Source organism: Sciurus carolinensis, chromosome 18 (assembly GCF_902686445.1).
Source record: "Sciurus carolinensis chromosome 18, mSciCar1.2, whole genome shotgun sequence".
Lineage (NCBI taxonomy): Eukaryota > Metazoa > Chordata > Mammalia > Rodentia > Sciuridae > Sciurus > Sciurus carolinensis.
The window spans coordinates 26,847,386-26,971,842 of NC_062230.1; the positions used below are offsets into that span (position 1 = coordinate 26,847,386).

Genomic DNA, 124,457 nt, shown 5'->3' on the forward strand with positions numbered 1-124,457 from the left:
TTTATAGAACCCAATATGGTACAGAACCCAAAAGAATGAGAAACCTCATTTTGATTTATTTGGAGTTTCTAATATGTTGCTTGTGCAAAAGCAGTGAGATTATGTAATGCAAATGACAGCTAATATCACTTTACACCTTGTGGGCACTGCAGAAGGTCATTTTGTAGTCCCCAAACATTTACTTATTCTAGTTAAATTTTCTAAATTTTAATTACATACATTCTTCCAAATTTAGACTCAACATGAGCTGATAACCTCACCTGCTCATCACATATACCTCCAGCAAAATCTGTTAAAACAGAAAATTACTCTGGGTTCTCTCCAGTGATGCAGGTTTGAAATCATTCTATGGAAGTTCACTGAAATCAGATTTATTAAAATACTCAAAATTCCCTGAAACAGCATGAAAATAGAAACTAACCACACACATTGGGGCATGCATAACTCATACTGCTGTGATTAAAAAATAAAAAGGCACAATAGCAGGTGAAAGAGAAAACACTAGCTTCCCATTTGCTTTTTGTTTGTTTTTTGGCTCTCCTCTTATATTTTATTTCACTAAATTTATAAATTGTTCAAAGCATCCCTATACTTTTTGTGACAATAAGAGAATATTTTGGCACATCTACATTGTGATACAATGTATGGTATGTTTAAAAATTAATTTAAAAATTCCATCTATGAATCAACATATTTTAAAATGTAATACACATACATCTTACAGTTATTTAAGTCAAATACATAAAGGTTTGCAACTGATTTACAGATGAAGCAATCACAGATTGCAGCAATAACGCATGTGTGGATTATCTATACACACTGATCAAGGAAAAAATTGCATCCTGGCAATTTTATAGTCCTTAGTTTGTTGATATATCTATCATTTACATGCCCTCTTCTTGTTTTTCTGTACAAAAAGATATATTTTTGCCATCTTCATTCTTGATGAGATTTTTCTGCAATAACTTTACATTCATACATTGCAAGTTGTCGACCAATATTTCCCATTGTTATGCCTCCAGCAAAAAAAAAAATACATGATAACCAAGAACAAACATACAGAAAATCTGGAGATATATATTGATAAACACCATTATAGACTAGCAGTTGAGTGACCACAGTTGCCAAGAAAGCAATTCCTACTCCAAGGCCAAAACCACTTCTAGATCTATCAAAAGTCCACCACAGTCCAATGGATAGTGCAGCCAGTGTGAGAGACAACTGTATGTTGTTATCAAAATCCACTTTAGCGCTGGCATGATTTATACCAACAAAGACAGCTACACACTGCATTACACTGGACCACTCTCTTTTAAATTTATGTGGTTCTCCTAGATGCCTGTCAATGCAGGGGTATAATAACCCAATCACAGCTAAAGCTGTGCCACAGCAAGGTGGTACCCACCATGCAGAAGAAAAGATGCTTGCAATCACATCGGGTGGAAAGAGCGTCACATTTCTCTGAATCTGAAGCAAATTTAACACTAATGCAAGAAATACTCCAATAAAAAAATAGGACTACTCCTCGAATCATCAAGTTCACACTCTGGCTAGTGACAGATGAAATATATGGGCCACAATTTTTGGATGCAGGTAACTCCGTCTCTCCTTCCGCCATGGTTTCATAAGTTCAGTAAGCTGTGAGGGTGGAGGGGGTGTCCCAGTTGAAAAGCTCAACTGTTTGTGAATCAAAGCAGATAATGCTTCAACAGTACATCTTGTTCTAAAGCACGACCTACCAGAAATCCCCCTCCTCTGCCATCTTCTGGGACCTGCCCCCGTCCCCCCTTAAAACTCTTTTTTAAAAAAATTTATTTATTTTTATTTTTACACACTGCATTTTAATTCCTTGTACACAAATGGGGTACAACTTTTCGTTTCTCTGGTTGTACGCAACGTAGATTCACACCACTTGTGTAATTATGCCTGTACATAGGGTAATGATGTCTGTCTCAGTCCACCATCTCTCCTACCCCTGCCCCCTTCCCTACCTCATTTCTCTTTACACCATCCAAAACTACTCTTTTCTTCTCTTATTCTCCTGCCTTAACCCATTATGTATCATCATTTGCTTATCTGAGAAAACATTCAGCCTTTAAGCAATGTATTTTAACAATAAAGAAATCACGAGAAACCCTAAAAAACCCAGGAAAACAAAATCAGAGTAATGATACAAAGAGATAAATTTTTCTTAGATGTTACTATCTGCATGAAAAGTCCTAGGACTGGCTTAAAAGTAGAGCATCAGCACAGGAAGTTTGAAGTCAACTGCACAACCCTGAGGTGGGGAGACACCCCAGCCTCTGTGGGGGCAGGGGACATCCACAGTGGGGTGCCAGGGTCATCCAAATTGTAACTTAATCTGGACAAAGGAAAGGAAGGGAAACTGAGTGGAGTCCAGGGCCCTGAAAGGGAAGGCCATTCCTACAGCCCAGGAAGCTGCCCAAAGCCAGTGTCAACTTGCCATGTACTCTTTGTCCCCTGGAGACCCAGCCAGGAGACCTTGGTCAGGTGCCTTGGCCGGAGACTAGCTGTGCTGCTGATCAGCTGTGGGACCCGGGCAGATTTCCTTCTGCACATCAGAGTGATGGTGATTGGGTGCAAAGGCTCTCACAAGGACCAAGGGAAGTGACATATTGGGCATGTGCACAGGGAGCATTGTTAGGGGCCTCTTTCCTGCCAGAACTGGCACCTTGGAAGGCCCACAGTCATTAAAGACAGTCACGATTGCAAGGATGGTTCTCCTTACTGCTCATGCCAAGCACTTCACTTTACAGTCATTGTCTCCCGGGACCCTGAGGTGCCATCTCCAGTTCCCTTGCACAGGTGGGGACGTGGGTCCAGAATGGTCAGGCAGAGCAGAGTATCAGAGGGACCTGGGTTTGGAAGGGGGCATGAGGAGTTGGCGAGACCCCAGCTGGGGAGGCGCCAGAGAGACAAGGGGTCCGGTGCCCAGCTCTGCGTGGGTAAGCCCTGCTCAGAGCAGAGGTGGACTAGGGGCCATGCCCGCAGTCCAGCTCCTCCACCTGCCACCCAAGTCGTTGGTCACTGTGAGGCTGACATCATCTCATATTCCCCATGGCATCCTGATGTGGAGCAGAGGATGTCAGCCCACTGTGGTGCTGGGCAGGGTCCTGGGGGCACTTCTTTCTTCCTCTCCTGATCGCTAGCCCTGCTAAGCCCCAGGGAACACCTCCCGCTCCAATCACACCCTGATTCTGGCTTTGTCCTCATCCCCAGGGTCACCCAAGCCTGGCAATTCTCAGGGCCTGGGCATGGCCCCCTGGCAATGCTCTGCACGTGACAGCTGCCCAGCACTCAGTTTGGAACCAAGGAAACACCACATTCTGTGGGTGATCAGGGGGCAGATGATGAACTGCCAGGCCTCTCTGGTTGCCCTGTGCATGGGGGTGTGGCAGTGTGTGTGTCTGGTCACGCAGATCTGCCTGTGGACACTGGTGGTCTGGACTTCAGTGTCTGTGAGTTTAGAGTTGGTAGTGTGGGTTTTTGTGGTGTGGCTGGTCCTGTGAGCGTGTCTCTGCTGGAGGTGTCTGTATGTTCCCCTGAGAGTAGGTATCACTGTGGACTTCACATCAAAGCAGATGTGGGTGGGATCCTTCCAGTGGTGACTAACTGGGGTGACTGAGAGCGGAACAGCAATTCTTCACCACCTGTTCTCTTCTGTCCCTGTTCCTGTCTGCCTCTGGTCTCCCCCTGGTGGTTGTACATCAGACCCCAAGTACCATGACCCTAAAGACCGGTGAGGGGCGATGGGGGATTAAGAAAGACACACAAACATTTACAAAGAGAAAGCTGGGACCAGGTGGGAGACGGACCTCTGACGGAGGAACAGTGACCCAGAGCTGGCACAGCGCCTTTATTGTGTAAGTTTTATCATCAAAAGGTTACTTGTGGGAAAGCTCCTGGGCTTGAAGCTTGCAGTGCTTGCAAGATGTTGTGGTTATCTTGTTATGCTCAGAATTCTCTATCCCTGGCAGCTGGTGTCTGAGCTCAAGGTCAAGATGCTATTGTTCTGTCCCTTTGCACAAAACTCCTCCAGGCAGGGCATTACCATATCTCCTGGGCAATCTCCTCCTGCACCTTTGCACAGAAAGTTCCCAGGGCAAAGCTCAGCCACAGCTCTGGGGCAGTCAAAGACCATGGTCCAAGACACCGCTCTCCATACCCAAGGACACGGCCCATGCACAGGAGTCCAGACCAGGGGGTGGAGAGGGATCTGGGACCCTGGAGGGAATTATAGTGAGAAGGAGAAGAGGTGTTGTCTGGAGAGGACTCTTGGATGAGGAAGGGAGTCCTGATCCCTGGCAGAGGAGTGGCAGTCCCTATCATGATCTGGAAGTCAGACCTCCTGAATCCCTGGGAAGGAAGGGCTTTGTTGGGTGTCTATGGAGGAAAGTCTGGGTTGTGGGTCGTAGGTCTCTGGCAGCTCTAGAGAAGCCCTGTAGGAATCCTGGGTCCTCAGAGACTGGGTCCCTCACTCAGCAACCTTGGGTTTATGCTGGGACACAGAAGCAACCTCAGCACTTACGGGGACTAAAAGGCAGAGGACCCACTGAAGGGTGGTGGTAGGGGATGGAGTGGCAGGTGGGGGTGGGCGCCAAGTCAGAGCTGACCTCCCTGGACACTCCCTGTGGGCTCCCCGTTTGGCAGGGTCTGGGCAGAGTCTCCTTCCTGGCTCTGTGTCCTGCTATGGAATGGAGCTGGGAGCCTTCCAAGATGCTGGTGCCAAGAGGGAGCACCTGGCCATGGGACGTGCCAGACTAGGGATGAGGCTGATGGTGGAGGGAAGGCATTAGCACAGGCTCATTCACTCAACAAACGGACAACACCAAGGTGCTGTTGCTACTGATGTTGGTGTTTTATTACCTGTAACCCCAATCCTCGAGCTCGCCTTGGCCCCCCAGAAGAACAGAGGACTTCCAAGAAGGGTAGCAACCAAACTCAGAGGAACAGAAATACTGGAGCCTCAGACCTCCTGATACCCCTCCAAAGCAACCCTCTCTACACTCCTCCAAACCCCACCACATTGAGGAAACTGAGCTATCTCAGGATTTGCCTAAGGTCACAGGGCAGGTTCTGGGTTTTCCCCTGATTACGTCCCACCAAACTCCTTTTTCCGAAGATCATTCCGTTTAATCTTGCCAGTGATGGTTTTGGGCAGCTCTGGGACAAACTCCACCTGGTTGAGAAGAAGGCAAATCCATCCTGAGTCTGCTGCAGCATCTCGCCAATTCCCCATGGCCCTCCTTTCACCTCCACGGTCCCCGTACAGGAGGAAACCACATGGTGACCTCAGTGGGGTCCCCGAGCATGGCAGATTCCTTCCCCTAACTCCCTGAAGCTGGATGTAGCCTTGTGACTATTTGCTTATGAACTGTGGGTGGAAGCGAAGTGGGTCTCATCTGGGCAGAGAGTCTGGAACCAATGGCTCCCTATCGTCCATCTCTTACAGCACCTGGCAGGTATCCAGGTGGCGGCTGCTCCTTTAACTCAGCCCCAGGGTGAGTGGATGTGGGGCAGAGGTCCCAGGAGATCTACGGGGGACATACAGCATGAGCAAGAAAGAAACCTTCACTGGTACAGCACTTCATGGTCTGGGGCACTTACGTCCTGCAGGGACATCTCACCTCATCCTACCAGGGGAGAGCGTCTATTCTGCTGTCAGTCACACTCATGATAGAAACACGAGACTGGCTGTCAGACACACGGGTGTTTGACTTCTAGCTCTGCCTCTTCGTGACCCCAGAGTGACCCCAGGTAATGTCCTTTGTAGAGGGAAATCTGTTGGTTACCTAAGCTCCCCACTCCAGGGCCACCCTGGAGATGTGGTGCAGCAGAACCCTGGGGACGTGGGGGGACCAGGTCCATCCCTCCACCCTGGCTCACCTTCCTCGGGTACTTGTACGGAGCTGTCACCGACTTCACATGCTGCTGCAGCTCCTTGGTGAGCTGGTCCTTGTCGTGGGACAGGAACTCCTGGGTCAGGACAATAAACGCCTTCACCACCTGCAGAATGGGACAAGGGGTTTCAGATGAGGGTCACCTATTACGTAGAGAGGTTTAAAAGTAAGTGTTCATTGAATGAATGGAAAGGTGAGTTGATGGCTGAGCCCATTGAGGTTAAGAGCACAGGAAAAGGAGGGACCCGGGTTCAACTCCCCGTCCTTCCTATTTCTATTTCATCCCTTGTGAAACCCCAGCCTCTCTTAAACTCATTTTCCTTCTCTGGGAAATGGGGACAATAAAGCTTCATTCCTCATAGGATTTCTGTAAAGACCCATGAGGTCACACATAGAAATGGTCTATTTATATTTGTTATCACTCCCTTTATAATCTTCATCATGGAGTTCTGTGCTGGAACTCCGTGGGATTTAATAGTTGCTAATGATTTACTTTTACCTTAGTAATTTTGTCCCAGTTCATCACACAAGATTTTGTGTAAGGAAGATGTTCAAGAGATACTTGCTGAACCAATCATTGCATGCTTTGGAGGCAGGTTGCTTGGAGTCTTCTTCTGGATCTCCCTTCTCCCTTCTTTCTCCCTCCTCCCTCCTCCTTCCTCCTCCTCCTGCTCCTCCTTCCCTCTCTCTCTGTCGTTTTAGGTACTGGGGATTAAACCAAGGTGCCCTCTACTACCAAGCTACATCCCCAGCCCAGGCCTTTTTAGTTTTGTATTTTGTGCACCGTGTCCATAATTCGCCCAGGTTGGCCTTGAGCTTGTCATCCTTCTCCCTCAGCCTTCTCAGTAGCTGGGATGACCAGCATGGACCACCACTGCCTGGCTGGCTCCACCTCATATTAGCTGTTTGATTGACAGGCAAGTTGCTTAACCTCTTCTCTTCCCTTATCCACATAGAGAATACAGTAAGAGTCCTTAGATGTTGGCTTTGCGAGAGTGCAGTGATTCGGCACATAGTAAACGTTCATTAAACATTAGCCTTCTTGGTCAACTTGAAGCAGCTGTTTCAGAACCACAGCTGAAGCCACAGTGCCACCTGGTGACCCCATATGCCTTCTCTCTATCCTAGGTTTCCCGGAACTGCCATGCCAGGGCCGCACAGATGCGCGATTCAGGGCCCTCCTCACCTCCCCGCGCTTGGGGTCCGGGCTGCCCACCACCGCGGACTCCGCCACCGCCGGATGCTGGGTCAAGGCGTTCTCCACTTCTGACGGCCCGATGCGGTACCTGCGGGACCAATTGTTGGGGGCAGATGCCAGGGCAGGGGCAAACCAAATCTTCACTCTGATACTTTGGAGGGTCGCATCTCCCCCTGGACCCCGAGTGTAGCGGTCCTGGGGAGTCCAAGATTTGTGAACTGCCTGTATGTGGGGCCCTAAATGGGAAGGCTTGGGCATTCTGTGCTGGAGGTATGGAGCCCAGCTGTGCCCTGGGACTTGGTGCCCCACTGCCTCTGATGGGCGGGAGGGAGAAACTTTCTCCTCCAGAGCCTGGATGCTTGGGGCAGGTCGTTTGGGAGCCTCGAACTCTTGTCTGCAATTTGCAAGCAAATTCCACATCCTATTCCTGCCTCTATAGACATGCTTTATTTTAGTGACCTTATATGTATGTATATATATATATATACACACATATATATATATATACACACACATATATATATAAATAAATATATATATAAATATATATATATTTAAAGTGTTTATAAGCATGTTTTATAAAATACTTTACATATACATAGTGAAATTACTACAGTCAAACAAATGAACACGTCTGTCACCTTACGTGGCACTCAGTGGTGGGTTTATACAGTACTTGTGTATGGGGAGGAACTCAGAATGCACTCTTAGCAAATCTCAGCGCACACACATATCAACATGTTTTAGAAACTTATAAGAAGAAGGTTATATTTCTATTTCACAGCAGGGTGACGATTGTTAACAATAATGCACATCTCAAAATAGAAGGGACGTCTGAATGCGCTCAGCACAAAGAAATGGTGAACGCAGGAGGTGATGTGCGTGCTAATGATCCGATTGCATTATTCTTATGGCATCTGTGTATCAAATCATCACCTTGTATCCAATAAATACGTACAATTATTAGGTGTCCACTAAAAAAAAAAATCTCAGTTTCTCTGAAATATTCAAGGAAAGTTGTGTAATATGTTTTGTTCTCGAAATCAGGTAGGAGTTAAGGTTCAGCCTCAGGCTGCCTCGGTTTGCATCTGGATCCTACCATTTATGACATTTGAGACTGGAGGCCAATTTCTTCACTGTTCAGTGACCAATTTTCCCCATCAGGGGCACAGGGATGGTAACCCCATCTCCCACTCGCCCTGAGATGGGTTCCATAAAGTGGTGGGGAGACATGGTAAGTGCTTCCCAAGGGTTAGTTCTTCTTCTTATCATTACCACATTTCTCTCTGATAAGCTGTACCCCGTGAGTGGAACACAGACATAAAAGAAGCTCCCCTAGGCCAGGGGGACCCAAATAGTCTTCCTTCCCAATCCCACCACCCCCTGTAAATTCTGTGATGTCTTAATCCCTTCCAGAACTTCTTGAACTTTGTTTTGATTGACTTTTCTGGACACAGGGGGAAGTGCACAGGTACCAGGGATCAGGGCAGGCTGGACATGGCTCTGCCAGATTAGACCCTGAGTCCCATCATCAAGGCATGGAGGAAGGGTCAGACAGGCGGTAGATCCCAGGAGACGAGCGAGGGTGACAGGAGCCAGCACAGGGTGAGCCACACCTACCCAGAGGCATTGATGACGTCATCGTCCCTGCCCAGGAACCAGAGGTAGCCCTCGGCATCCATGATTGCTCTGTCCCTGGTGTTGTAAAAGTCCCCACACTCCACCTCCGCCGTCTTCTCTGGTTTGTTCTGCAGAGAGAACAGATCCCATCTGTGAGGTCCATGAGGTGAGAGATGATCAGCTGGAGCCTCCGGTTCAGATCTGGGTTTGATTTCTGGTTCTCCCTGGTACCTGGGCAAATTCTGTAAAGCCTTTGAGTCTGTTTTCACCATATGCAAGAATTCAGCGCTGTCGCTACTCCATGAGTGGACATGATTAGGCAGATTTTAAAGACGTGTGTAGAAACAATAGCTCACTTTTCTGTGGCACTCTGTTGGAATAAAATTTCCCTTACTGTGGGGATGCTGTCTATTTTATTTCCTGCTTGATAGCATCCACACAGTGCCAGGACAGATGAGAGGGGCCAATAAACATTCACTGCATGAATTTTCTTCCCCAATACTTTTCCATGTGATCCTCACAGACACCCTAGAAGGGTAATATTTTTAAGTCAACTTTTCCTTGGCAGATAATTGTAGATCTGCATACAGTTTCAAGAAACATGACAAGGAGATCCTGTGTACCCCTTATCTAGTCCCCCCATGGTAACACCTTGCAAAACTATTTTTCATACCTACAGCTATGTACCCACATGTGATTATACATGAACCACCAAAAAGTCAAATATCATTATTTATTACAATTGCAGTTGCAAATAAAATTGATTAAAATTTCAGTATTATGTTCAAAATTAAAAAGAAAACAAATATTTTTCAGTGTTCCATTAAGGATACCGACATTGATAGAATCCACAGATCTCATTCTGATTTCTTCTAGTTCTTCTAGTCCTTGGTGTGTGTGGTCTGTGAGTATATTTAGTCATGTAATTTGGCTACATGCATGGGTCTGTGTACCCACCATCCCTTCACCAGCAGAACAACTCAGGTGGCTTTCTACTGCCACATTCACCTCCTTGCCAGTCCCTCTCCCTCCTCTCTCCCCATCTCTACCCCCTTGGCAACACTACCCTGTTCCTTGTTGTTTTAAATTGACATAGGATAATTGTACATGTTATTGGGAAGAGTCAGTGCGTGAACACAATAAGTAATGATGATCAAATCAGGATAATTAGCATTCCTAACTCCTTAAACATTTTCATTTTTTGTGTGTGTTGAGGAATTTTGAACTCCTCTCTTTTTGTTCTTTAAAAAATACATACTAGATTGTTGTAGCTATAGTCACCCTAGTGTGCTGTAGGACCCTAGACTCATTCCTCCTCACTGTTTTTGTACCTTTTATCCAAACTCCCTCTCTTCTCCATCCCTTCTCCCCTTTCTATCCTCCAGTGACATTATTCTACTCTCTACTTCTAGAAGATCAAGGTTTTAAGCTTCCGCATGTGAGAGAGAACACGTGGTATTTATCTTTCTGTCCTTGGGTTAATTCACTTGACAGACTGTCCCCCAGTTCCATCAGTGTTGTTTCTAGAATATTCTATTAGTGGTCTCACAGTATGTAACAATTTGGGATTGCCTTTTCCCCTCAGTATAATTCTCTGAAAATTCATCCACATTGCTGTGTTCATTGATAGTTTGATTTTTTAAAATTGCTGAATAGTATTCCACACTACAAATGTACCTCAATGTTTGTTTAGCTATTCACCCACTGAGGGTATCTACGTTGTTTTAGTTGGGGACTATTATGAATAAACCTGCTACAAACATTTGTATATGTGATTTTGTGTGAGGTCAGAATTTTTTTTGAAGCTTATTTTATAGAAAAAGAAACTGATACTCAGAATGGCACAGTAACTTGCTCAAAATCAACCAACACATGAAGGAAAGGGATGATATTTGAATTTAGTTCTTGCTTCATAGCTTAGTCACTTGATCCATGAGCAATCCCTCTTGTGGGACACCAGATGATTTTAAGAGATACTTGAGAAAACATTGCAAAACCAGGAGAGCTTGTCCTTTTTGAATTCACTTCCAACTGTTGTGATTTTATCAAGGAGATTCTTGGTTTGCAGTTGACATGTTTTTAGAAGTTCTGAAAACACCAAGAGCAAGGTAAGCTTTGGGATCAGAGTTTTAACCAGAAAACAGGATTCATCTAAAATTTAAGATAATTTCTTTAAAAATATTTAATTATAGTTATAATGGCCTTCTGATTTTCAAGCTATACTGTTTTCCACTTACAATACTAGACCAATTGTTTAAAAAATTTTTAAAGTGAAATAATGCATTTGAGGACATGGAAAGTAGATAAAAACATAGTTAACAAAAAAATAGTGAATGTGGACAAAAATGAATGAAACTTGGGAAACACTGCATTGAGGGTAATATTCACTCCCGTTCACAGACCCCTGGAGTGAACAGAGGTCCAGAGCAGTGAACTCTATTTTGATACTCTGGTCAATGCACTCTGAAGGACAGGTCCTTCCTGAAGGGAATGAGCTTTTCTGGTGTCCTTCTTCTCAGGTAGTGCTTGAGCCTAACACCTAGAAGATGACCTTACACATCCATGGAAGGAATTCTTCCCTCCCTTTGGACCTGGGTTTCTTGGAGGTGAACTCTAGCTAATCCTTCCTTGGAGAAAAGAAAGGCTTCTGAGTGCCCGGAGAAAATAGTTCACCTGCCACATAAAGATGGGTAGAGTCCACATTTACCTCCTGCAGGTTGACAGGGTCCTTGAAGACCCTCAAGGGGGTTGTTAACCCTGGCTACTTTTTCAACAAGGTAGAGGGGAAAATGGCAGAGGAGAAGATGCAAGTTCTCGTTCTTCCACAGAAGCATCAAATAGCAAACCAACCACCCAAAAGAAACCCAGAAACTGTCTGAACTGACTTCGTAGTTGCTCTAGAAGATAGTCAAAGATATACAACAACTGAGCAGTTTCTGGTCAAGGAAAAACCATCTTCAAAATGGTAGAAAAGCTGGAGGCATTTTTACTACAATGGCCCCTCCCCTGCTCAAGCACGGAAGTCATAGTCTTGCCACGCCTGTTCCCAGTTTCCTCCTCTCTCTCCCCCTACAACTGCAACGGGCAGAACAGATCTTATTTGGGAACTTTTATGTCCTAATTTGTCTGGTTGATACCTGGAGGGCTGATGCAAGGGGATGGCTTAGTTTAACCAGAATCCAGCAAAAAGCAGTAGGGAAGAAAGAGAATATGATTTTCAGAGTTATTTAGAATTAACACACTAAAACAAGGACAGGTCCAATTTTGAACACCACCATCAGCAAGAACAAAGTCGCAGGCATACAAAGAAGCAGGAAAACATGGCTCACCCGGAAGAATAAAGTTAATGGACAGAAACTGTCTCTGACACCCACGCCATTGTCTTTACTAGGTAGATAACTTAAATATTTTAAATATGCTTAAAGAACAAAGGGGGTAAAACAGGCAGGAATCAAAGGAAGTCAGCAAAATGATATATGCATGAAAATATCAAAAGAGAGAGAAATGATAAGATTTTGCTTTCCAAAAGAGAAATTCAGGAGCTCAAAAGTATAATAACTGAAGTAAAGAATCCACTAGAAGATGTCATAGCATCATAGAGAAGGCACAAGAAAAAATCAGGGAACTGGGAATAGAGTAACTGGAAACAAATCAAGTCTGAGAAGCAAAAAGGATGGGAAAAAAATGAACAGGGCTAAAGGGACTTGTGGGGCGTCACATGACTGGTGGTTCTGAACCAAGTCTTCCTTCGCCCCAGCCATTACCCCTTGAGCCTCAGATGGGTTAGGGCCAGGAGATGTGGCAATGCACTGGGTGCCTTGGTGGTCATTTAAAGGGACTTCATCAAGAGGGAGCAAACAGAGGATGATCTGAAGAAGCTCAGGAGGCAGAGTTCCGGCAGGGTACCCGACGTCCCATTACCTCGTAGCAGATGAAGAGGCCTGTGGGTCGGGTGGGCTTCATCCTGATGCCGATGTTTCCTTCCGTGTTGGGGGGCAGGGTGTTGCCCTTGTCGTCGATGATCTGGAGCAAGAAGCCTGTGAATCCCACCAAGCGGGACTCGCCCAGCCCGTGTGCCCTACCTGAGTATTGCCTGGCTCGTCTATGGGACACCAAGAAAAAAGTGGGGATAGTGATGGAGGAACCGTGTCAGAACATAGAATACGACTTTCAGAGTCTTTGAAATGAGCAACTGTGGAGTCCGAGTGCAGGGTACTATGTATTCCACACCAGCCATGTGTCTTTGGCACCACTTGGTGGGAAAAGCCTCCACAATCCCCGGAGGGCTAAGTGAGGCCTCCGGCTGCCAGTCGGGACTGCGTTAGTGCAGCTCTCAACTGAAGCCTCCATGGGAAATGGAACGGAAACAGAGATGGGGAGGGGACACCGGGCAGGGAAGCAGGGTTGGTTCTGCCACCTGCTGTCACACAAGGGTCCAACGCCAGCTGGGACCTCACTGTGCCCTGCCAGAGACCTGAGGACCAGACCTGGATGTCGAAGGGCGAGATGGCCTTCCCCATGGAGCCCAGCTTGATGCTCATTCCCCGGGAGACTCCGCAAGTCAATCCCTGTTCACAAGAGAGAGGACTGAGGACAGCTGAAGAGGCCAGGCCAGTCACAAAGCAGCAGAATTCACACAACACGGCCCAGGCCCCCGCCCGCCTGCACAGATGCCAATCAATGCTGCACAAGGAGCCCTTGTCGGGAAGTCAGGAGTCCAGACTCCGTGCTCAGGGCTCTGACCAGACTCTGCTCAGCGACCCCGGCATGGACTGGCTCTGTCCTAGGTGTGAGGTTGACAGTGGCCAGTGAGGGGTCAAGAGAGAAGCAAAGGGGTGAGCCTGTGCTGGGGCTGGGAACTGTGACCAGCGCTGGGCACACTCCCTTCACCCAATTGCAGTCTGGCAAGCCGGCCATTACGATGGCCATTCCTGAGGGGGGAGACAGACTCAGATGGTGGAAGGCCAGGGGCATGGTCCTGAAGCCTGTCCTGGGCAGGGCTGGGACCCGCGCCTGGGGCTGAGCTCCTGGCAGAGGAGGGAAGCTCTTTCTCCACAGCCTGGCACTGCCCGCACTGCAGCTGTGTGGACCCGCTGTGTGGGTGGGGGCAGTGCTGGGAGGAAGAGCCACCAGCTATTGTGGCCAACGCTGGATGCAAAGGGACTGAGGTCGTGGACGAAGCCTGTCGTCCTCTCTCACCCTCCCCATGTCCAGGCAGAAGCTGTGAGCTACTCTTCAGGCCCAGAGTCTTAGTATTTCCTTTTTAGGTTTGGGAAACAACCGATCAAGTAATTTTTTCCTTCCAAGAGGAAAGAAAAAAGAGTCAGACAGATACGTTGAATTGGTAGGAAGGAACCTGGTTTTCCAGTTTGTCACAGGGCCTGAGATGGAGTCATCTCTCCGTTAGCTGGAGGGATAACGGGTTCATGCAGCATCAGGATTGGATCAGGAATGTGACAGAAGAGGGGCAGCCACCCCCACTGTCACTGATGAAGCCTTGGAGGGCCAAGGTTGCACAAAACCACAAATGATCCCACCCACTGGTGGGTGCCCAGTGACACACGAGGCTCACACCCAGTGTGTTTGTGCTTAGTCTACACAGAGTCTCCAGTCCCTCATCCACACATGTAGCTTTCCACAAAGCTGTGTCACCCTAACCACGCAAAGAGGACCTGGAGTCGGCTCCCCCTGCCTCTGCATGTGGCCACCTGGGAAGGGACAGATGGTGGAGTTGGCAGGACCTCCTGGCGGTGGTCTCCATGTTGGTGGAGAGGCCCTCCTAACCCACCGCCCTCCTGGGTTCCTGAGCTGATCAACACAGGCACAGGGACAAATGTCCTTAGATCCCTTTCTAAGGCTTGGCCCATCAGTTTGCAGCATGGTGGTCCCTCGATGTGTTTTCAGCTGTGAACGATCCTCTGTCAATTGACTCGAGGCAAAGTAGCTTTGAACCCTGGAGCCTCCTGTTGGCTCTGAGCAACGCTGGGCACTCAGCGGGGCCTGAGCCTGACACTCCGTAGCACCGGCAGCCTCCAAAGCTCAGTGGCCAAGCACACCCAAATGGCCCTGGGGCCCTGCCCGCCTACCGTTTCTGACTGTCCGTAGAGCTCATGGAGCAACAGGCCCGTCCGCTGCCTCCACTGCTCATGCTCCTCGGGCAGCAGGGCCTCCCCGCCAGTACTGCAGTGCTCCAGGGTGGGGAACCTGAGGCTAGCGGAAGGCAGCAGAGTCAGCTTGAACACGCTGCCCCAGGCCCAGGGCCCTAGGAGGTGACAGCTGTGTCACCTGGGTCATCCCTCCTCCTACTTCCTGACTTTCCTGTTCAGCCTCTGGTCCTTGTAGTGAGGTCAAGGCCAAGTGGAGGTCTCTCCCTTCCTGTCAGCCCCTGAGAACTCTCCTGACATGAGATGGGTGGCTGGTCCTGAGCTCCTGCTTAATCAGGGAAATTCAGATTCAGTTTGCACTTGGGGAGGAGGAAGCTGCGTTCACTGGAATTCACTTTAGGGAAGCATTCCATGCAGCTGCGGGTGTGGACATGACCCGAGGGACGCGCTAGGGGGAGAGGACACCTTGCTGTCTTCAGCGAGGGCTGGGTTTCCTGACTGAAGGGTTTTTTATTTCTAGGTGGGAAATGGAAGTCCGGGTTGGACATGATTTGCTTAGGGCCTTGGGTAAGATTGGGCTGAGTGTAGAAGAGACAGAAGGATCACAGGAAACAGAAGGAAAAGCAGAAGCTCAGAGACAGGGACTTTGAGAGGGAACAGAAACGTCTGATGTGAAGGCTCATCGTGAGATGTGACCTCTCCTTCCCCATGAAGTTCTCCAAAGCATACAAGGACAATCGCCCAATAAGGACTGGATTCCCCAAAGAAAAAGGGGGAAGTGATTGAGGCTGCCCCACCTGGCGTGGGTGGTGCCCGGCCAGCTCCTGGGGGTGAAGGTGGAGCATCTGCACCACTCTCCACTCTCATTCCCTCCCCTGACACCACGGGCAGAGAGGAACCGGGCCTCTCCACTGAGAGTCTTCCTCCTCTGGGGCTTTGCCCAAGGGACAGAAGTGAGCAGAGTTTTAGGTGGAGTGGTTCATTTTGCACTGATGAAATGGTATTGACTTTGAACAAAGGCCCGGGCCTGAGGAATGTTGCAAAAATTAACTGATATGCATGAGCTTTGAAATTCAGTGAAACAATTCAGGTGGACCAAGGCTTGATGAATAAAGTCAAGTGTAATTCAGCTAGCTTTAGAAGGGTCGTCAGTAAGCTCCTTGACAATTTAACTCTCATGTCCAGAATATGTTAACTATCATTTTTGAAATATCCATTTCAATTTCAGAGTCTAAAAGATAGACAAATGCCCCTCGGGTTCACACTGCAGATTTCCAGTTAGCTAAAAATTAACCATCAAATACAGGGATATGCAAAAATAAAATTGCATAGAAGAGTGCTTTGCATTCCTTCATAGAAGAGTTACTTTGCATATTGGCTAAAGTAACTTTGATAATAACTAGTGTTGGCGAGGATGTAGAACAATGGAAACTCTCCTAGATTTCTTGGGAGTATAGGTTGGTTTAATATTTTGTTAAATAGTATGGTAATGTGTATCGTCAGTGTGACCTGCTAATTCTCCAAGAAAAACTCTTCAGAATTGCATGGTTCTATGTACCAGGGTGCATGTGCCAGAGTTCATTGAGCACTGATTTTCAAGAACCCCTATGTGAAAACTACCCACATCTCCACTAATGGTAGGACTGATATAAAAAAAAATTGTGGTATTTTCATAAAATGGGATATTACACAGCAATGAAAATTAACTACAACCACATGACCACACAGACACCTCTTAGAAACAATCCTGAAGTAAGAAGCAAGGTATCAGAGAATAATGTAAAATTATAGACATGAAGTTCAAAAGCATGGAAAATGGAATATTGCCTTAGCATTTAAACTGTAAAGGAAAGGAAGGGAAGGCCATGCAGATTTAGACAGTGGTTTTCTTTAGGGGAGAGGAGGAGGCAGATGGATGCCTCTGGGTTGCTGGCAATGTTCTATTTTTGTGATTTAGGTGAGTACTCCTCTGCATTTTCCTTTCAGCAGTTGATTCATCTGCAGATTTTCCATCTTGTGCAAGCTTTCTGAATGTTTGTCATTTCATACAAAATACATTTGAGTAAACCCACACAGGTGCAAAGCTACTGAGCACTTTTCTTGAGTCTTTGGGTCATGCTTTAATTTAAGTAAGGCTGATTGATTATTCTCACTGCCAACATCGCAACACACACGCGCGCACACACACACACGCACACCCACACCCACCCACCCACCCACACACACACACACACACACACACACACATATACACAGTCTTCCCAGAATCAAAGGAAAATCTTCCATGACATGACACATCAGATTTCTTAAAAAAATCCTACTCAAAGATCATTGTCACCAACTACTTCTACATACTTGGCAAATTTCTCCTGTAGAATCATTCGATAAATGCCTGGTGCAGCCAGGAATTGGGTGATGGGGTATTTGAACAACATCTGGAAAACGAGAAGGAAGGAAATTTATTTTTACAGTTAAAGTATCACCCAGTATGATCACTTCAGTTCTGATCTCCCCTCTAGAGAGCCCACTTATTCAGTAATTCTTTCAATATGTGTGCATTGGGCATGAATTTCATAAAGGGCACCTGTCAGGTGCTGTCAGAGGGGTACAGAATGAGTGAGGTAACATCCCAGCTATTACAGAGCAGATACTAACAGAGAAAAGAAAGCAGGAACTGAATGGTAAGGCAGAAGTTGGCAGATGTCATAACAGACTTGGAGGAGTCCTATAAGAACAGAGTGAGGAAAATAGTCCTTGTGGTTGGGTGGCCAGACCTTGATGGAGGAGGTGGCACTCAGGAGGGACAGTAGCAAGTGGGCAGGTGTCTGCAGGCAGAGAAGTGGGAAAGCTCATGGAGATGGGAGGACTACCAGGAATCAGTCTCAGGAGCCCAAGAAATGCTTCCGCCAAGTCGAGTGACGTCACTTCCTTAGACCAGAGGAGAGGAGTCAGAGGTCAGTTTTGGAAGACTGAGATTGGTTGGAACAGAATTATGTGGGCTCTAAAGGACCCGATATTCGCCATGATTCATTAGGGAGGGGGATTGTGAGAGCTTCGGATCAGAGTGGAGATGGGCTCAGAGAGTGAGCCACAGCCAAGAAAAGAGGATGCGGGTTTCAGATGCTGCCTGCTCTGAATTTAAATCCTGTTCCATGAATCAAACTTCCACTGGCAGAAGAGAACTCAGGCCTGGTGGTCAGGGTGGCTTGTGCAGCTCTAAGTTGTGGGTGCAAACAGCAGCAGACAGTGATGGCAGGCAGAGGCAGATGTCTTGTGGGGATGGTGTGAGGCTCGAGAAGTGCAGGCAGAGGTGCTGGAAGGGCCATCAGCTGAACTTGATGGACCAGCGGGGACGAGTGGAGAACGAGCCTGGAGAGAAGACTAGACCCCCAGGTGCAGTTTGCAGAACCAGGGGCACAGCCGTGCTCGCTGAAGAAAGGGAGGCGAAGGAGACTGCTCAGAAGGAGGCGGGGGCGGGACTTGGAGGACGCAGGTCAGGAGTGAGCCTGGCGAGCAGAGGCGGCTGCAGTAAGCAGAGGACATTCTATGTTGAAGCTGGTGTCCGGCGAGGACGAGGGGACTGATCCAAGGTGTAGCACCATCAAGTCAAGGGAAGGTGTCCTAGGAGGGGGCTGCTGACCGTGTGCATGGACTGAGGGAGGGGGCTCAGGAAAGTGAGAGGATAAACCTCAGGGGGAAAGGCTTTCTGGTGAAGAAGGAGTAGACAGAGGCCCCTCAGAGGGCAATAGGGGATGGAGCAGAATCTGCAGCCCTGTGTGGAGGGGAGGATCATGGAAGGCAGAGGGACAGGCCTGGCCCTGGATGGAGGGACCGGTGTGCAGGCATATGCAAAGAGCACTTTTTGATGAAGGGCCACACATGGAGGGAGCTCAGGCAGGTGGCTTCAAATGTCATCACTGAAGGCTTTCACTTAGATTTTTTTCTATGTGCCAACCTCAGGGTTAAACCCAGGACACACTGCCAGTATCATCTCACTAATATCCCTGATGATTTTATGAAGTGATATCCATAAAACCCCAACTTACAGATAATGCACTGGGGCCTGGATGATGATTAACTTGCCCATTAATTCATAGTTGGGATAAGAAATTAGATCTGCCAATTACAAGCACTTCTTTTCAGACATTTTATTATGACGAGTAGCAACACACACACACACACACACTCACACACTCACACCAGCTACCTGGTCCCGGCAAAGCCAGGATCCAGGATCAGGAGACGTGGGCTGATAGTGGTTGCTTTAATTTCTCAAAAAGTATATTCTGGGGTCTTATATTCATAACATCTCATCCACAGGTCTGGGAAATGGCCCAGATAAGGGTTATCGTCCAGTCTACATTTTTTTGGTGCCAAGGGAGTCCCAGGGTTTGAACTCAGTGGCACTCACCCACTGAGCCACATCCTCAACCATTTTTTGTATTTTATTTAGAGACAGGGTCTCACCGATTTGCTTGGTGCCTCACTGTTTCTGAGGCTGGTTGGAACTCATGATCCTCCTGCCTCAGCCTCCCGAGCCACTGGGATTCCCACAGCACCCAGCCCCAGGTTACATTTTGATGTCAATCTGACCTAGTGACTCTGGTTCAGTGCTCCACCCTGTGAGGATCCCAGAACCAGGGTTCTCTTATGACCATGAACTTTGCTTAGTATTTCTGAGCAGAGTCCAGATTTTGACCTGGAAACATGGGTTTCTTCTGGAGTTTGATACCGGAAGGTTGGTCTTCTTACCTGTACAATGACCTTGGGGTCGATCTGGGGCAGGTGGTGGATGAAAAGCGTAGACCCTGCTGCCCACGGTTCAAACAGGCACCCCACGACAGCCAGGATCCAGCCTGGGTCTGACATGCACCACATGACATCAGAGGTCTTCAGCTGCAACACTTTCCTGCTAACTCCAAAATGCAGGGGCTCAGCTGTGCCAGCAGCACGGGGTGTGATCAAGGGCTGGGGTGTCTGCTTTTCAGCTGGGGAATCTCCCTCTCACTGAGTGCGTGAGATGGGGCTCCAGGCACCCCACCACGGTCCCCAACGTGGACCACCCAGTCACACGCTACCCAAACTAGTGCAGTGCTAATGATCCTTAAGGCCCTTGCTAGGAGAGCCAGGAGGAAGTCTGTGGCTCTTTCCCTGGATCTGAATCGGTTGCCACCAGCCGATGGTGGAAGGCAGTTTTCAGCAATAAGACCTGAGCCTTTCTGAGGACAGCATCAGCAAAGCAGAAACAGTCGAGGGACGGAGGGAACCCCAATCCGGAGTCTATCCAGCTATGTGTGGGGCCCATAAATCCTCTTCTTCACTCTTTGGTTAAAAGGGAATGGGTTGGGCTTTCTGTCATTTGCAAAGGGGCATAGAATGGGAGAGGGAGAAGAGACCCAAAGAGCACATCCCCTTGGCAAGGGACAGGAAGCAATTAGCCAAATGGCAGTAACTGCAGTGGGAAGGGTTGTCACCTCTCTGCCCTCCTGCACCTGCCAGACTCTGTGTGCACAGGTCCTGGAGAAAGCTCAACACTCCCCTGAGCAGGCTGTGGCTTTAGGAGCTTTTCTGTTACCAGGGAGGGGCTTTGATGACCACCCACAGGTCCTCCTCCTGCCCCTCTCAGGAGTGTGCTGCCCCCAGGGAAATCCAGAGCGAGGGGGCCTCTCTTCTCAGCTTCAGCTCAGCTTCCCATTGAGCACCTCTTCTGGGGTGTGTCTCAGGCTCCCCAAGTCCAGAGACCCTGATCTCTCGGGCCTCTTCTGAACTCATTCTCCTCCAGTGACCTCTACTTCAGTGAACAGCATCAGAGTCCAAGCCCAAATCAGGAGGCCGACCTTGACCCCACCCTTCTTTCGCACAGTAGCCAGCAGGGCCTGCCCACTCTGTCTCCTGAAATTGCCAGGGTATTAACCTCGTGGCAACCATGGCCCCTGGTCCAGGCCACTCTCCTCTCTGGCCTATTCTAAGAGGTGGTACCTGGTCCTCCCCACCTCCCTTCCACCCCCTCCTCTGTCCTGCAGCAACAGAGGCTTCTTCAAAATACAAATCCCATCACATCTCTCCCTCCCTAAAGTCCGGTCAGCACCTGCCTATTGTCTGCCTCCTCCTGAGGCCCAGACTCTACCTGAGGCCCCAAGGCCTGCCCAACCTGGGCCTTGCTGGGTTCCCAGCTCTTCCCATCGGTCCTTGTCCTGCAGCCCAGCGCTACTCTCAGGTCTCTGCCACTCATGAATGTGCTTTCTATAGATTTCATCATGTAATCCTGAGAACGCTTTTCCTCTCTCTGTGGTTGCACGTATTAGTCCAAATGCACCGACAGCCTTCCCTTCTGTCCCCTCCTGGGGTCTTGGTGCTCAGTTGCTACCATTAGCACTAACGCCCCCTGCCCACAAGAAGCCATCGCTGCCTCTTGTCCTGGTGGATGAGTCAGAAAACAGGTCGAGTGTGTTCTGATCCGAGCGCTACTAACTGCAGAGGAGGAGAGGTGGGCGGGACAGGCTCAGCTTAAAACTGGACTGAATGATTAACCCCAGGCTAGAGCTTCAGTTCTGTGCATTCCTGGTTCAAGGTCAGGGGCAGTGACTTGGTGAGGCTCAGTTCAGGTATTTTCTTCCCAAGTCTTTCATGATTGGGAAACCCCAAGTTCAAGTTACCCCAAAGAGAGAAGAGGAGGGGCCCTCTGGCCTCAAGTAACCCTGCCAGAACCTTCTCTTTTCCCCACCAAACTGTGGAGCTGTTTTCAGGGACAAGATGGCCTGTCATTTCTGTGGCCTGCAGAATGCCTGCTGCCTCCACCACATCTCCTCCACAGCTCCTGTGAAGGAGCTCAGGTAGGACCCCAAAGGGTCTCCTTCATTATTCTGAGTCTCCGTCAACATTCGGGATTCCAGGACTCCACCTCTGGGACCCTCAGAGGTCTGAAGCGGAGGGCAGATGGGGACACAGGATGGAGGGGCAGATAGAGAGCCCAAGGCTCACCCTGCACATGGCACACAGCTGGCACAGACCTGGGACCCAGCCTCTGAGCTGTGCCCTCTTCCTACCTGGAGGAGAGGCAGGACCGTAGGGCTAGTCCATGGTTGTGCTTCGCCATCTTGGGGAGCCCCGTGGTCCCACTGGTGAAGAAGATGACCATTGGATCCGAAGTCTTTGACTTGACACAGGTGTGGTTCGGGGATGCCGACCTGCAAAGAGATTCAGGATGAGAGGAGAGAAGGCAAGCTTGCCTTTCCCATCTTCTGGGGAAAAAAAGACGCAGCATGAAGCATGGACTCAGGAAACTGGGATGTGCAACCCTGGGGAGAAACGGACCCGCCAGTGTCAGTCATTAAGTGACTGTATGGGTGACAGGGACAGGGAAACTCGGAATTTGGGGTGGATGGAGAAAATATAGGGGATTTAAGAAAATTAGTGAACACTTCAGTAGTATTCGCTCTGTTCCAGGAAATGCTCTGAGCGATTGGCAGACAGGCGCCCTCTCAGTCCCCAGGAGACCCCTGGGGGAGCCCTGCCCTCAGGATGCCCACTCTGCAGATAAGGAACTTGCCGGAAGACAGAGCCAGCAAGTGGCAGAGCCGAGGTTCCAACCCAGACAGTCTGAGCTGTAGTCTGCCTCTTAGCCGCACTGCTCAGCTTGTGGTCACACAGACTAGCTTGGTGGGAATGGAACCCCACGACCCTGGTGTTGAGGAGTAGGGAGAGAGAGCGGGGAGCGGAGAGTGGAAGGCCCTGTGCCGTCCCTGGCTGGATGGGCAGGAGCTGGCAGGTGGAATCCGCGGCTCCTCAGTCTGCCGTGACTCCCAGGCCCTCCTGGCTGAGAGGCTCCTGGCAACCAGGACTGTAGATGGCAGCTTCCTGCAGAGCTCACGGAAAACTGCTAATGATCTCAACCCTGGAGGAGACCCTGGCTCTGCTGGTCTTACCGAGAAATGACACCTTCCTGCCTCTGGCCAATTGGAGTGATTTTCCAAGCGTTTTCTTAATTTTCATTAATTCTCTGACTTCAGCATAACCTGTTACACTGCTGAAATGTTTGCCTTTTGTGGTTGAAATAAAAAGTCTTAGAAACCAAGGTGTTTCTCCAAGAACACAAACCCAGCATGAATAGCCTTAGTGCTTGCAGAATCAGAGTTGGAGGGAAAGAAAGGAGTCTTTCCTATTCCCACCTCTTCCCTTCGTCTCCTGGAAGGTGTCCCTATAGGCCCCCAGTCCCTGGCAGATTCAGGGTTTGCTCTTGAAGCCTCAGGCCTAACAGAAAAAGCATTTTGATTTGTTTTAAAGTTTTAAGTTTCACCTTACAAAAATCCACTTTAATCTTTCATTAAACTTCTTCACATATGCATTTTTATTTAAAAGTAAGATTTTTCTATCCCCTATCTGCAAGGAATATGTAACACAATAGTCCTCTTTCTTTATAGCTCTCCTTTATATATATCCAGGCTGAGCGTATTTTAATGAGAGGAATGTGGAATTTAATTTACTTATTTTACACATAAAGTAACCAAGACCCAGAGAGGGGAAGCACTAACCCAGGATCACATAGCAAATAACTAAGTTAGCCGCAAGAGAAAGTTTCTGGCATCTAACCTTGTGAGCTTCCGACCTCTGGCTGCTTGTCTGCCAGCTCTTGGGAGTGGATGGACTTCCCCCACCGTGCCACGTTCAGAACCCGTATTTATCAGACCAGAAACTCACCTGATCAGTGATCGAAAGTCCAACCAACCTTCACAGCTGTGATCAGATACCAGGAGCTTGGTTTTCAGAGCGGGGCACTCAGAAGCCACAGAGTCCACCTTGGGAGCAAGGGTATCTGTTGTCACAATGGCCTTGGCTTTAGATTCTTGTAGTCGGTACATGATGTCCTTGTCTGTCAACTGGGTGGTCCCGGGCATGAAGACGATGCCTGGGGTAAGAAGGAGCTGCTTGTTTCAGGTTCTTTTATGACCATTTGCTTCAGGCCTGGCTCATCTGCAGAGAAATTCCCTGAGCTCGTGCTGGGCACAGTATTGTCCACAGGTCCTTTGCCAAATCTACTGAATCAAAATCTTCATTGTAACAAAATCTCTGAGGGATTATTTGCATGTTAAAATTGTCAGTCCTGCCCTAAACTTTCTGCCCTCTATGGATCCATCCAGAGGACAGACGGAGCCCACTTTACACAAATTGATACCAGATTTGGGGATACAGTTGTGAATAGGATCGTCGTGTCCCTAACATCAGGATCAGCTGCGTGCCGGGCCCTATCTTCATCCTCTCACTCCTTTCTCTATCAGTTCATGGATATCATCTCAAATTTCCTCTCTTTCTCTCATTCCAAGTTTAGCCACATTGTCTCTTGAACTTCTCTGCCTTCTCTTCTATTTCTGTACCAATAGTGAGTTGAAGCCTGTGACTACCGCTGCAGAATTCCCTTCCCTCCACTGGATGTCCTGTGAGAAACCTCTCTGCCACCCAAGTTCCATAAAGCTCTGACTTTCCCCCCACATTTCTCTGCACCAACACCTGTGCCTTCTGTCCATTGAAGGGTCTGCCCACCCTCTCTCTTTCTGTCTCAGCTCTTCTTTATTTCAAAATGGCCATCCTTCATATAGGGGTGCTCCTGACTCTAAGCCTTTGCATACGCTGTGCTCATGCTTGGAATGCCGTTCCTTCCCTTTAATCCTCTGCAATTCTGCTTATCCCAGAGGGCTTAGTTGAAGTCTTGGATTTCCCAAGGACCATTTCTTGGCTTTATACTTCCTCTGCCCTCACTGTTAATTAAAAAAAAATTTTTTTTTTCAGTTGTAGATGGAAACAATACTTTTATTTTATTTATTTATTTTTATGTGGTGCTGAGGTTGGAATCCAATGCCGCACACGTGTTAGGCAAGCGTTCTACCACTGAGCTACAGCCCCAGCCCACTGTTAATTCTTAATTTTCGATGTTGAGAGAGAGAGAGAGAGAGAGAGAGGGAGAGAGAGAGAGAGAGAGAAGGGTGCTCAAATATGGAAAAATGTTAACAATCAATCAATCTTTTTTTTTTTTTTTTTTTTGTGTGTGTGGTGCTGGGGATTGAACCCAGGGCCTTGTGCATGCAAGGTAAGCACTCTACCAACTGAGCCATCTCCCCAGCCCACAACAATTGATCAATCTTTAAACAAATAAAACTGAGAGTGTGCAAGAGAAAGTGTGTGTCTGAATGTGAGAATGTGAGAGAGAATTATGGTATTAATGACACTGTGCTTGAGGATGTGTGAATGTGGGAGAGTGAGGAAGCAAGTAAGAACGAGTAGGAGTACTTGTGAGGGAGAGTGAGAAAGAGACAGATGTGAAGAAAGAATGTGGGAAGAGAAGGCGTTTTGTCTCAAATTGAACCATGAACTGCCCGAGGCCAGGAGCCTGGTCTGTGGTTCCAGCAAGAGGACAGAGGCTAAAGCCTCAGAGCTGCATCTGTGCCAGGCTGGGTATGCAGCACCTAATATCCCAGGACCGACTGGCTCTAGGGTGTCCTGAGGACCACTCAGGTCCCCAGAGTCACTGACCTGTCCGGATGCAGCCCACGGTCACCAGCCACCACTCAGGCACTCGAGGCAGAATCAAGGCCAGATAATCCCCCTGCTGCAGGCCACAGGCCTGCGTGAAGACGTTGGCTGTGCGGCGGGTTAACTCTGTCAACTCTCTGAAGCTCCACTTCACTTCCTCTCCTTGGCTGTTCATCCACCACAGGGCGACTTCGGAACCTCTCTTGCCCTCCTAGTCAAGATGGTACACCATGCGTTACTTCCTGCTTTAAAGGAAACAGTCATTTCTTTGGACAATCCACTGTCACGGTCACATTGCAGTGCGAGCATAGCTCAAGGACTGAGATCTCATTTTCGACATTTATGGAATCAAGAGAAGTTGGGAGGTGAGGTGAAACCCAACCAACTTCTGCCCTTCTGTAACCACCTCCCCCTCAGATCACTTAAGGCCATGAATAGCCTTCATGTCGCCTATTGAAGATTTAAGACTCCATTTCTTCATGTTTCTCTATTAGTCCCATTTGGATAGTGAATTTCTCTCCAAGCCTCATTGTCACATCTATGGAATGGGAATAATAATATTTCCTAGAAGGTAGTTGAGTTTAAATGAGATATTTAATGAGTAAAATACACATAAGAGTGTCTGGCACAAAATAGGTGCTCAATAAATATTATTATCAGAACAAACTAAAACAAAAGAGGTAAACTTAATTGCTAAATATTTGGGGATTTTTAAAAAATTAAGCTACTTCTAGCAGTTAGGACAGCAAGTTAGAAAACTAAGAGGCTCCAGGGTCTTATTTCCTCAGAAACTTCAAGTAAATAATGACAGATTTACTAAAATAGCTTCTGGGAGCTCTAGAAATTAGTCAAGAATCTTTAGCAATCAAGCAGATGCCCACAGCAAGGAAAAGAAACATAGTTAAAATGTAGAAACGTTTCTGCTGTTTTTGTTTATCTTTGCCCCCTCCCCATACTTGGTGTGGTGCACCGCAGTTAAGGGTAAACCCCCCAATTCCTGACTCCTCTCTCAGGACAGAAGGACTGTAACTTGTTTGCAATATTTTGCTTTGGCCTGGGGAACTGATCTGTCCTACCTGATTTAAAGGAACAGCAGAGTTTGAGGATCAGATTGCAGATCTCTGAAAGTAGTAGCAAGTACCATGGTGTGTGAAAATGGAGGACAAGAGATAATGGACAGAAATACACAACTGGACATCAAAGATCCTGAGAAGAATTGAGGATAGGGTGTTTAGGGCCATTAGGACATTTAAAAACTGGCAGGTAAATGGGAAAATTGGGGGGAGGAGGAACACATAAACAGGCCCTGGGAAGGAAACTTTCTTAAAAGGCCTGAGATGACCTTAATCCATCATGCTGGTAGATTGGTGAAGGTTTTCCTCTGTATAAGACTGAGACAAGTGTCTTCCTCCACACCAAATGCTCACAGAGTGTACAGAGGAGCAGAGAAGCATGGACTATTCCAGGGAACAAAGTAAATCTCCAAAAACTTACCTTTCAGAAATACAGGCTTCAGTTCCTAGACAAAGATTTTAAAACAACTGCCTGAAATATACACAAAGAGCAAAAGGAAAACGCAGACAAATTCCTAAGGAAAATCAGGAAAACTGTATAGGAACAAATGATAACATCAACAAAGGGGAGTAAGTTATTTTTTAAAAAAAGAACTAAATGAAATTCAGGAGCCCAAATTACAGTAACTGATTTTAAAATTCACTAGAAGTGTTCACCAGAAGACGCCAACAAATAGAAGAAAGCACAGTAAAGTTGAAGACAGATCATTTGATATTATTGAATTTGAGGAGCAAAAAGAAAAGAGAACAACAACAAATGAACAGAGTTTAAGGAACTTATGGAACACAACCAAGTAGAATGATGTACACATTTGGGGAGTCCCAGAAGGAGAACACACAGAGGAAGGTACATTGAGCTTATTTGGAGAAGTAAGGCCCAAACTTCCCAAATTTGAGGAAAGACCTAGACATGCAAATACGAGGCTCAACATCTCTAAGTAGGATAAGCCCAAAGAGAATCATAATTAGACACATTATAATTAAAACAAGAAAGCCAAAGACAAATAGATAATCTTGAAAGCAGTTAAAGGAAAGCAATTCACTATGATTCATTGTGTACAAGAGATCCTCAAGAAAAATTTCAGTGAATTTCTCAGCAGAAAACTTGCATGCCAGAAGGTAGTGCTTAAAAAAAATCCTTGTCAACCAAGAATTCTATACCCAGCAAAGCTGTTCTTCAAAACTAAGGGAGAAATTAGTATATTCTCAAATAAACAAAAGTCGACGGAATTTATTACCACTAGAGTTGCCCTATAAGATCCTAAATAATGGATCAAACAGACAATCTCACTTTTCCTTCACATTTCATTAATTATTTTCTTGATGCCTTTTAAGGAAAATGTGAAATATGAAAACATGAAAACTTTTTTATAAAGATAGTTAATGTTCAAATATAATAATCAGCATTATTATAATTTTGGCTTGTAACTTTATACTACTTGAAATATAAGGCATAAAATATTCTAAATTTGTGCTAATGGGTACATACTATATAAGGTTGTCATTTGTGACAACATAAAGTGAGTGGGGAAAAAACTGTAAAGGAGGAGAATTTTTGTATGTGATTGAAATTCAGTTATTTTTAAATAGATTGTTAGAAGCACAGGATATTCTGTGTAATCCTCATGGTAGCCACAAAGAAAATATCTATAGTTTATAGATATTAAAAAGGAAATGAAAAAGAAATAAAAATGTGTCACAATCAAAGATCAACTAAATAAGGAGGCAGTAAGAGAGGAAACGAGGACCAAAAAGCTCAGAGACATGAAGAAAGCAATTAACGAAAATGTTTCCAGTTATTAGAATTGTTCTTGGTAGATTTTAGGTGTCCATCAAATCCTAGATGAATGAATGAATAAAGTTAATAAGAAACAGAATGAATAAATGTTGACATGAATAGAATCTCTCATGAATAAATTTGGATGCTGCTCCAGAAACGAATTGAAATTGAGCATATTATCCTAGGATATTATAATAATATAGGATTTAAATTTCCAAGAACAACCATGGGTTACAAATTGGTGGACTCAGTGAGTAACTTTAACTCATAGACAATGTTGTCCAGCTTACAAGCTACTTTTTGCTGTTTGTTTTATAAGAGATTCTTGGCCAAGACTAAAAAAATCAGAAGATTTCACCTAAAAAGGTTGGATTTCTACCTTACATTTTATAATTCAAATGTGTTGAAAAAAATGAGTCAAAATAAATACTTCACTCTAATGGTTTGGCAGTGTCGTTGTTGAAGTCATGGATCAGTTTCTGTGTGATGCTTGTTAGTTTGTAAGGAGAGGTTCAGGAAGCCAGTGAGGACCCTATGGATGGTCTTTCCAGGAGTAGCAGTAAGGCATGTGCCAAAATTAATTCATTCTATAAGTGCAGTGAGCAGCCAGTATGTTAGGGACCATACAAGTCTCTAGAGAGAGTTACTGAATGAGTCTAAGTTACTGATCACGATCAAGGCAACTGATAAAACAGAAAAATCTCAGAAATATTTTGAGAATGAATACCAGTGGGATGCTGGGAGTGAGACAGATTCGGAGGTATGAAGAAATTGGCAATGATTGATAATGATGTTATGAAGCCCAACAAAGATGCCATTCTCCGGGGAATATTTACTTGGTTGTTAAATCCACAGGTTGGTGCGTGAACTTATTAACCAGAACTTTATGGAGCTATCCAGGGAAAAGGTGATTCCGTTGCTTTTCCCTTTCCAGTCCATTTCATGTTCAAAAGTTCTTAACCAGAGTTCTGGTTTAGGCAATGTGGAAAGTCAATTTATGCTCTGAAGGTGGAGGTGTTTAACCTCATCAGATTTTGAGACTTACTTAAATAATGGATTATGGAAGCAGTCAGCCTGAAACCAAATTCTGCTCCTACACCAGCAGGTTATTGAAGTCCTGGGAGCCTCAGTTTCCTCATGTGAAAGATGAGGACAATAACTGCCCATAAAATGATTGATGTGAGGGCTGGGGAGATAGCTCAGCTGGTAGAGTGCTTGCCTCGCAAGCACAAGGCCCTGAGTTCAATCCCCAGTACTGCAAAAAAAAAAAAAAAAAAAAAAAAAAAAAAAATTGACATGAAATGTAAAAAGTGCTCTCTGTAATGGAAAGGTTTTATTTTGGGGAGTGGTTTGTGTTATCCTTGAAAGAAACGAAGACAGTAAATATCATGTCCCTGAAATGCCTCTTTCTACTTCTGAGAACTTAGCCAAGCCAAGGGAACAAAGAGAGTAAGCGTAGATTGGAATGTCCAGGTAAGTATTATCATGAGGGACACTGATTCTCTCTCTCATGCACTGGAATCTAGAGCAAATTTGGGTCATCTGTAGAAACTGCATTCTTACACAGACGTCAGGACAAACTATTCCTTGGAATTAAACTAATGATATCACTGTGTATGTAGCCTAACCTGTAAAATCCCTCTCCCTGTAGCAACTGGTATGAAACAGAACCGTGGAGAGGATTAGTGCTCATCCAGTCAGACAACACTGTACAAAGCCCTAGGAGGGATGGGGGTGTGACTTATCTAGCCCATCACTTTGGGACCGTCCCTGAAAGCAGTTTTTAATTAACCTTATATCTCATATACCATCTCTAGGTTTCTTCTTTGGTCTTTCAGCAACCCATCCCTTTTCCCTAGCACAACTAGGGAAATGGATATACAGGGTTATCACGAAAATTTAGAGAAAGGAAGAAGAGGGTGGAGAGAAAGTCATTTCAGAGGGTGTATTAACCTTGAATAACAATGTACGAATGCATGTTTATGGGGATCATTAAACTTTTATCACCTCCAACTCCATCCATCTCAGGTGAATTCTCTCTTCGTACAAAGATGAGTTCTGGGTGAATTTTCACATCTCGACTGAGACAGTAGCTGGACACACCACCCATTTTCTACTCTAATGTCTAGTGGCATAAATACTTTTCTCTGGATCTGTGTCTTGGGAAAAGACAAACCATGTGCTAGAGGATTTCTGCAGACAGGAATATTCTGGAGGCCACAGGGACTAGTTTCTCTGGACACACCCTAAGGCCACACTTGAGTAAATTGTTCAAACAAAGGATTCTGGTTAGAATTGCCACCCTTATAGGAAGATGAATAACGTGACTTAGGTCAAAGTGTCAGATGTCAGGTACACATCAGGTGGGCTATCCCATTCCTAAAATCAAGCCCAGGTGTGATAAAATTAGACTGCTGTCCCATTAGTTGAACTAGAGAGCTCAGGTTTGTGATTAGTACTTTGCCCTTGGTCCCAGTTTTGGAACACTGTGTAACAGATACTTTTACCTATTCTTTAACTAAATTTAACAGTGAGTCTATCCTTGTTTCACAGATGAAACCACTGAAGCTCAGAGAAGTGAGGAGATAGCCAGGCTGGGAATTGAACCCTGAAGTGTAAGCTACACTGCTACACTGATACATTGAGGAAGGAGTTGTCCTTGATTCTGTGCCTCTTAGTCTAATAAAAACAAGATTAGACCATTGAAGTCACCCCTCTCTCCACCCCCATCATGATGCCCTCTTACCTTCTCCATTTGAGCCCAGTAGTCCAGCACGTAGCTCGCGAAGTTAAACTCCTCAGGCATATCATGATCATTCCACTTTGGGGCTCTAACTCCTGATGAAGATTGGCAGCACAGTTTCCGAGGGGCAGGGTGGAAACTGTGGAAGGATTTGTGGACGCCCCAGAGGCCCCGAAGTCTCATCATCCACTGCATAGTGGAGTGGTCCTCAGGAACCGGACACAGAATTCACAAGTCACCTCCTGCGTTGGGAAGAGATACCTTACGGAGTGGTCATGCAGCAGGAAACTTTTCTGCAAAAAGGATGCATGTTTCTCAGTTCATTGCTAGAGTTAAAGCTTTGCTTCAGCTCACCAGAGTCTGGAAGGTCCAGCTTATTGGTTTAGGTGGGGATTTATCTTCCCAGTTGAGGAGCCATGAGGCACAAAGTGCTGCACTGTTGGTGCACATTCATGGCAGCCTTCTCCATGGATTTAAGTCAAGGAAGGCAACCACGTGGCCAGCCATTCTCTCTGTGGTAGAAACTGGTCATTTTGGAAGTTGGATATTCCAGGTTATCTTTATTTCAGAGACCAGTCTTCCCACCATGTTTAGTTGGGGGTTCCCATAGAAACTGCCATGTCTTCCCATTTCCTGATTAACGGGTTAGGGTTAGGGTTAACCAGTCATTCCTAATGATTTTATTATCCCAATCTGGGTCGATCAGAATCCCTCTCCAAGTCTCCAAGTGTGTGTGTGTGTGTATGTGTGTGTGTGTGTCTGTGTCTGTGTATGTATTTGGTCTCAAAGAGTAGACATGGCTGACTCTCACTAGGGGAAGCCCCAAAATGCATATTTGGGCAACTGTGGCTATGATTCCTGTCATGTGGACAGAGGGAAGCTTATGTTTAGAGAGATGGACATGAGGGTAGCAAGAATTCTGGAAGCATTCAAATCTCTGCTGTCTATTGCTCCTGAGAGGCCCCTCAGCCTCTGCTCCTCTTGTGTATTCTGTGAGCCAAGAATTTCCCCTTTGTCTGAGGCTGGCTTTCTGCCATTTGGAACCATATGGATTCTGACACACCATCCTCAGGGAAGGAGTTGCTAGTATCATAGCCCCTTCTCTACTGGACTGGGATTTGCACACAAGATCTGCCCTAGGATGATCTCCTGGGCAGCCATTCCCCACCCATCAGAGTTAACACATGCAAGGAAACCTGTTTGCCCTTTTGGAGCCTGAAAATACGTTTCCCACCTGGAGTAGAACTCTCCTTTATTCAGGTTCTCCTTGAATTTTGAATTTAAAAAAATTGGCCTAAGTTAGAATCTACCTTTCCATGAACATGTTTTTATTGTTATTCTATGCCGTTAGAAAATCCTTTATTTCAGAGACTTTGTGTTTGGAAGTACACTTTAGATTTTAAAGACTGGTTGAGATGGACTAACTGATGATGATAACTAGATTGTTGACTTAAAGACTCCAGTGGTCTTTAATTTTATTGTAGGTGTGAGTATATTGAAGGGTATAGACCCTAGGCACAGGGTCTTTATAGAATAGACCCTTCTGAGTTGTTTTTCAAATCTTTATTCTAAATCAACAAATAATAATTTTGCATATTTATGGGTTACAGTGCAACATCTTGATCTATCCATGAAAATGTTGACTGAACAAACGTTTGCCTCTTTCCTTATTGGTAAAACTGGAATGGAAACAGTCATTTCCCAAGGTCTTATTTATGTTTATTAGGATTAGATGAGATAATGCATGAAAAACACATAACACAGTGCTAAGCAAAACTGTTAATGGCTGTGTAAGGCCCCAATGAGTTAACTTAAAAAGTTGCCAGAGCTGCTGATGCTAAAAAGGAGTTAAAAATGAAAAGCTACAGATGAGCTGAAGTCAGCCTAGCTAGATAACAGATGACCTTGGCAGCTAATTGAGGCTGTTGTTAGGGGTAACGGGGGATCCTCCCGACTGCAGTCAAGCTGACCTCCTAGAGACCAGTGGTTACTATGATGACTAAAACTTGGCAGCCAGAACGTATCCTGATATGCAAACAAGGACATAAACCCTCCAATTGTAAAAGATAAACTGAGTCCCTTTGTCTGAAGTGTATAAAAGAGCTTGTAAATTTGTGCTCGGGGTACTCGGCATTGACTGCTAAGCTGGTCTGTCAAGTGCCCGAGCAGCTGCTTGAATAAACTGGCTTGGCCTCCCTCGTGGTCTCTTTGGTGGTGGTTCGAGGCTTGGACACAACACCTACCCAGAGGTCTGGGCACAACATTTGGGGGCTCGTCCGGGATGGCCTCCTGGTTGACCCCAAGGAGACTCCTGGGACCCCAACCATGAAGCCTGAACACTGATCAGTAAGTTGGAAGGATCCTGACTTTGTGTGACCGGTCAACTTGTAGGAGGGCCTGATTTGTGTGCCTATGTGATCTGGGTGGACCCACTGAAGGATCATAGGCTGGGGAGGCGAGAGAGATGTCTCTGCCCCCATTAGGCCGCGCTAAGCGGCATCTGGGACGCTTGGAGCATCATTTGGTCGCCCGAATTTGGTTGTGTGAGTGTGAGTCTGAATGTCTGCACAATGGTTAATATGTGGATTGTGAAAGTCTTAGTCTGTCTGTTGGTATTGTGTTCACTGTAGGTCTGTGTGGTGTGTACCATGAGCGTCCTCGTGTGGAACGTTTTATTGTCTCTCTGTTGTACTGTTTTGTGTGTGAATTATTCTTCTCCATTTACTTTTTTGAGCATGCTTTGAGCTTAACCATGGGTCACTATGATGATTTTAAGAGTCCTTCTCACCATCTGGGTGTAGAAGCGAGAAAAACTAAGTTGGTTACCTGCTGCCAGAGTGAATGGCCAGCCTTTGGCCTGGGCTGACCAGTGGAAGGAACCTTCAATCTTAAAATAATTAAGCAGGTAAAGGACCAAGTTTTTAAGCAGCTGGGAAGCCACCCTTATCAGGTGCTTTATATTTAACTTGGAAGGATCTGGCGGTCAGACCACCCTCTTGGCTAAGATCTTGGTTTTTTTTTTTACAAAAAGATAAGTAAATTACAGTTAATATGTATGGGATTACTCAAATGTGTCTGTGAGAGACATCTGATTAATGTGCAAAGTTAAAATCCTAATTATTAAATAACATTGAGTACTCTTAACTCCTTATATTCCATGGAGTAACATACTTAAACATTATTGGTGTTTTCATAGGTTGGTAAATATAAAAAGAGTCTAGAATTGCCTTGTGTCATTACTAAAAACAAGGTTACTTAAGAGTTATGACCTAACAGGTAAAACCCCAACCCGGAGGGTGAGCCTTCCATCTACTCCCTTACCACTTCCTCCTCCTACCCCTCTGGTTCTGCAAAGCTCCGAGGAGCTCTTAGATTTGGATTTAGAGTTACCACCTCCCCTCTCACTGTGTTTCAATTAGAGTACTATAAATAACAAAGTATTTTATCTTATTAAAATTGAGTAATTTATCTAAATTCAGAAATTTCATAAGAGTTGTTTCAGAATGTGAACCAAAAGGGGTCAACAGATAGGAAAGAAAAAAATAAAAAGTTCTGGGTATGGAAATATATTTAGTAGAAGGAAAAAGGAAATATTTCTGGGTAAGAAAGTGCTTATGTGATGAAATATATGAGGGTCAAAGTAAGAGCTAAGAAAGTCTGTGTAAGTAACAAGTTTGTATGTAACTAAGTTAGTTACAAGTATGTGAGACAATCAGTTAAAGTTGTTTAAGGTTTTTTCCTAAAGTCAAATACTGATGTATTGATATAAACCAAAGTTTAATCTATATGTTAAGATGACAAGGATTTCTTAGAAACACTAATTTAGTCTTTTATTTTTTTTTTGCAGTGCTGGGGATTGAACCCAGGGCCTTATGCGGAAGCACTCTACCAACTGAGCTATCTCCCCAGCCCACTAATTTACTCTTAACATTATGTCTGTTAAGTTTCATTCTTTAGGACAATTAGTCTTGAAAATTGAGGCTTATACAATTATGGTTAAACAACTGTTAAAGTATTGTACTATGTTACAGGGTCTGAATTTTTCTTTCAAAACTAAATTTGGTTAATATAAAGGTATCAAGGTAATTGTGGAATGGTCACTCTGTATATTAAATGTGTTCATATTTTCCAGGTATACAAGTATTTAAAACAGGAAATTTATCAAACTGCTATTCGCCAAAGTAAACTTGTCTGTAATGGTAATTTTAAACTTATAAAGAGATTAAAATTATTTTAATTGGGGATTTATTTCTATTGTTTAATGTTCTGTTTTAGAACCTGTTATCAATAGGGTATATGTAAAATTGGTTACTTTTTACACTGAGATAAAAATTTAAATGTAAATGTATTTCTAAACATTAGTGAGAGCCTGATTTGTTTACATGTTCATATTGTAAAACATGAAAGCATTTTGCCACACAAAAGAAAAGTTAAAAACTCTCTTTCTTTGATTCCTGTTTTAGATATAATGTTAAATTGTGTTAACTAATGTTCATATAGACTCAGGAATCAATATATGTAAACTTCTTAAAATGACATTTAAGAAAGAGTGTAATGTGCAGTAGCAAAAATGGGACAACAGTGACTGAGATTGGGGTCTCTGACCTCATGACTGACATGTCTGGTACCTGGGAGTGTTCCTGTGCAGGAGCACAAGATGCCTAACTGCTGTGGCAGTACCCTCCCTGGGGAGGCTCTGTACAGGAGTCCTATCAGCTCTAACATTGATCTCAGGCACACAGCTCTTGGACAGGAAGGAATTCTTTTGCTAGATAACCAGTGTTTCATCAGCTCCCTTCTCTGGTTCCTGCTCACCTTACAGTAACTTTGGACAGTGGACTTCCTTGATTGTTACGGCACCTGCAATTCCCCCAGTGCTTGACAAGGATTCTGCTGAGTAATAAAGATGTTTGCAAAGTCTCATCTCCTTGGGAATTTGGTTGCAGGCTTTCCTTCCTTGCTTGCTTAATATGTGTAGGTTTACTATTAAGAGTTTATGTGTTTTCCCTGAATATAGGGGTCTTAACAGAACCACGGTTAGAACATAAAAGCCAGACTTCTAATGGAACACTGATTTCAGATTTAGTCATTTGCTATGAAATTCTGAGTAACCAAGATTGCTATAAGAAAATACAAAAACAGATTCTAGCTGCCGATCCCCTGTTGACTACTCTCAGATGACCTGAAACACGTAGGAAAATAATTCCAACCCCATCAGGAAGGATTAACAGGAACAGAAGAAATAAAGGGTTCCTCGATGTTAAGTTCACAGAGTATAAGATGATATCATATATTTGTTAGCTTAAAATGTCTAGCATTTATTAACTACGGCAGTAGTCACACGACTGATGTTTAGTCAACTCTACTGAGCTTGCTTTAAACTTTATGATTAGTTAAATATTATTATGTCTTATTGTTAGTTATAGGTTATCACAAGTAAACAATTATTAGAATAATTAGAATACTTCATTGTCTAGTCTAGTAATGATCATACAAAATATTTTTGTTTTTCTCCTTGTGACTTTTTCCTGTTCTGAAAAAAACATGTGTAACTGCCTACCTTTTAATGTATAAAAAGCTGGCTGGGAAAAATAAAATTTAGAACTTAGCATCCATTCCTTGAGTTTGTGTTGCTTTGTTCTCCACCTCGCCGACGCCTACTCCATCACCTGAGACCACTACGACCCCTGCTAGGGCTGGACCCTGGCACTTGAGAGCTACACAGAGCTCCTAACATTGTACTTTGCAGCTGTGAATAAAGTTACATAGATGTCCTAGTCTCTCTAACTTTCCTGAAAACAAAGAATAATGCTTACATAGTATTTAACCTAATAATAAGACATGTATAAAGATTGCTGACATAACTCTTTAGATCTGCATTTCCATCAGAGAACAGAGCTTCATCTGATCTCAGCTTAATCTTCAAAATCTGTTTACAAACCTTTATTTTCTAATACTCCTTTGCCCCTCACTGAACTTGAAAATTTGGTCATGCTGGTCATGGCAAAAGAGGCCAAAATTAGCTTCAGGATTAGAACATTTTACTTAAGATTTGTAAAGAGCCCCGCCTTACCTGAGATAAGGCTCTGCCTCCCACCTTATGGCATGTTAGAGTGGCTCCAAAATGAGCCAGACTTCAGCTTATTTAAAGTTATAGTCAAAAGATTGGTTCTTGTTGTAAAATTACTGTGATCTCAAACAGGGGTATAATGTAGAACTCAGCCAAAATTCAAGATAGCTATTATACAAGCTAAATATGTTTTTACTCTTGCTAATTTCATTTTGTAAAACTGTTGCCTGTTAATGTTTTGCAGAGGTAGCTGCTTCCAGAACATACAACCTAGGTAACTTGTGATAATAAACCATCACCTACAAAACACATAGTATGTGGTGGTACTTAAATAAAAGGGTAAATAACTGTAAAGTCATAAACATTGAAGTTAAAGCCCAGTACTTTTACTTTATGACTGTGAGACTGGCTTGCTGGATGGTTAAGATCAAACTTAGAGATTGAGATTAAATTCAGAGGCCAAAAAAAGCTAATATTTGGGTCTTGCCCTCATTCAGCCTGAATCCAGGGAACAAGAGAACTTCTCTAAGGAGTTTTGCAACTCTGGGTCACACAATCTCCCCATCAGGGAGATTGATGAGACCACTGGAGGATAAAAAGCCACTCAGTGCACCTGCTGCAGCAGAGGGTCATGGAAAAAGGGAGTCATCCCTGATGCTTCCAAGGGAAGCCACCTCATCAAGGAGAACCTGCCTAATGAATGGCACTAATGGAGCTAAGAAACTGCTCTTGAGTTCTCTATGAGTGACCCCTGTGGGAACTCAGCTGACTCTTAACAGACAAGAACAGGTCAATTTGACCAGCTTGATCTTAAACACCTAGCAAAACAGTTAAGACCAAAATATTGTCATTTTTAGACATTTAAAAAATAATAGTTAAATGTAACTTAAGGTATACACTTGTGTTAGCCCCCTAGAATAAGTAAAGATTGGTAGCTACAAAAGAGAGATTCTTAGGCAAATGTGCCTGATAACTATCAAGAGAAACTGCCAGAGTCAGGAATTTTTAGTCAGTTTAAGGCCTACAGACCTTCCTAAGTTACACAGGTAGGCTTAGTCTATGTTTGCTAGTATGATTATCTAGTTCTAAGTAACAGAAATATAAAGATCTCTACTAAACACAGGTTATAACAATAAAAGAATATTTTATAAAAATCAGATGACATTAAGTAACTTGGCTATATTTTCTGGGGACATCAATGACATTAATGGTTAAATGTTGTGTTTACATTCCTGATAACTTGGACAATGTTAAAGTTCCCAAATACAGGCCTTATCCTCGCAAACCTTTGTTGGGCCTTGTTATGGGAAAAATTTCTCAGTTCTTCCACCTCCTGGTGAGGAATTATTGACTTCTGTCATCTTCATGATATTCATCGACATGTTCCAGATTCTGCAACATTTATTTTGTATTAATCTCATTTCAGTACTCATGTCTTTTAGTTCTTCTCTCACAGAAGCACCCACCCCCAGATGCCTTTACAACCTGCTCTTTCCCAGCCAAACTTCTACCTTGAAACCCTCGATTGACCTGATTTTTAAGAGGGAACTCCAAACTTCTTGCCCCACGCCGCCCCCTCCCAGCTTGAAGAAGCCAGAGCGGTCATCGCCCCCTGTCCTTACAGCAGTAAGGAGTTCCTAAAGCAAAAGGGGGACAAACAGTTAGTGTGAAAATAGGGGATCAGTCAAATTGAGGAAATGGAGGCCATGAAGCCATCTGCCTCTGGAAGTTGGAGACCTTGCTGGCCCCCACAAGACAAGGGGGGAAAGAACTGGAGAACAAAAGAGACCTTAACCTATAAAAGATGTAGGGTGTGCTCACTTCTTGGGACTTTAGAACATCAGCCATGGCCTGCCATCTTGACCATGGACTAGTCCTGCAGTTCCCCAGGGGGACACCTACTGTGTCTCCTAGGCACTTCCTCTGGTCTCCATTCTCTCCTTGAAAGAGACTTCAGCTTCCCTCCTGGAAGAAGTCTGTATTATCACCTTTAAATGAAACCTGCTTAATATGTTATATTATATGTTACCAGCTGCCCCAGCCCCAACTCCCCCTTTTCTCTCTACTCCTTTGCCCCCGGAGATAATCTCTACTAGTACATTAGCTTCTACCAATACCCTTCCTATTATTTATAATCCCACTGCAAACACAGAAGGTCTAAACTTACTTTCCCTTCAACAGGGAAGATTATGTGTAACACTTAATGAACAATGCTGTTTTTATGTAATCATTCTGGTGTATTAAAGACAAAATAAGTGCTGTTCAGCTAATGGTCCTCCGGGCCCAGTATTCTGTTATCCCTGATGTTCCCGGTGGTCCATAGTCCTTAGGTATTCTAATGATTGCTTATTTGCTTCTGTATACTCGCTTTCGCTGATAGGGGTAAAGATTTACCCCTACGCACAAGACAAGGGGGGAATGTAAGGCCCCAATGAGTTAACTTAAAAAGTCACCAGAGCTGCTGATGCTAAAAAAGGGGTTAAAAATGAAAAGCTACAGATGAGCTGAAGTCAGCCTAGCTAGATAACAGGATGACCTTGGCAGCTAATTGAGGCTGTTAGGGGTAACGGGGGATCCTCCTAACTGCAGTTAAGCTGACCTCCTAGAGACCAGTGGTTACTATGATGACTAAAGCTCGGCAACCGAAAGGTATCCTGATATGCAAACAAGGACATAAACCTTCCAATTGTAAAAGAGAAACTGGGTCCCTTTGTCTGAAGTGTATAAAAGAACTTGTAAATTTGTGCTCGGGGTACTCAGCATTGATTGCTAAGCTGGTCTGTGTCGAGTGCCCAAGCAGCTGCTTGAATAAACTGGCTCTTTCTGTAGTTGCATATGGCTTGGTCTCCCTTGTGGTCTCTTTGGTGGTGGTTTGGGACTTGGGCACAGCACCTACCCAGAGGTCCGGGCATAACAGCTGCTGGATTAATTTGGGATTCTAAGAGAAGCAATTTAGTGCACTACAAAATGCAAGGGTCTTTGGAATTCCCAAAGAGCTGAAATCCAGGCTCAGTCACTTACAAGAGAGCTGTTGGGAAAGTCATTTAGCTCTCTCTCTCTCTCTCTCTCTTTATTCTAGGGATTGAACCCAGGGGTGCTTAACACACTGAGCCACATCCCCAGCCCTGTTTTATATTTTATTTTGAGACAGAGTCTCACTAAGTTGCTTAGGGCCTCCCAAAGATGCTGAGGCTGTCTTTGGACTTGCAATCCTCCTGCCTCAGCCTCCCAAGTTGCTGGGATTACAGGTGTGTGCCACCGTGCCCAGCTCCATTTCTCTCTTCAAAGCCTGGTTTTCTCATCTATAAGATGAAGGAAGGAGAAGTTGTTAATGTTTGTTCCGTGGGACTGTTGAAGAAACTTTGTGATATAAAGTCTATAAAGCACCTGGATTGGGCATTAGACACAGGTTTGAGATGGATGTTGCACTGGTCACTCGGGGTTGTCATGGGTACTGGTCTATACTACTAGTTTGCTAATGGAGCCATTTTGAGGGGGCAGTTGTTAGAGAATAGGAGACCTCCAGGATTCTGACCCAGCTTTCCCAGCACCCTTGCCCTTCCAACCTTCCCTGAATCTGGAGGAACAACACTTCTGCTCAAAGTCACCGCTAAAGATGACTGCATACAGGGTTAAGGGTCAAGTCTAGTTTCTTACATGGGGGAAAGGGCAGGCTATTCATTAAACACCCAATGTATCAAAGTACAGAAATCCTGTTATTGAAGCTGAAGTCTCTTTCAAGGAGAGAATGGAGACCAGAGGAAGTGCCTAGGAGACACAGTAGGTGTCCCCTGGGGAACTGCAGGACTAGTCCATGGTCAAGATGGCAGGCCATGGGGTCAGGCAGCCTGACACTGGGTCTAGCTTTTACCAGTTCCCAGCTCTGTGACGTGGAGTGGGTTTCTTATCCCTCTTTGCCTCAGTTTTCTCATCTCTGACAATGGGGGACTGTGGAGAGAGAACTCTCTGAAGATTCCTCACATGTTCCTCTTTGATTTGCAGCCTCTCCTCTAGTTAACCCAAGGCCACTGAACTCTGGGCAATGAACTCCAGGTGGAAGTGACAGAGACACTTCCGGTCTGGGGCATATGAGAAGCTGTTAATGTCATGAGTGGAGATGGGATAGCATCAAACAGCAGAGACTCCCTCTATCAACTTCTCTAGATGACTCTGTGTCCTTGACTCTCCGGTCAACCTGGGCCCTTGATACCTGCTGGCCTCCTTAGTCTCATAACCAACTGCTGGTTCATTCATTCATCCAATAGTTACTTAAGGAGCATCTTGCAGGTGTGGCTACCATGTGAACATGTCAGACAGGGTCACCCCGTCAAGGACTTTACATTTCCATGATGTAAAGACCAAAGACAACAAGCGAAATGTCAATTAATTAAGAGGATTTCAAATGGTGATGTAAGACAAAAAGAAAATGAACATGGCAAGATGATGGTGTTACTAGGGGTGACATTTTGAGATCAGAAGAGGGAAAGGAACCAGCTTTGGGAAAGGACTCGCAGGCAGAAGACACATACGAAGGTTGGTGGCTGATGGCTTCAAGGACCAGATAGGAGGCTGGTATGGCAGGTTGCTGAGTGAGACCTTGTGATGGAGAATGGGGTCGAGACACGAGCAGCAGACATAATATGAAGAACTTTTAAGATCATAATAATATGATCAAATTCATCCTAAGGGCAATGGGAAGTCTTCAGAAGATTTCAAGGGGAAAGAGACATGATCCAATTAATAAGCAATTTTATTGATTACTTAATTTTAAAATAAAAGTGGAGAGAAAAACATTCAGAAAAGAAATGGTTAGATTTTCAATTTATAAAGCCTACCATGCAGTTCTCTGGAAAAGAGATTTTTTTTGGGGGGGGGTCAAGAATGGGTGAGGGGATCCCAACTGGGAGGCTGCTGCTACAGTCTAAGCGAGTAAGATGGCGGCTCAGACAAGAGCTGTGGCACTGGAGACGGAGAGGGTGTGTGTTTTTGAGTTACCATTAGGAGGACTTGCTGCTGGTTTTGATAGGGAATTAAAGATGAGAAGAAAAAAGGAGGAATCTCAGGCTTTGGGCTTGTCATGATTCCTATCTGAAGACATGGATGCTGAAGAGATTCTGTAACATATCCAGAGTCACAGAGGCTCTATGAGGCAGGGATAAGACTTGAACCCTGGTTTTATTTAAGCTGGTTTTTACCTGTTCAAGTTTCCTAATGCTATTCTGCCTCTGTCCTGCCTGAGGCACTTTTTCATTTCTGATCCACCAACAAATAGACATGGGTTGGTAAACTGAAGTCTTTCACTTGCTGGGGAACTGGGAGATAATTTCATTGTCTTTCCATTACCTGGTCAACTTTATCAGTCAACTCCAAGGTAAAAAAATAATAATAATAATTTGCCTCTGGAATGAAGAACATTACAAAAATCTCAGTATGGTTTCATCTCTCTTTGACCACGCCATAAGAATACATCAATGACTTCCCTATTCATCTCAGACTCAATATTGAATGGGGTTTATATCCTGGGGGGACTAGTTGAAATAATGTCGGGAAGACATTTGCCAATACTTAGCACATGGCAAGGGCTTTTCAAATGGCAGAGGCAGATAGATAGAGCTGGAAGTCTCTAGCAATGCTCTGCCTCTATTTCTTCGCATGAAAATAACGGCACCTGCTTCATGTGATTATTGTGAAAACGAGAGGAGATAATATATGTACAATGTCAACTGCTTAGAGCTGGCAACCAGTAAGAGGAGTATTCTTGTGATCTTATTAGGAGTGGGTGGAGTGAGAGAAAAGAAGTGATTTTTTTTTTTGAGCTTTTAACTTTCTTTTTGTAGAAAAAGTGGCAAAATGCTTTCATGTTTTACAATGTCACCTCTAAGCTGATCAGATTCTCCTTATTACCTTCCAAAAATACATTTTAAATTCTTATTCCAGAGTGAAAAGTAACACAGAATTGTACTTATAGCTTATAGACAACAGGTTACTTTATCCAGCCATAAAACATCAAGTGACATGAATAAATACCAACCCAAATTGTTATTTCTATACAAATCCAAGACTATTGCTACAGATAATTTTAGTTTAGAGAACACCAACTTGGTAAAGTGCTCTCCCTGAAGCTTTACATTTAACTAAGTTTAACTTTTATGGTACAATCTAGAACCCAGAGTGTCCGGTAACAATTATCACAGGTCTGTGTGGGTTTATAGTACTAGCAAATATCACAGGGAGCCTTAAATCTCTTACACATTTAGGAAACAGTGTTAATGATCAGAAATGGACTTAGTCAAAACAAACAGATATAAGGCAGGTGTTCAAATGATAGTGTGGCCCTTTTATGTTAGATACCATGTATAAGAGAGCACTTATTGGTTATCTTGCTGATAAACTTACATAAACTTTTGCTTTATAAACTTTTACATAACACTTAGACAAGGCTAGAAAGAGTTCTCAGATGTATACATATTCCCAGTCACATATTTAGGGTTTCAACTATATTATTATAATCTAAAATAAGGTGTTTATTTAATCAGTTACAAAGTAATCATTTGAAATACTTTAAAATAGGTACAAACCCTAATTCCTTCAAGACTTGGTTTACCTAAGTAATAAAACCTAACAGAAGGCTGGAGTTGTGGCTCAGTGGTAGAGCACTTGCCTAGCATGCATGAGGCACTGGGTCCGATCCTTAGCACCACGTACAAATAAATAAATAATTAAAATAAAGGTATTGCATCCGTCCACAACTAAAAAAAAAAAAAAATCAAAAAAACCCTAAGAGATACAAGAAAATTATCTTGATAGATAAGATAGACATTTCAGGCTTTGCTTCATATCAGTACATTAAAGTTCAAACAACTTTGTGCTAATTATATCCAATTTAATCAAAACCACAAACTTTTTGAGATTTACCTTCCACAAACCTTCTGTGACTTACTTAGACATTCACAACTTTACATCCATAGTTGTGTCCTCTTTCATCTTGGACTGTAGCTCAAGAATATTACTTTACCAGACCAAAATACTTTCTCATCCAGAAACATTTCTTTTACCTTCTAATTTTCTGTACTAAAATATACTTCCATACCTACAACTTTTTTTCCATCTTCTCTAGTTTTGAACCCTTTCTTAAACTCATATTCTGAAACAATCCTTATGAATGTTATCTAAATGTGCATTTAATTTATACAACACATTTCAACCCAGGAGAGAGTGGGACAATCTGGCATATACAAACACTGTGCCTTAATCTTTTTCCTCCCAGATTGCAGCAAGGGGTTGGAGCACAGCATATTTGTCTGTCTTATCATCATCAAAATGCCATCAACTCTGAGTGAGTTCCCCACTGTCAATCACCCAGAGACTCCTCTTGGGCCTCTTTCTTCTACTAGGCACATTGCTGTGCAATGGAGGAGGCCCTTTCCAGCCTTTCTTTAGGCTTCCTTGAGATCCCTTTGCAGAGGCTGCCTACAAAACACAGATTGGCCTTAGTTTCTGTCTTTTTCTTTTCTGGGTGCAGGTTTTTATTCTGCCAGCCACTCCGGGCATTGAGTTGGATGGAATACTGTTATAGTAAGAATTGATTTTTCCCTAGTGATGAATATTCCCTGACTAAATGGGGTGTCCTGTCAGATCTTAAAGGAGAGACTATTCCTGTCCCCAGATCATAACCTGACAGTGCTGGAACCTACTGTCTCATCCTTGGTGTCCAGTAGCCTCCACCCACCGGGGGGCAAAAGGGGCTGGAAGGCAGGGCCAAGGTCAGGGTCTCTTTGGCCACTTTTCCACAGCTCAGGTAGCTTCCCCTCCCCCCAGTTTAGACAACAGGTTACTTTATCCAGCCATAAAACATCAAGTGACATGAATAAATACCAACCCAAATTGTTATTTCTATACAAATCCAAGACTATTGCTACAGATAATTTTAGTTTAGAGAACACCAACTTGGTAAAGTGCTCTCCCTGAAGCTTTACATTTAACTAAGTTTAACTTTTATGGTACAATCTGTGGGTATCCTTGGCCCACAGTGATCTGCAGCTGCTTGGGTCCAGGTTCAGAAATAGTACTGGGAGTGACGGCACTGGGTTTAAAGTACTTAAATCTTTTTAACCCTTTCTTCTGGTGTCCTGCTATCCTTGCAACCAGAGGCAGTACCTTTTGGCACCTTCAACTTAGTTCCTGACAGTTCAGACCTCTTATCGTGCAACTGCATCAATGCCTGTACATACTGAATCTCTTTCATATACTTTACCCATGACAGACCAACTTCAACTTCAAGATTGTATAATAATCCAGAAAAACCATTCAAAGGCCAGATTGTGTTACTGTAAACCTTCTTTCTCTGAGACAGGCTTATACCTATAGGTGGCCCATTCAGTCAACATCTCTCTGCTCTTGAGACTCCTGTAAAATCAACACAGCATGGAGCAGGACAAGAGCGGATCATCGAAACCAGGGCTGACAGATGGGAACCTTTAAAACAGACCTGAATGTACAAATTTCTTCACTTACTTTACCTTTGAGAGACCAACTTTCACTGCATGATTATATAATAATACAGAAAGCTATTCTAAAGTTGGATTGTTACAGTAAAACATTATCTTAGACAAGCTTATACCTATAGGGCCTTTCTTCCACTCACTTTACCTCTGACAGACAAACTCCCATTGCAGGACTGTTCAAAAAAGAAAGAGATAGACAACTAGAGAGGAGCCCCAAGACCATGGCTGACAGACAGAAACCTTTAAATTCACCAACCAAGATCTTTCCCAAGAGACTAACTGTAGAATCAGTGCATTACTGGTCGTCTCTTCAAAGGAGCAGTAATAGATACAAAAAAAACAAAAAACAGATAACCAGAGGGAATTCCCAAGCCCGAGGCCAACACACAAATGAGAACCTAGAACAGACCAGAAGGGAATAAATATCCTAAAGTCCTGCTTGACCATGACTCCTACACCAGAGGCATCACAGATGTCCCCACGAAGAGGGACCAGATGTTCCCATGAAGAGGAACCAGATATGTGGAATCAAGGGTCTCGGTGTGCACACCGGGGGACTTGCCAGATGGCCTAGGAGACTTTGAATGGTTTTTCTGGATTATTATACAATCTTGAAATTGAACTTTACTGAGTTCAGTTTCTTTTTTCTCAAAGGGGACCTGATGGAGCAACCTATACCATCCAGGAAGCCGAGGTGGGAGTTCCCTGAAGCAAAAGGAGCTTCAGTAACTGCTGGGATGGTCCCTGGGTCCCTCCCTTTACTCACAGGAATAGATCCTCCATTCCACCTGAGGCAAACTCACCCATCTATCTCTCCTGCAGTTGGCTCTCAACAAGTTCACCAGCCACCTTGCATCCTCAGCATGGAAGTGGGGTTCCTTAGAGAGCCAGAAAGCTGGAGTGGGGATTGGTGCTCTGTCTGAGGTGTGTGTGGAAAGTGCTCTGTTGGCTCTCTTTTCACGTATTATTGATTGTTTCCAGGTAATCAACAAATACATGAAAAAGTGCTCATCACCCCTAGTAATTAGAGAAATGCAAATTAAAACCACCCTAAGATTTCATCTAACTTCTATTAGAGTGGCTATTATCAGGAACACAAGCAATAATAAGTGTTGGTGTGGATGTGGGGAAAAAGGTACACTCATACATTGCTGGTGGAGTTGCAAATTGGTGCAACCACTCTGGAAAGCAGTATGGAGATGCCTCAGAAAACTTGGAATGGACCCACTATTTGACCCAGCTATCCCACTCCTTGGTTTATACCCAAAGAACTTAAAATCAGCATACTACAGTGACGCAGTCACATCAATGTTCATAGCAGCTCAATTCACAATAGCTAGATGGTGGAACCAACAGAGATGCCCTTCAATTGATGAATGAATAAAGAAACTGTGGTATATATACACCAGGGAATATTACTCAGCCATAAATAACAATAAAATTATGGCTTTTGCTGGTAAATGGATGAAGTTGGAAAATATCATGCTAAGTGAAATAGGCCAAATCCAAAAAACCAAAGGCTGAATGTTTTCTCTGATAAGTGGATGAGAAGATATAACGAGGGAGGAGGTGGTTGGGGGGAGAAGAATGAAGGAACATTGGATGGTGTAGAGGAAAACGAGGTGGGAGGGGTGGGGGATGGAAAGAGAGTAGAATGAAACAGGCAGTATTACCTTATGTACATGAATGATTACATGAATGGTGTGAATCTATATTGTGCACAACCATAGAAATGAAAAGTTGTACCCCATTTGTTTATAATGAATCAAAATGCAGTCCATAAAAACAAAAAAAATTAATTAAAGAAAAAAAAGAAAGCTGGAGTGGGGGCTGCTCTTGGGTGCCACCTGGGATGCAAAATTGGTCCTTGTCCCCAATGCCAATCCAATAACAAGGACATAGTTTTGGAAAAAAGGAAAAATCAGGTTTTATCGCTTTGTTAGCAAGGAGAAACACAGCTGACTCTTGTCCCAAAGGTTCTGATTCTCAATTATTTCTCAAGTTCCTCTTGCCTGAAGAAATTCATAAACATAACCTCATTCAAACATATATTAAAGCTTCAAGATAGGTGTTTTCTTTTCATTATGAAGATGAAGAAATGGAGACTCAAAGTTTCCATGACTAAATAATATGGACTCAAACATATTGACTGTTTATTGTGTGCAGTGTATTAAGTAATATAGTGTAAAAACTTACGTGGAAGGTACTGCTAGTACCACTATTTTTATTAACAAAGATTTTAACACTCATGAATTTAAGCTCTTGTCCAACCTCAGGCAGCCAGGAAAAGCCTAGATCTACCTGTCTTGAGACTCATCACTTAGCGTCGTCAATTATTAGCACAAGTTCACCCTAGGAATAACTTTCAACTAAAACACACAGTTCTTTGCAAATCAGACTTTATCTTCATTTCTAAAGTTCATATGTTCAGCAAGTGAAAATATCCAGAGGCAGAACAAAACTTGGCTTGAAGCTTGTGTACTGATTCAAATCCAATTTTTTTTTTTTTTTTTTTTTTTTTTTTGTATATCATCCTGGGAACCTCTCAGGTGTCTTATGAAACAGCAGTTTTTGAGTCAGTTTTTTTTTAACTGAATTAAAATTTATACACTCACAGTGAATGTCAGTGAGTAGCACAGATTAGTTAATTCACAACTAGCACTACGACTGCAGATCTTTCACTTCAAGTAATGGAGGAGAATCTTCTATAGGATTCACCTCTGACTGATGCCATCTATCAAGTGTGGACAAAATATTTAAAAAGTTACATCATAATGTTCTGGAGAGCAACCAGAACAGGCAGGAACTGTTGGTAATCTACTCTTGGAAGATTGGATCAGTTTCCCATTTTTATGAGGAAAATCCAAGGAGAGTTGGAAAAGAGAAATCCCAAATTCTGTGAATAAATTTTGCCCAAATTACTCGCTGATTGTGGATATACACAGAATCCATGCAGCTTTGGACTCAAAGAGTTGAATAGAGTTTTTAGTTGCTAGATATTATAGGAGGTAAATAGTTTGGGATCTGAGTGTGGCCAAGTTAACTGCCTGCTAAAAAGGAGAGACAGAAAAAGAAAGAAAGAAAGAAAAAAAGAAAGAAAGAAAATAAGATTTCAGAAAAATAAAATGACATCCAGAAAGTTTACAACATACTAAAATTCAAAATTTCTTCAGCTGAGGCTGTAGCTCAATGGTAGAATACTTGCCTAGCATATGTGATACCCAGGGTTCCATCCCCAGCACCATAAAAAAAAGGAGGAAAAATTATTATGGACATAAAAACAGAAAAACATTCTCAAGAGAAATAGGACATCAATGGAGAAAACTAATGGCTCAGAGGTTGGAATTAGTAGGTAAGGACTTTAATATCTGTGCTATAGCTAAAATGATTATGCTTGGGACTAAAGTAAACAGTATTCAAAATGAACAAATAATTTTTAACCAAGAAGTACAATTTTAAATTGGGAATAATCTGCTGAAAAAAAAGTTCATTGCCTGAAGTTAAAAATTAACCAAATAGATTTTCTAGCAGACTGAAGGTGATCAAAGAAAGTCAGTGAACTTGATATTAGATCAAAAGAAATTATCACCTTGAAGAACAAAAGGAAGAATATTGAAAAAAAAGAAAGAGTGGATTCTCAGTGAACTGTGAAATAACATGGGTAATTGCAAAAGAGACAAAAAAATATTTTAAAAATTAATGACCCAAAGTTTTTCAGATTCTGGTGAAAGAGACAAAAAAAATATTTTAATAATTAATTACCAGAAGTTTTCCAGATTCTGGTGAAAAGTATAAATTGATAGCTCCAAGAATGTCAGAGAATCCAAAACAGGAGAAAGGAAAAAGAGAGTGATACCTAGGCATATCATAATAAGATTTCTTTAAATCAAAAATGAAGAGAAAATTGTGAAAGCTGACAGAGGAAAATGACATGTTACACATGGGAACAAAGTTTCAGATCACCACTGACTTCTCATCAGAAGCAAAGGAAGCTGGGGAGTAATCTCACCAAAATGGTGAATTTGGTAGTTCCTGGCTTAGGCTCTTCCCCCTTCAGTAACAATAATTTCTCAACTATCTAGAGATAAAAATACCTTTGTGGAAGCTTTGGGATTTAGGCAAGAGTGAGTGAACCCCAAAGGGGCCCAGAACTAGAAGTGGTATTTAGAGAAGATAAACCCAAACCAAGGCAGACTCATTGGCTATGATCCTGGCTGCACACCTGGGAATGGTCCTGTGCTTTTGCTGACTTGGTTGAAGTCCCACTTGACTTTTTTTCTGCAAGCGAAACCATCTGCCCGGGAGACTGGCAAGAGGCACACATCAGTAGTGCATCAGAAGACAGGCCTATCCAAATTGATCTCAATTCTGGACCCTGAAATGACCCTCTAACTCAGTTTCTGACCATCTCAGCTTCAGTGTGAGATGATTCATCGTTCACACAGACCCAGAGTGATGTGATGCCTGTATGAACCTCTAGGGCAAGCTTGCCAATCTCAGTACCACAGGAGATCCTGAATAGGTCCTAAATCTTGTCTCCAGCCCCTCTCCAGTCCCCAAACAATCCTGTCTGCATAAGAAACTGCTGGGAGACTTGCCTGTCTATGCCTCTGGGTCACATTTATCAATCTTTGTTGTGCAGCAGAGTCTAAAACGGCGCTCAACCTCAACCTCAAAGCTATGGTCTGAAAGTCATTCTTTTTCAGTCAGGAACAAGCTGAGAGACTTACCCATCTGAGTCCTTGGGGCAGACTTGACAACCGTGGTCCTGCAGCAGATCCTGAAACAGCCCCGTATCTCAGCTCCACTTTCTCTCAGTTGCAGATCCCAATCTGCAGCCTTCCTGGCCAGTGGCCTATTAAAAGACACGCCCACCTGTGGTACCATGGACCTGCCTAAAGACTTTGGACTCTGTAGTAGACCCTGAAGCCATGTTGCAACTTGGTTCCAGTCTCTATCAATCTCAGATTGAATCAGTACTGCCTGCCCAAGGACTGACTCAGATCCATCTAGGCAGATGGTTTTGCTTGCAGAAATCCAGGACCTAGATGAAGTCACACTCGTCCACAGGCCAGGCAACAGGATATGAATGCTGAAATTGACCCTTGATTCAGCACCAGCTCATTGACCTACATCCTTGAGAGAGTTGAATCCACTTAGGGACCAGACAGGATCAATCCCTAATTCACCAACTGTGGACCCCACTGTGGGAAGGGCAAAAACTATGTTATATGGCTCCAAAAGCACTTGACTATTACCTCAGAGGCCATCTCCTCACCCCCAGGTATGTAACAGAAAACCTTAAGCAGCTCAAACCAGTTTGTAAGGATTGGAAGAACTATTTGTTCCTTTTTATGCAGACACTAACGTAAGGCTACATGACTAACAAAGAATCAGGTAAACAGGACACCACCAAAGAAAAATGATAAAGCTCCACCAACTCACCACCAAGAATTAAATATATATTAATTACCTGAGAGAGAATTCAAAATAATCATCTTAAAGAAGCTCAATGAGATGCAGAAAAATACAACTAAATGAAATGAAGAAAATAATGCATTAAAACTTTTCCTCTAAGATTAGGAATAGACAAGGATGCCCACTCTCATCACTTCTATTTCACATAGTATTTTAAGTTCTAGCCAAAGCAATTAGATAAGAGAGGGGGAAAAAAGGCATTCAAGTCAGAAATGAGGACCTAAAATTAGCTCTGTTTACAGATGACATGTCTCATATATAGAAAACCCTAATGATACCACCAAAAAATAAATAAATAAATAAATGTTAGAGCTAATTGATAAACTCAGTAAAGTTGCAGAATACAAAACCAACCTACAAAAATCAGTAGCATTTTATACACTAACAACAAACTACCTAAAAAAGAAACCAAGAAAACAAACCCATTTCACCATAATTAAAAAATAAATAAAATATTTAGAAATTAATTTAACCAGACAGGAAAAAGACTTGTACACCATGAAGTATAGAACATGGATGAATACAATTGAGGAAGGCACAAATAAATGGAAAGATATCCCATGTTCATGGATTGGAAGAATTAATATTTAAAAATTTTCATAGCATCTAAAGGGATCTACAGATTCAATACAATCTCTATCAAAATGCTAGGGACAATTTTCACAGAAATAAAAAAAAATCCTAAAATTCATCTGGAACAACAAAATCCCCTAAAGAATCAAAGCAAACTTGAACAGAAAGAACAAAGCTGGAGATCTCACATTACCTGACTTCACCTTACACTACAAAGCTGCCATAGTCAAACCAGCATGATATGGACTTCATAGAAGACATACACCACTGGAACACAATAGAAAAGTTAGAAATAAATCCACATATTTACAGTCACTTATTTTAGACAAAGACGCCCTTGACACATGTTGTGGAAAGGACAGTTTCTTTAATTAACCCGGTGTTGATACAACTGGGTATCCACATCAGATCCCTTATCTCAACCCATTTATAAAAATGATCATGATGGATTATACACTTAAATGTAAGACCTGAAACTTATGTAAGATACTGGAAGCAAAAAATAGAGGAAAATCTCCATGACTTTGCTCTAGGAAGTGATTTTTTAAAAATATGAAACCCAAAGTACAGGCAACAAAAACAAAAATAAGGCAAATGGGATTGAACCAAACTAGAATGCTTCTGCATAGACAAAAAAATTAACAAAGTGAAGAGATGAATGGGAGATAATATTATAAAACCATAGAGTGGATAAGGGTTAATATCCAAAAGATAGAAGGCACTTAAATCAATAGTGGAAAATAAATAATCTGATTGAAAAATAGGCAAAGGATCTGCATAAACATTTCACAAAAGAAGACATACAGAGAGGGTGTTGAGAATAAAGAACATGTTTACAGTGTTGGTGGGATTGTGAATTAGTATAACCACTATGGAAATCAGCATGGAGTTTCCTCAAAAGACTAGTCATGGAACCACCATATGACCCAGCTATACCATTCTTTGGTATTCATCCTGAAGAATTAAAGTCATCATACGACAGTGATATGTGCATACCCATGTTTATAGCAGCACAATTCACAATAGCCAAAGTATAGAACCATTCTAGGTGTCCATCAAGAGAGGAATGGAAAAAGAATATATAGTATATATATATATATACAATGGAATTTTATTCAACTATTAAAAAGAAATTATGACATTTGCAGGAAAATGGATGGAACTTGAGACGATTATGCGAAGCTAAATAAGTCAAACTCAGAAGGTCAGGGATTTTATGTTTTCCTCTCTTATGCAGAAACTGGAGAGAAAAAAGGAAAAGGAAGGGCAGGGGTATGGATCTCATGAAAATCTAAGGGAGATCAAGCAGAGGAAAGGGATCAAGGGGCAGGGTCGGGGGAGGAAGGGAGTAGGTGTTGGGCAGTGATATTGGCCAAATTATTTTATCATATTGTGTGCATGTTTAAGTATGTAAATCCCATCATTATGTACAACACATCAATAAAAATGTGGAAAACAAGACATACAAATGAAAAATAAAATAGGCATATAAAAACAGGTTCAAAGTCACTAATCATCAGAGAAATGCAAATTAAAACCACAAGTAGCTATCACCCCACACCTGTTGGAAAGCCTATCATCAAGATGAGAAATTGCAACTGTTTTTGGCACTGGTGTGGAGAAAAGAGAACCTGTATATGTCGTTGCTGCAAAGGTACATTAGTAAGCTGTTATGGAAACATTATGGAGGTTCCTTGAAAAACTGAAGACAGTCATCCAATAATCCCACTTCTACTTATATACCCAAAGGAAATGAAATCAGTGTGAGGAAGAGAGATCTGCACCCCTGTTGCACTGTTCTAGTCTGCAAGGCTGGGGGGCCCCATGTTGGGTGCCAATTGTTGGGCGGGACTGCAACACCGGAGGCCTTAACCTGAACAACAACCTTTCAGGGATGTAGGAACTCAGAACACACACGGAAATCCGAGGAGAAGAACTTTATTCGGGAGAGACGGAGCACCTGTCACAGAGGAAGCTACTTCTGTCTTTACTGCAAATAACATGTCCTTTATATGCTTGCAGTGAAGCCAGCCACACATCCAAAGGCCAAGCCTTGCATAAGCAGTTACTAGCCTATTTGGCAGATTATCAGTCGGTAACAGAAAGTAATGAGCAATTCTGTGAACCCAGGAGGTGACAGGCTCACAAGCCACAGAAGAGCTGTTTTACCGACTGCAGAAGAACATCCTGTTCACAGAGCACAGGATAAGGGGTATGAGACCCTAGTCCCCAAGTGGCCTGTTTGGTGTGCCTGTCTCTGGACAGAATGCCACATAGGCCTCCTTCCAGGAGACAGGTCCCGCACACCCCCATGATTATGACAACAGTATTCAGGCGTGGGAAGACCAATACCACATGATTTCACTTCCAGGTGAGAAGGCTATAGTAGGAAAACTCAAACTCAATCTCTTCTATATGCTCACAATACAGATCACTTCTGTGTCCCCCCCAAAACTCTGGGGGATTTCTCCTCATCAGCAAACAAGCAATCAGTTCTGCAGCAGACACCAGCTGGGTGTCCTCTAGTTCAATGCAATTCCAAGTCGATAATGTCCAAGAGACGGGGCTCTTTCTGGCCACTCTCCCCTGGCTCTTGGCTGGCTTGAGACTGCTTTTCTCCAGTAGTCAGACAAAAATGACTGCATGTTGGCCTTGGACTAATCTTAAAGAAGACAGACAGCTTCTGCTCTGATCTCAGGGAGACATAAGTCTCTTAAAAGGGTTCTGTCTGCCCTTCAGGAGAAACCACGTAAAGGGTCTTGACATGGCTTGGAGAGGGCAAGTGGCCCAGTCAGCCCTGCGAGGACCCTAACCTAAGTGTGAAGCAGCTTGAAAACCCCAGCATGGCCCAGCTGCCCTGAGGATGAAATCCAGAGGATGCTGGTTAATGCCACGTGGAGTCGAAAGATTTCTCATTCCAGCCAAGTTCAAATTCTTCATCTGCAAAATCATGAGATGAGATAAAGGGATGGTTGTTTAAAGCCACTGAGTTTGGCATCATTTGTTACGCAGCCACTAGTAACCATAACTATGCTCAACTCGTCCTCATAACAGTGATGTGAGGTAGACACAGTAATTATTAGTTACAAGAGAAACTGAGGCCCAGAGAAGTTAAGTCCCATGACCTTGTTAAGTGCTAGTGAGTCACGGGGTCTGTTTGGGAGTTGGTTGGTCCATTGGCTTCCAACGTTTGAGCTCTTCCCCATTGAGTTGGACATCTCCCCAGACTTGTGTTTGCGATCCTTCAGAGTCTGGCCACCCTTTGTCCTACCAGGGGAGGACAACGTGCGGCTTCTTGGAATGGACATCTGGTAAACCACAGAAACAGGCGAGCAAAGAGGCCTTGTTATTTATTTATTTAGGTAAGTGTAGCCTAGACATTGTTGTTCGAAGCACAGTGTGACGGTTGGGGAATTCACCTTCAACAACAGGGAAAACAGGAAAACAAAAGGTCAGATGAGGTGGGAACAGCCCAGGCATGAGGGAGCAAACAGTCCTGTTGACAATCCGTTGATTGAGTAAAACTTGTATTGAGCTGGGAAAGTTTACTCTGGACTGGGAAGGAAGGGAGGAAGGGAGGGAGGCCAAACTCAGGACTGCAGTTCTTGCTTAGCTGAGGATCACATTTCCTCGTTGGCACACTAGGGAGTTGGAATGAATGGAGCTTAATGATATCGCTCCTGGTCACATTTTAGACCCAAGAGTCCCTTGATGCAGACAGAAGGTTGTAGGATATTTAGCAGCATCATTGGCCCCTACCCACTAGAGGCAAGTAGCCCTTATCTGAGTTGTGATGACCCAAACTATCTCCAGGCATTGCCAATGGCCCCTAGAATGCAATTGCCCCCCAGTTGAAATCCACTGTATTAGATGCTCTCTTTGGTGCTCAGACTTTGCCTCAGTTTTGCAATCTATATGAGGAGAATTTAAAAAGCACCACCACTTTTTTGGCTAACCTCATAAGACAATATAGAGAACCCATGGAGTGGGTGAATGACTTGAAAAGATAAAAGATGGCATTATAACTACCGATGCCCTCTAGAGGAAGCTGGGCTCAAGTCCCCAAGCTGTCCTGTTCTGCCTCTTGGGATTTGGAACCTAGCTGCAGTCCTTGTCTGAGCTTCAGAGTGCACCATCTGTTAAATGGGTTGGTAATGCAAGGAGACTGTAGATGAAAAGGGTCTGGCATATAGCCAAGCCTCAGAACATCAAAAGTCTGATCCTGGGATTGTTTGAGATCCCTAGAAATATCTATGGTTGTTTTTCCTTCTCCACTGTACATTTCTTTAAAATAGAGCCTCATCCTGGAATCTCCAGAACACAGATCCTAAGGCAGAAGCTTAGGTGGCATTATTTTATCAAGGAACATGAACCTGGAGGGCAGGAATGGGGTGTCAGACTGCAAACTAGGGAAAAAGAGAGAGCCCCTATGAGGGAGGCCATCGAGCTGGCCCTTGTGACATGTGACCGGTTGCTTAACTGCATAGAGCCCTCCTCCGAGAAGTTGTATCAATGGCATGTCTGACAGAGGAAGGGGGAGTATTTATCCACTGGCTTTTGCCACGAGTCAAATTTTGGCCTATGGAGCAATCTTCCCCTATTGCCAGGTTGCACCTGCACGGTATTGAGTAAGATCTGAAGCTTCACCTGCCTGGGTGGGTGGCAAGAGGTAAGTAGGGATAAGGATGAGGAGGAGCAGCATTAGGGCTGTTTATAAACATCTGTAGCTGTTGCCGTGGCAACAGCAACTTCGGCTCTATTAACTCTTCAGCCTGGTTCTCTGTTGTGGGAGACTCCACTCTGGTTGAAGGGTGTTTAGCAGCATCCAAGGCCCCTGCCCACTAGACCCTTGTCCCTTAGGCAGGACAAAATGTCTCTAGACATTGCCAGACCTCATGAGGTGTGCCAAGCTGGAGATGCACCATAGCCCCGGTTGAGATCGGCTGGTCCAGAGCAAGAGGCAGCTGAGGCAGAGTCTCCAGCGAGCTTGAGGGGCGTCTGGGGCAGACCGTGCTATCCCTTGTTTTCCTCTCTTCCTCTGCACTCAGCGGAGGATGGTTGTTACTCGGCTCTCTCTGCATGTTGAATGAGTGCTCGCACCTTGTCAAGAGGTTCTTCCCCAGTGCGTGAGTCTCGTTCCTGCCGCAATTTCCCTCATGCGAGGTGTCTGTGACTGACGGAAGGATGATCCCGGATGCCCTTGAGGAAAACACACCTGGGCCTGAGAAATCCAAATAAAATCGTGCACGAGACACCACGTGGCAGATGCGTTTGGGTTAGGGACCGACTCTGTCCTACCAGCCTTGTGGTCAAGTCCAATTTCACCCTCAGCAGAATGACATCACCATGTGACAAGCTAGGTCACTGTCAGCCCTGGGGCCCTGGCGAGAATGAGCGCCGGGCGCTCTCTGCTGGAAGAGGGACTTTTGTCAGGGATGAACTGCACAGCTCGGGGCAACTGCATTGAGAGACACTGAGTAGAAGAGTAGGAAGCTTCAGGATCATTACTGGTGGGCTTAGACCAAACAAAGGCAAGGCGAGTGCACCCCTAAAAGTGGTGCCCCTTTCCATAAGTTGTGGGCCGAACAAGGAACAGGGACAATTTCTGTGCTCCTCAATGACCCCAAACATTCAGTGGCCTCCTGAACAGTCCCCAGGGGGCCAGAAGGGTGGTGGGTGTGCAGTGCTGGTCAGAAACCAACAAGTTGACCTTCTGCGAAACCAGTTCCTCAAATTTGGGAGTCTCTCAAGTCAATTCTATTTATTCTACCCCCGAAGCATTCCATTACTCAAAATAGAAAAAAAATTGCCACCAGTTGCTATTTCTTACTTCCTTCATTTTCTCCATTACTGCCTATCTTAGTCTCTCTCTTTCTCCATATATATATGTAACGTATAAAGCTGCTCCCCCGCCCATTCCCCGCCTCCCAACCACTTGTCAATCTGTGGACATCCTAGCTAGCTACTGGTTCATCAGTCAGCTTGCAAGTATCTTTCTCCGTTATTGGTCCCCTGTTAGCCCGGCAGAATTCAACCGCCATCTTTCCCTTCTTGCTTCTCTCTTCTACACCCTTGCTTTTCCTCCTCCTTGCTTTCCACTCTCTCTAGCGCGCGCCCTTTCTCTTTCCTTTCTCTTTTCCTCTCCTTTTCTCTCTTACCCTGCAGGGAGACACTCTGTTTGCTTAATAAATTCCCTGATGTGATTTCCCTGTGTCTGGCGTGGTTTCCGTGGGATTCCTTACAAGGGTGCCGTGACTCAGATGGGATCTTCCACTGTCTCTTAAGGGAGTGGAACCCCATCCGACGCCCCAGGGCCCCTGGACATGGCCCCACCCTTCCATTCTGCCCAGTCGCTCTGCTCTGCATTCATCACCGGACTTCAGGTTGGTGAGTTCTCTGGGCCGGTTCCCCTAGGCCGATTTATAGTTACGGCAGCCCCTATAGTTAGTCTTATCTGCTGGGTGGATTCCTGATTTTATGGTGGAGATTGTCTCAGGGTTGAGACTCATCTCGCGCTCACGCACTCGTACTCAAAAACCCTGATATCAGGTCCTCAAACCCTTCTCGGCTTATGCCTGGCACACACATTGGTGCTTGTGTGACGACACAATCAATGTGCTGCCCCTCATCTCCAGTCCAGTACTCTGGCCTCGGGATGCCCTGGCCACAGACTCGGCTGTATCAGTCCCCACGATGGGATCTGGGTCCTCCAATCTGGCAGATTCCACCCTGGGAAGACTTCGCCCGACCCCCGGTACTTAAAGCCATCAAAATCCGTTTGTGTAATGGCACACAGCTTCCGTGAGCGAGCGGGCAGAGGGAAAGGGATTCCTTATCTTCAGGTCTCTTCTTTCTTGCTTCTTGGCTCTTCCTGCAGGTTCAGGCGCCTCCAGACCCTGCTTCTCCGTCTTCCCTGCTCCCCATGTAATATAAGCAGCCTCATTCCCCACAAGTAGTGGGCGATAATTGTTTGACAATTTTCTGCATCCAAACCTAAATTAATTACTAACCAGGAAAAAGGGTTAAAAGGACCTAAGCATCAAGTTTCTGCTAGAACATTTTAGCCCCTTTCAGATTCAGATCTCAGTCAAGGCTTACATTGAAATGTAAATGGAGGAAGGTGCAGTGGGAGACCAGTCTCAAACCCAAAGAAAAAAAAGTGTCCATTTAAAATTTCTCCTGGGCTACAACTCAGAATACTTTTCTCCCTTTCACCTTTTCTCTCCTTCTCATTTTCTCATGCTTTAAATAATAACCATTATCATTTTTCTTCTAGGACTTTCATTTTTCTTAAATGCTATATTTTTGAGCTCACAATTTTGATCCTACATACCTAGGTTAATGATTTTTGATCAGTTCTTTTTATCCAACTCGAGTTTTTTTTTTTTTTTTTTTTTTTTTTTTTTTGGTGCTAAGGATCAAACCCAGGGCCTTGTGCTTACAAGTCAAGCACCCTACTGTCGAGTTATTTTTGAACATCCATTACATTGCAATGGAGATAAGCATTACAAGGCCTTTGCTTTTGTGTTAAATATAAGCATGCATAAAAATTAAAATTTCAAAAAGTGGATCCAAATATTTTTAATTCATGTGATTTAAAGAGGTTCAATTTAAATTGGGTAAACTAATAGAAGTAAAATGTCCTTAAAATTAACTCACAAGTCTCTAGGTGGTCAAACTAATAAAATGTTGATGTTTATAAAATGTCTAACATCAATTTTTCTAGGACTTTTCTTCAACAGGAAAGAGGCGGCAAATACTGTTGGTATACTTGTCTGATATCTTGGTTTTTTTACAATAAGATGAGTGAATTAGAGTCAACATGTCTGGGATTACTCAAATGTGTTTGTTTGAGACATCTAATTAATTTACAAAGTTATTCCATGGAGTAACATACTTAAAAACATTATTCTTTATATATTAAATGTGTTCATATTTTCCAGGTTTACAAGTCTTTAAAGCAGAAAATTTATCAAGCTGCTATTCTCCAAATTAAACTTGTCTGTAATGGTAAACCTACCACTTAATGTTCTATTATAGGACCTGTCATCAATAGGGTATATATAAAATTTGTTAAATGTATTTCTAAAAGTTATTGAGAGCCTGATTTGTTTAAAGGTTAAGCATGAAAGCATTTTGCCACTTTGCCACACAAAAGGAAACCTAAAAGCTCTCTCAGCCTTTCTTTAATTCATGTTTTAGATATAATGTTAAATTGTGTTAATTAATGTTCATATAGATTCAGGAGTCAATATATGTAAACTTCTTAAAATAACATTTAAGAAAGAGTATAATGCGCAGTAGCAAAAATGGAACAACAGTGACTGAAATTGGGGTCTCTGATGACCTCATGGCTGTGGCATGCCTGGTACCTGGGAGTGCTCCTGTGCATGGGGCACAAGATGCCTAACTGCTGTGGCAGTACATTGATCTCAGGCACACAGCTCTTGGGCAGGAAGGAATTCTTTTGCTAGATAACCAGTGTTTCATCAGCTCCCTTCTCTGGTTCCTGCCCACCTCACAGTAACTTTGGAACCTAAAATTGCACATATATAAAGATTGCTGACATAACTCTTTAGATCCACATTTCCATCAGAGAACAGAGCTCCATCTGATCTCAGCTTAATCTTCAAAATCTGTGTTTATAACCCTTTATTTTCTAATACTCCTTTGCCCCTCACTGAAAAGCCCCATGTTACCTGAGATAAGGCTCTGCCTCACAACCCTGCTACACATTACAATGGCTCCAAAGTAAGGCAGACTTTAACTCATTTAAAGTTGTGTTCAAAAGTTTGATGTTTGTTGTAAAGATTACTGTGATCTCAAACGGGAACTCAGCCAAAATTCAATGTAGCTATTGCACAAACTGAATGTTTTACTGTTGATTCCATTTTGTATTTTCCTTGTAAACTCTAATTGTCGCCTGATCCATATTTTGCAGAAGTACTGCTTCAAGAGCGAATACCATAAATTAACTTGGAATAGTAAGCTATCACCTATAGGACAGATAATGTAAACCCCAATTAGATAAAAGGGGGTAAATAACTGTAAAGTTATAGACATTGAAGCTAAAGCCCAGTACTCTTACTTTATGACTGGTGAGACTGACTTGTTTGATGGTTAAGATCAAATTTAGAGATTGAGATTAAATTCAGAGGTCAAGAAAAGTCCATATTTGGGTCTTGTCCTCAAAGTCAACCTGAACCCAGGGAACAAGAGGACTTCTCTAAGGAGGTTTGCAACTCTGGGTCACACAATCTCCTGACCAAGGAGATTGATGAGGCCACTAGAGGAAAAGCCACTCAGTGCACCTGCTGCAGAGGAGGGTCAAGGAAAAAGGGAGACATCCCTGGTGCTTTCAAGGGAAGCCACCTCATTGAGGAGACCCTGCCTAACCAATGGCACTAATGGAGCTAAGAAGCTGCTCTTAAGTTCTCTATGAGTGACCCCTGTGGGAACTCAGCTGACTCTTTAATAGACAGGAACAGGTCACTTTGACCAACTTGATCTTAAACACCTAGCAAAACAGTTAAAACCAAAATATAGCCATTCTTGGGCATTTAAAAGAAATAATACTTAAATGTAACTTAAGATGTACACTTGTGTTAGCCCACTAGAATAAAGACTAAAAGCTACAAAAGAGATTCTTAAGCAAATGTGCCTGATAACTATCAAGAGAAACTGCCAGAGTCAGAAATTTTAGTCAGTTTAAAGCCTACAGACACAAGTAGGCTTAATCTATGTTTGCTAGTAACAGAAGTATAGAGATCTCTACTAAATGTTGTGTTTACATTCCTAATAACCTGGACAATGTTAAAGTTCCCAAATAAAGGCCTTGTCCTCTCCAGCCTTTGCTAGGCCTTGTTATGGGAACAAATTCTCAGTTCTTCCACCCCCTGGTGAGGAATTATTGACTTCTGTCATCTTTATGATATACATTGGCATGTTCCAGATTCTGCAACATTTATATTCTATCAATCTCATTTCAGTATTCATGTCTTTTTGTTCTTCTCTCATAGAAGCACCTATCCCCAGATGCCTTTGCAACCTGCTCTTCCTAACTGGACTTCTACCTTGGACCCCTCAATTGACCCGATTTCTAAAAAGGGAACTCCAAACTGCTTACCCCACGCTGCCCCTTTCCAGTTCGAAGAAGCCAGATGGGTCATCACCCCCTTTCCCTACAGCAGTGAAGGAGTTCCTAGAATTAGAGGGGTGAATGAAGTCAGAATTGGGGACAGCCAGTTAATTTTGAAATAGGAGATCAGTCAAATCGAGGAGATGAAGTCCATGAAAACCATCTGCCTTTGGAAGTCTGGAAGACTTTTTACATCTCACCTGTAAAACCAGCCCCAGTCACTTAGGCAGGAAGGAGAGAGAAGGTTTCAAAAAGAACTGGAGAGCAAAAGATTTTCTTATAGAAACAGAAATGGGGGAATGTAATGTATAAAGCTGCTCCCCTGCCCATTCCGTTGCAGTCATTTTCCCCACCTCCCAACCACTTGTCAATCTGTGAACATCCTAGCTAGCTACTGGTTCATCAGTCAGCTTGCAAGTATCCTTCTCCGTTATTGGTCCCCTGTTAGCCCGGCAGAATTCAACCGCCATCTTTCCCTTCTTGCTTCTCTCTTCTACACACTTGCTTTTCTTCCTCCTGGCTTTCCACTCTCTCTAGCATGCGCCCTTTCTCTTTCCTTTCTCTTTTCCTCTCCTTTTCTCTCTTACCCTGCAGGGAGACACTCTGTTTGCTTAATAAATTCCCTTATGTGATTTCCCCGTGTCTGGTGTGGTTTCCGTGGGATTCCTTACCTTATATATGTATATGTGTGTGAGTGTATATATATATATATATAAATTTTTTTATTTTTTAAATTTATTTATTTTTAAAATTATTTTTTATTATTATTTATTTATTTTTAAAATTATTTTTTAATGTGGGGAGGGTACCAGGGATTGAATCAGGGGCACTCGATCACTGCACCACACCCCCAACCCTATTTTGTATTTTATTAAGAGACAGGGCCTCACTGAGTTGCTTAGCACCTGGCTTTTGCTGAGGCTGACTTTGAACTCGTGATCCTCCTGGCTCAGCCTTGTGCACCGCTGGGATTACAAGTGTGTGCACCACCTCTCCCGGCTTTTTTTTTATGTTTATCTTATATATTGTCTTATATTCGAACAGCTAGAATTTGAATCACTGGGGGATGGAAATTTCTTTTTTAAGCTGTGTCCTAAGACTTGGATCAACACCCCAGCTACCTCCTTTTTGGTAAGATGACACTATGTGCCCTGCCCTTGGGTGTTACTTCTGGTTTCATTCTTCCCTTCTTCTCGGTGAATATCTGTTCTCATTCCAACATTGCTCAAACTTCAAGCACTCATGCCTCACCTCTGTTTATTTTGCTATAACCAGGCCCTATGACCTCTTGTCTTATTGACTCAGTTTTTTTTTTTTTAAACATTGCTTCCTCTATTTTTTTAAAAGAAAAAAACTATACTGATCTAAATGAAACTCTGTATCTCTAACTTTAAAAAAGCCATATATGCCACAAACATAAGGAACAAAAGGGGGACACAAAGCTTTTGTTAGCATTGATACTACTGGTTATGGGTGACGAGTTCTGCCAGAGAGGCAGCCTAGGCAACATACGAAGCAGGTTTCATTTAAAGGTAGTAACACAGACTTCTCCTGGGAGGGAGAAGGGGTCATGGCTGGCAGTCCCAAAAAGTGGGATCTTTTATAGATTAGAGTCTCCTTTGTTCTCCTGCAGTGTCCTCCCTTTTTTCTGTCCTTCCTGCCTGTGACTAGGACCAGGGAATGCTGGTGAGATGGCAAAAGGTGAAAGCAGAGGGGTGGGGGGAAGGGCCAAATGGAGTGATCCAGGCAGGTAGGGGCTGGGAGGCATTAATTAGCAATCCTTGCCTGCAGCCTTTTGGAAGGGGTAGTATAGGCAGGTAAATTTGGTAATCAAAGAGCTCTGGAGACCTTGACATTCCATTCTCCCAGGGGTGGTGGCCAACTTCCCAGCCTCAGATGGCCTCCATTTTCTGGCTCTGACAGGATCATCTATAAATTTGGCTTTAGCATCATCGCATCCCATTTGGATCTGTCTTGTTCTCTTTGTTAAAAGAGAAGGTTCAGGATCTATCAGTCATTTGTCCCTATATAATCTTTCACAGCAAACGCTCTCAAATCTCAGGGGCTTACCCCAACAGGTATTTATTTTTCTCTCACTGGTCTGCAGGGTGTCTGGGGCTCTGGGTTCACCTCTGCTCCATGATGCTTTCATCTGGAGACCAGTGGCTCTCCAAGGGCGTGGTCCGCTCATGAAGATGGCAGACACGCCACCCGTCAAGTCCAGTCAGGTAAGCGCGTTTCAGACCTCTGCCTGCATCACACCCACTGACCTTCCAGTGGACAAAACGAGTCACTGTCCTCTCCCCTTGAGGGAGTAGAGAGTGTATTGTTGCTGAATGACAAATACACTTTATTATGGAAGGGAGGAAGACACGGAAGTAGCAAATTAAAAGGACTGGCTTGGACCAACCATACTGCATGCCCTGGTGGTGGGCTCACTGCTGTTCTGAACAAAATCAAGGTTCTTTTAGCAAGAAACAGGGTGTGAGCCATGGTGGGGGGCTGGCTGCTAGGTAGGAGGAAGGAGCTTTCGCCATGCTGCCCAAGCTCCTCCCTCCTCCCCAGTCGCTTCCTCAGTTTTTATATTTTCTTTGGCTCCTTCTTCCTTTATGTTTATTAAAGAATACTCTGTCTCAGCTGTTTCTCTTTCCCTCTCTCATGGATATGCCAGCAACTATCAGGTTTCTATCCCCAAGTTTCTAATGGAACTTTCTTGTTGGCTGGGAGGGACGCCAGGAGGGGACAGGCCCTCCGATGTTTTGCCTCCCAATGCAAAGGATCCTCTTCAGTTCCTACGTGTGGACGTCCTTGGCAGTGCTGGTTGGTGCTTGGACTGCTCTCTCCCATCTTTCTGATCTCACACTTGCTTTTTTTCCTGTGTCTTCTTCCTCCAGATCGTTCCTGGGATCTCCATCCTCTTCCTACCCTTTAAATATCACTGTTCTCCGAGGACCCCTCCTCTGCCAAAGTTTCCTTTCACTCCATACGCGTTCCTGGTCCATTTCAGGCATTCTCAGTGTGGACGATGACACCCTAAGCCACATCCGAAACCTTGAACTCTCTGAGTTCGTAAATATCCAACGGATTACCAAAAACACTCATCTTGGTTTTACACGGACAAGCTACGTGAGCGTGACCACAGAGAAACTCACACTCCTGCCTCCAAATCCTCTCCTCCCAGAAAGTGTCAGAACCATGGATCCCAATTTACCTGATCCAAAACCTGGATGTTATCCTTCAGTGCCTGCTTTCCCGTAAGTCGTTAGGTCACCAAGTTCCAAGAAGAGATTCTAAACATTTCTCAGTTTCCCCTTGAATATGTTCACAGTTCAGCTACCGGGGTCATCAGTGGACTGAGTTCATTGTCCTTGACATACTTTAATGACATTGCTCTTGAGATGAAGTCTAAATGCTATACAGAGGGATAGATATGATGACCACCTCTCCTCTCATTCTAAAAGTTGAACCTGATGCCACAATAAGATTGTAATGAGGTGACTCCCCTCCTCCAGGGCACTAACATGTGAGTTGCTTTCTTATCTAGTGAGGATAGCATCAAGTCTGGGGGTGGAATGCTGAAGTGTAGGTGCTGAATGTCCACTAAAGGTCCACCAGTTAAAGGCTTGATCTCCAAAGTGGTACTATACTGAGCGGTGGCGGAACCTTTAAGAGGAAGGGCCTAATGGGAGGTATTTAGGTCATTGGGATGTGCTCTTGAAGGATATTGTGGTTCCAAGGCTTCTTTCTCGTGTGCTTTTTGCTTCCTGGATCATGAGGTCAGTAGTTTTGTTCTGCCATGCACTCTTGCCATGGTGTACTGTTTTACCACAAGCACAAAGAAACAGGGCCCACTGATGGTGGACTAGCATCTTCAAAACTATCTGCCAGAACAAACATTTTATCTTTAGAAGTTGATTTTCTCAGGTATTTTGTTATAGTAATGGAAAGCTGACTAATACAGAAGTTGGAGTGGAAAATGGGGTTGTTGTAACTATACACCTAGTGATGTGGAGGGGCCTTTGGAGTTGGTTTATGTAGAGTTCAAAAGAGTTAAAAAAGGTTTGGAGGAACAGGCCATACAAAGCTTAGAATTCTGTAAGTAGAGCTTAATGGGTGATGGTGGAAGGGGCTCAGAAGGCAAGGATGCTGATAGGAATGTGCACTGTAGAGGCCGTGCTGAAGTTTTGGATGGAAATGAGGACTCAGGAGAATTGGATGGTGGCTAAGAATTGGAATTCCCTTGGTTTATTCCTGAGACTTTGTGGGAGGCTGAACTTAAAGGTAATGGACTAAATTGATGGGTAGGTATAGAAATTAAAAGCATAGGTGTTATACAAGACAGACTGTGTCAGAACCTGGCTCTGTCACTCACCAGCTGTGCAACTCTGGGGGAGTTTCATTAACTCTCCAAGTCTTGGTTTCCTCCACCACACCATGGGAACAATAATGGTGCCTGACTCAAAGCTGGATTGTGAACATTAAGTAGGATTTGTACACCTGCTTGCTTAGTGTCTCACCCTCAGCAAGTGCTAAGGGTGTGAAGTGTTAAGTGTTACTGTCGTTGCTCTGGTTGCTGAGTGTTCTCAAGAGGAGAAGTCATGACCCACTTCTCCTTACTCCAGCCTGATAGGAAGGCTCACCCTCCATCTGAGGATTGCAGGTGAAGACTTCAAAGTCCTCATCTCCCTCCTCTCCCGGAAGGTTCTGGTGACCCAGAGGTCCCAGCAAGGGAGCCTGGGGTCCGTCTTCCAACAGCGCCACCTGCTGTCTACCTCTGGGGTTCCCTGCCCCACAAGTTGAGAGAGACATCCCTTCCATTCTTTGTCTTCCCCAAAGACCATCCTCAGGGTCTTGATTTTAAAATGATTTTATTACTTGATTCCAGGAAGATCAGAGGACATCAAAAGCGTGGGGCCTGACACCTTCACTACCCTCACAGTGAGGCTTGTCAGGATGAAGCAGGCTGGCTTCTCATGCGTCTCAGGCCTTACCTGGCTCATGGCAAGTGCTAGCTTGCTGTCCCTCCTGTGTACGTGATGGCTCCAAGGTTTGGAAGACCTGGCAATGATGCCCATGTCCGGACTTTTCTTTCTCCTTCTTCTCTTTCCCTTTTCTGACTCTCTCTCTCTCCAATTCTCTCTCTTCTATCATTTCTCCCTCCCTTCACGCCATCTTCCCTTCCTTCCTCCTGCCTCCTCGATTTCTTTTCCAATGGCTTCCCTTGCTGTTTCCATGACTTCTGAATTTCCTCTTCCAGTCGCCCTCTTTTTATCCCTCAGCCCTTCTCTTTCTTCTCTCAGCCTCTAACATGGCAATAATAATGATCAAGAAAAAAGCTAACAACGCATCGTCATGCCTTTTCACAAAGCATCTCATGTCCTCACGGGAAGACTGAAGACCCTGAGGGAAGGGTCACGGAGAGGAGGAGACCCCAGAGCGAGGCCCTAGAGGTCTCACTGGGCCCGCGCTTGCTCAGACGTCTTCCACTCTCTGGCTCGAAGCTTTGCCCGTTGGATTTTCCCTGAGATAGTCTTGGGCAGGTCCAGGACAAACTCCAGCTGTTGGGAAAAGAGCCAACCAGGGTGGGTCAGACCACAGCAGGGTTGGATTTTTTAGAGGCGTTTCTGGGAGGGGAAACCGTGAGGCTGGAGGCTCCAGGTGAGTGAGGACAGAGCCTGGGAGATTTCCAGAGCACCTCTGTGTGCAGCAGGAGCTTTGGAAAGTGCCGAGGGGTAAGGCTAGAACTGGGCAGAGAAGTCCAGTCACCAACATACCCTCAGACAGAGGAGAAGCAGGAGGAGAAACTTGACATGGCACAGAGGCCAGTACTCAAAAATATCAGCTGTGTTATGAATGTGGACTAGGAAGAGTAGGCAGCCAGAGTCAGAACATCTGGCTCTTATTTCCATCTCTGATCATTTCCTATTGATCTCCTTTAGATCAAACTATAACATTTCTCCACTTTCCCTATCTTCATCTGTTAAAGGCAATGTTGGAAGTCAAGGACCTTCCATGTCTAACATCCCTGAGTACTCAGATATAAATGAAGATCTCACGGAGGCTTCCAGTGTTAGGGCTTAGCTGACCACTGCCTTGACCTGGGAGCCAGACGTTTGTAGGCTTAGTAAAAATAAGCACCACAGGGATACCCATATAGAAAAAGTATCCTAGCTGGGGAGGTGAGATTTGTTTCATAAGGCAACACTGACTTTGTTGAGAAAGGAGTCTCTTCCAACACAGGAGCAGGGGTCAGAAACTATGACCCGTCGGCAAAGTCCACTTCTCTTCCAAATAAAACACAGTCACTGTTTGGAAACGCTCACACCCACTCATCTGGGTACGACAGCCCTTCCGCCTCCACAGTTTTTATTTCCACAGCTTCAGTTACCTGAAGTCAACTATGATCCAAAAAGACAAAATGGAAAATTCTGGAAATAAGTAATTCATACCTTTAAGCAAATTTTGTCCCAGTGAATTGTTACAATGGCTTTATTTTATTATGATTGTTAATCGCTTATTGTGCCTGAATTTTAAATTAAACTTTATCAGAAGTTTGTATGTTTTGGTATTATCTGGTTTCTTAGAGCATATTCCCTGCAGATGAGGAGGCAGTACTGTCTTGTCTCTAGTCACTTTAGAATTAAAAGGCAAAGTTGAGTAGCTGAAACAGACAATATGGCCTAAAATACTGTCCCCTCGGTCCCTGCAGGATAGACGGAGAGTGGAAGGAAACCAGAGTGGAGATCTGGGTTCGAGGCTAAGAAGGAAGTGCTCTGCTGGGTATGGTTGGTAAAAAGAAACTGTCGCCTTGGGAATTCTACAGGAAAGACTGATGGAAAGCAGCTCCTCTATGGGGGACATGTAAGTGATACGCTGTAAACTATGTCATGGGCCCTGTACTAGATCTTCCAAAGCGTTCCATTACAATTCAGAATTCACACTACGTTTGGTGTGATTGGGTTTCTAGTCTCCTTTAAAAGTACTTATTAGCTGGGTGTGGTGGCACATGCCTGGAATCCCAGTGACTTGGGAGGCTGAGACAGGAGGATAGCAAGTTCGAGACCAGGCTTAGCAACTTAGCAAGACCCTGCCCCCAAAATAAAAAAAAAAAGAAAAAGAAAAAAAGGGCTGGGAGTGTAGCTCACTGGTCAAGTATCCCTGGGTTAAATTCCCTCCCCACCTTGGCAGAAAAAAAAAACAAACAAACTTAAGAAATGCTTCTTTTGTGCCCGTCACTGTTCTAAGTGCCTGATACCTTATAAATATGAACCCTCCCTGACGACCTGTGAAGGGATAATCATTAGCCCCTCTTCATAGGCAAGTAAACGGCAGAGAACAGAGGTCACCGAGTAGGCAGAGGAAGAGGAATCTGAACCCCAGAGGCGGATTCCTGAGACTTGGTGATGCCTGCTCCCTCTGCACTTGAGGTCGAGAGCCACGCGGTGGCCTCTGACGCGAGATGGAGGTCCCCCTTGCGGAACGAAGGACTTATACCACCATGGCCAGCCCCCTTTGAGGTCTGTCCCCGCCAGGGACGGCTGTCCTACCCAGGCTCAGCCCCTCCCCAGGGCAGCCTGCACGCACGCCTGATCCGCACGGGTCTGTACAGTCCCTTTTCCCTTCTCGCCCTGACTCAGGACAATTTCTGAAGGTTGTCCTGACTTTGGAGCTTCGGGTGGGGCAGACTGAGGTCTACATGAGGCCCTCCATCAGTCCTGCTCCCCGCCTTCCCCCTCCAGGGGTCGATCCCCAAGACACACCCTGCGTGCCACCCTCCCTCCCTGGAAACCCCGGGACGATGAACGCGTGCCCAGGAAGGTGGACCTCAGACCCCCTACCCATCTCAGGGGCCCAGGCTCACCATGGTCTCCCTCACCTTCTGCTCCAGATTCAAAACTATTTTTTTTCTTTCCCGGGAACAAGCATTTACCTTGTACCCCAATCTATCCACGGCCTTCTCTTGCCATGTCCACCTCCATACCTCGGTTGCCTCCCCAGAGTGAGAACGGCTGGAAACACGAACAGTTCACTCTACACTTTGTTCAGGTAAGAGAACTTCCATTGCCCTATGGGGACCATGCCTTGCTCCCCGAATCCTCCTCCCAGAGGGCTGCCCCTGTCCCCATCCTTCTTGCACTTCCTCCATGGGTGACCACATGACCCAGAACTGGCCAATCAGGGGATCCCATTGCCCTGGTTCCATTGCCCTGGTTTAGCAATAGGCACGCAGCCCAGGATGCTCCTAGGAGAACCAGCCCACAGACGTCCCGTGGGGACATGCGTGGCCCCTTCCCACTGGGGTTTGTTAAGCTGCTGAGAATGTGCATTTGGAGCTTCCGGAACCCCAAAGGGAGAGCATTTCAAGAAATGAAGCAAATACGAAAGGAACGTCAACGAGTGAGAGCGACATCTCTGACCACGCCGTCCGGACGCTGGGGACCAGCCGTGGTGAAGGCGTCGCCCTCCCCTGGACTGTGTCCAGCATGAATTCCAACTTAACTTTCCGTCGCCTGCAACTGAGAGTTGGGGAGCCCCGAACATTCCAGCAAGGCCGAACCCGGTGCGGAGAGAGGGGCGTAGGCCAGGGATGGGCTCCAACGCGTTTTTGTTTGTTTCCCGTTTGGAGTGAGTCAAAGACTGAGTTCAGTTTTCAGGCCTCAAGACAGATTTGCGGTTTTCTTTGGGGACTTTCTTGGGCACGACCAGGAGGAATTTTGGAATTAGAGGACTTGTCCTCATTCTGAAGGATAAAGCAGTACAGCCGGGCTCCTTCCCCAGGCGTGGGCCACCCAGGAGCCCCACGGCCTCACCTTCCTCGGGTACTTGTACGGGGCTGTCACCGACTTCACGTGCTGCTGCAGCTCCTTGGTGAGCTGGTCCTGGTCCCGGGACAGGAACTCTGGGGCCAGGACCACAAAGGCTTTCACCACCTACAGCGAGGGCAAAGAGAGAGGGGGCTAGAGGGCTTAGTCACCTCCTGGGACAACGCAAAACCTCACCACCGCCACCTCTCTGTCCCCTCAATTGCACCTCCCAACACTTGAGTCAAGGAGAGAGAAGAAAATGGAGGTAAGAGGGGCCAAGTTTCCAGCTCTGTCTCAAGCGGGTTACTGGATGAGGAGTCAGGGCAGTAGGTTGAGACCGGCTCACCTCAGGCCCCAGGGACGGTAGAGACGGATGGAGTGAGAGTCAATGCAGGGCAAGTGAAGGCGGGGACCCTTGACCCCGAGTGACCTTGTTTAACTTATCCAACTTTCACTTTGTCCATCTTTAAAATGGGTATAAGACTGTCAGACTTAATTCATAGGGAATAAAATCGTATGTGGCAGGGCTGAGCTCAGGGCTCTGGGGGGGATCCCTGCAGTTACCCATTCTCCTGTGTGACGCGCCCCACACGGGCCAGACGCATGATATCGCCCAGCCTGCGCCCTGCAGAAACGTCCTGCGACCCTGGTCCTGGCCTCTGGCCTTGACCTTTCTCTAGGCATACTCTGAACTCTGCCAGACTCCCTCCGGGCCTCCTCCTGTGACCCTGGCATTAGAGGGGTCTTTCTTTGTCTTCACATATTATATGATTTTATTCCTATACAGAGTAATTCCATAGAAACTGAAATAATGCATCATGTGCCTGAGAATTTTAATCTAGAGTGATTTCATTAAAAAAACTTTTATTATTTATCTTTTGATAGTGATAAATATTTAAAAAAATTTTTTTTCATACATGTACATAGAGTAATAATGTCCCTCAATCTACTGTCCTTCCCCTCCCCATCCGCCCCACCTTCTCCTCACTCCCCTCTGTACAATCCAGAGTTCCTCCATTCTTCCCTGAAAACCCCTTATGGGGTCTTTCTTTTCCCCTTATGCCCACCATGAACCACATGGATGAAGGATTCCGTCTCTTGGTTCAAATCCTTCTCTGTTCTCTTGGTCAGGAATCAGATTCTGATTCAAATGCCAAACAGCAGGAGGAAAGCCTTGCATTCGCATAATGATCAACCACCCGTGTGGAGCTTACTGTGTGCTAGACCTTGTTCTAACACTTGACAAATATCAACAACCTCATGACAACCTCTCATCTTACCGATGAGATAACTGAGGAACAGAGAGGCTAAGTCGCTTGCCCAAGGTCACACAGCCAAAGTGTGGACCTAGGCTGTCCTGCCCTTAAGTTCATCTTCTTTATCACCACCCCACGCTGCTCTTGGGTTTCCTGTCTGCACCCCCGATCACTGCTCCCCGTCACCTCTCCTCGCACAGGGTCTGGACTGCTGATGACGGCTGTCTCAGCCACGGCAGGGTGCTCCATTAGAGCGTTCTCCACCTCCGAGGGCCCAATCCGGTACCTGTGGAAGAACCAGTCCTTCAGGGAACACCGGACTCTCAACCCCTAGGCCATCTGCAAAGTCCAAACCAGTTAGAATAAAGATCCAGAATACCCTTCCCAGCCCAGAAGCCCAGCTTACCCGCTGGAATTAATGATATCATCTGCCCGTCCCACGAACTGGAAATACCCATCCTGATCCTTGATTCCTCGGTCTCCCAGAAGCCAGAAGTCCCCTCGAATATTGGCTGCCGTCTTTTGGGGATTGTCCTGGTGACCACAAAAACAAATCACTGTACCTGCAAAGTCTAACCCCCGACCCCAGAACTGCCTGGCACAGATGCGCAGGTTGGGCAGTTTGCAACCTGAACAACCACATATGGTGGACCATCTGCCTCGAACCCACCGACCCTGGATCCCTGATCACACTGAATTGTCCTCCTTTATTTCAGTTATTCCAGCTCAGGTCTTTCACTTACTCCCCTGGGTCCAGTCTCATGGATAATATTGATGTACTCTTGCATCTATATGCTAGGGGATTTCTCCCCATTGAGTTCAGCCTCGCTTCCTGGACGGCCTCGCCTCTGCTCACTCTTTGACACTGTTCTAGGGTATCTGGTGGAGTCTGTCCTTTTTCGGGATCCCCCCAAGGTGCATGCTTCTGTGCTGCCCGGGCCCCTTGGGCAGCTGAGGCTTGGGCTTACCCTGCCTGTGCCTCTTCCTGTCTTTCTCAGGCACAGGACTGGGTATTCAGTGACTGGGTTAGACAGCGTCAGGGGAATTCTTAACCTCGCTCTGTCACTGGGAATGTAAGGGCACTGAAAATCAGAGGGGTCGAGAGGACTGTCTGAGGCTAGCCAGCCATGCTGGGTGACCCGAGCCGGTTTCTTAACGACTGGCTTAGCTTCCTTCCTGACGCTCACCATCCGGCCTCTGCTGTCACTCACCCAGTGGCTTAAATAACTCTGCCAACTTCCCTGAGTCTGTTTCTTTGTCTGTCAAATGGGGAGAGTCCCATGCCCTAGCGACCTCGCTGGCCTGTGGGGACAGACAGGGAGAGTGCACAGAAAACGCTTGGAAAGGGCGGGGTGTGGCCGTGCCCTCCCGGGGCCTCGGTCTTCCTCATCTGCAGAGTGGGAATGGCACTTGGGAGCCCCATGACCTCTCCTTTAGCACACCCCGCCTCGCACCGTCAAGTGTTTGACGCGTATCAATGCCGATCATCGAGCTTTATTAGGACACACAACTTAGAGCTGAGGACACCGAGGCAGGAGAGCTCAGCCGCTCGCCCAAGATCACCCAGTGAACCGCCAAGCAGGGTTCTGAACTTCAGCAATGGATCTGGAGGGTCCGTACGGTGCGCAGGAGCGACGTCTGCGGCCTTGCCTTGTGGTACGAACTCGATGAATGGGGGAAACTACACTTACGGAATTTCCGTATTCGCTTATTGATTAACTAGCCGGGGGGTCAGGAGGCAGGCGTTTGGGGTCTTCCCTGCCCACTCCCAATAGCCGTGGGCTCAAACGAGTCTTGCCCGTCTCTGGGGTCACCGTCCTCAGCTGTGGGTGAGCAGGCTGGACTCGGGGTCATCCCTACCTGCACCTTCCGGAGGTCGGAAGCTAGGGGTGCCCCGCGCCATGGCGAAGTCTCCAAGCGAAGCCGCTGCCATGGCCCTGACGGATGGCACGGGGCCTGGGGCGGGGCGGCCCTGGGGGAGGCTGGGGAGGCAGCTCAGGGGCAGCAAGACCTCTGGCACGGAACAGGGGCTTCCTGGAGGGAGGCCTTTGGCAGTGATGGGCTGAGGCTGGCAAGGGTGGATGGGCGGTCCTTCCTCTCGGTCCTTGGACACTGGACACGCTCCTAATCTTGCCAGTGCCTCTTGAGGGGCTCATCATTTCGGGCCCCACGTGTCGCTTGGAGCCCCCCCTTCCCACTGGAGAGAAGAGGACGGGGGCAGGTCCTTACCACATAGCCAGAGAAGATGCCCACAGGCCTGACCGGCTTGACCCTGACGGCCATGTCCCCTTCTTGGCCAGGAGGCAGGACATGGCCCTCCTCATCTATGACCTGGAGGAAGAAGCAGATTGGAAGGAGTGGCCTGTGTGGCCGTGGGAGGAGGACAGACCCAGGCCCGCTCTGGAGGAGTCTGTGGACCAGAGCCAGATCCCAGGGAGGCCAAGCGTCTTCAGCCCAGAGCCCGGGCGCCCCTGCCTGGGACCGTGTGGGTGAGGCCTCTTCGCGCCACTGGACTGGGAGAGCCTGGGCGGGCTTCTGGTGCCAGGAGCTCAGGAGAAATAAAAACCGCCCACCGTCTGCGAGGCTGCCTCACCCCTGCCCTGGAAACTGGAGAAACCGAGTCTCGAGTTCCAAACCGCCACCTCACTAGTTGACCGCCAGTGCTCCCAGCCTCAAGGTTTCCTTCTGGAAAATGGACTGAGAGCTGATGTCAGGGTTTTTATACAAAAGAAACAGGAAACTGAAAAAAGCAGCTCAGTGAATGGTTATCCTGGAGAGTGAGTGGGGCCACGGGTCACTATGCATGCTTCTGAATAAAGTTAATAGTTACACCTCAGACGCACACGGCTCTGCACATAATCACAGGTGCACACACTCAGATTCTAGCTCTTGCAATTCAGCCCACGGAAATAAGAAGGGAAAGGAGGAAAACTTCAGCTAAAATCCACTCAATGCAGTATGGATTTTACCAGGGAAAATTTGGGCATCCCCCATTGGACTGACAAGTGACATATCCCTTAATTAGTTAATAAAATTCATGCTGTACATTTGCATCAATTAACCTAGAATAATGGTAACCCATGGTGGGGTGCAGTGGTGTACATTTGTAACCCCCGTGGCTCGGGAGGCTGAAGCAGGAGGATCTCGAGTTCAAGGTCAGCCTCAGCAACTTAGTGAGGCCCTAAGCAACTTAGTGAGACCCTGTCTTTAAATAAAATATAAAAAGGACTGGGGATGTGGCTCAGTGGTTAAGTGCCTTTGGGTTCAATGCCCAGTACAAAAAAAAGTTACCCTTATTTCTATTTTTAAAACATATGCACTTATCTGGCCAATTTGCTAGATATACACAGATGATATACTTACCATCCTTTTTCCTTCCTTCTTTTCTTCCTCCCTCCCTCCTTCCTGCTTTCCCTCCGATTCCATATTATTTTAATATCTTTTATTCTCAATTATGTTTGACTCAATGAACAATGTAATAAATAAATTAGGTTCGAGTTTTCTGTTTCTCCCTCCTCGGGGCCCGCGGCAAACCTGTACGTCGTAATGGGGAAAGGCTGTTCCCAGGGAACCTGGCTTGATTTTCATCGTCTTGGAAACTCTGCAGGTAACTCCCTGTGGAAAGCCACAGATGAATCAGCAAACCCAGGAGACAGCACAAGAACCCAGGAAAAGAAACAGGCAGGAGAGAGAGAGTTCGCCAAGGTGTTCCTGGTGTCCCTTCCCATTCCCCAGCTCTCTGACCCCTTTCTTGGAACCTCCATTCTGGGGGGGGTGGTCATTAAATTGCTTGAAGCAACCTCACTGAGGACTTCCCAGGGAAGAAAAACTAACAACCACATGATAAAAAGAGCATTAGATCTTCCAGGCATGGTGGGGCACACCTGTTATCCCAGCGGTTCCGGAGGCTGAGGCAGGAGGATCGCGAGTTCAAAGCCAGCCTCAGCAACTTAGCGAGACCCTAACCAACTTAGCGAGACTCTGTCTCTAAATAAAATATAAAAAAGGGCTGGGGATGTGGCTCAGTGGTTAAGCACCTGACTTCAATCCACGGTACCCAATGAATAAATAAACACATAGAGGTGAGGAATAAATTCTGGTTAGTGTCCCCTAGCACAGTAGGGGGGTGACAGCTAACAGACTTCATTGTGTGTCTCAAGATAGCTAAAAGAATGTTCCCAACACAGAGATGACCATTTCTTTGACATGACGGATATTCTCTAATGACCATAATCTGATCATGAAACTTCGTATACATGTATTGAAATATCACACTGTACCCCACCCATAGGTGCAATTATTAGGTATGATTTAAAACGTTTTAAAAACATGAAATTACTAGTCTGCAGTCTGAGGAGACCTAAAAGATGCTTCTACGATGACTTCCCATGACAGGATCGGTTCTGCTTGAATCCTAAAATGGGCCCTTCCCACAGAGCTGCCGGTGTCCTGGAAGCCTTCCCTACGTGGCCCTCCCAGGAGTGGGTGGACGTCCCTGCCAGGCTGTACTGACTCCGCTGTCCTCACCCGCCTTAGCGAATCTCTTCCTGCTGTTCCGCATCCCAGCACCGACGTTGCCCGCTGAAGGCGCCCTGCCTGGAGGACCCACTAGTCAGAAAAGCAAGTCAGGAAAGAGGTACTGGGAAAAGGAAAGGCAGAAGTTCCCAGGTTGTTTTGATAAGTGGCATCATGCAGAGGAGAGTGAATCCATGTTGTGCCTCTGGAACCCGGAGAATTCCAAGAAGAATTTCCAAGAATTCCAGCAGGCAAGGCAGGCCCCCCTTGGCTTCTTCTCCCTGTCTCTTACTTAGATCAGAGCAGCTTGCTACAGCGCCGGACAGGGTGAGTTGAAGAAGCACGAGCCACCCAATCTTGGACTTCCCAGCCTCCAGAACCACGAGCCAGCATAGATCACTTTTCTTTATAAATCACCCTGTCTCGGGGATTCTGTTACAGTAACAGAAAAATGGACTAAGACCCCGCCCCTCTGCCTACTTCACCTACTTTATTTTCTACTTCTATGCTATTCCATCCCTCTCTCTTCACCAGCTCCCATGTCATCTGTTACTTTATTACTCTCTCTCCCACCCTAGAATGCAATCTGAGAGCAGGAGCTTTGCCTGTTTTGTTCCCCTAGCAGATACACAATAAGTATTTTTTTCACGTAAGTGAATGCTAAAGGGTGGCTAATATGTTTATTATTAAAGAGACTTCAGACCCACCAGATGCACCCAGCCCCTGATTCCCTTGGGAACGGGTACCGTTTCTGTCTGGCCGTAGAATTCTCGGATGTCCAGTCCGGTCTGGGCCCTCCAGTTCTCCAGGGTGTCTGGAAGCAGGGTCTCCCCTCCGGTGAAGCAGTTCTGCAGGTGTGGGAACTTGTAACTGAAGAAGAGAGGTGAATGTCCCTCAGCCCTATGGAAACCAAAGTCCCTGCAGACCTGGAGCCGGGGTCTGGGGGCTTGGATGATGGGGCCGGCTTCGTGGGACTACCGGTGGTTGGAAGTTCAGCTAGACGGGCACGCATGTGAGGGAGGCACGGGGATGTACCTGCAGGCTCCCACCCAGCCCCGGAAAGTTCCATCACCTGGAAAGGTCCTGTTGTAGCAACATCCGGTAAACAAGAGGGGCGGCCACCAGGCTGTGGATGGGGTAGCTGGACAGCACCTGAAGGGAGAGGGCCAGCCGAGACACTCACCAGGTCAGATGCCTCACTGACCAATATGCACAGGGGTCACAATCATGGACTGTGGACTCATAGCGGTGCAGATAGAAATCTCAGCTTGTTCTTCAGTTTCAGACTCAGTGAACCTCACGTTTCTCATATATCCAGACACAAAAAATCCAGAAAAACCATCATTGCAGCAAAATAGTCCAAGACCCCTTTGGGATACTTATCAGATCCTAGCTGGTTGTTCCTGCTCACTGAAACACTCGCCTGCACCATAAATCCCCTGGGAATCGCAGTAGGACTGCAGATGTTGTGGCATCTCAGCTGTGACCTTGGTTAAGTCTCTTAACCTGGAGCTAGCTTTTTAATAGATTATTTCTAGACTGTTTTCTGAAAAAAAAATATTTTTGGAGGATAATTGAGTTTTTTTTTTTTTTTTTTTTTTTTTCAGTGCTTGGAAAAGTTAAAAACATCTGTAGGCATTTCAAAAGAAATGTTGCAAAAAAGACCTGGTATGGACCGCTTGCGATGCCCCGTGCCATCTTGTTTAATTCTCCCACGAACCTCAGGAACTCTGTACCTTTATCCCCATGTTATGGAGGAGAAAACTATGACTCAGGGTTAAGTAACTTTTCCAGGGTCACAGCCAGGAAGTGGTGGAACAAATATTTGCAGCATGTACTTTTCAACTGTTATGTAATACCACCTTCATCCCAGCATAAGGATTACCCAGAATTGAAGAGCGGTTTAAGCAAAATGTCTAGAAAAAAGATATTATCGTGAGAACACAGCCTCGGCAAAAGCCAGGCGCTAAGCAACTCAGTGAGACCCTGTCTCTAAATAAAATACAAAATAGGGCTGCGGATGTGACTCTGTGCTTGAGTGCCCCTGAGGTCAATCCCCGGTACCCCTCCCCCCAAAAATGAGAGGATCACGTGATCAGTTCATTCAGGGGCTCTTGATGAACTCGGGTAAGCTGTGAAAATCACTTGACAGGTAGCTCATCTTGCAAAGACCTAACTGATGGGCTAAACTTCTCTCCTCTTCTCAGTTAATTTCCCCCAGATCACGCAATGTATGTTTTCCAAGTGGGTTTTTAAAAATTCATCTATTTTCAAGTTTTGCTTCCCTAGTGTTTTGTTTGCAGAACTTAGCAAAAGCCAGTTCAGAAAAATAATCTGTTTGGGGAAAGTAGCGGAAATGTAATCTGTTTAAAACAGAATGATGGTATCATTCGAAGAGACTCTCCAGAGATAATCCAGACCACCCCCGACTTTTTGATTCTGAAGAGATATTATTCGTCCCTTAGTTTGCTTCTGGTGGTCTCAGATGCAGCCAGATGGATGTCCGGGTTGTCCATCAACTGCTGCAGAGATCTGCAGGCCCAAGAAGGCAATGATCCAACTTCCACATCGTAATTACAGTCCAAATTGTTATAGCATTGCAAGCAAAAGGAGGTCACTTTTTTTAAAAAAATTATTTTTACAGACTGCATTTTGATTCATTGGAAATGAGGCCACTTTTACTACTTAAGGCTACATGGTAAAAAACAGTTATAATTTGTGGATTTTATTTAAGGACTTCCCAATCAAGTTCTACAGGAAAAAAAATATCCAATTTGTTCTTCAGAATTCCTCTTAGATAATAGCTCCAATCGAGACCTAATCCAAATGTCCATTGATAATAAGATGGAGAAGAATTTTGGGATTGAGTCACAGATTGGAATACTATACAGCAGTCTAGAAGAACAAAATTCTGACACATGCAACCATATGTACTCATCTCACAGAGAACATGTTGAGTGAGGGAAAATGGGCACAAAGGATTACATGGTGTACGACTCCACTTACATAAAGTTCAAGAAGAAATCAAATTAATCTGTTGTGGTAGGAGTCAGAGGAATGATGAGAATCTGGGGTGAGGATGTGGTCAGGAAAGGGTATGTGCACCTTTTGCATGGATGGAGATGTTGATCTGGGGGTGTTACATGGGTGTCTGGGATACATGGAGGGTTCCATATACACATGATGGAGCCCTAGCCCTTCATGTGATGGTAACTGAAGGTGGGGCTTCAGGAAGTCATTATGTCAGATAATGAGGGGGGTGCCCCCATGAGGCACTGGTGTCCCTGTAAGAACAGGAAGAGATACTGATTCTCTCTCTCTCTCTCTCTCTCTCTCTCTCTCTGTCTCTTTCTCTCTGTTATAAGGATATAGCAAGAAGGCTCTCATTTGCAAGCCAGAAAGAGGGCCCTCACCAAGAATCCAACCATGCTGGCACACTGATCTTGGCTTTCCAGGGCCCAGAACCATGAGAAACAAGTGTTGTCATAGTCACTCTGGGTATTTCGTCATAGCAGCCAACGTTGACTAAGACAACGTTGAACGTAGGTAAATTGTTTTCAAGCTGAACACTTGGGAAAAAGTTACTTTGTGTATTTTGCTCAGTTTGTGTGTCCTGCTGCAAAGAAAAAAGGAAATACAATGTACACACACACACACACACACACACACACACGAGAGTAGATGGCATCACCTCCAATTCTCCTCCCCACCATGCCACCACCAGCTATCTGATCTGTGACTCCAGACGAAGAGCCCATTAAACAGGAGTGAGTGAACACACGGTCCATGCGCCTGTCTCCTGAACACGTGCCTCTTACCCGTATGTGTCTGTCTCCTTCCCTAGACCATGAGGTCCCGCGGTCAGCGACCATTTCCACCTTGCTCACCAAGCCTGCTCACATGGCTGGGATTTAGCAAAAATGACATGAATGGAAATCCACCACACTAAACAGACATGCGCAAACTCCGGACTCATTCTGACCAACCAATGCAAACCGGGTCTTCTCTTACCTTCAGGATGGTCTGTGGGTCAAACCTGGGCAAGAGATGGATAAATACGCATGCGCCCAATGTCCAGGGTTCCAGAAACGCGGTCAGAATGTTCAGTATCCAACCCGTGTCGGAGATGGTCCAGACGATGTCCCAGGCTTGCAGGCCCGTCCAGGTTCTGCGCACAGAGAAAGCACCCGTCCATCCAGGTGAGAGCAGGCCGGGCGTGTGGAACGCAGGGTGTGTGCATGGGTGTGTGTGTGGGGGCGGGGGTTGTGTCTGTCTGCCCGCGTTTATAGGAAGCATGTGCGTGTGAGCAGGCAGAGCGGAGGAAAGTCATTTTTTTCTGCACAGCCTGACGGGAGGGGACAAGAGTTCTAATTGTGACCCAGTAAACGTGACCCAATGGACAATGGGGTCTAATTTGTTCTCATTTTATCCTCAGAGCTCAGTACAGCGTCACATGCGGTAACCACGCAGGATTAGGGTGCCAACAAAAGTCATCTTGGCCAAGTTCAAGTTTGCCTGGGTAGAACCTTGGTTCTCATTTCTCCAAGCATCATGAACAGGGAAAAACTGGTTTCCTTTATCTCTTGGGCTCAGAATAAGAGGTCCTAAAACTGTCTTCAAGCAAGAATGATTTAGGCTAGACATGAAGAACTTCCCTGAGGCTGGTAGTCACCCCAGTATGCGTCCTTTCTTGCAGATGATTAATATTTTCAACTCTGTGGGAAATTAGGCCTCTTAGGACCATAGCTGGGGTATGAATAAATGTTACCTGTATTTAAGAAATTTATCCCCCTGTTCTTTAAAAACGGCATTTCCCTACAGCAACTCTTAAGTGATTTGTATGATTAATTTCATTTGCGGATACTATGGGCTCATAAGTAGGACAAGGAAATTTTTACAAGCTTTTTTTTCCCCTGAAAATATGTTTCCACACTCATAACATAATAAAGTAAACACGGCAGACCAGATCCCAAAGATCCCAGAAGATCCCTCCTTTGATTGCATGAAGACCTTGTCGTGGTGTTCCTGATTTCACAGATGAGACCAGTGGAGCAATGGAATAAAATTCAGAATTATGTGGTCTGTGGTTCAGAAATTCTGAGATCTCAGCTCATCTAACTCATCCAATTTTATCTATTTTTTTTTTTTTTTTTTTACAAATTTTGAATTTGCAAAGCTATTTGCCATTCACCAAAATGTCTTCTTGGAATAGAGGGACCATCAAAGTCAATTGCCAGCACCCCAGAAGACAAGATAGAGGTTATTCTGGGGAAAATGCATATAAACTTTGCTGTTCATCGTTTATCCTACTAGCCACATGGTTCAAAACCTGGAAGAGGTTTTGAGATGTGGAATGATCTGAAACGGGAACATCACCCGAGGATCGGTGAAGGCCCAGAATGGGAAGCAGGCTTCTTTAGACCCCTTCTCAGTTGTCTTCCTCAGAAACTCCCAAGAAGAGTCAGATCTAAGCTCAGAAAGCCTTTTCTGTCTGGTCATTCGGCTGTCTGAGAGGGAAGGGGCCCAGCTTACCCAGCATCCAACTGGGCCTTGATGCCCAGGCTTGAGTGGGTGTGTTCCGCCATCTTGGGAAGGCCACTGGTTCCGCTAGTGAAGTAAATGGCAGCTGCTTCTCGGCTTCCGGTCTCCACACACTGATGAGTGGCGGGTGCCTCTCTGATGGAGACACAGACCGTCACCTTCTCAGATCTAGCCAGGACACCAGGTGTCCCCGTGACTCACTTTCCCCACCAGCTCCCAGGCTGGGGGGAAGCCACTTGATCCACTTCAGAAGGGAGAAGTCTCATTGAGTGGCTCAGATTGGGGGGTTTCTGGAGTCCCAGGGTTTAGCGTGTCAGTTTGTACTGGGCATTTAACTGCTTCAAGTCTCACTTTCCATACCTGTGAAATGGGATCAATAAAACCTGTCTCATAGAGTTAAAGAGAAAAGTAACTCTGCCACCAAGGAAATGAGTAATGTGCTTAGCAGGAACTTAATAAATGCCAATCTAATGGTTGTGGAACCCTAGCATGATACCAGGTGGGGTGCAACCTGATTTTGAGTCTCTCAAAGCTGGTATCATGTGATTTCTTTGACAGTTACCTTAAAGACCATGATGTTAGACAGGAAAATGTCCCTAACGGAGGGATTTCAGACAGGCGACTGGGAAACGCATTCATCCATCAAGCCTTGCTATGGGCCTTTGGAAGGACCACTATCCTGGAAAGCCTTGCTTAGGGAAGCAGAGGGCGAGAAGAGCCTAGAAACTCAGCATTTCAACCACCTCTAAGACTTTACCTCATATGCCGCCGGCCTCACTGCTGGTTTGAGCCACGGCTGGTGAGGAACTCCCAAGAGCCTCCACCTCCCTGGCACTAACGCCATGTCGTCTCTGGCGTGCACTCCACGGGATTCACTTTATGCCCCAGGGCCTTTTCTATTGCCACTGTGGTGTGGGACTCTGAGCTGTCTCTTCATGTCAGTGTGCAGCCCAGAAGTGTGGGGTATAGTGCCCCTGGTACCACCCTGAACCCTTGGGGCTCAGGGGGCCGTTCTTGTCAGTTCTTCCTTAGAAAATCCTGGAAGCTTTCTGTGTTTTCCTCCAAAGATCCCCACACACTAAGTCCCACGTAGCCCTGGAAACGACCTTCTTCCTTGATTTTCTCTCCCTAGTCCCGCACTCTGCTTCCTGAGCCCCTCACCCCAATAAAGCACCTGTCCGTGAGCGCCTGCTTTGGTTTCCAGCTTGGGGGAAGAGCCAGGAGGACACTCACTGTAGCAGTGTCCTGAAGTTCAGCCACCCATCCCGGCTTTTCTCAGACACCAGGAGCTTGATTCTCAGGGAAGGGCAGTCGGATGCTATGGCGTCCACTTCTTGGGCCACCTCATCCCCAGCCACGATGGCCCTGGCCTTAGACATCTGCAGTCTGTAGAGTATGTCTTTGGATTTCATCTGGACGGTCCCAGGCATGAAGACGAGGCCTGGAGAAGCCAGAGGGTTAAGGCAGAGCTGGGAGGACATGCCGGTGGCAAACCCCGGAGGAAGGAGGGCCCGTTGCGGGTGGCGACCCCAGGGGAGGGGTTGCTTTGGGGGAGAGGTGGCTGCGTTTCTCTGCTCTGGGTTCCTTCACGGAAAGAGGCTGCCCAGCCCACGCAGGCCAATGACCGACCTGCTCGAAAGCAGCCCAGGGTCACCAGCCACCACTCCGGCACTCGGGGCAGCACCACTGCCACACGGTCCCCACGCTGCAGGCGGCAGGCCCCCGAGAGGACGTTGGCGGCCTGCTGGCTGAGCTCACTCAGCTCTCTGAAGCTCCACTTGACTTCCACCCCGTCGCCATTCACCCACCACAGGGCGGGGCCTTGAGGTCTCTTGCCGGCCTGAAAAAGGAAGGCCTGCAGATCAGGGTCGGGGACCCTCAGGGGACAATCCCAGGCCTGGGGTTTGCTGCACCAAGGCTTGGCGCGCTCTCAGGACCCTCACACGCTCTCAAGACCTTCAAGAGGTGTTTTTTTTTTTTTTTTTTTAATATTTGTGGGGTTCTATCAATATTTACCAAGTTAGAAACCCGAACTGAGAATTTTTTAAAAATTTATGTTTTAAGAAATAACAGTAATAAGCCTACTATATATAATACCATGATTAGGATTTTTAAAATAAAAAAAAAAATAAGTATACTTTCCCCCCAAAACAAAAAAATAAAACCAACAAAAAAGTCAAAGGAAAGAATGAAAAAAGGGGCATAATTTTACATTTTTACACATGTCTTTAAAGTCTGCCTTCATAGGCGACTGTCGGATTCTCTTATCTGCTTCTGTACTCGCTGTTGTCTCGGTCAGCAGGGACCTTCTAAAAAATGCCACCATATATTAGTGAGAGAATTACAGTCGCAAGGGCAAACGTCATCTTGGGTTTATGTGTATATTTCTCTGCATATATCTATCAACATTATTTATTTTTGTTTTATCTTGTGATGAAATATGTATAATGGAATTTATCATTTTACTTTATCATTTACCTTTCAATTTAAGTTTATTTTTTAACAGATATTTAAAGACATCAAGATTGGGCCTACTCATGGGCACCCATGATGGTTTAGTACATGCGTACACTGTACCATGTTTAAATCAGGGTCAGCTCATCTGTCTCCTCGGACATTTATCATTTCTCTATGGTGCAAACATCCTAAACCTTCTCTTCTACCCTTGCAAAATGCACAGTATGTATTCGTTGTCTCCAGGGACCTACTGTGTGATAGCACACCTGAGCTTCTTTCTCCCATTCAACCACAACTCAGGATCCATCCATCATTTCTCCTCCTCCCTCTCCCTCTCCCTTCCCCTCCCTCTACTTTCCCCCATTTTAGCTATTTCCAGGTGTATAGTTCAGGGGCTTTAAGTCCTTCCATCTTCCACAACCATCACCACCATCCATCTGGAGAAAATGTTCCATTATCTAAAACTGAAACTCTGAAACAGTTACTGTTTCTCCATTTGGAGAAAATGTTCCTTTATCTAAAACTGAAACTCTAAAACAGTTACTCCTTATGCCCCTGGTAAGACCGTTCTACTTTCCGTCTCTATGAATTTGACTATTCCAGGTATCTTAAATACCTGAAATCGTACAATACTTGTGCTTTTGTGACTGGCTCATTTCACGCAGTGTGAGATCCTCAAGCAAGTGTTAGAATTCCCTTCCTTTTTAGAGTTGAATCATATTCCATTGTATGGATATTGCATCTATATTTTCATATCTATTCACCTGTTAATGAACATTTCGGTTGTCTTGATCTTTTGGCTATTTTGAATAAAGCTATCATGAATCTAGTTGTACAAATATCTCTTTGACCCACTTCTTTGGATTCTTTTGAGTATAAACCCACTGATGTTGCAATTGCTGTATTTTATGGTTATTTAGTTTTGGTGTCAGGAGTGGGATTGCATTTACCACTTTACATTCCCACCAGCAATGCACAAATATCCCATTTTGTCAATGTTTTATTTTGAATAGTTTTTTACTCCACAGATCCCCCTGAGTCTTGTGTATTCACAGGGATTTGCAGATCATAATTTAAGAGCAACAATACGAGTAAAAGAGGAAACATGAATATTTCAAAATACCACCAGAGTTACATGACTTTGTGATAATACATAAGAATGCCTGTCTTCTCACAGCCTTGGCAACCGTGTGTGGTCAAAGTGTTGTAATTAACTAACATGAAAGGAATAAAATATGATTTCAGTGAAGTTTTCTTTTGCCATAGTCTCAACTATTGGTGAGACTGAGTCTTTTTTTTTTCTTATGTGTAGTAGTTATTTGAGTTCATTTTTCAATGAACTATCTGCTCCTGTACTTTGTCCTCTTTTATTATGGGTTAAGTCTCTTTTTTTTTTTTCTTGATTGATGGGAGTTCTTTTGTATTGGGAATATTAATTCTTTTTTCAGTCACTTGATTTGAATAATCCCCCCTGGTTTGGATTAGTTTTTATTTTGTTTATGGTGTTATTGACGGAAAGGTTCTTTTGATGTTTGTGCAGCAGATGTCTTAAATCGTTTCTTTTGTGGATTCAGAATTGTGAGTTGTGAGAGTCAGGGCCTTCTTCTGTATTCTAAGGAGGTATAACTTTTAAAGAATATCCAGAAATAGACATTTCATGTTAACATTTTCCATTTTAAAATGTCGACCTAACTTTTTTTAAAGAACAGCTGCACCTAGGTTCCATCGTCTGCCTGGGGGCCAGGTGTTTGCAGTCTCTACACTAAGGTTGTGTCACAGTGTTGGCACCTCAGGGCAATGTCACCATTGTGGTCACCTTGACCACAAGGTTTAAATCCTATTCTGGTAAACCCACCCCTTTCCTTATCCTACTTTGGGTGGACTCTTCCGTCCTCAGAAATGTGCACAAGGCTTCAGGTGAAGGCCATTGGTGCATCAGTACCAGGTGGGTTAGAATTCTAGAAGCTCAGGGCTTGAGAGAGAACTACGCAATTTTGCATGATTCTCACTCTCTTGGATGTCTCAGGAGGGAGCCCTTTTGACATCTCTGCCTGGTGGACATCCTACCCACATGCCCCTAATGACAGAGGCATGTGACCTAACTTTCTGAGAAGACTGACTCAGTTCTGCTCTTATTAGATCCGGACCTATTTCTTCTGTGACTCCAGCTTACTTGTCCTTGTTTTGCTCTGAGAGGTCAAAATGCAGCATGGCTAATGTATGTCGTCTGCTGGGGGTTACCAGATTGCCCCTCCCCGAGCCAGACTCCTACGCCTTTCTGCCTGGCCAATCCGTACTGTCTCGTTTTGACACTGTGGATGATGAGCATCCTGTTCATAGCTTCTTACAGGGACTGATACCTAATAAGCATTCAATAAGTACTTACTGAATGGACAGATGAATTCACGAAGTCAGTGGAACCATCCCACCCTGTGCCTCTTCTCTACCTATTACCTTTTCCAGGTCAGCCCAGGGGTCTATCACGTTGCTAGCAAAGTTAAACTTGTCAGGCACATCTAGGTGGCCCCAGGGTATGGAGGACATCCGCCCGAGAGTAATGTGAAGAGTGCGACGGGACATCTCAGTACTCCAGAGGGTACGAAGTCCCCGAAGTTTGTGCAGCCAATGCATGTTCAGATCTGTGAAGGAAAGGGGAGACAGAGCTGAGGGCTTCCTTAGAAGATTACTCCATGAACCATCCACTGCTGGAGGAGATTCCTCGCAGCCCAAAGGGCTCTCCCCAGGAGTGGATCTGTGGTGGTCACAAGTGGGCTGGCACTCAGCCTCTGTTTCAGAATCCTTTAAATATGCGCCATTCTCTGAAGGCAACTCTCCAGCACCATTCTAACTATTTTGTGACCGTCCAGTTCCATGTAATGAGTCCCCTTGGGCTGGAAACACAGGGAGTAGTAGATGGTCTATTGTCCCCAGCAATTTGATCCCTTCCTTAGTGGGAGCATATATCCCCATTCACTTCCATGTGACTTCCGAGAGTAATCTGAAAGAAGAGCATATGTACCCCGCGTTGACCTTGGTCTTCCCATGCAATAGGCTCTGGCCAGTGGAATGCCAGTGGATTGGTCTTACTCTTGCATTTCTATTCTATGAGAATTGCATGTCAAGAAGGGCATTATTCCTTCAGCCTGGGGCCCAGAATGATAGGGCGAGCAGAGTCCCACGTAGCCACAGACAACCCTCACACTTCTAGAGGGAAAAACATGGATGGTTATAAGCTACTGGGATGTTTGTTGATGTATCAACTGCTGACTGATAGAAGTAACATCTACTTCTTGAAACTGAATCTTTGATACTTGACTGATATCTTTTTAAAAATTTTGTTCTAATTAGTTGTACATGGCAGTAGAATGCATTTATATGTTTTGATAGATCACACATAAATGGAGTGTAATCTCTCATTTTTCTGATTATGCATATTGCAGGGTCACATGGGTCATGCAGTCATACATGCACATGAGGTGATAATGTCTGTTTCACTCTACTATCATTCCTTCCCCCACCTCCTTCCCCTCCCTTCACTCCTCTCTACCTATTAGAAAGTAACTTTATTCTTCCCTATCCCTACCTTATTGGGAATTAGCATCTGCATATCAGAGAAAACATTCAGTCTTTGTTTTTGGGGGGTTTGGTTTATTTCACTTAGCATGATATTCTCTAACTCCATTCATTTACCAGCAAATGCCAGAATTTCATTCTTCTTTAAAGCTGAGTAATATTCCATCATACACCACATTTTCTTTATCCATTCATCCGTTGAAGGGGATCTAGTTTGGTTCCATAGTTTAGCTATTGTGATTTGAGCTGCTATAAACATTGATGTGACTCTGTCACTCTGGTATGCTGATTTTAGACTGATACCTTAAATACTATGTATCTACTACACAGGGCCTAACACAATCACTTTGGAAAGTATAACTATTGTAATTATTGTTTCCATATATGTTGGCTCCAGGGAAAGTAGTTCCACCGCGGTGCAGGTTGGCCTTTGAGTTCCGCTTTGCACACCCTGATGAGGTTGCAAAATGTAAACCTTTAATTTTAGAAATCCACATAGCAGTCCAGTCCATTGGCTGGATTCCAAGACCCTTTTGTCTAGTCAGCAGCTGTCAGAATACTTAACGTCCCTGACATCTATGCTATCTCTCCTATTTTCTAAAAGAATAAGAGGCAAAAGTTTCCTTGGCAGGTCCTGGGCAGGAATACTTATTGCTTTTATACCTGCTGGTGCTTCTCTCTTTTCATGACTGGCTCTTTCTCATTCTTCTGTCTCCTTCTCAGGCCATCTTTCCTGATCACCCTTCTCCCAGCTCCACAGTCCCTCTTATTGGGTGTGTTAGAGTCACCCTTTCCTCTTTCCAGGTTGCTTCCTCGCTGAGACCCCACAGAACTCTTTTCCGAGCCTCTTAGGAATTCCTCTGTGAATTCTCACTCTCCTTGTTGACAACGAGTCCTAAAGATCAGTGAGGGACACCAGGAGGCACCACCCCATCCTTCCATTCCTTACAATCGCACTCACCTGCTGAGTTCTTTCTGGAAGTCTCTCTGGGGATACCTCGGTCCACTCTCCTCCTGAATAAACAGCTTCAGTGTCCCTGAAGTTTTGGAGAAAAACACAGTAATCATGCAGACAGCTCCTGAGTCAAATTTCTGCAGACTTGGTGGAGAGCACAGCTAATCATTAACTGTGGACAACCCTGGAATCTCACATGAGGTAACATCATTCCTCCTGGTCACATTTATAGATAGCATGGCCCTTGAGCCTTTGGTTCCAAATGCACCTGCTCTTCCAACCCACCCAAGGGATAAAGAGGAGCTTTATGCTCAGAATCAACAATGAGATATTGCCCCAACCAGGGGCAGAAATGGAGCTTAAATGGCTCTGGCGATTCCTCTCTTGATGATTTCTCTCTTCCTTTACTCTTTCTTCACTTGGATTCCTGCACCCATGTTTGCCTGGTTGTCCTCTTACTCTCAGTGTCTTTTGCTGATTCCTCCCCGTCTATTTTATCCCACTCACTCTGCACATGATTTCCCTCAGTGTCATGGCTTGGGTCCCAACCACCTTGCCAATGAGACCCACACGTGCATCTCCAGATCTGCGTGCTGGATTTCTCCACTTGGATGCTTAATAAGTATTTTAAACATACTTGTACAGAACTGAGTGCCTGATATTAACTCTTCTTGCAAATCATCCCACACTCTCTACTGTCTTACCCATCTCTTACCCTATCATTCCAATTCTTTCTACATAAAACCTTAGTCTTCCCTGACTCTCATGCCTGGCACTGATGAATCCATTAATTCTGTCTCAGGCTATCCAGAACCCATCTCAATCTCTGCCCCATTTCAAAATACCACTTTTACTCCATAAGAGTATTTGGTGGTCTTCTTTCTGGTCTTTCTACCTCTGGTTTTGCCCCCTGAAGTCTGTCCTTAAGCAGAGTTAGCCAGACTTAAATCAGACTGTTACTAATTGGCCAAGGGTTCTTTTTGTTCAATTCAGTTACAAATCACACAAAGAGGCAAAGTGAGGCTCCCTGAGTGGTAGCAGCTCTGGAAAGCTCTCCTTGCTGCTTGCAACTGCTCTCCTAGCAGCTCTTCTGTGACTCTCAGCTTCCCACATTGATAGTCCTGGCAGCCCTTAACATTACTAACTCAGCAACGGGCTCAGCCTGCCCAATTTAAGACAGAAATTACAAACAGGCAAAATAAAACTGTTCAAAAGAGACTTTACTGGAGCTTGTGCTGCAGTATAAGGGGAAACAGGGTTTGGGGATGGAGATTTCCTGGTCAGGCTGATGAGGTGAGTCGAGTGCTACTTTTATAGGCAAAAGTGCCCGACTCACAGGTGTGCGCAGTTTCCTGCCTGCTAACTGTGGACTTCCTGTGCTGTTATGCCAGTCTGTGAAGGCTGCCGAGCTGCCTGTCCTGGTTGTCATAGATTGGGGAGGTGCATCTCTGGACTGGAGAGGGGATGTTTAAAGAAGCTGCAGGGTGGAAGGAGACATTGGGAGTAGCTATGGGATGGCCAAGTCTCCAGGAGCAGCCACAGGGTGTCAGATGCTCCTACAACTGAAGCAGTGGTTTCCTGGAAACCTTAACCACAGTGGAAGTTGTTGCTATAGCTGCAGAAGAGCAACTGGATCAAGCCTCAGAGCCACCACTGTGGTCATGACATAGGCCCAGGGGACCTCTGAAGCAGTGACAGTCGAGTTGGTGGCCCCGCAGCAGCTACAGAAGATTCAGCAGGGTGAGTGTCTGCCATGCCTGCTGCAGATGTGAAGGGAGGTGCTGCTGCTCCTCTCTGCCTTCTCTGACCATCTTGGAGTTCTGGGACTGGTTCCTTCCATCACAGATGGCGCAGTCACGACTCTGATCCCCGCCACACCTCCACCCTGTGCTTCAGGCCCAGGTGCCACCTGTCTTTATCTCAAGGCATCAGTGGCTGCAGCAGAGTGACCAGACATGAGGAAGGGGTCTGGTAACTGTCAGCCAAACAGCCTGTGGGCTGAGACCCGCTCGCAGCAGATTCGCCTTGGGAAGGAACAGCAACCTTTTTGAGAAGGGCGGAAAGACAAAGCACAAGAAGAGCACCCCTCTGGGGAACGAGGGTCAGGTCCTCCGATTCCATCTCAAGACCGTGGACTCCTCTGAGTGAAATCCCAAGTCCCCGCTCTTATCGACCAGGTCATCACCTCAACGGGCTCCTCTCCTGAAACTCTTCCCTTGCTTCCCCGCCTGTCACATGGGCCTCCTTGCTGTTCCACCTGCAGGTAAGACACTCCCCTGCCTCAGGGTCTCTGCAAGTGCTGTTCCCTCTGCTTGAAATTCTCTTCCACCTAAACATTCAGATGCCTCGCTCCCCTACTGCCATCACATCTTACCAAAGCCCTACTCCACCCTCCTGCCCTAGCCATCCACCTCTCTGCCATATTTTGTCTTTTTGGTCACATCCGTCTTGTTATACATACTTTATTGATATTTTTCTTTCCTTTCCCCAGCATAAGCTCTCTGAGAGCAAAGATGTTTGGGTTTGGTGCTTCTTGCTTCCTAAGCCCTAAATCAGTACCTGGTACATATCAAAGGGTTGGCCAATAAATATATACTAAATAAAATGTCCTTCTTCACCCTTAGAACAATGCTATGAAACAGGGATTACTCTGATCCCCTCTGGGTAAATAAGGAAACGCAGGCTTGAAGACATTAACCCCAAGCTCCCACATCAAGTGAAAAGCAGAGCTAAAACCTAAGGGACCGTCTATGTTGTTCTGGTACCTTGTTGAAATCTCGCCCTTCCCTCCACTCAGGGAGCGTGGCAAGGTGCCACTGTTGCTTAACCTAGACTTGAGGTCTGCTGGGCCCTGAGGCCGCTGGGTAATGGCGTACCCTTCCACTCCTCCCCAGGGTCAGACACCTGAGATTCCCCTTCCTGCCCATCTACTTTTCAGTTTAGTGAGATGGAAAGTTCATGGCTACTGGAATCAGCTGTCTTTTCTGATCTGACTCCTCATCTTACTATTGGGTGAGTTGAGTAAGTCACTGATCCCCTGAACCTCAGTGTCCCCATCCAGAGAATGGGGCTCACAATGGCGCCTCTCTCAGAAGGTGAGTGTGAGGATGTGGTGAAATAATCCTTTTTTTTAAAAAAAATTTATTTTTTATTTTTTACAGACTGCATTTTGATTCATTGTACACAAATGGGGTACATCATTTTGTTTCTATGATTGTGTGTGATGTAGATTCATACCATTTGTATATCATACATGTACATAGGGTAATAATGTCTGTCTCATTCCACCATTTTTCATACCCCCCATTTCCCTCTACATAAAGTTCCTCCATTCTTTTCTCATCCCCCATTCCCTACCTCCATTATATTATCATCATCCACTTATCAGGGAAAACATTTGGTCTTTGTTTTTTTGGGATTGGCATATATCAGTTAGCATGATATTCTCCAATTCCATCCATTTATCTGCAAATGTCATAATATTATTCTTCTTTATGGCTGAATAATATTCCATTGTGTATATATACCACAGTTTCTTTATCCATCCATTTGTTGAAGGGCATCCAGGTTGGTTCCACAATCTAGCTATTGTGAATTGAGCTGCTATAAACATTGATGTGGCTGTGTTACCATAGTATGCTAATTTTAACTCCTTTAGGTATAAACCAAGGAGTGGGATAACTGGGTCAAAAGGTGGGTCCATCCCAAGTTTTCTGAGGATTCTCACACTGCTTTCCAGAGTGGCCTGTTCAACAAATGGTGCTGGGAAAACTGGAAATCCATATGCAGGAAAATGAAATTAAACCTCTCTCACCCTGCTCAAAACTCAACTCAAAATGGATCAAGGACTTAGGAATTAGACCAGAGACCCTGCAACTAATAGAAGACAAAGTAGGCCTGATTCTTCATCATGTCAGCTTAGGACCAGACTTCCTTAACAAGACTCCCAAAGCACAAGAAATCAAGGCAAGAATCAGTAAATGGGATGGGCTCAAATAAAAAAACTTTTTCTCAGCAAAGGATACAATCAATAATGTGAAGAGAGAGCCTACAGAGTGGGAGAAAATCTTTCCCCCACACACTTCATATAGAGCACTAATCTCCAAAATTTATAGAGAACTTACAAAACTTTACACCCAAAATACAAAGAACCCAATCAATAAATGGACCAATGGACAGACACTTTACAGAAAAAGACACACAGGTGATTAATAAACCTGGAACCCAGGTCCAAGACGTCAAAACGAATCCTCAGGCCTGGAGGATGCAAAGCAGAGGGCTCCGGGTGGCGGAGATGAGATGTGTCCCGGGAAAGCCCACCAGAGGGAGAAGCGTCCCAGCCCCACTAGGGGCTGCTGGCGCTGCCGACCACGTCAGAGCCTGCATCTTCCCGGCTGGGGAAAGTGGTGCCACCGAGCTTCCTCGTGGACAGGGATGGGACTCCTTAGGCTGCCATTTTTCCTCTGTTTCCTTGGAAACAGAGACCCTCAGGTCAGAGCCCAGACGGGGGCCCCAGAAGCCTGGAAATAACTGGGCAAAGGCCCATCAGAGGTCTTGGAGACCCTGCAATTCCACATTCAAAGGGGGCCCTGGGGGGAGAAGAGAGAAGACACCTGAGGAGAGTACGAGAAGCAATTTGGGCCCCTTAATGCTGTCTCTCTGGGCCAATCCTAGAAATGGTAGGGCTTGAAAAATCTGATTCTGCCGAGCAGCAGACACAATCTGGGGAAAGTTCCTCACCCGCTCTGGGAAGATTCACAGAATTCCACTCCCTGGCCTGTTTATTTTCCAGCCTTAAAGGTATCTGTCATCCCTTCTTCTACAATCCTGGCACAGATATTTCTGAATGTCTCAGAATCACACTGCCGTTAGCCTCTTAAATGCTCTTCTAGGAAGTTCTCCCCAGGTCTCCCTTCAGTCTCTCCTGCTGTTGCTGTTCAGTGCCTCTCGCCACCTGCCCATACAGATGCCTCAGAGCACAGAGTGTGAGGTCAGCGATGCATCCTCCCTCCCCTTTGGTTCCGATCGGTTGGCCACAGAGGGGAGGCACCAGGACCCCAATACCTGGAGTGGAAATCGAGATCTTGAAGAAGACTGTACCCAAGGGGCTGCCTTCCTCTAAAGTCCTATTGAAGGACATGAAGAAATAGTTGCATTTGCTTGGAAAGGGAAGCCGCGCCATCTGAAGGAGTTTGAAACACGGGCTCAACCTTCCCATCCGCACTTTGGATCTCCTGAGAGTCAGACTCTGTGGGTCCATCAGGAGTCCCAAAATAACTGGCTGTTCCACCTGTTGCCTCCTCTCCTTTTAAGGTGCCCCCCGACCCATCTTGGGTACCTATCGGCAACATGAAGTAGTTCCCCTTTGCTGGATTGGCAGTCCTTTCCTGGCTGGGGCAGCGTGCCCCCACCCGAGTCTGGATTTGAGCTCCCTTCTTTGCAGGAAGGTTCCTCCTCTTCCCTGTACGACACCTGTTGGTTCCTCAGCCCCAGCAATTGGCAGCCTCCTCGCTCACGGCTATACAATAGAACCTGGCGGGTCAGCCCTGAGGACCAGCGTCAGATTGTCCAGTGTGGGGTTCGGCTTCCCGGCCTCTGAGCCGTGTGTTCCTGAACAAGTGAGGCTATCCCCACCCCGAGCCTCAGCCTTCTTGTCTGGAAAGTCAGGAAGGACCCCAGGGCACCTCTTAGAGCCCTGAACTTGATGACCTAGCAAACTAGGGCCACCAAGATGTTTTGAAAGGCTACTGCTCTGGATGGTGACCTTGAAACTGCTCTGCTCAGTCGCTCTGGAGAAGGGGAGCTAGTTCAACTTTGAACCAGGGTAAAGTGTTTCCTTGTATAAAGTCAATTATTTGAGTTATTTGTTTACCTAGTCCAAAAGATTAAAAAAAAAAAAAAAAACTAAATGCATTCATATTGTGAATGCTTAGTAAAGCGAAGCCGGATGTGGTTGGGAATGGGGGATTTGCAGGGTGGAGGATGTCTGGATTCCAGTTCCCACACCTGCATGGACAGAGGCCTGGGGTCATTGACCACAGATGCAGTGAGTCACACATGATCCAGAAAACAGGTTTGGGAAGTGAGGGACACACATGATGCGGGTAACAGCAATCCGGGTCTCACAAATGGCAGGAATCTCAGGAAAAGGTCATTTGTCCTCTCAGAAATTAGGATTAAGGGACCCACAGACCCATTTGGTTTGGAGCTTCCAGAGCCAAATTCTAGAAGCCAGGCCAGGGAGGCTGTTCTTCCTGGAACTCTCTGTCTCTGACCACAAGTCAACTAATATTTATCCGGGACTCCTCTAAGTAGATACGGAGGTGACCAGGACAGAGCCCTCCTGGTTGGGAAGTAATATAGATAATAACATGCAAAAATGGCTTGGCTCATCTTAGATGCTGGTCAGGGTCAGAGGTCAGCTCATGTCACATGTCTGTTCAGAATCCACCCGTGAACTTCAGTTTCATGCAAAATAAACATTTGACCTCACACTGCAAGGTGAGGTCACGCTCCCTCTCCTCCTGCCCGCCTCCGGGTCCTGCCCTTTCACCCTGACTCTGGGCACCTCGGCAGCACCAGCTACCTTCCTGTTCCTTGCAGGTCCAGTCTGCAGGTACTGTTCTTTCTTCTCAGACTGCTTTTCCCTGGTGCCACCTGGGTAACTCCCTCTCCCTCAAGTTTTGCCAGAGATTTTTATCACTGTCTCAAATAAAGCTCGGTCACCTACTTAAACTCATACCCACCTCCAGGCTGATTCTCCCTCCTCCCCATTTCTGGACTATGCTCCTTCCTGCCCATGTCTTTTAATGTGCAATAGAATTTACTTGTTCCTTTTTTTTTTTTTTTTTGCCTCTTCTCCTTCCGTCAGAATCCAAGCTTCATGAGGACAGAGATCTTGACCTGTCTTGCTCGTTGATTTAGCTGAGGGACTTAGGACTGAGGAAGTCCCGGCGCGGAGTTAAGTACTCAGGAAATATTTGAGTGAATGAATAATATGAAGAAAATAACACACTTTGACGGGAGAATGTGTGTGACTGTGTGGAGTGTGCAGCTCTGCGTGTGGCTGTGTACATAACTGCTGGGTGTGAGTGAGTCCCCGTGTGCATGACTGCCCCCTGAGTTCATGTCCACGTGTGTCTCTGGGGCTGTGGATGCATGGGGTGTGAGATTGTGTGCACCTGGCTGTGGGTTTCACAAGGTGATTTTAGATCAGATCATCAAACTCAAGGTTTGATGTACTTTAAGAAAAAAAAGTAACAGCATTCCAGACTTCCATGAATACTATAGAGGATGCAGGTATTTTGTTTTGGAAGCAAGTTGAACTAGGAACTGGGGCGCATGCCTGAATCCCAGCTACTCGGGAGGCTGAAGCAGGAGGATCAGAAGTCTGAGGCCAGCCTCAGCAACTTGAGAACTTGTCTCAAAGTAAAAAATAAAAAAGACTTGGGGACGTAGCTCAGCGGTAGGGGGCCCCTGGGTCCAATGCCAAGAACCACAAAATAAGTAAACAATGCAAGTGCGCTGACGTGGCACAGGTGGTACGAGAACAGAGCTACAGTCGCGGAGGCACAGTGAGAACCAGCACGGGTTGAGAGGGACCGAGGCAAAAGCTTTCAGCAGGGCCCTCAGCAACATGCCTGGCACAGAATAAGTTCCTGATAGATCCGCGCTGGCAGCAGAGGCCATCGCGGCTGGTAGTTCTCATCGGTGACTTTTGGGGCTGGCGGGGAGGTGGTGGAGCCTGGCTCCCCATGGTACCTCTGTGGCTGGGAAGTTGGCCTTTTGCCTTTGGAGGTGAGCTAGGCTGAGGTCCCTTTGTGGGAAGATTGGCTGGGGTGTCAGTGGGGACCGGACCTCCATTCCTGTCTTGTACCGCTTGAAGTGTGAACCAAGAATTGCTGATTCCAGTCGGGGAGGAGCAGAGTGCCTTAGCCCAGGGGGAGGGCAAGAGAGGCCAGAGAATACCCAGCAGGGTAGCCGGAGAGACACTGTGAGGCAGGTGCTACATCCCCAGCTGCCATTTGCATCCTCCAAACATCTGGGCTTCCGGGGAACAAAGAGAGGCAGTAGAGAGAGCTCTGGCCCCCTAACACTCTGGGGGCTCAGGAATCCTAGCAGCCTCCTCTGCTTGACTCTAAGCCCCAGGCCAAGAGCCCTGAAGCTGTTGAGTGCCCGGCTTGCAGGTTTTCCTGTCCTCTGGCTCCCCCTGCTGTTGGCCTTGGGCAAAGCACCAAAACCCTCAAGAGTCCACCTTTAAAAGGAAGAATCTGCCCAGCACAGGAAGGTCATAAAGACAAACGATACGGAACCAACAGCCAACCAACCAGCCAAATAAATCGCTTCAATAAATGGGTTCTTTAAAGGACTATTTTAACTTTCAGCTTATTGCTGAATTCTTAAATTGAGTCATCCTGAATTATCCGTAAGAGGTGAGGTAAATGGATGCCAAAGCGGGACTCCAGGGTTGAATCCCAGCTCTGTGAGGTGCTGGCTGTGTGAACCTCAGCACGTGGCTGGGCCTCTCTGTCCCATCTGTGGAATGGGATGTTATCAGCGCCTGCCCAGGGGATGGCTGAGGGCTGAAACCCCCCGAGTCGACGTGGCTGTGGCTTCCTGAGCGTGCGTGGACTGTTCTGGGAACAGGAGTCTCTCCTGCCCACCTCAAGACTCTGCACAGGCTGTGTCCTCTATCCAGAGCACCAACTATCTCTTTAATGACATTAGTTCCACTTTTCCTTCAATCCCAGGTTACCAGAAACTTCTTATGGGAGCCTCCCCCAAGACCCTGAGTTCCCTCTGTCCCCACGGTCTGTTTCCTTCATGGCATTTATTTGCATTATTCTGCAATAAATAACACCAGCCTCCCCACGAGGCTAAGCTCTACGAGAGCCGTGGGTGGCTGGGTGGCGCCCTCCTCCATTTGAATGTTGAAGTCCCACCTCCCAGGACCCTAGAATGTGACTGTACTTGGAGACAAGGTCTTAAAAGAGGCGATAGGTTAAAGGAAGATCGTGAGGACCTCATCCCACAGGGCATGACAGGTGTCCTTAGAAGAAGAGGAGATTGGGACACAGGACTGAATGCACAGAAGAAAGATCATGTGAAGACACGGGGAGAAGTCAGCCATCTGCAGTCCAAGGAGAGAGGTCTCAGAATGAAACCAACCACTGACACCTTGATCTTAGACTTGTAGCTTCCAGAACTGTGAGGAACTATCCCTGGGTCTTTGGGCTGCCCTGTTGGTGGCTCTTGGTTATGGCAGCCCTAGCACATTCATACAGGTAGGGACTGCCTTGGCTTTTGCTTATCATGTTCCCAGATCCCAGCACTAAGTAGATGCTCAATAAATATGTATTGGCGAGTAACTGGAGGTGCTGGGAGTTGGATGGGGGACACTAGGTTCCCTTAGTTTCTCCTGCAAGTGGCTGGTCTCTGCCTCCCAGAGCCACCTTCCAGGGTGAGACGTAGCACACTGGAACTTGAGGGCAAAGCATTGATGTGTGAAGGAAGAACTAGACACGGGCAGGAGGTGCTTCAGGAAGATTGTTTCTTTAAAATAACTTTTTCATCAAAATAGTTGTGTCTCCTTAATACGACATCTTGGAATATACAGAAATGCATCGAGAAAAGGAAAGAAAAAAGTTATTTTCCCTCTCTCCTCAATTTTCAGGAAAATTACCACAAACATTCGAATGTATTTCTTTCCATTTGTTTTTCCAGCTACTGTTTTTCCTTTATTTTTCAGGGTTGTGATTCTCCACTATGCAAATGTTTTTTGTTCCAATGTTTAAAACAATATAGCTCATGTAATGACGGGTTCCCTTAACTCTGCCAATGGCCACGAAATAAGCAATCGAGTTGACTGTGCCACGATCGTTTCCCTCTGGCTTTGACATCGATTCCTTTCTTCAGTTTTAAACAATCCTACAGTGAACATCTTGGTGCACCAGACATTTTCTACATTTTGAATCCTTTCATTTGTATTAATTCCCAGAGATGGAATTTCTAAAGGGTATGGCCAATTCTAGGGTCTGGGTGTATGACCCCGTGGTTTCATGTAAAGGGTTAATCCTTTACACTTCCACCGGCAGTGACTGAGGCCACAGCACCCAAGGCTACGGTGACCTGCCTTTGCTGGGGATCAGTGGGAAGATGCCGAGGAGCCTCCAGGCACAGGGGGAAGCTGAGTGACCGTGTGCTCTGGCTCAGTGATGTTCTTCCGTTTGTTTCCAGGGTCATCCGCGGATCCGGAGCTGCCCACGTGGGAGTTGAGTGCCTTCATGTCTATGGGGTTGTGAGGACGATGTTCCAGGCAGGGGCTGGCTGACCGGCGACCCCACCACATCCCTCTGGAGCCCTTAGAGGAGGGTTATGGGGCCGTTCTGGGGTGGCCCCTCATCTCCCCCACTCTTGGCTTCTCAATTTACTCCTTTGGATCTTTCCGGAAACTGTCTTTGGCAGTTCTGAAACAAAAGCCACCTAGCGACCCAAAACACAAAGAAAAACCAAAAGAAAAACCCCTTAGCAACCAACCATCATTTTCCCAGGACACTCTGGTCTTGAGTCATCACCTTCTGCCACAATGCAGGAGAGCTGCCATGAGCCAGGCTTCTCCCCAAGTGACGGCCGTCCACACAGCTCGGCACGCAGCACCTGGGCCGTGGCACTTCAGCACCACCTCTGCGTCTGAGTTAAAGGTTGTTGGGGGCTGTGCCTTGTGGACGGCGCTGGAACGGCGCCTGATCACATCGGCAGTGAGGAGGTTAATTGACATAAGCGCACTCAGGTGATTTATCACTGGTCGTATTCAGTTAAGTCCACGCGCACAATGCGTGCACAGGTGTTCCTGAGTGCGCCTGCTCGGGCCTGCTCATTTTGACCCTTGCCGCTCTAGGGCAGCTGGTTCCTCGCCTGATTGCAACTGGCATGGTCCCGCCCTCCGCCTCCTGGAGGGAATATTAGCGGGCAGTAGGCGGGAGCGGGACAGCAAGGAGCAGCAGCTAGCAGAAAGAAGCGGAGAGAAGCCACTAGCAGAAAGGAAGAAGAAAAGGCAGCAAACAGAAGTGGCTCGCAGAGAGAAGCAGCAGGCAGCGGCGGAAGGCAGATCGCAGAGCAGAGAATTGAGAACACACCTCTAGATCACAGATAGGCAGATAGCAGTACACGGGATGCATCACTAAGAAGCACCTCAGATAGACGCACCCTTAGTTCTCAGGATGCAGGACGCATCTTTAAGAAGGAGCAGAACTAAGAAGATATAGATCTCTGAAAGTGTAGTCTCTCTCTCTTAAGCAAAGTCTCTCTTTCTCTCTTAGGCAAAGCCTCTCTCTCTCCTCTCAAAGCAAGTAAACCTCATTTCCTCTATCCTCTATAAACAAGCAAGTAAGGAAGCAGCTCAGAAATGGAAGTAGCTCATTTTCCAGTCCACCACTGATAAATACCCGTGCAATTGTTGCCACGGGCAGTAATAAATATCTGTGGAAGTCAACAAAAGGTCAGTTCTTAGGCAAGAACAAAATGTGCTTCGGAGAGGGTCTGTGAGGAAATGGACTGGGGTGAAGCAGCTCCCCGGTACCGGCTTGGAGCCTGGGCCTCTGTGGGAGCCCAGGGGGCAAGCACCCATCTCATTCCCCAGCTGGTGGCATCTGAGAATTCCAGACACTTACCTTCCTGGGGTACTTGTACGGAGCAGTGACCTTTTTCACGTGCTCCTGGAGTTCCCGGGTTAGTGCTTCCGGGTCATGAGAGGAGTAGGCTGGAGAAAGAACTATAAATGCCTTTACCACCTGCATGGGGGAAAACAGAAAGGGTCAAGCCTTCTAGAACCACGCTTCCAGCCTTGTGAATAAGGGCTCACGTTTGCCAGTGACATAGACAACATCAACTCTTCTGTCACCTTCCTTTCCAGGATCAGCTGTTAGAAGCGTTGGCGCTTGTGGAATGACTTCAGAGTCCTGTTTGTCCTCGGACTAGTCCCCAGCCCATGAGGCACCAAAGTGGCCTCTCCTAAGATGCAAACACGATGGAGCAAAAATCTTCACAAACTCTAGGACCTTTTACTTCCAGGGTTTCCTGACTGGGAAGAGAGTAGGGCCTGGGTCTGCACAAGCAGACTGATAGAAATCTACTTTTCAAGATATTGAAAGAATCAATATCTACTTTCAAATATCTACTTTCAAGGGCAGGTGGGTCTTTCAGAGACCACACATCGGAAGTTTGCAATCAGCAAACATGGAGCTATATCACATCCATTCCAGACATCCTGAGGGACATTCTACACCTTGGCTTTTCCTGTTCAGGTTTCTCCTACCAGCTGTCTATTGCCAAGAAGGAGAAGAGTCCCAAACTCGGGCACAACCAAACATGGCTTCTGATAAGTCCACTTGGTTGCTAATCCATGCCAGCATGAAACTCTGCCAAGGGTATCACTGTCCTTCCACACTTCCGAGGTGTGTCACCAGAACCATGACTTCATATTCTGGTAGATCTTAGGAAGGGCGCTCTTTTACTATGATAACCACTAAACTCTTGCTATGTGTTCTAAGCACCACACACAGATGAGCTTGGAGCATGCAGCCTTGGTCACAGACCCGGTTAACTCGTCGTGCGCAGAACAAGGCACGATTTTCCAGGTTGCATATCTCCAGCAAAGAGATGGGACTCACACCTCCCTCCTTCTGGACTCAAATTTTTAGTGGGGAAAATCACTTGGCAAGGGAAGGCTGGCTAATATGCAGATGCTCTGGGATGCGCCCTAGCTGGTCTGATTCAGCAGCTCTGACTTGAGGTCTAAAGTCCGTATTTTAAATAAGAGCTCCAGATGATGCAGCTGTGAACAGTCCAGGGACCACTTTGAGAATCAGTGCTCTGGCCCTGGTGCTCCTAGCACGGCAAGGTGATGCAACACTTCTATAAGATTATGTTGGATTTATAGCCAGTGAAAGGTACATGAGTCTGCATGTAAGCTCAGCCTTCCCATTCTATCTGTTTCTCTGGGACCCACAGCAAGAAATTTGCATCTGTCCAGTGAAAGCCAAGCTTATTAACTTTGGCTCATCTTTTCCCCTGCTATACAGAAACACATTCGGTCATCCTCAAGTTGATGTCCCTCCTGAATTACAGCCAACAGCAACCAGGACTGGTATATTTGCTGTATTCTCCTCTGCAAGCAGGAAGAAATTCTTTTTGGATAGGATGGACAACAGAACCTGCCTCTGCCCCCAAGATCTCTTGTCCGATAGTCAGCCTCCTTTGGACCCAGTTCAATGTCCACTTAAAATGGTAGTGTGGTATTTTCTCTTGGTGTCCCTCTAGAAAGTATCTGCACCTCTAAAGGCACGAAGCCCATGCTTAATTAAAAAGAATGTTTATCTGTTGGTGGCATTTCGACTTTGTGGTGCTGGGCGGGGCGAGGTACTGGACAGGGGGATGTGGACCTTCCTGCTTGCTTGTCGGGTGTTCACAGGTACAGAAGCAGGAGGCCCTGTCCTGGGCGGGCCTGTTACCTCCCCCCGGATGGGGTCTGGGCTGCTGACCACAGCAGACTCGAGCACAGCCGGGTGTTCGGCCAGGGCGCTCTCTACTTCCACAGGTCCAATTCGGTAGCTGGAAACGGAAAAGAAACTTCAAGAGGCTTCCCTTCACCCCGGAAACTTCAAAGGAAGGAGCAAAGAGTAGACAGGCTGACCTCGAAGAGTTGATCACATCATCGCTTCTTCCCACGAACCAAAAGTGGCCGTCCTCATCCATGTGGGCTCGGTCCCCTGTGAGGTAGAAGTCGCCTCGTTCTGAGGCAGCCGTCTTCTCGGGATTGTCCTGAAGGACAAAGAAAGTTCACGAAGGACTTGCTTTTCTTCCTTCCTTCCTCTCTCTTTCTCCCTCTATCTTCCTTCCTTCCTTCCTTCCTCTCTCCCTCCCTCCCTCTCTCTCTCTCTCTCTTCCTTTCTTCCTTCCTTTCCTGTTTTCTTCCTTCCTTCCTTCCTTCCTTTCTCTCTTCCTCTTATTTCCTTCCTTCCTTCCTTCCTTCCTTCCTTACTTCCTTTCTTCCTTCCCTTCCTTCCTTACTTCCTTTCTTCCTTCCCTTCCTTCCTTCTTCCTCTCTCTCTTCTTCCTTCCTTCTTTCCTACCTTCCTTTCTCTCTCTCTCTCTCTCTTTCTCTCTCTCTCTCTCTCCCTTTCTTTCTCTCTCACAGTGGCAAAGGTCAGTGACTGCCTGAGAAGCCCCAAGCTTGACAGTCCTGAAAGGGAGCCCAGCACTGTCCAAGCCCCTGCTGGCCCAAACTCCCCCCAGAGCAGGTGGCTGCTGGCCTGTGAATTTGTGGGGCTCCTCTCTTTTAATTGGAAGGAAGCTACCAGGAAAAGATCTGGGTCGGTCACCGTCACCATCTTTAGAAGGGTGCTAGGGGTCACAGTTGAATGCAGGAACAGGCTTAAAAGAGCACACTGGAGGCAGGAGGTAGAAAGTGGGAGTTTGGGGGAAGAAAAATCCACAGGGGAGAGGCAAGGGCCCAGGAAGGAAAAGATGCCAAACTGTGATTCTCAAAGTCTTAAGGAAAAAGCTACTGCTTGGCAATGAAAAGACACAAATTACTAATAAACAACATAAGTGCCTGGCCAACATGTTATGCTGAGCATAAAAAGCTAGGGATGCAAGAGTGAGTGTGTGTATATATATATATATATATATATATATATATATATATATATATATATTCTTTTCTTAATGACAGAATTATTAGATAATGACTAGAAATAATTTACCAATTGCCAGCAGTTTGGGGTAGGGAGGATCAATGGCAAAGGGGCACGGGGGGATCTTGGGGGTGACCACAACGTTCCACATCTTGACTCTGGTGGTGGTGACTCTGGTGTATATATTTGTCAAAAGTCACATGCCTACTTAACATGAGCGCATTTTTTTGCAGGTAAATTATACCTTCTTTCAAAACACACACTTAGAGAAGAAAAGCAAAAAGATAATCTATCAATGCCTAAAAATAACACAAACGGTAAGATATGCACTCAGAAAACCTAAAACTCTACAGAATATCAAAGAAGGTCTACACAAACGGAAAGACATCTTAATGATGTAGAAAGAAAATTAATTCCTGGTACTGGTGATGGAAAGAAAAAGCTTGCAGAAAGTGGAGGTTCTCATCCTGCAAATGACTTAAAAAATTACTTTAGTACTCTCTCAAGGGAGTAATCACAGACCCAGAGAGGATGTGTCATGTGACCTGCAGGTGTGCCACTGTATACCTAGAGACGTGGACACTCAACAAACAATGAATAATTTTTCCAAGAATGTTAATTCACTGCTTACAAAAATATTAGAAGTCTATTAGAATTTTAGCCTTATTCCTGCTTAGCACGATTACTAGCTTTATAGGTAAGTTTCTCTGATTTTAAATGAAATAAAGCAAAAGAGTGTTTCTCTTGTAGTGACATAAAAACCCTAAAAGACAACATTACAGAAACAAATGGTCTGATTTTTATCTGCTTGCAATACTTCTGCTGATTGAGAGCTGAGTCTATACACAAGATGGAATTTCTATAAATCAGTTGTTATGGTTTGGGAAGGTGGCAAAGTCTCATGTGTGAGACGGTACAAGAATGTTCAGAGGTGAAATGATTGACTTATGAGCTTTAACCTAAGAAGTGGATTAATGCACTGTAGGCAGGTCCGATGGGCTGGAGGAAGTAGGTCACTGGGGGCAGGCCTTTAGGGTTTATATCTTGTCCCTGGTGAGTGGCGCTCTCTCTGCTTCCTGGCCGCCATGTCCTGAGCTGCTTTCTCTGCCATTCCCTTCCGCCATGATGTTCTGCCTCACTTCAGACCCAGAGCTATGGAGTTGGCCAACCACGGACTGAACCGCTGAAACCATGAGCCAAAATAAGCTTTTCCTCTTCTAAGATTTTCTTGTGCTTTAGTCACAGTGACGAAAAGCGGACTAAAATAACAGTGGTTCTTAATCTGGGTCACACGTTTGAATCACCTGGGGAGACGATCCACGCCATTCAAAATTTTGATTTACTTAGTCTGAGGTGCGACACAAGTATCAGTAATAGTCGAATCTTCCCAGGTTTTCTTATGCACAGCCAGGTTTGAGAGTTTAATGGCAAAGAGGTTGGGAGAAAAAATCCATCGTAATGCCAACCAAGGTGGGTATGAAGAAAAGTTAGCTCCTGGTTTATTTCAGAAACTTGAACTGAAATCCCGGAATGTAAGGCCTGACCAGCAAGTCAAAAGGAGAACCCCGAAAACTCAGCTCTGACACAGAATTTCAGTTTCACCTTTTCAGTCCTTGCCCTCCCCTGAACTTGGATTTTCTCATCCCTAAAATCATGAGGGCACTTGCATGTCACTTTTAAACACAACCACACTTAAACCCCACGACCTGTGTGTGCGAGCAACATGACACTAGATAGGTCACTTCTCTGTACAGCTTTCCCTCTCAGCAACAGGATCTTGCTGATAAGAGTGCCAACCTGCCTCCTATGATTATTCCAAGGGTTAAACATATACTTATAAAATGTGCTGCGCAAGGCTTAACGCATGGTCATTGCTAAGAGAGTGGACGATCCCTGTCTCTTACCAGGTAGCAATTGAAGAAACAGAAGGGCCGGGTGGGTCTGACACGCACGGCGATGTTCCCCTCTTCTCCGGGAGGCAGGACCACACCCTCGTCATCCACAATCTGGTGGAGGAATCACGGGGTGGTTGGTGTCTCAGCTCCTGCACAGCCAGGCTGCCCGGCTGGGGCGGGGGTCCCGCTCCTGGCCAGCCCTGGCACCGGCTGCCTACCTGCACGTTGTAGGGCGGGAAGGCCTTCCCCATGGACCCAGACTTGATGGTGGAGCCTTTCAGATTGGCACAGATCACAACCTGGAGAGAAACCAGGACCGATAAGGAGCCTCATCCTCTTAGCTTCTTCCTGATCCGAGCTCTTCTGTCACCTGCCGACTACTTCTTCCTCCCTTTCTCACCTTCTTCTTTCTCTTCTCTCTCCTCTCCCTTCTCTTCTTTCCTCTCTGTTCCTTTCTCCTTCTGTTATGGTTTGGATAGGTGGCGTCCACCTCCAGACTCCTGTGCTAACGCAGGAATCTTCAGAGGCGAGACGACTGGATCATGGGAGCTGGAACCTAGTTTGAATGGACTGACTGGGTGGTGACTGTGGGCAGGGGGGCGTGGCTGGAGGAGGTGGGTCACTGGGGTTGGGTCTTCCCTGTGACCCTTCCTCCATTCCCTCTCTTTGCTTCCTGGCTGCCACTAATGGAGCAGCCCTTCCACCATGATGGTCTGCCTCACCTTGGGTCCAGAGCACTGGATCTGGCCATCCATGGACTAAACCTCTGACACCATGAGCCCAGATAAACCTTTCCTCCTCTAGGTTGTTCTTGTGGGTGTTTTGGTCATGGAGTCACAAAGCTGACGACCACACCTTCCTCCCTTCCTCGCTCCCGTCCTTTTTTCTTCCTTCCTCCCTTCTCTTTCCTTTTCTTCCTTTCCCTTCTCTTCCCTTCCTTCCTTCTTTCTCTCTTCTTTCCACAGTAAGGACACACATGTAAGGAGCTCTTTCATGGGCACTTACACATCAAGAACTTAACATATAACTAAGCTGAAAGACCCCACTGCTCCCCACATCTCTGCCCAGAGGATTACAGAGGATGCTTCTTAGGATTTGGGACTCTCCCCAAAACACGTGCAGGCTGTTCTCATGGAGACAAACGGACCCTTGGCCAGGAGAGCCAGTTTACTAGTCATGGAGTAATCGTGAAGTTTCTTTTAAACCAAAAGGAAGAGAAGCTGATGGAGATTTGTTATCAGTGTTTCTTCCCTGAGGACAGGGCAGTCCTGACAGGTATCAGAGAAAGGACAGACAGAAAGGCAGGAGGTGTGGGGATCTCGCTCTTGGCCAGCAGGAGGTGCTGTGGAGCCAGCGGTCCTGTCTGCTGAGCTGAGGGCTCGCCTGGTGGAGACCCCCGACAGCACTCACTGTTTCCGACTGCCCGTAGCCTTCATGAAGCTCCAGGCCCGTCTGGCACTTCCACTTCTGCCTCACGTCAGGGTTGAGGGCCTCTCCCCCACACACACAGTGTCTCAGGCTGTGGAACCGGTACCTTTCTCAAGTGGGAAGACAAAGTGGCCTGAGTCAGGACCCCCACACCTGCCAGGTCCAGACTCCCAAAGCACTAGGGAGTAAACTTCCCTGCTTTACAGTCTTTCCCAAGGACCCCACCCTCTGGCTTTCCAGGTATGTTTTTCTCAGGGACAGATCATTTTTTAAAAATTCATTCTTAACTGAGTTTGGAAATAAAAGCTCAGAACTTACTGATTTTGGCATAACATGGATGAGTTTCAGGTAAATGGGCCAAAATAATTTAGCAAGAAACAAACAGATGGATAATAAACTGATCGAGAGAACGATTGGATTGAAAAAGATAAAACAGTTAAAATTGAAAAGATAAAAAGTGACCTTCTGAGAATTCCCCAAATTCTCATGAATAGTTCAAAAATTTCTAAAGATGTTAAGTAAATTTGAAAACAACCTCTCAGCAAATTATCTGAAATGTTTTTAAAACTCAGTGATTGCAAATATACTTTTAATCCTTTTTTTTCCCCTTTTGGATCCAATTGGATGGATTGAGTTACTTAGTATTACTAAGCACCAAGTACTGAGTGTTTAGAATCATCACAGTGTTTCGTGGTTAGTACCATTCAACCAAATTCCTTTTGAACAAATTGATCAGAGACTGTTTTCAGCTAAAATCATAATGTGGTGCTGGATACAACAGATGGATAAATGGGACGAATTCTTACATTGTAGAAGAATTCACTTTGAGAATCTTGTAAGATCTCCCTCTTTAGGCGTTTCATGGCCAGAGTGTGATAAGGGAAGATAAGGGGTAGGGGAAGGCCGCTCCCCACAATTGGGACAGGATAGAAGAGCAAGACAGATTAGAGTTGGTATGTTACTGAGGGGTGAGGGAATTCTCCAGTACCCCAGAAACTTTCTCTGCCTGCCAGTTGACATTGCTTTGGATTCACCCAGAATGAGAGTCGTCCAGTATTTCATTACCTTCTCTTGAGTGCCCAATGGCAGGTCTCTAAAGAATGGCTGGCGTGGGTCTGTCTGGGGCTGGGAGCTGGAGGACCCGCTATGGTGGGCTTGTTAGTCCCACCAGACCTATGAGCACATTCCATGGGTGGTAAATAATAACTCAATTTTTCTACACTCACAAAAAAAAAAAAAAAAAAAAAAAAAAAAAAAAAAAAAAAAACCAGATACACAGCTGAGGGAATAGTCTATGGTGGGAAGAAAGCCAATGTCAAGTGTTAAAACTTCAGACTGCCTTAAATCTACTGAGTTCCATTTGCATATACATTCCTGGGGTCCAGAAAATCATCTTTGCATAGTGTCTACAAGGGATGTGGGTGTGTATTCTTGTGTGTGTGTGTGTGTGTGTGTGTGTGTGTGTGTGTGTGGCTGCAAGAGAGAGAGAAAGAGAGAGAGAGACAGAGAGAGACAGAGAGAGACAGGAGACAAATAGGCATTACAGACAGAGGCAGAAAAAGAGAGACAGAGACAGGAATGAGAGGGCAGGGTTACATATATTCATTCTTTGACCCTCAAAGCATCAAATTGATAGGCTGTACCTTGTCAGATCCTCTTGCACAAGCAGCCGGAAGATGGTTGGGACACAGCAGAGGGTGGTTATTGGGAACCTGGAGAGAGTCTAAACAAAAACAACAGGTGCAAGATCTTAGAGTCCTTGGGGTGGAAGTTCATAGAGATGGAATCGGAGAACTGGGTCTTCATGTTCTCATTATTGAAGAGAGAAATAGAAAACTATGTGTTGTGCCCAGCCTCCAGCCTCCAGCCTCCAAGATAACCTCTAATGACCTTCACCTCCTGGTACTTGTGCCTTTGTGGGGACCCTTCCTACACTGCACCAAGATTGGTTTGTGGGACCAAGAGAATTCTGTTGAGGTGAAAGATGTCACTTTTGAGATTAGGTTACGTGAAGCTGAAGGCCTCTGTCTTCAATATTCTCACTCTTTCTGCCTCTCTTGGATTACTCACTCTGGAAGAAGCAAGGAACCATGTTGTGAGTGCACTCCAGCCGTCCCTGTGGATGAGTGAGGAACTGAAGCCTCTGACCCACAGCCAGGGAGGACCTGAACTCTGTTCAAAATTGCAAGTTGGTTTTTGAGCAGATTCTCTAGCCTTGAGATGACTGCAATCCTATCTCACATCTTTAAAAAAAAATTATTACTGAGGCAAAATACACACAATAGATGATTTCCTCATTTTCAATGTACAGTTCAATGGCACTGAGTATTTTCACACTGTTGAGCAACCATGGCCACCAACTATCTGCAGAACTCTTTTTATCTTACCAAACTGAAACTCTGTACCCATTACACAATAACTTTCCATTACCCTCTGCCCCAGTTCCTGGTTGTCACCATCCTACATTCGGTTGCCATGAATTTGATTACTCTGAGGACCTCATGTTTGTAGAATCACAGAGTATTTGTTTTATGCCTGAATTCTTTCACTTAGCATAATGTCCTCAAGGCTCATCTATCTTGCACCATCTCAGAATTTCCCTCTTTTTAAAAGCTGAATAATATTCATACATTTTCTTTACTCATTGATCTGTTGAGGGATATTGGGTTGCTTCTCCCTTTTAGCTACTGTAAATAACGCTGCTGAGAGCACTGTGGTACCTGATTGACATCTTGACTACAACCTCACGAGAGATCCTGCTCCAGAACCACCTAGTTAAGCTACTTCCAGATTCTTGATCATTAGAAACTATGAGAGAATGTGAACGTTTCTGTTTTAAGCTGATAAATTTTGGGTTGATTTACTGTATAGCAAAAGATAATAAATACACTATTTTGGGACTGGAAGCAATGGAAGGAGAATACACACTTGTTGGCTGATCAAGTCCTATGGAAGTAATGACAATGATGAGCTTGATTAATAACAATAACAAATGTTTGTAAAGAATGTACTGTGTTCCTGGTATCATTTTATTCTCATGACAACTCAATATAAACATGTGATCCCTTTCTATGCTTCAGATGGGGAGACTGAGTCTTAAGGAGGCTAGGTGAGTTTCCCAAGGCCATGCTGCTAGCTAAGAGATGTAAGATGAGAGTTCAGGTCTGACCAATGGCACAGTGTGTGCCATTCGCCACCACATGATACAGCTTGCCTCAATGCAAAGAGTATGGGTAGATGAGTCTTCTTCTGATGCTTTAAGGAATGTCATTTAGGATGCAGAGGACAGAAGAAAGCAGCCCTGTGTTCTCACTGGGGGTATCAATTCTGCCTCCCTAAGGGAAGATCCTGAGAGGCTGGGCGAGAGTCATCAGGTCCATCGTTGGGTGAAAGACTTCCAATGAGCAGCAGGGCCAGCTGGAATTGAGAAGTAGACTTTGATTTTACCCAAGGTTTTGACTAATAACTAGGGTCTCAACAGGAGCCTAGAAAAGAAGGTGGTAGAGAGAGAGGTAACCCAGGTAGGGAAAAAATATAGGATAAGCAAAGGTCTGGAGAGATGCTCTTCTTTCTATCTAGGGATCCAACTTGAGCATAAGCAGTGACTGAAGATAGCCAGGTGGTCAGGAACCATATTATGGGAGTCCTGGGAGACTTTCCAGGTAACATCAGCATGAAGGAAGCCTCTGGTCACCAGTTGGTGCGTTTTCTCCTACAACCTTGAAATCTATATTCCACTCACCTTGTTTATACCAAAGACATAAGAGATGTTTCAGTCTCTTACATTTAGGATAACTTTGGCATCAACTCGAGGAAGTTCATGCACAAAAACACAAGATCCATTAGACCAGGCGGAGAAGAGAGTCCAGGCTGCCTTCACCCAACCAGTGTCAGTGGTGTTCCAGAAGATGTCCGATTCGGTCAAGGTCATCCACTGCCTGTCGAAATAGGGAAAACCATCACCCCCAGCAAGGCCTCTGACTTTAAAAAGGATCACATGACCCGGATCACCTTATTTGGAGTCCTGATCACAGTGGCTATTCACTTACACTTGTCAAATCTGCACAAGAACCATCAAGTCAACTCTTATCTCAACAAGCATTTTTTGTTGAGGATCTTTTATGTACCTATGATCTAGGTTAATAGTACAGAATTAAAATGATAAGTCTCATACATGAAGTTCACAGTCTAGCGGGAGCAAGATATAAGGGGACAGTGAGCTCAAGACACTGTGATAAAGGCACTGTTTACAGCCAACATGTGTTCAGCACTTAGTCTGGATTTAGTGTCAGGGATATGAAAACGATTGTTCCTACTTTAGAGAGCTTATAGGTTTAGTAAGTATAAAACATCCAGGAAGCCCCTGGAGAGCCTGTTTCAGCAGAGTGAAACACCAAGACTGTTCAATTACAGAGAACAGACGTCTAACCCAGAGCAGGGGTGGAGATGGAGTCGGAGGTTGCTTCCATGGAGGAGAGGACACTTGGATTTGACTCGTAGTAGAATTGCAGAGGTGCTGCAGAGAAGAAGGAGCATCTCAGGAAGGGGAAACTGCCCGTGAAGGTGGAAGACAGACAAGTGGCCATGTTGCGCCCTTGGATTCCGGGACAAGTACGTTCCTCGTCCTCCTCAATGGGGGCTCCTTCTCGGGCCCCTCTGCTGCGTCCTCCTGTCTCTCCCTTCCATGAAGCTATGCCTTGGTTCTCAGTCCTGAGAACCCCTCTCTTCTCCTTCTACATGGCTCTTTGCTGATCTCATCCAGTCTCTTTCTCACCAACTTTAGACCAGGAGATCCAAATGCCTACTCAACATCTCCAGTTTAACTAGGGATATGGAGATGCAAAATTCTCCTCTCAAGTTCACGATGCCAAAAATTCACTCCTGGTTTCCTCCCGCTGGGGGCTCCTTCACGTCTTCTCCTTTTCATTTATCACCATATGACTCAGGGTCTTTCTTGACTCTTCTCTCTCTCTCGTTCCACATTCAAACAGTCAGCACATCTGACTACGTCTGTGTTCAAAACACATCCTGTCTCTGCTGCTCCCCTGGACGATCACCACCCTTTCCTCTTCAGGTGCCAGTCCCATCCTTGATCCTCCCTGTCATTCTTTGCCTCTTACCATTTATTATCAACCCAACATACTGAGTGAGCCTTTAAAAAACAACAAAAGGCATATCAGGTCACTCCTCCGCTCCAAATAGTCAATGTTTCTCAAAAGAAGAGAGAGAAAGATTAAATATCGAATGGCGATGTGATTGAGCAATTGTGCTTCTGAGACCCCCAAAAATTAAAAGCAAGGACTTGAACCGATACTTGCACACCAGTGTCCACAGCAACATTAATGACAACAGCTGGAGTGTGGGCATATCCCAAGGGTCTGCCAACAGGTGTGCGGATCTAAAACTGGTTTCATAGACCTACCATGGAATATCTTTCAGCCTTAAAAAGTAAGGACATTTTAACACATGTTACAAAATGAATGAAACTTCTGATGCTAAGAGAAAGAAACTAAGTTGCAAAAACCAAAGAGCAAATATTATGTAGGTGCATCTACATGAAGTTCCTGGAGTAGTTAAATGCACAGAGATGGAAAGTAGAAGCCACAGCAACTCAGGGAGGCCCTAAGCAACTCAGTGAGACCCTGTCTCTAAATAAAATATAATAAAGGGCTGGGGATGTGGCTCAGTGGTTAAGCGCCCCTGGGTTCAATCCCTGGTACTGAAAAAAAAAAAAAAAAAAAGAAAAGAAAAATCAAACAAAAAACAAAACAAAACAAAAACAAAAACCAAAGCAAAACCACAAACCACTCTGCTGTCATGTATATCTAAAAAGAACAACAACAACAAGAAAGTAGAAGAGAGGCTGTTGGGAGGTAAGGGGAGGGAAATGGGCAGTTATTGCATGTGGAGAGAGATTCTGTTTGGAAATATATATAAATAATTATAGATGGTGGCGATGGTTGCAAAAAGTGTGAGTCTGTGTAACAATCCTGGATGGTACACTCAACATGGTGAAAATGGTAAATTTTGCTGGAAAAAAGGATGTTGAATGCTTTCATTATAAATAAATGGGGCTGGGGGTATAGTTCAGTTGATAGAGTGCTTACCTCATAAGCATGAGATCCTGGGTTCAATCCCAGCACCGCAAAATAAATAAATAAATAAAATATAAATAAATAAATAAATAAATAATAAATAAATGACAGGCTTCTGAGGATATGGACAGGTTTACTGTGTCCAGAATGCTCCACAACACATTCGTTGATGGAAACCTCACATGGTACTCCATAAATAGGTCCCATTTGAGGTAAAGGCTAAAATTATTTTTTTAAATGGTGAATTTTAGATTATGCATATTTTGCCACACTTGAACATAAAACCCTCCCACTGAGTTTTGTGCTACTCAGAGTAAAGCCCAAAGTCTCCAGGGCCCTACCTGATTGGCGCTCCCATGGCCTCGGCCCTCGGTTCCTGCCACCTCCCTTTCCCAGGCCCCTGCCCGCTTGCTCGCGCTCTGCTCTAGGACCCTCTGGACAGGCCGTGCCCAGTACCTTCCACAGGCCACAAAGCCCAGTCCGTAGCTGCACTGGGAGTGCTCGACCATCTTGGGGGTCCCCGTTGTCCCGCTGGTGAAGTAGATGGCCAGCGCATCTCGACTCTTGGTCTTCACGCCCTTGTGCTCTGAAGATGCGTCTCTGGAAAATGTAAAAATACGAGGCGCGACTCCCAATTGTGAACGGTATTTTTACCATTTCAATAAATACCGTGTGGGAGCTCCTCTGAGATGCAGCCTGTACTATCTACCGCCACCTCCTCCCATGATTACCCTTTTGCAGATGAGGAAACTGAGGCTCAACATGGTGAAGTGCCTCATTCCAAGGAGCCCTCTGTTCTCCAAGCACGACCTGAGGAGTTTCTGTGTCCGTGTGCATGATTCCACACTCGGGCGTAACCCCATCCCACCTCAATTCCTAATGAGCTGGAGCTCTTTCTAAAGCTTCCCCCAAATTTGGGGGTTTGAATTTTGGTTAATTCCCAAAGCTTTGTGATTTAGGGAATCAGTTAACTTGTAGTTCATGGTTCTCAACCTTGGGATCCCCAGATAAGCTTTTAAAAGAAATACCATGACCTGGACCCCATCCTGGACAAATGAAATCAGAATCTCAATTTTTTTTTTTTCCTTAAAGCTCCTCAGGTAATTCTACTGACAACTAAAATTGAGAACCACCGATCTAGGCCAAGCGAGCAATTCATCAAAATTGCATGGGCTGATTTAAAAGACATACAGATTCCATGAGCTCTGGCTCATAATGTCTGGTTAAATAGGTCCAATGTGGGACCTTTGAATCCACAGTTTAAACAGAACCCAGGAGAATCTGGTCTGCGGGATGGGCATTTGCGCCTCCACAGTCCAAGTCTCTGAGGGCCCCCTTTTGGATGCTGGCCTCCAATCCGAACGGTCTCAAGTTCCCAGAAAGGTTCCACCGAGTCCTTGCCTCTAGGCAGAGGTGGCTGTAGCTCTATCCCAGCACTTACTTAACCACTTTTTAGCAACTTGGGCAGATCACTTCACGTTTGCAAACCTTTTTCCTCACCTGTAAAATTGGGTTACATCGCAATTCATAGGGTTCTTTTCGAGGACGAAATGAGATTATTCTTTACTGTGTTCTGAGCACCAAACACAAAACTCATCACAGAATAGATATTCACTCAATCTTTCCCTGCACAAACCAGTGTAGGTGACTGCTTTCCTAGTGCCGTACCTAGCATACACGAAGCGTGCGACACACGGCGGTTATTTTATTTTTAGCCACCTGCTGTGTACCGAACCATTGTATAGGTTAGCTCATATACTGGTAGCTCCAAAAACTACTGCCAACATCATAGAAAAAAATAGGGCATAGAAAAGCTAGAGACGCATTCAGGACTGACTGAATGAGTGACCTGGAACATTTAAGATGGTCACAAAGATTATGTCTCAGAGCATCCTGGCTTCCAAAGAGAACGTTGCCCTCTGATTCACTCTTTGTGTGCCCTTGGCAATGTGTTTGGTCTTCTGTTGGCTAAAGGGGATATGCCTTGACTTCATGTCATTGTCCTTCCCCCAGAGAGCCGTGACTCACTGCAGGAGTTCCCTGAAGTTCATCCAGCCTGGGCGACCACTGTCGGACACCAGAAGCTTGGTCTGGAGGGATGGGCAGTCAGCACTGATGGCGTCCACCTGCGGGGCTAGGGAGTCACTGGTGATGATGGACTTGGCCTTGGATGTCTGCAGCCGGTACTTGAGGTCCTTCTCCGTCAGCTGGGAGATACCAGGAATCATGACGACACCTGACATTACACACACACAGAGGGTGTTGGCTTAACAGCAGGGAAAACCCCAGTGTAGAAACCAGAAATGGGAGCAGGAAGGAGAGGATCCGGGTGCCTGAGCTGGAAGAGGTGCCAGTAAGAAATCCACTTATCAGGAGAACTATTTGGCCTTTGGTTTTTTGGAATTGGCTTATTTCACTTAGCATGATTCTCCAATTCCTTTCATTTATCTGCAAATGCCATAATGTTATTCTTCTTTATGGCTGAATAATATTCCATTGTATATATATAGCACAGTTTCTTTTTCCATTCATCTGTTGAAGGACATCTAGGTTGGTTCCACAATCTACCTATTGTGAATTGAGCAGCTACATACATTGATGTACATGTATGATTACATGAATGGTATGAATCTACATTGTGTACCACCATAGAAACAAAATGATGTGCCCCATTTGTGTACAATGAATCAAAATGCAGTCTGTAAAAAATAAAAAAATAAGTTAAAAAAAAAAAAAGAAATCCAGAAAACACTTGAGGAGCTTTGACTTGTGTGAAGAACTTTATATATCTTATTTTATTTAATGCTCATAACCTTGGGAAGTGAATGCTGTTGATACCTATTTGTAGGTTTTTTAAAACCCTAAGTTTTAGAACTGTAGGCCTTAAATAAATTAAATGACTTGCCCAAGAGCACAGAGCTAATAGGTTGTAAAACCAAAATTGTAAAGTCAAGCACTGGTAAATCTGGGTCTATGATCTTGATTGTATTGTTTTGCCTGAACCTAGTTCGGTGGTTTTCTGTGCCTTTCAAGTGAAATGCCACAGTGAATCCTTATACTGGGTGTGGGTTGCTTGCAGGCACAAGGAAGAGAGAGAGGTAGGGGTTCCTGGACCCTCAGATGGTTCAACCGAAGGCACTCTCAGGCTAGCTGATTTCATCTCTTCCCAAGGGGAAGAGGAGAGGAAGCAAAAATCAGGGGTAAACTTTAACCAGGCACTTGAAAAACCTCAAGAATCTCAGGATGCATGTTGCAAACATTTCCTTGAGTCCAACACTCTCATTTCACAAACGAGAGGAAACAGATTCCCCAAAGAATTGGCTGCCCTGCTGCGTAGTTATTGAGGTCAGAAGAGAGAGGAAGGGGTCAGTCACAAGCAGCACAAGAGCCACATTAGGGTCCTTGTCCTTTGCTCTTCTTCCAAACTGCTGCAGGATTTGGGTTTCCCAGCCCCAACACTTGGAGCTGCCCAGTGGGATTCTTCATTCTACCTCTGTGTTTTAGCTATTTCCAGCAGCAGTCTGTCCTACCTAGAGTTTTGCTTGTGGTGCTTTGGGGAACAGAGGTGACAGAAGGGTATAAGGAGAAAATCAGGTGCATCACGTAAAGATCTCAGCTTGGGTGTCTTCTAAAGAGTTGGAGAGGATATCAGACTTGACATGGTAACACAGGATGTGGTTTTTGTTTTATGTTTTAAACAAGTCGCTATTTATTTACTCATTCATTTGGTACTGGGAATTGAATCCAGAGCCTCGTACACGCTAGGCATACATTCCGCCACCAGGCTATACCCACAGGCCATGTCCATTTTTAAAATTTTTGCTTGCTTTTTCCCCCAAATTTTTAAAATTGGTTCATTATAGTTGTACTCGGGAGTGGGATTTGATGTGGTTTGGGGTTATTTTACTTTATTTGGACACCAAAGAGGAGGATGAGTGTGTATCATTGGAGGAACAGGAAATTTAGGTAACAAGAAATAATAAACCAAAGGGAAGTTTCGAGCCTACAAATCACTTGACCTGGTGACTGGCACATAGCAGTTGCTCAAGAAAAGCGTAGGGAGGGGCTCCTTGTACTTTGGCCCGTGATGAAAGGGCCTGCTTTTATGTATTGCTTTGGGATCTTGCCCTGGGATGAATCAAGTTTGTGCTTGTTGGACAGATGAAGCTCCACACAGGACTCGTGTAGCTGCAGGACATCTGGCAGATAGTGTCTGCCCTCACTGGAGCCCCAGCCCTGCCCACTGACCTGTCCGCATACACGCCACGCTGGCCAGCCACCACTCTGGAAGTCTTGGGAGCACCAGCATCATCCTGTCCCCGGGCTGCAGGCCGCACACACGCTCCAGAATGTTGGCTGCCTTCCTTGACTGATTTCCCAGCTCCTCAAAGCTCCACTTGACCTCCGTTCCTTTACCATCCACCCACCAGAAAGCAGGATTCGGGGGCCGGTGCCCAGCCTAGACATGGTACAGGAAGAAGAAAGGTAGAAGCCCTTCATTGAGAATTTTTGTTTGCTTGTTCTTTTTTTAAAAAATGAATCTTATTTTTTTTTACTATAGTTAATACATTGGGTATATTTATAGGGCTCAAAAATCAAGATGATACCAAAAGATGCATATTGAGGTTTGTTCCCTTCCTTGGGTCTCTCTGCCCTGTTCCCCACTCCACCTCCCTTTCACTAATAAAATCATTTTATTAGTTTCTTCTGTATCTTTCTAGTGTTTCTTTAGGCAAACATGAGTATATATTTCCCCCATACCATTTTTTCGTTGTTGTTACCAGGGATTGAACCTAGGAGCACTTAAGCACTGAGCCATATCTCTAGCCCTTTTTAACATCTTTTTTTTTTTTTTTTAATTTAGAGATAGGGTCTTGTTGAGTTGCTTAGGCCCTCACTAAGTTGCTGAGGCTGACTTTGAACTTGCAATCCTCCTGCCTCAAACTCCTGAGCTGCTGGAACCCATACCATCTTCTTAATGCCAAAGTTAGCATATAGGTTACACTGTCCTGTATTCTCCGCTTTTTAAAATTGAAATATTGTTCACCTACTACTAAAATCATCAAAGTTTACAATTCATTGGTTTTAGTATATTCTAAAGGTTGCATAACCATCATCACTATCTAATCTCAAAATATTTTCATTACCCAAAAGAGAGGCAGTGCACAAATTATCAACTCTATTTAGCCTTCACTTCTTACTTGCTCAAAAACCTCAACATCAGCCCAAGGTGAGTGCTTACGGTTTTTTTAGGTCTTTCCCAAGCGTGTGCGAAGCCCTGGGAGTGTACAGAGTCCCACTTGTGATGTTGCTTTTGAGATTCTCAGGAACAAATGGGAGTTTTTCAAAGCTCCTATGGATATGTCCTTCCCTAGCTTCTCATTTCTAGCTTCTTGGTTTGTCTATTGTTTGCCCTGATTGGAATCCACCCCGTGTTGTGTAACCACAAAGTTAAAACACTTGCCTGTACTTGTTTTTGACTAAGGACCTCAGGGAAAAGGCTCTTCCAATTGGTTGAGCTCTGAGTCAGGTCAAATACAAATAACTTTGCAAAGGAGGTTTTCCAGAGAACCACCCGACCATTCAAATATGGAGAATTCTTTTGGGAATGAATTTCGAAAAAGTCCCAACTCCATTCCGCTTCCTCTGTGGCTTCAGGAGACATTGAGAACAAGGACGGTTGTTTTACAAGTTACCATGTAACTGGCAAAGTGGGGGTTTGGGCTCAGGAGGGTTAAAGGCCACAGAGCTTGCCATCTTGCTGATTCGGCCTTTCCTTTAATAAATGCTCCCTGATAACTGTCATGTCTGGTTGGTTTCTGGAATTCTGAGAAATTTGATTCTCATAATCTTTCCAGGACCTTGTTGTTGCTCCTGTTGCTTTTATGAAGCACAGAGTTGTTGAAAGTCCTGTTCCCCCACGTTTGTTGACTTCCTCCTGCTTGTTTGTTTTGCTAATGTTCAGAAGGCCTCTTAGGACGTCTCCTGCCCCCCAAAATGGCAAAAAGAGCTTAGACTTTGTAGACAGTCAGAAATGGAGCCTCCTGGCTGTGTCTCCTACAATGACTCTGGATTTCTGACTCCCATTTTACAGGTGAGAAAACTGAGTCCTAGAAAGCTTAGGGAGCGTGTCCAAATTCACAGTTCAAGTGTGTGGGTGAACCCCATCCATCGGACAGCAAAACCAGTCCTGTCCCTCTTCATTCCACCTCCCTAAGCTCTGCCATATTCACTAGCAGCGCGTCACTGTCTACTAACAGTGGCATTGACCTCGCTTTCTCTTTCAACAAGGTTACCTTAAAATTAACATCAATACATTTCTTGGAAGTAAAATTTGCTATTTCCTTATTATCAATAAAATGCTTTATCTTAACATAAATGTAACACAGAAAGGGACAGTAAAGAAGGAAGCGTATGCAGAGAGAGGCTCGAGGAGAGCAGGATAATCTCACTCGGGTCTGTGCACCTGCTCTGATCTGTGAAGAGCTTTCAGCCTGAGCGCTGCTCTCTCCTTGTGCAGAAGGGAGTGAATGAGAGTGAGATATTGAAGAGAGGATAAGCTCCAGGCAAAACCTCCTCCACTAGATCCCAGTTATCGAAGGGAATCAAGAGAGGGCGTCACTGTCTCGTGGTGTGATTTGGACCTAGAAATGCGAGATACCTCCAGGGTAATGCTAGAGTATTTCTGGCTCGTAACACTTAATCATAACTTTTTCCCTGTTCAATGCTGACAGTTTAATTTTTGGACTTGCAAAGATGCCGGGTCAAAATGTGCAAATCAACCTTATAGTCTCGGGTCTCTCTGGGGTGGCTGGGGGCACCAGGGCGGAACGGGGTTCACCTTTTCCAGCTGACTCCACACATCCAGCACGTCATGGGCAAAGTTGAAGTATTCAGGCACTGGCTGCCTCCCCAGATTGATGGCTTCCCACGTGGCCACAATCTTCTGGGGGTCAGGGAGAGGTGACAGGTGCCCACGAGACCTGCAGAATCCCCGGGAGCTCCTCAGCGCCTGGAGGACGGGGCCTCTCAGCCACAGCCTCATGTGGTCTGCTGCCTCTCGCCTGTCACCGAAGAGAGGAGAGAGGCCGTCACTCTGAATCCTGGGTTTGGGGTTGGGGAGAACCCCGTGGCCAGTCCGGAGGGTGACTGCAGCTCATACTGGACACACTGTTGGCCTCCAGCCTCAGTTCTGCTGTGTGACATGGGTCATTTCCCTTCTCTGAATCTGAGGTCCAGTCCTCTCACCTCTCAGTGCTTGTGGTTCTTTGTGGGTCGGAGATCATTAACTGCAAGCCCACTTTCCAAAGCCAGGTCTAAAGGGAATCCGTCCCATGTAATTTATTTTGTTGTTGCCTTAAAAAGAATCTTAAAGTACATTGTTAATTGACAGAGTGATTGAACACATTGGTGGGGTCCAGCGTGACATTTTAATAAATGTGTACAATGGACCATGATCAGATTAGGGCGATCGGCACAGTCATTACCTCGGATATTTATCATTTCTTTGTGTTGTAGCGTTCCAAATCCTCTCTGTTAATTGTTTCCTCAAATACCCTTTGACTTGTCCTGAGCTGGCCCGAGAAAACCAAAGAAAGCTCTCTGGCAGCACTGCCTGGCGAAAACGGACCCTGAGCCACACGGTACTTTTCCCAAAGAAGAGTAAAAAGAAACAGTGGACATTTATCTGAATATCTTATTTAACCAGGTATATGGAAAATATCATTTCAATATGGAATCCGTTTGAAAAGTAGTGATTAAAGAGATAGCGTGATGCATTATTCCCCAAAGACTTGTGGGCTGAGGGCTTGTTCCCAATGCCACCATGTTCAAAGGTGGGACTTTGGGGAAGGGATGGATCAGGAGGACTCTGAGCTCATCAGTGGATTCATGGTTGGGGGATTCACAGCTGAACGAATTATCAGGAGGTGGCGGAAACTGCAGGGGATGTCGTCCTGGTTGGAGGAAGAAGGTCACTGGGGTCAAGCCCTAGCAGGGTGCACCGTGTGTGTATCCCAGGCCCTTCCCCTCTCTTTCTTTCTCTCCCTCCCCACTTCCTGGCTGCCACAGATGTGCGGCTTTCCTTCGCCATGGTCTCCCTGCCTTCCTGTGGAGCCGTCCAACCATGAACTGAAACCTCTGAAACCGTGAATCAAAATCAACTTCTCCTCCTTTAAGTTGTTTTCCTCAGTTATTCTGTCACAGCAGTGCAAATCTCACGAATGCAGGTATTTTGCATTTTCTTGTACCAAGTCCTAGGAATGCAATGCGCATTTCACGTTGGCAAGCACACGCCAATTTGGACCGGCCATAGTTTGAATGCCCAAGAGTCACAGGTGGGCAGTGACACTGTACTGCACAGGGCTGTTTTAGTGTCCTGCTATTGAAAGTGTGATCTCTGGACCAGCTGCAGCATCTGGGTGCTTGTGCCAATTGCAGAACCTCAGTCTCCACCCCACACGTGTGGAACTAGAATCTGCCCCTTAGCTGGGTCTCCAGATGCATGGAGTGTCCATCAAAGTTCTAGAAGCTGTGGCCTAGGGGCTGGGTCTCCTGTTTCAATTCTCTCTGCCAAGTTCCTCTTGGTAGTAATAATAACAGAATGTGGTAATAACAACCAACATTAATAATGCATCACTACACAAGAAAATCCAATCACAACCACCATCTATTGAAGGCTCACTGTGGACCAAGCATGTTGAAAGTTCTTCATAAACACTATTTCATTAAAACATTACCATCCTCGGTTGAAAATATCATTTTCTCTATTTTGCAAATAAAAAAAGGAGGCACATAAAGAAAATAAAGAAAAGACAAAAGTAACTTTTGACCTCCCCTCCCAGTCTCCCAGCCTCCCAGCCTCAGCTGTGGCCACTAATTCTGGGCCTGGGGCCCTGGAGACTCCCTCACCTCCTCTCCTCATGGCTCCTAAATTCTGCCCCAAGTCTGTGCCTTGGTTTTCCAACCCTAGATTTCCTTTTTTTTTTTTTTTTTTTTTTTTTTTTTGGGTGCCAGAGATTGAATCCAAGGGTGCTTAACCACTGAGCTACATCCCTACCCCTTTTTAATATTGTATTTAAAGACAGGGTCTCACTAAGTTTCTCAGGCTGGCTTTGAACTTGCAATCCTCCTGTCTCAGCCTCCTGAGCCTCTGGGATTATGGGTGTGCGTCTCTGCACTTGGCAAGATTTCTTTCTTTTTTTTTTTTAATATTTTTTTGTAGTTGTAGATGGACAGAATGCACTTATTTGTTTATTTTTATGTGGTGCTGAGGACTGAACCCAGTACCCCGCACGTGCTAGGCAAGTGCTCCACACTGAGCTACAGCCCCAGCCCCCTTGACTTCTTATTTCTTGACAGCTGATAATTAGAATCCCCAGGCCTCCCTCTGAAGCTTCCCAAGGCCATTGCTGTGGAGGATTTCTTGCCCAGTTACCTTGTTCTCGGGCCCAGGAAATGCAAAAGTCTTCTGTGCTCCGCTCCAGCAGAAGGGCAGACCCGAAAACCCTTCAGGATGCAGGACGCTGGGGAGGGCGAGTTACGGACTCAACCTCTCCTGGGGAACTTTGGCCCCAAACAGAGCCCAGAGGGCAGGTCCAGAAGCCAGCAGTGCTGGCTGGTCAGAGCACTTGGAGCCAGGAACAGTGGGTCCCTGCCAGGCTTTGCTCCCAGCTCCCGGTGGCTGCAAGTGAAGCCAGAACTGGGGACCGGCAGTTAGTGTAGAAGTAGGGGATCGGGTCAAATGGAGGAAACGGAGGCCATAAAGACCTCTGCCTCTGCAAGTCAGAGACTGCCCCTGGGAGGATGGACGGTCAAGGATCTCCGGAGCCCAGTGATTACCAAGTTTACCTGAGCTTGTCAGGGACTACGGCAGGGAGCTGCTAACAATGTCCCCTGGGCCCTTACCTGCCTGCATCACTTTGTCCCTCCCCCTGCCATCTGCTGTTCACCTTTTTGCTATGTCACCGCAACTCCTGGGCCTAGTCATATAGGCAGGAAGGAGAGATAAGGGGGAAGAGCACAGAACAAAGGAGACCCTAACCTAAGAAAGAGGTAGGGCGTGCTCACTTCTTGGGACTCTAGAACATCAGCCATGGCCCCTTCTCCCTCCCGGGAGAAGCCTGTATTAATATGCTTTAAATAAATATAAGTAAAGCCTGCTTGATATGCTGGCCTTGGTGTGCTTCTCTGATGCTGTGCTTCAACACCTGAGCAAGCAGGACTCGTCACCGTCAAGCGGTATCACAAGGTCGAACCCCGCTCCAGCCTGGGATGCCTCCCAACTGGTGAATGTGTTCCCTGAGGATTTAGGGTGCCACCTCATCTAAAAGGAGAACGGGACTTCATTCCGTTGTAACAGAAAGGATCCACTAGTGACGGGCCTTGTCCATTTCCTGCTCAAGACCCTCCCGTCCACAGAGATGGAAAGTCATTGAGAGTTTGCCCGGGCCCAGCAGAGGTGGCATGTGAACAGTGAACGCCAGGGTCACAAGGGTCATCTCCGAAGTGATGAAATCGTTCTAAATTTGGATGATGGTCACAGCAATATTGCTGTGTAAATTTACTAAAAATAGCGATGGTGACGATAATGACTGTCAAACTAAGACATCGAATAAAGAGCCTCCCGCGCTCCCTGCCTCCCCGGTCAGAGCGAAGTCCTGGCCACTGCCTAGCGCACCCACCGCGTGTCCTGCCGGCTTCTCCCTTCCTGTCCCCTTGCTCGTCCTGTTCCCACCGTGCTGGCTCACTGTCCTCTGAGGTTCTGACTCGTTTCTCTGGGGACACAACAGTCGCATTGTCCCCACTTGCCGGGGTTTCCAGTACCTGTTGCCGTGACCTCCTGCCAGCCGGGGCGGCGTGCCTGTCCCTCTGCAGGTCTCTCTGTGTGTCCCCGTGGGCGACCTCCCTGAGACCAGCACCCTCTCCCGGCCCGTCCCACCCTCCATTCCCTGCTAGGCTTTCCCCCTTAGCTTGGATCACCTCCTAGTGCTCCATCTTTTGTATTTATTCACTTTGTTTCCCCCTTCCCTACGTACACGCTAGCACGTGAGTCCCATGGGGACATTTATCTTGGATCTTGGGCCCTGCCGTGTCCCCAGCACTTAGAACAGCACGTGTCGTGATGGGGAGTTTGGTAAATCTTTGTTGGGTCGAGCAGAGTGATCGACTAATATTGATTCAACGTCCTCTATCTGCAGAGTGCTGTGCGGAGACGTCCTGTGTGAAACAGATTGATTTCTGTCCTTCTGGGTACAAAGTGTGCCCATGATTTTGTTTTCATAGAATCACACCAAACCCGGGGAGGTGCCCTGTCACTAGGACCTGTAGAAACTTCATTTTCTCTTTAGAGCGTCTTCCTTAGCCCTAGAATTGGACCAAAATCCCCCGATGGCAGAGGGGCAGTGGACGTCCTATATAGAGAGGACTCGGGTGTTCAGCCCTTTCTGTAATCATGTCCCCCTGCGACTCCGTCTTATTGCTGGTTAGGTCAGCGTAGCCTGTTTCCAGGTGGGCAGCTC

The 124,457-nt window shown here is 45.6% G+C and overlaps 4 protein-coding genes and 1 long non-coding RNA gene across 10 annotated transcripts; 1 reads left to right on the forward strand and 4 right to left on the reverse strand.

The window, feature by feature from the left end:
• Window positions 1-805: 805 nt before the first annotated feature.
• LOC124970591 (insulin-induced gene 2 protein-like) lies at window positions 806-1,587 on the reverse strand. Its single transcript, XM_047534062.1, has 2 exons — window positions 1,406-1,587; window positions 806-1,373 (listed from the first exon to the last, which is right to left on the reverse strand). Exon 2 carries the CDS (start codon window positions 1,291-1,293, stop codon window positions 937-939), a length of 357 nt encoding a protein of 118 aa, XP_047390018.1. The 5' UTR covers window positions 1,294-1,373; window positions 1,406-1,587; the 3' UTR covers window positions 806-936.
• Window positions 1,588-4,855: 3,268 nt separating this feature from the next.
• Window positions 4,856-50,392, reverse strand: Acsm1 (acyl-CoA synthetase medium chain family member 1). Of its 3 annotated transcripts, none has more exons than XM_047534060.1 (14): window positions 50,268-50,392; window positions 30,967-31,256; window positions 25,368-25,578; window positions 23,541-23,748; window positions 21,890-22,030; window positions 19,596-19,755; window positions 17,199-17,278; window positions 14,826-14,949; window positions 13,227-13,307; window positions 12,661-12,762; window positions 8,740-8,867; window positions 7,108-7,207; window positions 5,908-6,027; window positions 4,856-5,200 (listed from the first exon to the last, which is right to left on the reverse strand). In XM_047534060.1, exons 2-14 carry the CDS (start codon window positions 31,156-31,158, stop codon window positions 5,114-5,116), a joined length of 1,734 nt encoding a protein of 577 aa, XP_047390016.1. In that variant the 5' UTR covers window positions 31,159-31,256; window positions 50,268-50,392; the 3' UTR covers window positions 4,856-5,113. The 3 variants fall into 3 exon arrangements, with proteins under 3 accessions (XP_047390016.1, XP_047390015.1, XP_047390017.1); XM_047534059.1 differs by having other exon boundaries at window positions 30,967-31,205; window positions 50,268-50,388; XM_047534061.1 differs by lacking the exons at window positions 4,856-5,200; window positions 5,908-6,027; window positions 7,108-7,207; window positions 8,740-8,867 and having other exon boundaries at window positions 12,661-12,841; window positions 13,157-13,307; window positions 30,967-31,205; window positions 50,268-50,388.
• Window positions 50,393-66,575: 16,183 nt separating this feature from the next.
• Window positions 66,576-88,981, reverse strand: LOC124970503 (acyl-coenzyme A synthetase ACSM2B, mitochondrial-like). Its single transcript, XM_047533891.1, has 14 exons — window positions 88,834-88,981; window positions 86,754-86,938; window positions 83,472-83,682; window positions 83,076-83,283; window positions 81,834-81,977; window positions 80,313-80,469; window positions 77,374-77,453; window positions 77,048-77,171; window positions 75,321-75,401; window positions 74,016-74,117; window positions 72,193-72,320; window positions 71,973-72,072; window positions 70,537-70,656; window positions 66,576-67,284 (listed from the first exon to the last, which is right to left on the reverse strand). Exons 2-14 carry the CDS (start codon window positions 86,928-86,930, stop codon window positions 67,180-67,182), a joined length of 1,737 nt encoding a protein of 578 aa, XP_047389847.1. The 5' UTR covers window positions 86,931-86,938; window positions 88,834-88,981; the 3' UTR covers window positions 66,576-67,179.
• Window positions 68,449-71,351, forward strand: LOC124970504 (uncharacterized). Its single transcript, XR_007106140.1, has 3 exons — window positions 68,449-68,587; window positions 69,044-69,772; window positions 69,943-71,351. It is a non-coding gene; the product is annotated as an uncharacterized LOC124970504 (long non-coding RNA).
• Window positions 88,982-98,303: 9,322 nt separating the features above from the next.
• Window positions 98,304-122,578, reverse strand: Acsm5 (acyl-CoA synthetase medium chain family member 5). Of its 4 annotated transcripts, none has more exons than XM_047534238.1 (14): window positions 122,375-122,575; window positions 119,780-120,002; window positions 117,187-117,397; window positions 114,967-115,174; window positions 113,395-113,538; window positions 110,628-110,781; window positions 108,487-108,566; window positions 106,826-106,949; window positions 105,634-105,714; window positions 105,425-105,526; window positions 102,518-102,645; window positions 102,366-102,435; window positions 100,497-100,616; window positions 98,304-99,309 (listed from the first exon to the last, which is right to left on the reverse strand). In XM_047534238.1, exons 2-14 carry the CDS (start codon window positions 119,981-119,983, stop codon window positions 99,226-99,228), a joined length of 1,710 nt encoding a protein of 569 aa, XP_047390194.1. In that variant the 5' UTR covers window positions 119,984-120,002; window positions 122,375-122,575; the 3' UTR covers window positions 98,304-99,225. The 4 variants fall into 4 exon arrangements, 3 of the variants coding, with proteins under 3 accessions (XP_047390194.1, XP_047390193.1, XP_047390195.1); XM_047534237.1 differs by having other exon boundaries at window positions 98,309-99,309; window positions 102,336-102,435; window positions 122,375-122,571; XR_007106173.1 differs by lacking the exon at window positions 98,304-99,309 and adding an exon at window positions 100,727-100,836 and having other exon boundaries at window positions 122,375-122,578.
• Between the last annotated feature and the right edge of the window lie 1,879 nt (window positions 122,579-124,457).

Bases quoted from the DNA above. Each gene is read 5' to 3' on its own strand.
- LOC124970591 (XM_047534062.1), bottom strand. From the start codon at position 1,293: ATGCAGTGTGTAGCTGTCTTTGTTGGTATAAATCATGCCAGCGCTAAA.
- Acsm1 (XM_047534060.1), bottom strand. From the start codon at position 31,158: ATGCAGTGGATGATGAGACTTCGGGGCCTCTGGGGCGTCCACAAATCC. The intron at 22,031-23,540 runs GTGAGTTTCTGG...ATCTCTTTGCAG, and splicing joins GACTTTCGATCACTGATCAG to GTCGGCATCCCCGAACCACA. The intron at 14,950-17,198 runs GTATGTAGAAGT...GCCTTCCGCTAG, and splicing joins CTACAGGAGAAATTTGCCAA to CCTCAGGTTCCCCACCCTGG.
- LOC124970503 (XM_047533891.1), bottom strand. From the start codon at position 86,930: ATGCATTGGCTGCACAAACTTCGGGGACTTCGTACCCTCTGGAGTACT. The intron at 74,118-75,320 runs GTTTGCCGCGGG...TTCTTCCTCCAG, and splicing joins TTCCCCATTACGACGTACAG to GTCATAGATGAGGAGGGCCA. The intron at 72,073-72,192 runs GTAAGCTGGGCT...GTTCTTCCACAG, and splicing joins GATATCATTAATTCCAGCGG to GTACCGGATTGGGCCCTCGG.
- Acsm5 (XM_047534237.1), bottom strand. From the start codon at position 119,983: ATGAGGCTGTGGCTGAGAGGCCCCGTCCTCCAGGCGCTGAGGAGCTCC. The intron at 115,175-117,186 runs GTCAGTGGGCAG...GTGTAATGTCAG, and splicing joins CGTGGCGTGTATGCGGACAG to GTGTCGTCATGATTCCTGGT. The intron at 106,950-108,486 runs GTACAGCCTATC...CACTTGAGAAAG, and splicing joins GTGCAAGAGGATCTGACAAG to GTACCGGTTCCACAGCCTGA.